General features: G+C 38.1%; 2 protein-coding genes across 11 annotated transcripts in view; both read right to left on the bottom strand.

The window, feature by feature from the left end:
- Positions 1–3,079: 3,079 nt before the first annotated feature.
- BMAL2 (basic helix-loop-helix ARNT like 2) lies at positions 3,080–81,954 on the bottom strand. Of its 6 annotated transcripts, XM_058558607.1 has the most exons (17): positions 81,788–81,954; positions 54,987–55,137; positions 53,362–53,463; positions 42,465–42,506; positions 38,833–38,990; positions 33,893–33,972; positions 32,070–32,162; positions 29,727–29,844; positions 28,749–28,892; positions 15,607–15,847; positions 15,041–15,147; positions 14,734–14,884; positions 13,721–13,779; positions 12,855–12,963; positions 6,278–6,356; positions 4,717–4,825; positions 3,080–3,600 (listed from the first exon to the last, which is right to left on the bottom strand). In XM_058558607.1, the coding sequence occupies exons 1-17, from the start codon at positions 81,816–81,818 to the stop codon at positions 3,464–3,466; spliced, it is 1,911 nt and encodes a 636-aa protein (XP_058414590.1). In that variant the 5' UTR covers positions 81,819–81,954; the 3' UTR covers positions 3,080–3,463. The 6 variants fall into 6 exon arrangements, with proteins under 6 accessions (XP_058414590.1, XP_058414585.1, XP_058414588.1 ...); XM_058558602.1 differs by lacking the exon at positions 53,362–53,463 and having other exon boundaries at positions 81,788–81,952; XM_058558605.1 differs by lacking the exons at positions 53,362–53,463; positions 81,788–81,954 and adding an exon at positions 53,610–53,682 and having other exon boundaries at positions 54,987–55,050.
- Positions 81,955–88,438: 6,484 nt separating this feature from the next.
- STK38L (serine/threonine kinase 38 like) overlaps positions 88,439–144,179 on the bottom strand; it is a 77,793-nt gene continuing 22,052 nt past the window's right edge. For 3 of the 5 annotated variants that reach the window (XM_058558611.1, XM_058558612.1, XM_058558613.1), the window contains 13 exons: positions 116,386–116,530; positions 112,675–112,726; positions 106,904–107,026; positions 106,560–106,643; positions 99,948–100,071; positions 98,094–98,248; positions 97,621–97,723; positions 97,377–97,438; positions 95,368–95,485; positions 94,597–94,720; positions 93,523–93,618; positions 91,367–91,458; positions 88,439–91,265 (listed from right to left, as the gene is read on the bottom strand). In XM_058558611.1, the coding sequence (XP_058414594.1) occupies positions 91,138–91,265; positions 91,367–91,458; positions 93,523–93,618; positions 94,597–94,720; positions 95,368–95,485; positions 97,377–97,438; positions 97,621–97,723; positions 98,094–98,248; positions 99,948–100,071; positions 106,560–106,643; positions 106,904–107,026; positions 112,675–112,726; positions 116,386–116,519 (1,395 nt within the window). In that variant the 5' untranslated portion in view covers positions 116,520–116,530 and the 3' untranslated portion in view covers positions 88,439–91,137. Of the gene's footprint in view, positions 91,266–91,366; positions 91,459–93,522; positions 93,619–94,596; positions 94,721–95,367; positions 95,486–97,376; positions 97,439–97,620; positions 97,724–98,093; positions 98,249–99,947; positions 100,072–106,559; positions 106,644–106,903; positions 107,027–112,674; positions 112,727–116,385; positions 116,531–132,092; positions 132,211–144,179 lie in introns of all 5 variants that reach the window. The other 2 variants (XM_058558610.1, XM_058558608.1) reach the window with 1 other exon arrangement.

A 144,179-nucleotide genomic window follows, 5' to 3' on the forward strand; every position in this document is an offset into this window, starting at 1 on the left:
ACCTGTGCTCTAGACTCAATAGAGATTCCTCAAAGATTATGATGACCAATGAATACAGCCTTTTCCCATTGTGACATTGTAATTAAATACTTCTCTTTAATTCTATTTATTTATCAAAAGTCTATTCTGTATCTTCCCGTTTCTGTTTCTCAATGGATTTCCAAATTTAGTGACTACCATAGGGTGTCAACATATACCTCAAGTTTTATTTTATTTCAGATTAGCATCATGTAATAAAATATCTAACATTTTCAAGTGTACTAATTTCAAAAAAAGTTTTAAATTTGATATATGGGTAGAGGCTCACAGTTATTTGATTGTAATGAATCAAGGATCAATAAATAATTGTTCTTTAATCCATAGCATTTAGAGGTAAATGTACTTTCAGTATAACTTTTGGTCCACTTAAATAATATCCACTTAATAAAATGTTCTAGAGCAGCGCTACTGTATGGAAATATAATGTGTGCCACGTGTGTAATTTAAAATTTTCTAGTAGCCACATTAGAAAAGTTAAACATTAAAATTCTTAAATTTAATTCAGTATATCCAAAATATTATGTGAACATGGAATCAATATAAAATTGTTAATGTGGTATTTTATATTCCTTTTTTCCATACTAAGTCTTCGAAATCTGGTATTTTACATTTACAGCACATCTCAATATCTATTAGCCACATTTCAAGCCACATAGTGTCTGACTCTAATGCTCAAGTCCTGTGCATGAGAATCACAGAATCAGGACTGGAAGTCAAGTGAGAGATCAAACTTCTTTTTACAAATAAGGAAACTGAGGTATAGACAGTTTAAATGGCTTTCCTGAGGTCACACAGCTAAATTGAGGCTGAGCGGGCTCTTCTGATTGTCGGCACTCCTCCCACTCCACTACGTTATTGTAGGTGCAGTCGTCCCCAGTATCCACAGGGGAACTGGTTCCAGGACCCCCCGCGGATACCAAAACCCGAGGATGCTCAAGTCCCTTAGTCAGCCCTTTGCATATGCGAGTTCTGCATCTGCAAACTCAACTAACCGAGGAGGGTAAACACAGTACGTGATCTGCCGGTGGTTGATCTGCAGATGCAGAACCAGCGGATTTGGAGGGCTGAGTGGAATTCTTAAGGTTAAAAAAAAAAATAACTAGAGTAGTCTTTTTATGACATTTTCATTAAACTTGTAAATATTTTTCACCAAAATGCAAGAAATTAATTGGTAGGAGAAATAAGTAATATAGTTTAAACCATAAAAAGCCATAAGTTACTCCTAGCAGCAATCAAATGTAAATAGAACGCGTTTTGAAGAAAACACCAAACTTGGGAGAGCTACAGTATCATACAGTGCGTGGATTGGAATCTGGGTCCAGGGCAGGAAGATCTACAGAAAAACATTAGAGTGAGTTATTAAGGGATCAAAACATTCAATTGGCTACCTGCCCTCAGGTCTATGGAATAAGACCCCCTCTTGGAACGAGAGAACTGCTACTGTGTAAGGTGGCAGTGACCTGCCCTGGAAACTCTGCCTCTCAGATCCTTGCATCATGAGGATTGGCCCCACCTGCCTTTGAGGCCATCTAGCCACAATGGTAGCCATCTGCTACCATGGCTTAGGTCAACTCTGGAGGTCAAGCCCAACCTGCAATGGTTCAGACCCCTAAAATACTATATTATTTGTCGGCAAGCCTTTGTGCCTGCCTTAGACCAGGTGATCGTTCCTGCTTCTATAGACTTAACTATCATGCTGCAAACTAATCTCCACCACTTTGAAGCCTTCTTCCGTTTATTCCAAACCTGGATGTCTCTCAAGTCCTCAAGTGTCAGAACCAGGAGTGGCGCTGACCCTCCGACATTGCCGGAACATTGTATTGGCTTAAGAAGACAACAGGCCAATACATCCTTGCCCACATCGCCACTGCAAGTGTCACACTTGAAAGGGACATCTGCTTTTGGTTATTGCCTGTTGGTATGTTTGCCATGAATGTGTCTGATGGCAGTTCTAATCTATCGCCTACAGCCTAAAGAAGTATGCAAGGTCAAGATAATGCTCTGTTTAGGTGATGGGCTCTGAGGGAAATCTGCTGGAAAGATATAGCACCATATCAAGAAAGAGAACTGGATTTGAACCCCACATCTGAGTGTCAGGGTTTCTCCATTAGTTTCCTAGCCTATCTAACTTTCATTTGTAGGGCACAAAAGAGAATATGCGGGAACACATCTGGTAGAGCGAGCTATTAAAACAGAAGGTGTTATGGAAGTATAATCTTCAAAAAGGTAGACACACATACAGTATCTGAAATATTCTTAATTCTTACACTCAATTTGAGCCCTGTCTGTATTAATTACTGGTTAAGGAAATGCTTTCCAAATTTTTAATTACAGCTAGATAACTGTTTTTTAAATTCTTTCTCATTGCCTTGTTGTTTTAGTGTATTTACTATTTATATAATTGTCTTTGGTGACAGGCAACAGTAACTATAATTGCCTAATAATCTAGAAGGCCATGACTAGTTCCTGGGTCAGTTAATTAATCACTTAACCAGTGAGACCATAAAGAGACTGGTTTACACACATTAAACATTAAACAATATACAAATTTAATTGTGATTTTACACAAGACATTTAATCTGCCTGGGCCTGTTTCTTCCTCTAAGACTAATCCATCACTAAGCATGTTTTCAGCATCAAAAACGTGTCCTATCTGTAATGGAAATCTTGAGCGGTTTTATTAGGAGTAAATCTTATATTTAAAGGTAAATAACTAAAATCGAGGGCTCAAGATCTTTCCTTTTCTGTAAGCAAAATTGACACTCTCAGCTTTTCTGAGTTTTAAATAAAGAATCATCTCACTTAAAATCCATCTCAAAGTGCTTGACTGAGCATAAACATCCTGGCTTTGTGCCATCCAAGTCTACAAAGACTGAATACAGTATTCATTGTGATTATGACTATAAATTGCACCATCCCTTTAAATGTTCAAGTACTCACCGTTTTCTTAAAGTGTATAAGCCCTATCCTCAATTAAGGAAATATAGAAGGAATGGAAATGTTCCAAATTACACAAATCTACTATTACAAAACTATTATAAATGGATCTTAGACACAAGGAAAATGTCAATATATGCAATTCCCCAAACTCAAAAAAACTGCATCAAAAAATACAAACAAAACCAAAACAAGATGCATGTGATATTCTTGGTTAGAAATATTTTAGCAAAAATATAGTAACTAGTGGGTTTTAAGCCATTTCACTGAGTAAAGAGGTCTGCAGGAAACTCAGAGCAGTTCTTTTTGAAGGAAAAATCACATATCCCTATACCTCTCTGAGAGTAAGGTGAAAAAATCTATAAAAATTGGCAGACCATTAATAGGAATTATAGAAATAGTATCAATACAGTACAGAAGAATATACAGTTTTTTGTAAATGAAATGCTTTAAAACATTTCTCATTTTTGGAGTTAAAAATCAAATGCTAGAGTGTCCAGTGGATGTCACTGAAGTCCCCGGGGTCTCCTAGGCCCCCCTCTGCTTCTAAGTAATTCATGAAGGCAGCCATGGCTGTGTCGTCATTGTCACACAGGGCATCGAAATCCAGCTGGGCACCTTCACCTATTGAATTACAACACGGGCCTGTGTAAGTACATCTGGAGGTTAAAAATGAGTATCATCAAAAATGGCAAACAAGGATAGAATACCATACAATATATTTTTGAAGGCAAAGCATATGTCTTAAATTGCATAAGCCTGATGTATTTTTAAATGGGTCACTTATTTTTATAACAATCTACTGTCAGATAAATTGCGCTTAACTCATCTGATGCACATAAGTGAGCTAGTCTATGAGTTTTCTAACAGAAAACAACAGTGCTAAAAGGTACAGACTCCTGGACAGTTGAAAGCTAGGGGCTGGAGTTTACACGTGCATATATAGAACCCGGAAGGAGAAATTTAACTCTAATCTGCCTTATGAAAATACTCTAGTTGTTTAACCTGAAAATGAAAAGGCTGAGACAAAAGCATCATCTTCTAAAAATCTGAAATACTCTTATAAAAGAGGAGTACCCAGATTTTTGATTGATAAAGGAAATAAGGAGGAACCATGGAAACGAGATTTACGTTAGAGATAAGGAAGAGGTTTTCTAGAAATCAAGGGTTATAACACAGCTACAGATTAACCAAAGTTTTCTAGGTATCTTTCAAAGTACAGTAGAATTTGAGATGATTAATATGTGGCTCTGTGTGAAGCTGATATCCAGGTTCCTTCAAGTCCTTTGATTCTCTTTCATATACATTTTCAGTAGATCAATGTCAGTCATGGCGGTACAACACTGTGTCATTTCAATTTACTTGATTTAGACTTTGCATAAACATAGTTAAAATGAATAATTACATCTTACACTTTTTATGATTGGTATCCTTTAAAAATTCATTTTCTTGAGAATGGACATTTCTGCTTAGACATAAGTACTTTAGTTTTATCTAAATTGTGTGTATTAACAATACCCATAACTGATTCAGTTGATAATTGAATTTTCAATGACAGGTCCGTTAAGTAATATAAATCTTAAAATCAAGAGTATAATTATTGTATTTAGGACTTTGAATGGAAAAAATCTTAGTTTTAAAACTGTTTTCTTCTCTAGAAATCTCCTATGCCTGAAAATATAGTGATTAAGAGAGTTTTTAGAAAACCAAAATGGCAGGCAGTTGCCAAAGAAAACTTACTGAGGAGTGGTTCGTGACTGTGGGGAGCAACAGCGTTCTGGTTTTGCCTTGTAGCCTCTAGCTCCCCTATTTCAGAAGGACTTAGTGTAATCAACTCCTTATTTGACATCTGAAAAGACAGAATAATAAACAGTAAGGTTCCTACTTGAATGAAATAAAGACCTCCTAGCAGTTATCACACATGGGCCTGTCCACAGTGCCACCACTGCCGTCATTGATAAGGCAGCCTGCACTTACTGAGTACTATGTGCTGAGCACTCCACTTGCATCATCTCGTTTCATGTTTAAAACATTGGGAGATCAGGAATCTGAGGCCTAAAGAGGCTAATATCTTGCCCGAAGTGTTGGAGTCATGACTCTAGTCCAAGTCTACCTAACTCCAAAGCCCACATTCTTCATAACCATAATTGGAGGCACATACTACACGGAAAAGTTTTGGATTAAGAAGAAGCTATTTCAGTTTTTACAAAATGATGGTAAAAACTATATATCTCATTGGAAACTACAATGGGAAATACTGCTTTGGAGTAAGAATGGATTAAATCAGAGGCTTTCACCAAAAAGTTAACACGCTGTTACATAGTTATAGGCCAAACAATATAATATTCAATATGGCTCATCAAAATAAGAAATCATTTACCTATAGGGGCTTATGAAGTTGATGAACTTTATCTATAGAATGCCTGTATAACGTACACCTCCTGGAGATTTTTGTGTTACAATGACTTAAATCTCTGTTTCTAGCATATTGTCTAGCACAAAATGGGTACCCAATAAATAATTGTTAAATGTATGAGTAAAATTTAAAAAAATACTAGACAAAAAAACTTATGAAATTTCTATAAAAACATACTTTCAAGTTCCCTTTTGTCCTTGGTTAGACTTAATTTCTCTCTTCTCCTACATTCTTGTACCACTTTGTTTATATGCCTAGCTTAGAGCTTTTTATTGTCTGGGATACATTAGAATTACATTGTATGTGAATCTTCTAGATCTTCAGCACTATGCTTAGTCATTTCTGTATATGCAACAATGCATTTCAAATAGCTAGTATTTGTTCAATTGAACTAAATAGTATGTAATACTTAACTTGTAGCTTATATTATTTAAACTTTTTTTCCAGATCATAAAGAGTACATTTAATCCACTGAATTGGAATCTATTAAAATAGCAATAATAACTACCATTTATTGAGCACATATTGTGTACAGGCACTGTTAAGTTTTTGTGTTTTTTTGTATTAAATCACTTAATTCACACACCACTCCAAAAGATTGGTGCTATTATTATCCCTGTTTTATAGATGAGGAAATTGAGGCACAGAGTTTAAATAACAAGCCCAAGGTTACCCAGCAGTAAGTGTCTGAGTCACAACTCGGATCCAGATAGTATGCTTCCAGTGACTTGACTCTTCACCACTTTTCTACATTGCCTCTTAAAAATCATGGATTGGCTAGAAAGAGTTCATTTTTTACAGGATGGCTTCTTTTCTCAAAAGAACAGGAAGCAAATTTTATTGTTCATTTATTTCATGAATATTATCACTTATTATTATACTTACATTTCTGCAGTTTATAGTGTGAGTATCTTTCATTAAATCTGTTGGACTTGAATCATCAAGGGATGAAGAAGACTGTAACCTTTAAAAAGTGACACAAAACATTTTTCTCTCTATATAAGAAAATTTTCTCCTGGATACATAATCTACTGATAAAAACATAGTGAGGAAGCTGAGACTAAATATCATGACAGTTTTCACAATTAGACTGACTTATTCAGTGCCAGACTTATTTTTGACTATGGAGTGCAGAAAAAAACACTCTGTAGTAAATAGAAACATAAAACTGTGAGGTAAAAGCTCTTAAGTAAATCATGTTATCTGAGGGGGTTAATCTCCAAAATGTATAAAGAACTGATGCATCTCAACAACAAAAAAAAACTAACAACCCAATTAAAAAATGGGCAAAAGACCTGAACAGACACTTCTCCAAAGAAGATATACAGATGTCCAACAGACATATGAAAAGATGTTCAACATCATTAACTATCAGGCAAATGCAAATCAAAACTATAATGAGATATCACCTCACGCCCATCAGAATGGCTATAATTAACAAGACAGGAAACAACAAGTGTTGGAGAGGATGTGGAGAGAAGGGAACTCTCATACGCTGCTGGTGGGAGTGCAAACTGGTGCAGCCACTATGGAAAACAGTATGGAGATTCCTCAAAAAATTAAGGATAGAAATACCATATGATCCAGCTATTCCACTGCTGGGTATTTATCCAAAGAACTTGAAAACACCAATTCGTAAAGATACATGCACTCCTCTGTTCATTGCAGCGTTATTCACAATAGCCAAGACTTGGAAGCAACCTAAGTGCCCATCAAGGGACAAATGGATAAGGAAGATGTGGTATATATACACAATGCAATACTACTCAGCCATAAGAAACGATGAAATCCAGCCATTTGTGACAACATGGATGGACATTGAGGGTATTATGCAAAGTGAAATAAGTCAGAGGGAGAAGGTCAAATACCATATGATCTCACTAATTAAGTAGTAGATAATAATAACAACAAACAAACACAGAGAGACAGAGATTGGACTGGTGGTTACCAGAGGGGAAGGGGGCAGGGAGGAGGGCGAAAGGGATAATTCGGCACTAAAGGGTTGTAATTAGTATTTGGGTGGTGAACATGATGTAATCTATGCAGAAATAGAAGTATAATGATGTACAACTCAAATTTATACAATGTTATAAACCAATGTTACTGCAATAAACAAAAAATTTTTTAAAATAATAAATAAATAAATAAATAAAATCATGTTATCTGTCTTAACATAGCACATGGCAAAGTAATGGAAATAACAACACAGTTAGTTCAAAATAGCCTTCCATATCAAGAATCAGTTCCTTATCAAGACATTAAACAGCAGAACTGAGAGTTAAGAAAGATTTCCCAACATCCTGCAATCTTTTTTCAAAGTGGAAAATGTGTCATATTTTTACTATAATAGGTCATACCCAGGTACAAAACCAATGAAACACATAACAACATAAACATAATCATACACTTTGATCATAAATCTCTTCAAGACTTAATATGTAAAACTGACAGTATCATATAATTATTAAATGCTCAATTATGTGAAACATAATGGCATAAACATAACTTTGTCTTTGTGTATTCCCAAGAAGGCAGTTGACAAGAAATTAAAGAGTGAAATTAAAACAGAGAAATGAAATGAATTAGGTAGGAAACAGACGAAAAAATCAGTGACATGTCTTGGGGATTTTTCACAGGCGAGTCAGTGTAAATAGCTCGGCTGGCTTCTCATTTTGTGGTTCATGGTTTAAAATCATCACCTGCTCAATTAGCCTTTGTTTAAAGACGAAAACTCTCTCTCTCCCCATGCACTTCACTACTAGATTAATCATCTGAAATATGGCTTTCTTCATAATAGTCCACTGGGCAGAAACTTGCTACTTAAGTCCCTCCTCTTCTTGACTTCACCTTAGTTAAAACTCCCCTCTGCTCAGCAACCTGACTCCTTTCTCAATAAAGTCTTCTTGTTGTCTGCTGAAACCACCATGCTTTCTCCCACCCACACATCCTTACATTGCCTGAGGTACCTCAATGTAGTAATGCTTTCTCCACAGCATCCCAAGGATATTCTAATGGTACCCATTTATCAACATTTGGCTCAATTTCCACTTCTCTTAAAACATCCTTCCAGCATACATGGTCAAATGATCTTCAACAAAGGTGCCAAGACCATTCATTGGGGAAAGACTGTCTTTTCAACAAAAGATGTGAGAAAACTGGATATCACATACAGAAGAAGAAAGTTGGACTCTTACCCTACACCATATATAAAAATTAACTCAAGATGGATCAAAACCTAAACCTAAGACCTAAAACTATAAAATTCTTAGCAGAAAACAGAGGAAAAGCTTCATGACATTGGATTTGATGATGATTTCTTAGATATGATACCACATCACACAAACAAAAATAAATAAACTGGACTACATCAAAATTTAAAAATTTGTATATCAAAGGACACTATCAACAGAATGAAAAGGCAACCCATGGGCTGGGAAACAATATTTACAAACCATATATCTGATAAGGGGTTAATATCTAGAATATATAAGGAACTCCTACAACTCAACAATAACAAAAAACAACCTGTGAAAAAATGGGCAAGGATCTGAATAGATACTTCTCCACATAAGACATACAAATAGCCAATAAGCCCATGAAAAGATGCTCAGCATCACTAATCATTAGGGAAATGAAAATCAAAACACAATGAGATACCATTTAAACATATTAGGAGGACTATTACCAAAAAACAGAAAATAAGCGTTGGCGAGGATGTGGAGAAATTGGAACCTTTATGCACTGCTGGGAAGGTAAAATGCTGCAAATGCTATGGAAAACAGAATGGTGGTTCCTCGAAAAATTAAAAATAGAATTACCATATGATCCGGCAATTCTACTTCTGGGTATATACTGAAAAGAATTGAAAGCAGGGACTGGAACAGCTATTTGTACACCCACATTCCTAGTATCATCATTCACAACAGCCACAAAGTGGAAGCAACCCAGGTGTCCATTGACAGATGAATGGATAAAGGAAACGTGGTATATACATACAGTAGAATATTACTCTACCTTAAAAGGAAGGAATTTCTGACACATGCTACAACATGGTTAAGCCAGTCACAAGAGGACAAATATACTGTATGATTCCCCTCATATGAGGTACTTAGAATAATCAAATTCATAGAGAGAGAAAGTAGAATAGTGTTACCAGGGGATAGAGAGAGAGGGGAATGGGAAGTTATTGTTTACTGGGTACAGAGTTTCAGTTTTGCAAGATGAGAAAAGTTCTAGAAGATGGATGGTGGAGGTGATGGCACAACAATGTAAATGTACTTAATGCTACTTAACTGTAAACTTAAAAATGGTTAAAATGGTAAATTTCATGTTATCTATATTTCACCATGATTAAAAAATAAAATGCCCTCCACTGATATAATTTTTTTCATTACCTAGGTCACTGAGTTGTAAAACCTTAAATCTGGAAGGAAACTTGGATCCTATAGTGAGAGTCAGTATGGGATTAAATGCCAAAAACATGCAAACCACACACTTGAACATTTAATAATATACAGTACTGTCAGTTTTAGATATTAGGTATTGGTGAAGAGATGTATGATCAAAGTGTATGATGGATTATATATGCATATCTTTGTACATACGCTTCACAATACTTTCAATACTTAAAGTACATACACATTGTAAGTAGTCGATATTTATTCAATAAAATTAGGCAGACAGAAGTCACATGACAAATGTCTCATTAGTGATTTTTTTCAATTTAAACTTTTTAAACTTAAAAACTAAATTCAAACTGTACAAAGAGGTAGAAAATAAAAAGCAAAAATTTCTTCCCTCTTCTACATGTCTTGTCCCCAAACACCCAGTCCCAAATATGAGAGGTAACTAGTCCGAACAAATTTTTTTGGAATGTTATATATTGTGGAGTTCTAGGTTCCTTCTCTACAACTCCAAAATGCAAAATACAATTCCAAAATGCAAAATGCCTTGAAAATTGAAATATTTTCCATAATTCATTTGGCAGCGAAATCCGAATCGATCCGAACTCAGCAAAACCTGACCTATCTGATAGGAGGTTAATTTCTTTGGTCCTACTTGGTACAAATATTTACAACAATTCACTCCAGAAATATATTTGTAAACTTTTATTGTGGAAAACTTCACACCGAGATAAAAGTAGGTAATATAATGAACTGTCATACACCTACCAAACAGCTTCAATAATTATTAATTCTTTCCTAATCTTGTTTAATGTATATACCCCAAACTCTTACTTCCCCTCTCCTCCCAGACATTCTACCATTTAATTTGGGAATATTTCTCACTTCAGAAATACTGACTTAATTGATTATGGAGTGCTGCCCATGAGGTAACTGTTCTCTGAGGCTATCACACATACCCCTTAAAAATTGAATTCCAAAACCTATCTTTCTAAAATCCAAAGAAATTCTGAGTTTAAAACCTATCTGGGCTCAAGGGTTTTAGATGAGCAATTAAGGGCCTGTATATACACACATTCACATAAATCCACACGTAACTATCTTTTCTCTTATACAAGCGGGTTATTATACATACTATTCTTTTGTTCTATTTCTGCCCCAACTATATATTTTCAAGATCTTTCCCTATTAGCATAAATAGATCTACCTGATTTTTAACACTTGCAGAGTACTCCATTGTATGGATATACCATAACAAGTTACAGTTATGATAAATACTTAAATATTTAAACCACTACTGTAAACAATGCAGCAATGAACAGCCTTGTTCATAGATCTTTGTGTAGTTGTGTAAGAATATTTGCTCCTGGGGTAGAAATGCTGAGTCTAAGATTATAAACACTTACATATTTTTCATAGGTATTGTTAAATTTCCCTCCAAAGTAGTTGCACTAATTTATACTCCCACAACCAGTTTTAAGAGGGACTGTTTCCTCACACTCTCACCAATATTGAATACTATTATAAAACTTTCAAATCTTTGACAATCTTCTAAATGAAAAAAAAGTACCTTATTATTGTTTAATTTTTTATGCATATATTTTTAACTGTGAATGGAGAAATTCTTGAAGTTTCTTGGCCATATCTAATTTTTTTCTGTTCATGTTCCTTCTCCAACTTTATTTATTGAGTTATTTTAAACTTGTTTCATAACTTTATTCTTTATACTATACATAAAATTTAATATAGATAAAGGTTAATATATAGTTACATAAAGTTTATTATATATAAAGTTTAATATAAAGTTCAATAACTTTATACTATAAAATTCTTCATATATTAAGACAATTACTCCGTTTTATCATATGAAATACGCACATTTTCTTCAGTTTATAATTTGTCTTTAACCTTGTTAAACGGTTATGGTTATGCTTAAGTTTTGAGTTTTTATATAACTAAATACATCAATTTTTTCTTAATGAATTCTGGATTTTGTGTGGTGTTTTGAAAGGACTTTCCAAACTAAGATTATAAAAATCCATACCTGTGTTCTTGAAACACTTTCATAGCTTTACTTAGAACTCTGTGATTTACCTAGAATTTATCTTAGTATAAAGAATAAAGTTGGGTCTAGCTTTATTTTTTTTCCAAATGGTTATAAAGTTATAATGCTCTTAACCGTTTAATCCATTTCCCCTTACTAATTTAAAATGCCCCTTTTACCATATAGTAAATTTCCATATGCATTTGAGTCTATTTCTGAAATCTATTCTTTTCCATTAATCTATTTGTGGGTTGTACCAAAATGTTTTAGCGACTGTAGCTTTATAACATATTTTAATATCTGTTAGAGTTAGTCTCATTTTACTACTTTTAGTTTTTAGAATTCTCCTGGATATCCTAATATGGTTAGTATTATTTGTCAGATTCTAAAAAACAAATACATGATGGTATTTTGACTGGATTCAAACTGAATTCATAGGTTTGTTTTAGGAACACTGACATCCTTACAATACTGAGTCTTCCCAATGAAAACTTATATCTGGAAAGCTATTCAAGTCATCTTTTGTGTACCTCTGTAGCATTTTAAAGTTCTTTTTCATATAGTTCTGGACACTTCTTGTCAAATTCATACCTAAATATTTTATCTTTTTTGGTGCTACCGTAAAGGTGATCTTCTCTTCCATTATATAATTGAACTGGTTATTGTTTACATTTAAGAAACCTACTGACTTTTTAAATTAAAGTACAATTGACATACAATATCCTAGTAGTTTCAGGTGTAGATCATAGTGACTTGACATTTATATACATTACAAATGATCACCACAAAAAGTCTAGTTACCATCTGTCACCATACAAAGTTATGAAAATATTATTGACTATATTCCCTACGCTGTACATTACATCCCCATGACTTATTAATTTTATAACTAGAAGTGTGTACCTCTTAATCCCTTTCACCTATTTTGCTCGCCCTCTACTGATTTTCTTATTTTGGTTTTGTAAATATGATGATAATTTTACTTGTGAAAATATTTGCAGCAATAAAACATTACCTTTGTAAGTCGAGAACTTCGTTGGCAATATCTGTTCCAATACTACCAGCACCAAGTACGGTTCCAGTAGACATTCCAGGCACACTAATACAAGACTGTCTAGAGGATTCTAAATAATAACAAAAGGAAAAATTCAATTGAGGACTTTAAAAAAAAAGTACATAACTTTGGTAAATATCTTTCTTTCAGTTCAAATATATTTCCTCTTTCCCTCTTTAAAAGAAATAGACTAGCTGCATCCTAAAATGTTAGGAACATTATGCTTATCATTACAAACATAACTCATGATGGTTCAAGATGTTTATGAAGAGTGATATGAATCAAATGTGTAGAAAATCACTGAGGGTACAATCATGACCTATAACCCTTGAGTCCAGACACTTCCTTCCCACTTTAATCTTCACGCTAGAGCCAGAGCAATACTATTTTATTTTTAATCCTTCCTAATATTTTTATATTTATTTATACAAATAATACATTAAAATATTCCTTTGGTGAAAAACTAAGATAAGCAAAAACTCTCCCTTAATGCTTTTCATTAATTTGTCCAACAGATATTTGAGTGCCACACAGTACAAGGAACTATGCTAGCTGCTAGGGATAGATAACGGATAAAACACCATTCCTACTCCTGAAGAAGTCACAGTCTAGTGGCGAGCCAGTTGCGTGAACAACTAATTGCAATACAATGTAAGATTATAACAAAAATGTGCCAAGTCCTGTGGAAATTCTGAGAAAGATAACTCAACCCATAGAAGTCTTTTTGATTTCACTTTGATATTTTTCTCTCTCCAAGACAGAAAAAGATGGTAACTTAATAGTACCAGTCATAGTCATAAGTCACCATCATCTAAAACTAAGCTCACCTTTTGATGATTGAGAGCTGCAAGGAAGTAATGATGCTTCTCCAGTCTCACTATGTCCCCTAGAATTAAGAAACACCATAGATGATTTTTTTTAAGGTGAAGGAAATTGTTAAAGCAACTACATTAAGTTTTGTGTATTTGATTTGTCAATTCTTGATCCATTTATGCTTTATATACACATATTGTTAATGTCACCACCAGAGATCAAGGTAGTGATGTGATAAATACCAGCGTTTGCCAAACGCCCTATTACCCCATAAAGTACATGTTCTCACAGTTACAGACTTTCAGTTCGTATACTAATGATAAGAAGGCAAGGATTATTGGGATGGGTAACAGGGGATACTGCTGGAGGTACTAAGCTTTGGGGGTTCTTTTTTTTTTTTAATTAAATACTGTAGATAAGGAAATAGAATTGGTTTGATGAAACCTTATAGCAATTTCAAAGAGAAACTTACAGAAAAATAATGCTTAGAACAGGGCCATGCTACCATATTGAGCAATTCAGGAAAAGTTGGCTCTTCCTGCAGGCTGGCACAGCCATAGACCAGGGCTTGGCAAAGAGTGCTTGGGCTGGATTTCTCCTCCTCCCTCAGCCAAGTACTCCTGCACAACTGCATGTGGTACCCAGGCTTAGAAGATGGATATGCAAAAATGATATGATATGGAGGACAAAACAATTTCTTACAATGATCTACAGTTTCAAGCCACATCCACATTGTTTATTGCAGGGACAAGACAAGGCCATGAAGGGTAGGAAGGAAATGCTTGAATGAATGTTTACTATCACATTTTATACCAAGCAAAAAGGAATTTATTACAACAGGGCAAACTTCTAGCTTAATTCTAAGAACTCACAGACTGAACAGTGAGTGAATTACTCAAAATATGTACTCAAGTTATAAGGCCAGAGGATCACACAGTTTTAATGGCTTAGCAAGATGAGAAGATGGAAGCAAAGATATTCATTTGAAATTGATAGAAAGGTCTTAACAATATAAAAAATTACTTACAAAACTAAAGTGTTGACAGACACAATATACTCCAGTTCTTTGGTCCAAGGATTTGTGAAACTAAACCACTGGCTTTTTAAAGTTACAAAAGAGCCATCTTTCGCTCTGAATTTGTATGAATCTGTAAATATTTTCTCTTTACTCTGTAGAACTTAACAAGAAAAGATAATAATCAGCATAACGGTCTACCACCATATAAATCAATCCCTCGAGGATTAATTCAAGTTTCAGATTTCACAGGATTGAGAAATTAAGAGTTGAAGCTGTAATTAAAAAGTACCAAAAAATTACCGCATTCAATGCATACCTGCCTTGTGCTTGTCGGTCAAATTACTATGGTCATCTTGATGAAAATATTCATAACAAGAAGTTCCCAAAAGTTCCTGAGGCAGATATCCTAAAATTGCTGTTGCCCTGGTTTTAAAATTGAAAATAGACTTCAGAATTGGTGAATGTGTTCCCTTTCAGAATATCATAGGTCCATACGTGGTCAAGATGGTAGGGAAGTGAACCAGGGGATGAGTAACCCATGTGCATTACTGGGCTCCTTTGGGCTGCCCTAGACCCAGACTAGGCTGCAAGACAGAATGGACACCCAGGCACGAGGCTGCTCCAGAGGCCGCCCACCAATACCGTTCACCAATAATATTGTGGCCACAGAACATGCCCAGTTTCTGCACCACTGGCTAAGAAATATTCCAAGTTTACATTTTGGCTTGAACAAATTTATTGATATATCCATTTCCTTGTTTCATTTAAGCTTTATTTCCTGTTCTGAAGCCTTAAAAAAAAAATGCATCAGTGCTACTAAGCCACATCTTTAGCCTTAACTACCCCATTGAACTCTAAGCGTTATGGCATGTCGATGTTTACCTTTGATCCACATAGACAAATTTTCCATTTATTGCAAAACGGGTTATAAACTCAGTTGGTTTCACTTTAATCTCTCCACTGTTCTGTGGGACAATATATGGATGTAATCTTCCAATGGCAACAAGGCAGGTAAAATTACTACTGTCTTTCTTATTGTCCCTTTCTTCTTCCATTCCAACAATATTTGGAGGCCAGCTTCTCAAGTAACCAGTGCAGTGAATAGTACAGAATTTTCTATGATCTAATTCAAAAGTTTAAAAAAAGAGCATTTGTCAATTATATCTCAAAATTAGAAAAACAAATTTAAAAAAACATTTGAATCATTATGAATAAATTCTTAAATTTCTGACATTGGCATTTATAATAGTTATAATTATGCTATGAAATAGTCTTTAAATATGCTAAAGAGGGAATAGTATTGCATTGAAAAATCCATCATGTTTATTTAACAACTTTATTCTTAGATTATGTTTCTTAGGAACTACACTATACGTACTACATCAAAAAGTTAACAGATTGCTTTAATTTAGGTTTAAATAGGCCTATAGCTACTTAATTTTTTCCCAGTCAGTTTTTAAAATTACAGTAATTTATGTTAGAAAAAGCTAAACTTCATGCTCCCTTGCTCTAAACCACAAAGACATTATTTTCAGCTTATTAAATTTTTGGTATATTATCATTTATATTCAAAAGTTTAAGGACAATTATGCATACATTCTTAAATTTCTTATGTTAGCACATATAATGGTTAATATATATGTTATACTAGACTATAGAAACATTTTAGTGAACATTTGGAGAAATTTATAATAAAAGGTGTAAGAATAAAATTTGACTCAAATTTCAGTTTTCAGAAAAATCCCAAGCAATTAACTCATAGGAAAAAGCTCCTCAAACAGGTCCAGAATAACAAAAAAATTGGAAATAATCCATTTGCTCAAATATCAGGAAATGCTTAAGAAAACAATGAAATAAACACAGGCATAAAAGATGGGCAGTATACAGATGGCGATCCAAAAAAAAGTGACTTAAAGGTTAAAAAGAGAGGAAAAAAGCCTGGTAAAAATTACTTAAAACAGTTGGTGGTGGTAAGATTTAGAAAAGACTGAACAGTCATTGTTTTAAATCAGCGCTTTTTGGTAAGACTGTTATTACAAATCTTCAAAATAATTTTTTCAATAGAAGAGGCTGTGGGCTGTTACAAGATAGCAACTAAGAGAAATAGCAAAGATTTAAAGAACACTTTATATGCCATGCTCTAAGTGCTTTAAATGTATAATTCCTTTAATCTTCTTAATAGTCCCATGAGGTGTTCTAATATTATCTCCATTGTTTTAGGAAACTGAGAGTTAATGTCAAGGTCACAGCAGGGAAGAGTGGAGTGGAGGTTTACATCCAGACAGGCTGGCTCCAGAGCTCCCCTTCTGAACCACGAATGCCGTGCTATTTAATAGTGAGTGCTCTGTAACGGAAGATGTTCAAACAGGAGTTGCCTGGGTGATGAAGCAGGAAGGGTACAAAAAGGTGTTCCAGCCAGAGGGAAGAGCCAGGGCAAACCAAGAGTCAAAAGAGAGCAGTCAGCAGGGCCGGCCCCGTGGCTGAGTGGTTCAAGTTCTGTGCGCTCCGCTTCGGCGGCCAGGGTTTGTGGGTTCAGATCCGGGGCGCAGACGTACACCACTCATCAAGCCATGCTGGGATGGCGATCCACATACAAAATAGAGTAAGATTGGCACAGATGTTAGCTCAGGGCTAATCTTCCTCAAGCAAAAAAAAAAACAAGAGGAGGATTGCCAACGGATGTTAGCTCAGGGTGAATCTTCCTCCCAGCAAAAAAAAAAATAAAAAAAAAAAAAAGAACAGTCAGATGTGGCTGAAGCATAGTCCGTGATGGGGAAGTGGCTGGAGACTAAAGCAGGGAACAGATAGTTTAGCTCTTGTAAATCATGCAGGACCTTGTATTTCTAACAGACATCATCACCTCCATCATCCACAGAACCCTTCAATTACAAGTCATTTTCTCTTCCAACCCCAAAGCAAGCCTTTATCCCTTATTCCCTACCCTGTTTAGTGGCACCACAATCAACCCAGGTGGTTAAATGAGAAACCTGGGAGAAGTCAATCCAGGCTCCTTCCTTTACGTCACCCAACATCCAAGATACCTCAAAGAAATTAAAATTGGGATAAGCCTAGACACAAAGTTTTCATTCATATTAACAAAACTAGATGGCAGTGAAAAATAAAAAGGCTTGTACACTGAGTTTGGCATTTCTGATGACACAAATAGACAAACGATACTGACTAAAATTATTCTACTCAACTGAAAATACAGACTAAAAAAAGTTTTATATTTATATATGATAATTTTACTTTCTTTTTTTTTTTTTAATTTTATTTTTTTTTTTCCCCCAAAGCCCCAGTAGATAGTTGCATGTCATAGCTGCACATCCTTCTAGTTGCTGTATGTGGGACTCGGCCTCAGCATGGCCGGTGAAGCAGTGCGTCAGTGTGCGCCCGGGATCTGAACCCGGGGCCGCCAGCAGCAGAGCACGTGCACTTAACCACTAAGCCACGGGGCCAGCCCTCTTTTACTCTGATTCTTCTACCATTAGAGAGAAGAGTTGTTGTAACAGGCTTAATAACTAAACTTCCAACTCAATCTGCCCCTCAATTCTCACCTTGAACCTTTATTCAGTTGGCACATTTCTAGTTGGGATTATGTAATTAAATCCACTGCAATCTATTTGATCAGTTAAGTTAAAAATAATCCCATAAAAAACCTTATCCCAAGAATTCTTTAGACTTTTACCTAAATATTGGGGTCATGGGCCCCAATCCTTACCAAATTATTTATTTGCATCAGCTCTACAGGGGAGATTCATGTGTAAGCTACTCCATGATTTAAAAAAGGGAAAAAACCCTATATTAACCCAAACACTGCTCCAATTTACAGGATATCTTGTCAAAATCCTTTGTGAATTTTTCTTCAACAAGTTGTAGGCTGGGTCCCTCAACTTGGTATCTTACTGTGTTAGTTTGAATTCTCAGAGAAGCGGATCCTGAGACAAGGATTCAAGCAGCGCATTTGGGAGGCGATCCCAGGGAACACTGGTAGGGAGGTGGGGAAGTGAGACAGAGAGGAGGAAGAAGCTAATGAAGGATACATTTTCCAGCAAGTTGCCACTTTGGGAAACTAAAGCGATATTTATTAGGGGCATTCTGGGAAAAAAATGCTGAACGAGAGCCTCCGAGTTATGCGGTCTGAAGGGAAAGAGAGCTCTAGGATACTGATCCGTCAGCTCCCTTCAGTTAGTGGATGAGGGATGCTCCCAGGGAGCATTGATTCCCCGGCACTGGAGGCCTGTCCCTAGCTAGAGGAGGCAGAACTGTCTCTAAAGACCAGAGGAAGGTCAAGCAGAGAGTGATGGGTGTCGGACATTGGAAGCCAGGTGGCACGCCCTTGACATGGTAGGTGCTGAGAAGATATGTCATGGGGTTCTGACAGTATCTGCCACACTTGTACAAGAAGCCACTGGATTCTGGGTGCATTACTGTATTGCTGAGGATCTTACCAAGGTAAATTTAAGAAATATCTAAGGTATGTGGTAGCAGTCATCCATCCTTATCAGCCTTTGATTTCACAAGCTGAAATACAAGAGTAATTTTATCCCTATCTTAGAAGGTTTTTCAAAGTTCTAATCCATGACACTAATATTAGAATCAGGGTAGAAATAATGTTTTTAATGTCAATCTTATTTTTTAAAAACTTTTTATTATGGAAAATCTCAAACATACACAAAATCAGAGAGAACAGTATAATAAAGCCCCACTTGAGTGTCTTATGGCCAATCTTGAGAAATGGCCTTTCCATAAACCTTAAATTCAGTTTCAATTAGCATAAAAAGGGGTGCTTTCTGGTCTTATTTTAAATTTAAATGTAACTAAGGCAAAACTATGGAGATAAAAAATCAGTGGTTGCCAGGGGTAGTGGAGGGGAGAGATGAAGAGGAAGAGCGTAGAGGATGTTTAGGGCAGTGAAGATACTCTACATGATACCAGCGACAGCAGTATGTTATTAGACACGTGTCCAAACCCACAGAATGTGCAACACCAAGTGAACCCTAAGGTAAACTATGGCTTTGGGTTATTATTATAATGTGTGAATGAAGGTGTCATCCTTGATAAAGAAAAAAAAAGTACTATTCTGGTGGAGGATGTTGATAATGGGGAAAGCTATGCATGTGGAGGGGCAAGGAGTATATGGGAAATCTCTGTACCTCCCTCTCAATTTTGTTGTAAATCTAAAACTGCTCAAAAAATAGTCTTAAATTATTGTTTAAAAATTTAAATGTAACTGACATGTCATAGTAAAAGGGAAGAGAGACACCTTTACTAACTACAGGCTTTCTTCGTTAACAGGGAGTGGTCTTAAAACAGTGAATTCCATCGGCTACTTAGTATTGGAAAGAACGATTGAGTAGTAAAAATCACTTTACTTGCCAGACACGATCCTTGGTTAAAGTAGAATACAAAATTATCCCACGAGTGGGCAGTCATCCACGTGGCCCATCAGGGTTACATTCTGCAGTTACCTTATCCTGGCCCAGCCATCTGTCTACATGTCTGTCTACACACAGTTCTCCTCAAACCAGGCCCTGTGAAGAAGGGCCGTGCTGATTGTTAACACATGCCCTTACCATTCCTTAGGCCAAACTGGCCTCATGCCTTTGGCACAGAGCTCTGGAGCGTTAAGTGAATACTTGGTTCAAGTACTTGAGCAGATTAAAAAGTCCGTTTTGAGAAGATATTTGACTCTGACTGCAGGCATCTGTGTGGCCCAGCTTGATGTGGGCGTGAGCAACCATGTGTGGGCAGGAAGACATTCCTACAACAGAAGCCAACCCCCTTGCTGTGTGTCTGCTCCAGAAATCATCTAGAATGGATCTCTTTCATTAATAACCTTCGGCATCTAGGAAGCTACTCTAGTAGGGGGCATGGCATAGTTGAAAGAATACAGATTTTAAAGCCAGATTCCTGATTCTGCCACTTTCTATGTGACTTGAGACAAATTAACCTTTTTAGGCTTCGGTTTCTTCACTTGTAAGCTAGGGATGGTTTGCACAGGATTGCTATGTGGATTAAATTAATTACTTTATGTAAAGTGCTTGGCATATAGTACATTTTAAATAATTACTGATTTTCTTCTTGCTCTCATTTTCCTTCTCTTCTTTCTGAACCACAAATAATAGCTTCCATTTATTGAGTGCTTACTAGCAGCCAAGCACTGCATTAGCCTCATGTAATCCTAACCACATTCCTGCGAGATGCTGTTAGACCCATTCTATCAGTCTGCTAGGGCTGCCATAATAAAATACCCCAGGCTGGGTGGCTTAAACAATGGAAATTTATTTTCTCACAGTTTTGGAGGCTAGAAGTCCAAGATCAAGTGTTGGCAGGTTTGGTTTCTCCTGAGGCCTCTTTGGCTTGTAGACAGCTGACTCCTCACTGCCTTCTCACACAGCCTCTTCTCTATGCCTGTGCGTCCCTGGTGTCTCTTCCTCTTCTTATGAGGATACCAGTCATGCTGGACCTCATTTAACCTTAATGACCTCTTTAAAGGCCCTATCCTCAAACATAGTCCCATTGGGGTCCAGGGCTTCAACGAGTAAATTTAGGGGAAACAATTCAGTCCATAACACCCATTTTTCCATATATTGAGAGGAAATTGCCTAAGGCCGCACAGTTGATAAGCAGCAGGCTTGATACTAAAATCCTATTCAATTCAGAACCCAGGGCCTTTCTACTCCATCCTAAAGCCTGTCTACAATCACGGCTGTTGTGAGGCTGAGACTAGTATGAGAACAGGGAACATTAGAGAAACTTAAAAATGTGTCAGTTCCTTTAGCTCATCACAGAATTCAACTATGAATTAGCTCTAATTGACATTTGGTTTTTTTATTTTCTGTGAGGAAGATTAGCCCTGAGCTAACATCCGATGCCAATCCTCCTCTTTTTGCTGAGGAAGACTGGCCCTGGGCTAACATCTGTGCCCATCTTCCTCTACTTTATATGGGACGCCGCCACAGCGTGGCTTGACAAGTGGTGTGTTGGTCCACGCCGGGGATCTGAACCTGCGAACCCTGGGCCGCCGAAGTGGAGCACGTGAACCTAACCGCTACACCGGGCCTTTGAAATATCTATTTTTTTCAGTAAGATTATTAATATTTATTTCAAAGGAAAGAAATTTTCCCTGCCTCTTTCATAAATCTCTAAACTTTATAATGAAAAAATTCTTTTTAGAAACCACATGGAAGGACTACAGTTTGATTATTACATTCTTCAAGCGTGCTGCTTGGATTTTTAAATTTTTTTTATCTTTATTTTCTTTGGTCAGGGAGATTGGCCATGAGCTAACATCTGTTGTCAATCCTCCTCTTTTTGCTGAGGAAGATTGGCCCTGGGCTAACATCTGTGCCCATCTTCCTCCACCACAGCGTGGCTTGATGAGTGGTGCGTAGGTCCGCGTCCAGGATCAGAATCTGTGAACCCCGGGCCGCCGAAGTGGAGCCCGCAAACTTAACCACTACGGACCAGGCTGACCCTGGGATTTATTCTTTTTAACTTACGACTATACACATGCGTTTTTGCTTAAGATTTGATATTTACAAGTCTGCTTCAAAGTACTGTAACAGTTCGGTGCAGTTTCATGGAGGACATCCCACCTTCCTTTTTGTGTCTTTGCAACGGGTTAAAAAACAGTACACGAAGTATTTTAGTTCCAAGATTATTATCAGTGACTGACTTGGGCTGCCATATATAAGAAAAATCCTCCAAGAATGTATATATTTAGTCATGAGCTGTTCTAGAATTTCACAAAACCAAAATGAAAAATCCAAGGCAACAGAAAGAAAGAAGAACCTAGACAAGATAGAGTCCTGCCACTGGTTTTTAATACCAATTTAATAAACACTTATTTTTACCAAAGCCCAGATTCCTTTGGTTCCCACTACAGAGCCTTCTCAGATTCACTTCTCATGAGAAGTATGGTAGAGAAAATGTGCCCAGTTGTTTATTCTCTTAGTCTTCTCGGGATCCCATAACAAAACACCACAGACTGGGTGACTTAAACACCACGATTCCAGATGCAGCAATTCTGAGATCAGGAAGGCAGCATAGTCAGAACTCGACTGGCTCTCGTTCTGGCTTGTGGACAGCTACCATCTCGCTGTGTGCTCACACAGACAGCAAACTCTCTGGTGTCTCTTCTTATAAGGGCACTAATTACACCATGAGGGCCCCACCCTCATGGATTCACCTAAACTTAATTATATCCCAAAGGCCTCATCTCCAAGTACCATCACACTGGGGTTTAGGGCTTCAACATATGAATTTTAGGGCACACAACTAAGTCCATAGCATTTGTTAAAATCTTCTTGGGATAAAATCTTTAAAAATATCTTTAAATTGCTTTTTGGATGAAATCAAAACACTATAATGTCGATTAATTCAGTGGATTCTTAATTGTTCTTGTGGATCTAGGAGAGATTATGTGATCAGTCAATCAGAAACAAGAGACAAGAGGATGGTCACTTATGCCTTCAGTAAAGGTTTATTGAGTGTCTACTATTGCCAGGCACTATGGAAAGAGAAATGAAGCTCTCATTATAGTGTGTGAGGGAAATAAAAAATAATTTCAATACAATGTGGAAAGGGCAGCAAATACAAGAGATGCTCAGTATTATAATGGATTACCAAAGGTAGGTGCCTGGGACTCAAGCCAACCAGAATGAGGAGGGTGGAAACAGGTGTTGCCTGTGCTTTAATGATCCAGGATCTTCCAACAGGCTGGCATTCTCCATTCCTTCCAGCCGGATGGCATAGTTTTCCTGTTGCTGGGATTCTGTTTTGGAGATATGAGTCCGGTAAACCTCCAGGTCATCTCAGCCGGTGTCTGAGCCACAGGCTTGACAGGGTCAGTCTTCTCTTCCATACTGGGCACTCTCAAATCAGGATTAAACTTTCATTATGGTGGAGAAGCATGCCACCACGCTGCCCTCTTAAATTTTTCATGTCTTCACTGATCATCCTGTAGAGTCTGCCATATTGGGGAACAGATCCTTTGAAATGTTTCTTGAGGTTCTCTCAGCTAGTCTACATGTCTTGGCCTTCCTGCAGTATTAATGTGAAGTGCTAAGCGGGGGGCGAATACCCAGGGTGTCTGATTCAGTACTTCATAACTACTGCAGTGATGGCAATGCACTGGGCCTAACACAACACAAAAACATCCTTCCTCCTATTAGGTTAGAGGGCTAGTAAAAGAGCAGAGATGTTCTTCAGGGCATCCTCGAGACTCATCCATCATTTCTCTAACCTCTAATGCAATGGTCTTCAAACATTAACTATTTTGCATGCTATAAAAAAATTCAGCACCCTTCATGTGTACAAATTATATACATCTACTATTGTACTAATATACTAATATACTCATATTGTATGTATTTTATAAAATACAAAACTGAAATTAAAAATATAAGAGAAAAATATGAAAAACAATGTTTTAAGAACAAATTTTATGAATGGTCAAACATTTTTGTTCCTTAAAAATTATTATATAGCGGCCAGCCCAGTGGCATAGTGGTTCCAAGTTCACGCACTCCACTTCGGCAGCCTGGGGTTCGCAGGTTCGGATCTTGGGCGCAGACCTACACACTGCTTATCAAGCCAGGCTGTGGCAGGCGTCCCACATATAAATTAGAGGAAGATGGGCATGAATGTTAGCCCAGGGCCAATCTTCCTCAGCAAAAAGAGGAGGATTGGCAAAAGATGTTAGCTCAGGGCTAATCTTCCTCACACACACACAAAAAAATTATTACACATATTCTTTAATGAAAGCAATATAATTCATCATGCTTTATTATCTTTTTTTTTTAATTTTTTATTTATTTTTTTTCCCCAAAGCCCCAGTAGATAGTGGTACATCATAGTTGCACATCCTTCTAGTTGCTGTATGTGGGACGTGGCCTCAGCATGGCTGGAGAAACGGTGTGTCGGTGCACACCCGGGATCCGAACCCGGGCCGCCAGCAGCGGAGCGCGCGCACTTAACTGCTAAGCCACGGGGCCGGCCCTGCTTTATTATCTTTTAAAACCCTGCTTTAACATATTGTGAAATAGTGATTTGAAGGTCTGGTTCTAAATCTAACTCCTTATTCTGTTTTGTTTTTCTTCATAGCACCTATCACCCTCAGCAAGGTTTTTGTTTTGTTCATTGCTCTGGGCCCAGCATATAGAACAGTGTTTGGCCCATAGTGTGTAGTTAACAAATATTTATTGGAAAAAAGTTCTTTTTGAACACGGTACCATATAATGGTGTGTTGTTGTGCATCCTTTCCCTACTCCACAATCAGTGACCTCATGTTGGTAGCTTGAAATTAGTCACAGTGTGACTATTTACACCACAGTAATTGGCAAAGCTACAAATCAGGGCTTGATATTTTTTGTTTGTGTTTTTCCTGATTGTCTAGACCCAGGAAAGTGATGGACAAAATGTTAATAATGAAGATTAAACTTAAAAGTGTGGTGTCTCTGTAGTTGTTATAAAGTGAGTAGCACAAAAAAAATGAGTAATCTTCCAATATTAAAAAACTAAGCAATTCAGCACAAGTCACTCATATCATTGACAAATGAGTGAAGTTCTGAAATCTTCATGGTTTTGCTTTCATCTTACTTATTAATGTAAAGGAAAATATCAACCAACTTTCTTACCAGAACTACACTTTGAGAGCTGGTTGGGAAACACTGACCAGCAAACCACTGCGCCCAGCCCACATCAGCCTACAGGTCTGGCCCAAGTGCCTTCCTTCCCAACACTATTTTCTGCATCTAGGATCTAGTCACACTGGTCTTTAAGTCCTCCAAATACCAATTTTTTCCTACCTCAAAGTCTTTATACTTATCTTTCTGTTAGGAATTTTGTCATGGCCAGCTCCTTCTCATAAAAAAAAGTCTCAGATCAAACATCACCTAAGAGAGACTTTCTCTGAGTATTCTAAAGTAACTGCTTCTTGCTGGTCGCTGTCCTCACTATCCCGTGTTATTGACTTCATTATATTTTCCACTACCCAAAACACTTATTAATTTACATGTTGATCGGCTGTCTCCTGTCCCTATAGCGTAAGGTGCACTAGAGCCATGACCTGTCTGCCTCTTTCCTGTGTATCCTTTGCATTTGGTACAGTGCCTGGCACATGGTAAGAACTCAATAAATCGTTGACCAGCCAAAATATATTTAATTAGAGACTACTATGTCAGGCAATGATCTCAGACTTATCTCTATCACTTTATTTAAGCATAGCCAGTAAGTAGAGACCCTTTTAGAAACAAGATTATGATAAAAGCTGTGGGAAAATGCAGGTGGGGTAGGAATCTCCATCAACAGAACTTCAGCCCCAGTCTTGGGCACTGTAGCCCAGGGCATCCCTTCTTCCTCCACTCTCTTGCTCTTTCCTCCTCTTGTGCTCCCAGAGAATCTCATACTTGAGAGAAGAGGCTAAAGCAGTGGTTCTCAAAGTGGGTTCTCTGTATCAGCAGCATCAGCAACACCTGGGAACTTGTTAGAAATGCACATTCTCAGGCCCCACTCCAGACATATTCAATTAGTGTTTTAAAATCCCTCCAGGTGCTTCTGGTGCAAGCTAAAGTCTGAGAACTATTAGTCTAAAAAGATATCTTAAAAATATATTGCTCCAGCACACCTAAATTCTACTGCATACGTAGGAGGAGTTTAAACTGTGATGGGTGAGTTTGGGTGGAGGGTGAGGTTTTGTCAAGGGGTCTATGAGTAGAAGTTTGGTCTGGATAAGCAATTTCAAATTCAAGAATAGGAATTAATTCAAATGTGGATACAGAGTTGAGATGGAGAGAGTTGGACAAATTTATTCATGTCAGAAGGGTGATTGGAAGAATTGGCAGGAAGAGTTAGATTAGGGTGGTGGTGGGGGGGAAGAATACAAAGGTTGAGAATCAAACCTGTGGGTTGCAAGGTTTAGCACCAAAGAGTAAGTTGGTAGGGCAGGCGGCAGAGGGTGAGATCAGGTTTTACAAAGGTAAGATGGTTACGCTGGGCACTAGCCATGCACCAAGACAAACAGATGACTAAAATGCTAGTACTAAATAAGTCCGTGCAGAAAAATCTTCTCGTCCCAGAAGGAAAGACAAATTAATCTGGTAATCTTTAAAACACTTACAAAACTGATAATTCTAGCCTCTCCTCAATTTATAACTTGAATCAGACACCACAGAGATTTCAGCCATGTTAAGTAGTTGCATCGACCGCCATGTTTTTCTCTCATGGATTGCTGTGTAGACGAGGTAATTCACTCATGGTTGGATCTGCTTCACCTCTGGTTAAATCCTAAGGGTAAAATGTACTACGGTCCAGGGTCTACCTGGAGTACGACTCCTTGGACCATCCACACGGAAGGAATCTTGCTGCCCTTGGAGACTATTTCCACATTATATGGCCATGTCTCAATGTGATAAGACTAGTATAACTGATTTGGGAAGGGAGGCAGAGAGAACAGGCACCTTGAGGTAATGACAACAATGGTATTTACCAGCTGCTCTGCACTGTCCTAAGAGTTTAGGTGCTTTATTCCTAATAGCATTCATAACAGCTCCTAACAGTTATCCAGTGTTACTATGCTAGGAACCATGCTAAACCCATTACAGGCATTAAACTCATTTAATCCTGGTAACAGCCCTATGAAGGAGGTTCTGTTATTCTCATTTTACAGCTGAGGAGAGTGAGACCCAGAAGGATTTAGTATTTATCTTAAGTCACATAGTTAATGATCACAAGTTAGGATTCAAACCTTAACAGTCTGGCTCTAGAACCTATGCATTTACCCACTCCACAAAACCATACAACCCTGTGAATATCCTTGTTTTACAGATAAGGAAACTGAGGGTCAGAGGGGTTAAGACACTTGTTCACAGTCACATAGCTAGCAAGTGGTAAAGCTCAAAATTTGATCCCAGTCAGGTGGATTCCACAGCTTCTTCACCACCAGTTCAGCTGTGACTTCAACCCTGAGTAGGCTGTACATGTGACTCTAGACAGCTCCCCACCATCAGAGCCAAGGGCAAGAGGGAAGCAATTGATAGTTTACAAACAGATCTCCCTTAGGAATGCTGATGCGCTCTGCTTTTGTTTCTTTACAGTATAAGGTAAGAGCAGGGGTTTAGATTTGACTGAGTTTTGCCTATTTCCTTTTCTGCAAGTTACTGAACCTCTCCAAGTCTCTCCTCCCCGATTCTAAAACAGAGATAAGAAGAGTGTTTTCATGGGGATTACAACGCTTATTTAGCACAGTATCTGGCAGGTAAGTGCTTAATAAGTGAGAATTAGTGATTATCAACTTAGGTGGTTGCCAAAAAAGATTCTGACCAAACCTTGTAAATAAATTGAATCTTGCAGCTCTATATAAATATGCTTTTAAAAAATGTGAAAGCAAGTCTCATGTTAAAATTTGCATTGGGAATCCTATATCTAATAGGTTATATGTTCTTAGGAAAAAAGTCATGAGACATTTTGCAGTCCCTGAAATTCCCCAATTACGTAAAATAGATGAGTGTTAATTCAAAACATAAATATCTGTAAGACAAATCTATAAAAGAATTACAAGAAAACAGAACTAGGAATATCCACAATGTCATGAAAATTAAAACTACACCTGGAACATCTTAAGAAACTTTCGCCAAAATTTAATCAGGCTCTTGTACTACCGCAGATTTTAAAAAAGACCTAACTTTTATATTTTAAAAGTAATAATGGAGTTTTGTAACAAAAGTTTTATCTCCATCTCTTCCCATTTTTTCCCATTTGATAGTCCCCAAACTGCAATTTCAACAGCACCATTGAAATCTGGGCCAATAATGAAAATATGTAATTACCTGATAAATTGGAAAGAGATAATAAGCCAGTCTAAATAATTCTGGTTAAAAAACCATCGTGTTTCCTTAGGTGCTGTTGGCCTCAATTGTTTGCCTTGACCATACAATTTATTTTTTTCTGTACAGAAAATATCTAGGACATTAATTTTATATCCATGCCTCAAATCACTTGACATTTTAAAATGACGATACCTTTCTTCTCTGAGTTGGGTAAGCGTTCATGCTCTTGTTTGACAGAGATTTTACAGGTCTTTATCCGACAGAAAAAGGATCGTCTTGAGCCAGAATACACACGAGTCCTTCCAGTGTGAAAATTACTGTGAACTAGCAAACCAGCTGTGACAACGGAAGGAGGCAAGAGAATAAGTAGAAAAGAATACTTTCAAATAATTTTGAAATTTATCTCCTAACATCTTCTGATCTTTGACATTTCATTATAAATTGAAAAATAGAAATGGTTATCTAAAGCAATGGCATCACTGTAAACCCCAAAGTGAAATATACCAAAAAAATGTATTGTCAGGCAATCTTATTTTGACAACTTATAAACACTTGGCAATTTATCTTTATTTTTTCCCCAGGGGGTGGATAATTAAGATTATTTAAATGAAATGAAATAAAAAAGGAAAAAACCCTCAACTAAAATAGTAATCAATGGCATACAGCATCATCATTTTTAATTATAAATAATTATTTGGTACTAAGCATTTTCAGAGAAGATAAGTACTTTTGGAGAAAATAAAGAAGACTTACACTTCCTAAACACAATTATACAAGGTCTTTCATATTGAGTAGACCTAACCCATATAAGAAAGAGAATAATCGTCTCTCAGCAAATAGCTAAATAATGAAAACGCCAGCAATGTTTTTTATTCCAAATGATACTTGCTTGTCAAGATTTAATTAGCATATGAAAAATGGCGAATATGAAGCAATCACATTTTCCCCAGGCCATCTTCATATGAATAAATTTATTTTTATATGTGTGTATGAATACATAAATTCTCTATAGTTTAAAAAAACAATAGGTTGAGGATTTTAAAGTTTACTAAATAATCCTTCTCCTGATAAAACCATATTTACCTAACTTTGCAAAACACTGTATAGCTGTACTTTTAAGTAATAATTATATTTACATAAAATGGTAAGCACGCTGAAATGAACACTTACTTTTGGCACCTATTAGCTTCTCTCTTGGTGAGACATCAGCAGAAGAAAGCTGTTCCTTTACTTTGGCAACATCTTTTGGGTGTAAAAAGTCAAATAAGCTTTGTCCAGTCAAACTAGCCTGTTTATAAGACAGACGTTCATTTAACATCAGGTCCATGATTTCTCTACACTTCCTCATACAGACATATGATAATTATTCTTTTTTGTTAAAGCTGCATTTTCTTAAGCTCGAAGTTACATCTGCTACACTACGTGACATTAACTTAGTGTTAAAAGCAGGTGATACTCGTAGATAGAAAGATACACGTGCACAGACCCATATCTGCATACACACAAACCACATAAAAACATCCAATCACTGATATTCTGTTAACTCGTTACTCTTGTTGACATCCCCCAATTCACATATGTAACTTCTAAATCATACTCTGATTTACTTTAAACTTATCTTTGGTAAAAACAGAGAGAGCATATTATAGTATAATATGGAAGTCACAGTATCTGTGACTTTATGGTGTGACTCGGAGACTTGCCATATTGCTAGGAAAAAAAAAAAAATCACCATACCATTGAAAACCATCTCCCACTTCCCATTCCGCTTCCCCCAATAGGCACAGCGTTCCTAGGTCTATGCCTTTCTTTGTATGGTCTCATCACCTGGAATTTATTACCCCTTCTCTACAAGCTCAATTCCCAGGCCACTCCAGCCAATTTTCAAAAAACTCCCTAGATTCCCTCGCCCGACTTAAAATGTCTTCCTCCCCTTCTCTGCTCATCGTAAAGCCTATAGCAGACATTCTACTTCATGTGTGAAGCCCTTCCTGACCCACAGTGATCAACCCTCTTCTGAAGTCCTTTCTTACCAGAGCAGACACTCCTACAGAAGACAGAACAAATGCACCAGCTGGTACCAGTAGGCGCACTGCTTGGCAGTTAGAGACATCATACCAAAAACACCAGCAATGTGATTTATATATCAGTCTACTGTGTTATTGGTTAATATAAGTTTACATCCAGAACTTGGCTTCAGAGCAAATCAGGTTTCTAAATCTGAAAAGCTGAGGACCAGACCCTGCATCACGGGGATCCCAAAGTCCTCCCGAGCAGTCAATGAGTCTCTCGAATGGTCTCTGAAATGCAAAGTCAGTGCCCAGTGGGACTGGACTGCCTGTCACTAATTTGGAACTTCAGTGCTACCTGGAATTGTTAATTATCTTAGTGTGTGAGATGATCTCTATCTGCAATTAGAAGATAGAATAATTCAGTCTTGCCCTGCTTTTGCGTCCGCAGCTATAACCAGCTGCATGATTCATTTGGTTCTCATTCTTTCTGTACATAGGCTCATAATATGTTTTCCTGTTTTTTAACTCATTATCTATGAATGCCTTATATCTCTCCAAGTTTTCAAGTTTTAGGGGAATATAGGCTTTCATTAATGGGAGTTATTTAAGATTAAAGCTGTGGGCTATCTGATTTCTAGTTTAAAAGAGACCACAGGTGCTATTTTATTCACTCTGTTGGATTACTTTCAGTGCTATAGTTTTTGAGTAACTAGTTTAAATTAAATAGTGTTCAGTAATGAGGAGATAAAGCAATCACAAAGCTAGTTAAATAAGAGACGTATTTCAGAATTTGTTGCCAGAGATTAGATCAAAAGCTGTTATGCAATGCATATAACTTAATAATAAATAATAATGCTGTCTCTTAGAAGGAACAGAGAAAGGTGACTAACATTTTTCAGAGACTCTCAAATATGATGCCTTATTTAGGTTTTTTGGGGTTTTTTTGGTGAGGAAGACTCACTCTGAGGTAACATCTGTTGCCAATCTTCCTCTTTTTTTTTTTTTTTTTTGTTTAAGGAAGATTAGCCCTGAGCTAACATCTGTGCCAATCTTCCTCTATTTTGTATGTGGGACACTGCCTCAGCATGGCCGACAAGTGGTCTGTAGGTCCACGCCCAGGATCTGAACTCGTGAACCTGGGCCACCGAAGTGAAGCATGCCGAACTTAACCACTATGCCACGGGCCCAGCCCCTATGATGCCTTATTTAGTTTTTACATCCTGAGAGACAGGTATAATCATCCTTTCCACTTTTTACCTAGGAGAAAAATGAGGCTCAGGTAAATAAAATATAACTTACTGAAAGTCAGGAAATGAACACTATTGTCAGTCATAAAAATCCATACTCTTTCCACACATCTTTCCATCTCTCTTAGAGTTCTAATTTAGCAGAACCTAATCCCACAACCCAATGGGAAGAAAGGGTTCAGAGAAAAAGCTTTGAAATGTGTTTGTTCAAAAAAATTAAACATAATATAGAAAATATCCTCAGTTTTGGATACCTGATCATAATTAAGTATTTTGGAGACTGATTTAGAAACGAAGAGAATTTTTCCTCTTTCACATCCAACCACAAGTAGGAAGCCTTCTGCAGTCTAGGATTTAAAAATATGCAAGTGAATATTTAAAAAAATTTTCTGTCTCTCCCACACACACACATTCAGATTTTGAGGAAATTATGGTAGCAATAAAACTAATACGGTGGTCATAGAGCTAGTAAAATTAATTTTAAGAAATCTTCTTAAGATACAAAAGGATTGATAAAGAACATCAAATTGAACCCTAGTCTAAACTAATGTTTTTGACATGGAAAGTTCAGCCATGGAAGATTTAGTTGAGATATTTCCTAATATAAAAATTACCTATACCAAATTCTATACTGCATACAGAAACTCTAAGAGATTAAAACACATCACCAACGATTGCCTGTGGATGTGCTGAGATGGGAGGACTATGTAGACTGGGGACCAGGAAGGGATGAAGACATTCTACTGTATACCTTTTTATACTTTTGGAATAATAATAAGGTATCACTCATTCAAAACTAAATTTAAAAAATTCTAACTTATCAGCTACTCCCCAAAGATCTACCTAGTACATCCTCTGAAGCAACCTGTATGGAAATGGATATGTGTGGACACATGGGATGAGTCTGGCAATCCCACCTGACATCTCCTTCAACTCATTTTTTACCAATTGGAAACAAACATGAGGTAAATTAGGCCGACATGTTCTCCAGGGGCAGAACCAGGGTTATATTAAGTTAGGAGTGAAAAAACACTTCAAGATGGGTGAGAAAGCTCCCAAAGCATACTGTGCCTTTTGTATCTTTAAAAATCTTATTTGCAAAAAATCCCTTATATTCCTCTGGGGAATACTGTATTTGAATACAGCTGTTCAAATAAAAAAAAAGTGGCTTTTAACAAAATTAAAAGAAAAATGGACAAAAATATATATCAAGAATATGATCTCCTTCATTAAGTAGTAGATAATAACAACAATAAGCAAACACATAGAGACAGAGACTGGATTGGTGGTTAGCAGAGGGGAAGGGGGGAGGGAGGAGGGTGAAAGGGATAATTCGGCACATGTGTGTGGTGATGGGTTGTAATTAGTATTTTGGTGGTGAACATGATGTCGTCTATGCAGAAATAGAAGTACAATGATGTACACCTGAAATTTATACAATGTCATAAACCAATGTTACTGCAATAAACAAAAAATTAAAAAAAAAAAGAATGTTTCTATTTAATCTATGGCTTAAAGCCCAGTAGTAGTCAGAGCACAAGATCAAGACACCTACTACCTCCTGGGGGCAGGATAAGCCGATAACATCGGTATATTTTCCATGTCAAATAAACTTCTAGACCAGTGAATGAGAAAACCAAGATGTATGAAACGACGAGGACAGAAATGTCAAAGCATCAATTAACAACTCATTAAGTCAGCAGTGATTGGCTAATCCGCAGAGAACAGGATCCTGAAGGAACAGGATACAAGGTAGATGCTTTGAAGGAGGTAGTAATAGCGGGGACTAGATCCTACGGTATCAGAGATGAGTGCGTTAGACAGTGTAAGGAGCTTAGCATTAAAGATGAGCTTTGCTCCATATTTTGGAAAGTGGCTATCATCTGCCTCTACTTTCATTACTCGAAACTAATAAGATATGGTTACTTGTATAACTTACATTTTTATACTAAAGGAAGTTCGGTATAATAGAGTCCTGTATCTTTATAACAGGAAGCAAACTGAAGAAAATCTGCCTCCCATAGAAATAAAAATGACAGGACAAATACAACTGAAACAAATATATCTCTTTACTTACCTTCAGGATTAAGTGTCTGAGCTCATTATCCTGAATAAATGAGGGTCTATAAGTATGTCCCGCATGAGAATTTGTCATACCTAAAAATAAAAGTCAAAGTTATTAAAAATATAGTAGAGATGGAAACGTAGTAAGTGCTCAATGAACATTAGCATGCTGCTGCTGCTATTGGGGACAATGACGATGATGATGGTATTTTCTCTTTTAGCACACTTTAAGACTTCCCCTGCAATCATTCTCTTTTTTCATTATTACTAGATTAAAATTTCCTGCTTTTATATTGTAAATCCTTGAAACTACTTATTCCTTTATACTCTAATGTGCATACAGTAATAGGTGTACATAAAAAATAAAATTATAAAAAAACGCAATATATGATATGCAACAGTATTCAACAATCTATATAGTTATTTTTATAATTTATTAGCTTAATAAAACTGATCATATGAATTACCCTGATTGGGGAGATCCTGGAATTCCAAACTTTATGGATTCATAGGATTTTTCATATGACCCTTTAAAGACCATGTGAAGACTTCTGTTCTGATAATATACCAAAATGTATAAAAAATAAATGAAATAATTCATTTCAAGCCCTTAGCACTGAGCTGATTGTTTTGAAATGACAGTCTCTAAAGCAACCAAAGAGCTTTATCCAAATGATAAGAAATTATCAGGTCAAAACTCGGTAAAAGTTTGACCTGAGAGAAGTCAGGAAAGCACCAAAACTACATTTGCTTTGAGGGCATCCCCCAACCTTGACAGGGGAAAGGCCTTCATGGCCACAAGGGGGCGCAGGGGACAAGCCAAGGTGGGCTAACCCTAGACAATCTACAGGAAGGGGTGAATCTGAGGTAAATCACTTACCCTCCCTTCTACTTCCCAACCTCCCTAACCCCAACCCCCTCCTCCTGGGCACTGCAAGCAAAGTTGCTTTTGCAAAAGAAAGGTGAGGGTAACATCCTGAGACATTTTAACCATAAACTGGCCCTTGGATGGATCTGTATCCCAAACTCACCAATAACCTAAGCAGTGGGGGATAAAACAAACCCAGAAAACCAAAAACACCACATGGTATGATTTGGTAAAGTTTTCTCAGCTGGTAGCACCCCTAAGAGCCTGGCATAAGCAAAAGAAAACCTTCTCTTTTGGAATCTACCTGCTAGGTAGGCCTCAAAGAATTCTCCCAAATGATTTCTTGACGTTGTTACTTATTACTCACGTTGTTATTACTACACAATAGCCTGGTAAGAGGGAGTTGAGAGAGGGCTGCAAGATGCAGACTGTAACGGCCAGGGTACAGCAATCAATCAATGTGAACAAGGCAGTGACGTTTCCAGGCCTGTCTGGAAGCAAGGTTGGCAGAAGCACTCGGGGAAATCCTATCAGTGTGAATCAGCCAGGATGGGCGAGCCCTGATCAGGTGAGTGAGGGAGGACGTGCTACGAGAAAAAGAGGGCAGCATGGGTAGAGCTGAAGCCAGGGTGAGGGTGGCTGATAAAATACGTGCTGTGATGTTCTGTACACCTGCCAAAGGGGGGCAACATATTTGACTCGCAGATTTCTGATGGCAAAAATAAACGAGGAAACATCACTTACTTTCATTACAGTGTTCATCAGGTTAAAAAAATGACAATGTGATAATAATGATCAAAATGACAATAACTACTACTCCAGGGGCTATACTCCTCCTCCTCCTCTTATCTTCACCATCACCATTATATGCATTCCTCTTTTTTTTTTCAGCTCTATTGAGGTATAATTGACAAATAAAATGGTAAGATATTGAAAGAGTATATCGTGGTGATTTGATACACATATACATTGTGAAAGGTTTGCCTGCATCTAGTTAATTAACATCCATCACCTCAAATATTTATCTCTTTTTTTTGGTAACATTTAAGTTCTACTCTTAGCAAATTTCAATTATACAATATAGTGTTATCAACCACAGTTACTATGCTATACATTAGGTCCGCAGAACTTATTCAACTTATAGCTGAAAGTTTGTATCCTATTACCAACCTCTCTCTATTTCCCCCACCCCCACTCCCACCCCCCCCCCCCAGCCCCTGGCAACCACTTTTATACTCTTTGTTTCTATTAGTTTGCCTTTTTTTTTTTTTTTTGAGATTCCACATATAAGTGATACCATATATGCATTATTCTTTGCTCTTAACAACCACCCTATGAGGCAAATGCATTGTCTCTATTTTATAGATGTGGAAGTTGAAGATTAGAATGTTAAATAACTTGGGTAAATCACACAGCTATTAAGTCAGGGAGGCAGGATTTGAACCCAGGAGGTTTGCCTCCAGAATCTACACGCCTGCACCACTGTGCTCCACTGTTCCCAGTATTAAGACTGCACACACAGAATGCCCACAGGTTCTCTGAAGGTGCTTGCTGCAGAGCAGGGCTACTCCAAATGTGGTCTGCAGACCGTCATCAGCAAGCTACGGTGAGAGGAGTACAGAAACTAAGAATAAGCATTTAGGAGGCCACCCCGGTGGCATCGTGGTTAAGTTCGCATGCTCTGCTTCCGCGGCCTGGGGTTCATGGGTTTGGATCCTGGGCATGGACTTACACACCGCTCATCAAGCCATGCTGTGGCAGCATCCCATATACAAAATAGAGGAAGATTGGCACAGATGTTAGCTCAGGGACAATTTTCTTCACCAAAAAAAAAGAATAAATATTTAGACACTTTTATAGTAATGTAATACTGTTGTGGCATCCCAGCCCAGGATCATTTTCCACTAATTAACTGTATTGTATTGTACAACACATGGTGGTGGGGAACACTTGTCCTTCACCCAGATAGTCTGAGAAGCACTGTGGAGTGGAGTGAAAAAAACACCATCGTTCTGTCTTTCATTATGTGTGGACCAAAAGAACACGATCCACAGGCAGCCCTCTGACAATCCGGCGTCTAGGCTTTTGTGGAGCGAGTTGGGGGTACATTCCAGTGAGTGCACTGGAATGCAGACCCGGCTGCTTTAGGTCATCTCACTTGTGGGCAGCACTGACCAGAGTCAGGCCAGGATGTGTGATGAGTGACCACCTCACTTCAGCTGAGAAGGGCCAATGGCGAAATCCATGCTCTGTCCAAGGAATCCCCTCTGGATTTCGACACTGTCTCCTCCCTACAGAGCTTCCCTTGCCTCTCCTCTCATTCAGACTTCCACTGGAATATCTATCACACTGGGTTTAACGATCTCTTCATGGGTCTGTCTCCTTGTCTACTGTGAGGCCCTAGAGCACAAAGATCTTGCCTCTTTCATTTGCATATCCCCAGCACAGAACAGGAGCCTAATTGATGCTCAGTTCATGTATGTTGAATTAGTTGATTGACTCATGGCTTTTCCCTTAGGTCCTCCACTCTCAGGACATTGCAAATGTAAAAACTGTTGGGTAATTTTAGGATTGCAATCAAACAACCTCAGTTGAGGCTGCAAATATTCATCGCTAAAAGATCCAAGGGAAATATTGTATACAACCTATGCAAGACCCTGTTGTGGTTAAAAGAGAATCTTATTTCCCAATAGACTATTAGGAAAATAAGACCTCCAATCATGCTCCCAAAGGGAAGCCCGCCAGGCAGAATCCCAACACTTGTGCTGCTCTGCGTGGCATTGAAGGGATGGACCGAGGGTTGTACTTTATTTTCCCCACTGCTTACTCTCGAGATCTGCGCACAGTCAGCTGGCTGGGCATAAGCCATTTTTCTACCATATGTGGAGATCTAAACAAGGTCATTTAAAGTAATTATTTTTACAACTTGCACAAGTTACTATTAAATAGGCCTTTAATAGCTATCTCTAGTTTTACTTCCTAATTTATAGTATACGCTCCCCCCTCTGCTACCTCCTCCAATCTGAATGGATTTGTTCATCATGAAGTAAGGTTCTCTTTGGGCTCCGATTTGTACCTGGAGTCCAGGTAAACACTGCTCTCCTCTAAGCCACATGACTTGACTTGGCAAAGTCCCTGTATTCTCACCATAACTTTCTTTTCTCTGGAATAGATTTTCCTTCTCCTGGCAGGCAGTGTAGGACAGAGATCTAAATAAGACCCTTGATCATCCTTTGCTCATTCCTTTTTGATACTTTTTGAGCCAAATTTCACTACAATCTTTTTAGATCTTGACAAATCTGAACTTTCAGAGTCTCCTCTGTGTTCTGCAGCTCACTCCTCTGCCAGGTCTTCTGGTCTTCTCAATATAAATTTATGTCATTAACATTCGTATATCTAAAACTCAATTCTGTTACCATCATCCTGCCCCCTAAGTTGCACTGGGGTTATTCCCAAACCAGATGTGATTTTGAGTATATGTATAAACATGCATATTTAATACACTTTGATTTAAAATTCAAGCTCAAGTTGGGGAACTGCTAAAGTCAGAAATGATCATGCACACCCCAAGAAGCAATGGCTGTGGACCTCATTCACTCAATGTCTCCATAGTGAGAAGACCTTAGAATAGTAAGGTGTGATGCATTTTATGGCACTACTTATAAATCTGAAGTTTTAAGAGAAATTGCTGAATTTAAGGAGATTTTCTTTTCTAAGAATGGAAATCTGCAAATAACCTAAAATTATAATAATATTACATTTCAGAACTTCTAAAATATTGAGAGGTATGTACAGCAAGTATTATTATCTTCATGTGATACATGAGAAAACAAGTAGAAATACAAAGTCTTCTCAAGTTCACATAGTAAGCTTAAGATAAAGCTTTTAGTGAAACCAAGTTTTCTGACATCCAAATGACTCTCTCCACATACAGAACATGGGCAAGCATCAAAATTAACGCCCACAAAGCTGAAAGACACATTCGTACAGAATCTCAATAGCCAATGCCAGCAAAACAAACCAAGCAGGGACCTCAATTCTTACACAGAAGACTTCACAAATCCAAGCATGGATTTAAAACTCACCTTTTAAAGATTTCAAGTGTTGCACAGCCATTCTTAAAACTGTGAGTTTGTCCAGTTTGCGTGCCACGGGATTGCACTGAGGGATCATTGCAGACAGTTCTTCAATCAAGTTATTCATTTTATCTCTCCTCCGCTTTTCAGTCTGGCTATGAGCTTCCCTAAGAAGGAAGAAGAACCCCCTTTATATCAACATTCAGCAGACCCACAGTTACCCCCGAGGCACTAGCTGGATCACGTGCGGAGGCCAGCAAGCCCACACTTGCTTCCTCCCAACTTTGGCCCTGCAGTTGCCATTCCCGGAAGAGGAAGGAGCTGCTGGGGGCAGGAATGGCCGCATTCACACTGCTTTCACTCCCACCTGCTACCCCTGCTCTTCCCTCCCTACCTTATTTCCTGAAACCTTCAGGAACCAAGACAGCTGTCTGAGAGTCACGATGGATGGTTTAACGTCCCCCCAGTCTTGGAGGAAGAGATGGGCAGCCTTGTATTCAAAGCTAACTCCTCTCTGGTATTTCCTTAAAAAGTTGTCAGCATCTGAACCTCATTCTCTTTCACAGCTCCTTCTCATGGGTCTATAAATATGCTCAAGTCTCTTTCCTCTGAAGAAAACCCTTTCTCTAATTCTAGGGTTGTTTTTTTTTTTTTTTTCCCCTTGCTACTGTCTTTCCTCTTCGGCCAGCTTCCTGAAAGAGTGTGGTCTCCACTCTATGTTTCATTTCCCAGGTACTCCTCCATCTACTACAATCAATCTTCCACAACCCCGGCTCCACTAAAACTATTCTAGCAGAGTTCATCCTTATCTTATGCAATCCCTGGCTGATCCCCGCCTTGAATTTGACACCGCTGACATTCTTCGTTCTTCTCCTGGCCCCTGTGACCTCTCCTGTTCCTCCATCCTCCCTGCTCAGCTCAGTCCCCTTAGCCTCCTTACTCAACTCTTCTTCTATCCTTAAATACTGGTGTCCCCCAAGATTCTCTACTTGGCACCACTCTTTCCTCACCCTACAGCTTCACCCTAAGAGATCTCCTTCTCTCTTAAGGCTTTACAACAACTCATAAGCTACTTACTCTTAAATCCCTATCTCATTCATACTTCATCCAATTCCCGACCTTCAGAACTAGAATTATGCACTTAAATGATTCACAAGCACCCTAAAACTCAAGAAATCCCAAATTGAATGCATTCTCTGTAATTTCACCCATTTTAATTCTCCTTTCTCCACTATCCCTAGTTTACTCTATATAGTTTATCTTGGTTGGTGACACCACTAGACTCATTCCAGACCATTCCTCCTTCTTCACTCTGAAGAACCAAATAATCACAAACTCCTACAAATTCTAGTTAAAATATTTCTTAAATATGTCTTCTCCTCTCCATCCACTCTGTCACCACCTTAATTCAGGCCCTTATGATAGATCATTGCCCACTACCCCAAAAAGCCTTTTAATCTGATAATCCTTCCTCTAGTGTCTTCCTCTTCCAGTGATCTATCCTACCCAAACTTCCAGAATTACCATTCTAAAACAAATCTTCTAATCTCAATGCTTAAAAAATAAAATGCATTTCTGTGGCCTAAGAGGAAAGGTCAGACTCAACAAAGTCATCGCGAGGTTCTTGTGACCTGGCTCATGCCTTCATCTCCAGTTTCATCTTTCCATGTCTTTTTCCTACAGCTCCAAATGTTACACAACAGCAACGCCAAACAAGTCCTCAAACATGCCAATTCGTCTCACATCCCCTCTATGCCTTGCTCATTACTAGGCTTAAAATGTCCTCCTATAGTCTTAGAAAAATCCTATTCTTTCTGCAAAACCCAGCTCAGTTATTCTTCTGAGAAGCTTTCTTTGATTAATCACTTCCCTGACTCAGCCACCTCACATCTTATAGACTGTGACCATGTTTCATCCACCCTAAGACACCATCAGTTGTAAGATGCACTATTATTTAATGCATCACAAGGAAAGAAAAATGCTGCCAATTAGCAGGAAGATGCCATTGCTGATAAGACATTTTTCACAGATGATAAAATGTAGGGGAGGAAATGTATATCTTAGATTTCAAGAATTAGGCTATTTACTTTTTACACTTCACTATAAACGTTAGTCTCTTTCTCCGACAACACTCAGACAATGGCAATTCCAGAATTTCTAGATAAGAAGAGTCTGAGGGAGGCAATCTAATGGGAAAGAGGAGAGGAAGGAGATTTGCCCTGATCTGTTTTTACAGAGACTTTAATTAGATGAAAGAGTTGGGGGAAGGGAGAGAAGCAGTGATGGAGCTAACACTCCCCACCCCCAACCATTCACTTTTGGACAATGCCACTCTTGAAACAAAATATGTACTTTTGGGTAAACTGGATGGAATTCAAATGAGATGTGTATATACATAAAACTTAGTTATCTACTCATACTTTGATCTATTTATGAGCAATATTTAGATTAAAATTTTCTGATTAAAAATGTTGTAGTTATCCTCTTGCTAAAATGATCAACTCTTCTTTCTAACAGTATTACCTGTTAGCATGGACAATAGCAATAGACAGAGATGCCTGATTACAGGAATGTTCAGCAGAAGGGGTGCCCTCTCTCAGAGCTAGGGTTTGGAGGGAGGGGAGAACAAGGTGGGAATAGGCCACTGTGGAGAACAATGAATGATGATGGTGGAAGTGAGGAAACACAGAGGAAGGTGAAATAGCTAGTTTCTGAATAAGGTACTTTACTTGAAGGAGGTGCACCTGGAAAGATTCCTGGATGATTTTCTTTCTTTTTTTTTTGTGAGGAAGATAGGCCCTGAGCTAACATCTACCAATCCTCCTCTTTTTTTGCTGAGGAAGACTGGCCCTGGGCTAACATCCATGCCCATCTTCCTCTACTTTATATGGGACGCCGCCACAGCATGGCCTGACAAGTGGTGCGTCGGTATGCGCCTGGGATCCAAACCGGTGAACCCCGGGCCACCGCAGCAGAGCGCGTGCACTTAACCGCTTGCACCACCGGGCCAGCCCCCTCCTGGATGATTTTCTTAAGGAAAGACATTTATCCAGAGGCTAGTTCTCCACTTAATAATTTATCAGGGCTCTGGCTCTTACTTCTGTATACTGTTACTGCCACTCTGAACCATGTCAGTGTTGTGCAGAATCATACCAAAAAGCAGAATAAATGGAGAAAAAGCAAAACTGAAATCTGGCCATGTTGCCAGATGTAGAAAAAAATTTTGTTGATGTTGAAAGAATACATATGTTGAAACAATTGATGTTGAAAGAATACATATGTTGAAACAATTGACAGAATTTGTGATGATGAAATCCTAATAATCAGATACTCCTCGTAAGTAATTCTGATTTGTTTATAGCATGAATCAGATTTTCTCTAGTGCTTAAAGAAAATAATAGTTTTTAATAAACAGCTATTCTAAGAAAAACGTAAAGACACATAAGCCAAAATGTTATTCAAGGAGATAGAGAAGAAAGGTAAAAAGTAACTGATAATCACCACTTCTCAGAGCGTAACATGTGAGAAAAACCTAATATTCATGAATCCATTCTGTCTTGACATCACTGTTTGCTTTGGCTAAAGGTTTGCATGTGCGACCTCTTCCACCCACCATGTACCATCTCAACACTTCAATATACCTGAAGGACTTCATTTTTACTTGTTGTTCACCATCTTCCATTCTACAAAAAAGCAGGATAAAATATCAAACTACATGAAACAGATTTTCTGTAATTCTTGACAGAAAAATAAATGTGAGGTTAAGTCCAATCATTCTAATTCCTATTAAGTCTTTAGTTATAAATGCTACCCTGAGCTCCTAACGACCTGAAATGATCGCTGCTGTCTACACGAGCTGTTCTCCTACAAGCACATCAGCCCCTTCAGGTAACAGAAACTACATTAACTGACAATGAATAATAATTGGTGCTCTACTTAGAAATTATCCCATGCCAGTCTTTAGAAAAAGTATAATTTTCACAGAAATACATTTAAGTTATTTTTAAAACAATTTATGGCTTAACCAAAAATTTTATAATTGCTGTATTAAAATAGCTTAAGAATTTCAGACCTTTAATCAAAAGGATTTCATTTTGCCTAAAAAACCATCAAGATGATATGAAATATTATTGAAAACTGGAAACTCTGGTCACTGGCCGATAATACTAATTTTCACATTAATATATTCCCTAGCAGAATATACTAAATGTATATATGTATGTGCATATATGTATAAATATTTATATATACACATACATACATACGTGTGTGTGTGTGTATATATATATTCATTCAGAAATGTAGTCGCCAGGCCACTACCAAAGTGAAACATACTGATGGTGATAGAATACTTTCCACATTAAAAAATTATGCAGGCTGAGTAGTTTTTTGAAAATATGTATCATTTTTTGAAGGGGCGTTTGAAAAATTCAGCAGAAAGCAGCTTTGACTGCTTAACTTACCCATGGTGTGTATGTAATCTATCTATATCTATTTATGTAGATGTTTCTATGTGTTCTATATATATATATAATAAACAAAATTCAGATCACAGTGTATAATTTTTCATGTCTTGTCTTAATCACTTAACACTATAACATGAATATTTTCCCATAGCTTCAAATATTCTTGGAGAACAAGATTTGAAATGATTAAATAGTACTCCATCGGTTAGCTATACTATAATTTATTTTAATCACTTTCTATTATTGGATGTTTCAATATTCTAATTTTTCAATGTTATTAATAATATAGCTAATACTATTGTGATGTATGCATCTTTGATTAGACTATTCTCCTAGGATAAACCCCTAGAAGTATAATTTATAGATAACTATTTTAAGGCTTCTGATTCATCTTGCCAAATTTCCCTCTTGAAAGACTCAACAATCATCATTTTCCAGGCTTTGAAAAAAATTTGACCTACCTTTGAACTAGTTTATTCATCTGAACTATTTTATGAGTTTTAATAATATTTTTCTGCTTAAAAAGATAATAATGCTATTTATAGAAAATTTAATAAAATTTATGAAGAGACGCTTATAAATATTCCAAATAAAAAGAACCACTAAGGCAAAACCTTAATCAAGCAGTGCTTTTCCTTCTCATTATCTAAATAGCTTTCATATTTATGGTACTCTGTCAAAAGCGTTTTCACATATGTTATTTGATTCTCACAATATTTGAGAATCATGTAGTTAATTACTATCCCCATTTTACAGATGAAGGAATTGAGGCCCAGTAAGGTTAATGACTGCTCAAGGTCATAGAACTAATGGGAGGTCAGGTGAAACTTCTTCTATGTAGGCTGGTGTGTCTTCCACTATGCCTTGCTATTTCTCTCATCATTGTCAGTCTGCTCTGAGGTTGGCGCACATAAAATTAAACAGTTTCTCCGAAGAAAAAAAGAGGATCAGATTAAGTCAACTTCTTTTCTCTTTCTAGTCTGACTTCATATTTGGAGACTAAAATAGAAAATAATTATACAGGTTGAATGATTTTCTTCCTAGTGTTCTGTGTATGTATTATATACATTACTTCAATTCCAAAAGGTAAACTTTGGCTGTTTCAAATCATGCTTTTGTTTTGATTATAGGTGTTTTAGCAAATGAACTGACTGACTGATGGCCTTGGAGAAATCCAAACCTGTTGAACTTATGAAATCCAAATACAATTTTATATAATGGTCCCTGATAGAAGAAAGGCATGATCTTGTTAATCAAACAATTCATTTCTTTGTTTGCAGCACAAACCTAGATAATTAGTAAATTTACTATTTGTATTTTTGTTCCATGCTGGCATTTGGTCTATAGCCAAAATATTTTTACATATGGATTTTAATAAGCTTTCTAATATTAATAATGTTCACATTACTTAGATGTATTTTCTTAGTGTAGCATCTTACACTATGCTAATGTTAACACAGTACAAGCTCTCCTTGAAAACTTTCAATGCACTTTGAAAGAAACGTAGGCCCTCTCCCTAAATCAACAAAGACAAATGAAATTGGAAGCAAATACAATCAAAACATCTCCAGATTTGCCACTTTTTCATGCCTTCCTCTTGCTCAAACTCTCTTTCTTTGGTTTCTGAAATACCATTCCCCTTCAGAGCCATGTCTTCACACATTTTGGGTAGGATTCTCTTCCTCTCTTTACTGTGTTTAGACCCATGTACCCCCAGGTATATCCTCAGCCCCCTAGTCTTCCCACTAGGGAAAACAGTATGGAGATTCCTCAAAAAATTAAAAATAGAACTACCATATGATCCAGCAATTCCCCTTTTGGGCATTTATCCAAAGGAAATGAAAACACTAACTCAAAAAGATATCTGCCCCCTGCCATGTTCATTGCAGCATTATTTACAATAGCCAAGATATGGAAACAACCTAAGTGTCTGTCAATGGACGAATGGATAAAGAAAATGTGCAGTATATATACAATGGAATATTATTCAGCCTTAAAAAAACAAAATTCTGATACATGCTAGATGAATTTGAAGACAAGCTAAGTGAAATAAGCCAGACACAAAAGGACAAATATTGTATGATTCCACTTATAGGAAATATCTAGAAAAGGCAAGTTCATAGAGCTAGAATATAAGCTAGAGGTTACCAAGGGCTGAGAAAATGGGGTACAAAGAATTATTGCTTAACGGGTACAGTGTTTCTGATTGGAGTAATGAAAAAGTTTTGGAAATAGCGGTAACGGTTGTACAATATTGTGAATGTAATTAACGCCAATGAATTGTACACTTAAAGATGGTTAAAATGGCAAGTTTTACATTACATATATATTTTACCACAATAAGAAAAGTTTAAAAAGAAGTGCAAAGGCAAGCAATTAAAAAAAATGTAATCTGATCAAGTTCCTCTTATTCTTAAATCCTTCTGTTTTCCTTATTGCATTCAAGGTAATTTTCGGATTTAGTTCAGCAGACCTTTATAACCTCATCCATGCCTATCCCTCAAATCTCACAGCTCACCCACCTCTATGTGCACTTCCACTCCACTGTGACAACCACTTGCTGTTTCCTGGTCAGCAGTACACTATTTCATACCCTGTGCTTCTGCACAGTTGTTCCTACCTAAAATATCTTCTCTACTTCTGCACTGAAGGACTCATTTCCATTCTTCCTTTAAAATTTAGCTTAAGTCAACATCTCCGGGAAGCTGTCCTTCAATCCTAATCTCAATCTTTTTTAAATGCCCGACTTTCTTTGTTGCCATAGTACCTAGGGTCTCTATTATGACAGTTATTATGATGGGTAATAATTATTTGTATCTCTCCCTTCTACTCTACTGGGTGTCACAAGGAGGTACTCAATAAATGTTTAATGACTACATTCCAGGGAATCTTCATCAAAGACCCTTCCAAAGAACCAGCTCCCCATTCAAAACCAATAGTGCTGCAGAAAGAGTGAACACTGTCATACGCTCTACTTTGTTTAAAATATCTAACACTCTGAGGCTCCATCAATGAAATCCACTTCATACCAATTGACTAGCTTTCATACCCTGAGTCTCTGGGAAAGATGTTATATAATTAGTACTTTGTAAAATCCATAAAGTACTTTGACATCCAACATTTCATTAGAATCGAAAATGGTGGCATAAAAGGATTAGGGCAGAATGAAGAGGATCTGGGATGGATAATTAGCATATCAGTGGGGTGTATACTCCATACTGTCACTATATGCCCTCTTCTTTTTTTTTTTTGAGTTGAAATATATTTTATTTTTTTTTATTTTTTTTTAATAAATTTTTTTGTTTATTGCAGTAACATTGGTTTATAACATTGTAAAAATTTCAGGTGTACATTATTGTACTTCAATTTCTGCATGGACTACATCATGTTCACCACCAAAATACTAATTACAACCCATCACCACACACGTACCGAATTATCCCTTTCACCCTCCTCCCTCCCCCCTTCCCCTCTGGTAACCACCAATCCAATCTCTGTCCCTATGTGTTTGTTTATTGTTGTTGTTATGTACTACTTAATGAAGGAAATCATACGGTATTTGACCTTCTCCCTCTGACTTATTTCACTTTGCATTATACCCTCAATGTCCATCCATGTTGTCACAAATGCCTGGATTTCATCGTTTCTTATGGCTGAGTAGTATTCCATTGTGTATATATACCACATCTTCTTTATCCATTCGTCCCTTGATGGGCACTTAGGTTGCTTCCAAGTCTTGGCTATTGTGAATAACGCTGCAATGAACACAGGGGCGCATGTACCTTTGCAAATTGGTGTTTTCAAGTTCTTTGGATAAATACCCAACAGTGGAATAGCTGGATCATATGGTAGTTCTATCCTTGATTTTTTGAGGAATCTCCATACTGTTTTCCATAGTGGCTGCACCAGTTTGCACTCCCACCAGCAGTGTATGAGAGTTCCCTTCTCTCCACATCCTCTCCAACACATATTGTTTCCTGTCTTGTTAATTATAGCCATTCTGACGGGCGTGAGGTGATATCTCATTGTAGTTTTGATTTGCATTTCCCTGATACTTAGTGATTTTGAACACTTTTCATGTGTCTGTTGGCCATCTGTATATTTTCTTTGGAGAAATGTCTGTTCAGGTCTTTTGCCCATTTTTTAATTGGGTTGGTAGTTTTTTTGTTGTTGAGATGCATGAGTTCTTTATATATTTTGGAGATTAAGCCCTTATCAGATGTATGGTTTGCAAATATCTTCTCCCAATTGTTAGGTTGTCTTTTCGTTTTGTTGATGGTTTCCTTTGCTGTGCAGAAGCTTTTTAGTTTGATGTAGTCCCATTTGTTTATTTTTTCTACTGTTTCTCTTGCCCGGTCAGATGTGGTGTTTGAAAAGATGTTGCTAAGACCGATGTCGAAGAGCGTACTGCCTATGTTTTCTTGTAGAAGTTTCGTAGTTTCAGGTCTTACATTCAAGTCTTTAATCCATTTGGAGTTAATTTTTGTGCATGGTGTAAGGTAAGGGTCTACTTTCATTTTTTTGCATGTGGCTATCCAGTTTTCCCAACACCATTTGTTGAAGAGACTTTCTTTTCCCCATTGTATGTTCTTGGCTCCTTTGTCAAAGATTAGCTGTCCATAGATGTGTGGGTTTATTTCTGGGCTTTCGATTCTATTCCATTGATCTGTGTGTCTGTTTTTGTGCCAGTACCATGCTGTTTTGGTTACTATAGCTTTGCAGTATATTTTGAAATCAGGGAGTGTGATACCTCCAGCTTTGTTCTTTTTTCTCAGGATTCCTTTAGCTATTCGGAGTCTTTTGTTGTTCCATATAAATTTTAGGATTCTTTGTACTATTTCTGTGAAAAATGTTGTTGGAACTTTGATAGGGATTGCATTGAATCTATAGATGGCTTTAGGAAGTATGGACATCTTAACTATGTTAATTCTTCCAATCCAAGAGCACGGAATATCTTTCCATTTCTTTGTGTCTTCTTCAATTTCTTTCAGAAATGTTTTATAGTTTTCGGTGTACAGATCTTTCACCTCTTTGGTTAAGTTTATTCCTAGGTATTTTATTCTTTTTGTTGCAATTGTAAATGGGATGGTATTCTGAATTTCTCTTTCTGCTACTTCGTTGTTAGTGTACAGAAATGCAACTGATTTTTGTATGTTGATTTTGTATCCTGCAACTTTACCATATTCGTTTATTACTTCTAAAAGTTTTCTGGTGGATTCTTTAGGGTTTTCTATATATAAAATCATGTCATCTGCAAATAGTGACAGTTTCACTTCTTCCTTTCCAATTTGGATCCCTTTTATTTCTTTCTCTTGCCTGATTGCTCTGGCTAGGACTTCCAATACTATGTTAAATAGGAGTGGTGACAGTGGGCATCCTTGTCTAGTTCCTGTTCTTAGAGGGATAGCTTTCAGTTTTTCACCATTGAGGATGATATTAGCTGTGGGTTTCTCATATATGGTCTTTATTATGTTGAGGTACTTTCCTTCTATACCCATTTTATTCAGAGTTTTTATCATAAATGTATGCTGTATCTTGTCAAATGCTTTCTCTGCATCTATTGAGATGATCATGTGATTTTTGTTCTTCATTTTATTAATGTGGTGTATTACGTTGATTGATTTGCGAATGTTAAACCATCCCTGCATACCTGGAATAAATCCCACTTGATCATGGTGTATAATCTTTTTAACGTATTGTTGTATGCGATTTGCTAGTATTTTGTTGAGGATTTTCGCATCGATGTTCATCAGTGATATTGGCCTGTAATTTTCTTTTTTTGTGTTGTCCTTGTCTGGTTTTGGTATCAGGGTAACGTCAGCTTCGTAGAATGAGTTAGGGAGCTTCCCCCTCTCCTCAATTTGTTGGAAGAGTTTGAGAAGGATAGGTATTAAGTCTTCTTTGAATGTTTGGTAGAATTCACCAGGGAAGCCGTCTGGTCCTGGACTTTTATTTTTGGGGAGGTTTTTGATTACTGTTTCGATCTCCTTCCTGGTGATTGGTCTATTCAAATTCTCTACTTCTTCTTGATCCAGTTTTGGAAGGTTGTATGATTCTAAGAATTTATCCATTTCTTCCAGATTGTCGAATTTGTTGGCATATAGCTTTTCATAGTATTCTCTTATAATCTTTTTTATTTCTGAGGTGTCTGTTGTAACCTCTCCTCTTTCATTTCTGATTTTACTTATTTGTGCCTTCTCTCTTTTTTTCTTGGTGAGTCTAGCTAAAGGTTTGTCTATTTTGTTGATCTTTTCAAAGAACCAGCTCTTGGTTTTATTAATTTTTTCTATTTTTTTTTGGTCTCTATTTCATTTATTTCTGCTCTGATTTTTATTATTTCCCTTCTTCTACTGATTTTGGGCTTGGTTTGTTCTTCTTTTTCCAGTTCCTTTAGGTGCATTGTTAGATTGTTTATTTGAGATTTTTCTTGTTTGTTGAGATAGGCCTGTATCGCTATAAACTTCCCTCTTAGAACCGCTTTTGCTGTATCCCATAAATTCTGGCATGTCGTATTTTCATTTTCATTTGTCTCCAGGTATTTTTTGATTTCTTCTTTGATTTCTTCGTTAACCCAGTCGTTGTTCAGTAGCATTTTGTTTAATCTCCATGTATTTGTGGCTTTTCTGATTTTCTTCCTATAGTTGATTTCTAGTTTCATACCGTTGTGGTCAGAAAAGATGCTTGGTATTATTTCAATCTTCTTAAATTTATGGAGACTTGTTTTGTGGCCTAATATGTGATAAATCCTGGAGAATGTTCCATGTGCATTTGAAAAGAACGTGTATTCTTCGGTTTTTGGATGGAATGCTCTGTATATATCTACTAGGTCCATCTGTTCTAGTGTGTCGTTTAAGGCCAATGTTTCCTTATTGATCTTCTGTTTGGATGATCTATCCGTTGGTGTAAGTGGAGTGTTAAAGTCCCCTACTATTATTGTGTTACTGTCTATTTCTGTTTTTATGTCTGTTAATAATTGCTTTATATATTTAGGTGCACCTACATTGGGTGCATAGATATTTACAAGTGTTATATCCTCTTGTTGGATTGTTCCCTTGATCATTATGTAATGCCCTTCTTTGTCTCTTTTTACAGTTTTTGTTTTAAAGTCTATTTTATCTGATATGAGTACTGCTACCCCAGCTTTCTTTTCATTGCCATTTGCGTGGAGTATCTTTTTCCATCCCTTCACTTTCAGTTTGTGAGTGTCTTTAGGTCTGAAGTGTGTCTCTTGTATGCAGCATATATATGGGTTTTGTTTTTTTATCCAGTCAGCCACCCTATGCCTTTTAATTGGAGCATTTAGTCCATTGACGTTTAAAGTAGCTATTGATAAGTATGTACTTACTGCCATTTTTTAACTTTTTTTTTTTTTCTCAGTGTTTTAGTAGTCCTTCTCTGTTCCTTACTTCTTCTATACAGAATTGATGGTCACTTTGGTTTGACCTCTGTCTGAAAGCTGTACTCTTTAACTCCCCTCCTCCCTCCTTTTATGTTTTTGATATCATATCTAACCTCTTTTTTGTGTATTTGTATCCATTACATTCTAATCATGGAAATAGATAATTTTTCCTATTTTTGGTCTTCTCTTTTCCCCTTAAATCAGTCCCTTTAACATTTCTTGTAGCACTGGTTTCTTGGTGACAAACTCCTTTAATTTTTGCTTATCTGGGAAAATTTTGATCTCTCCTTCCATTTTGAATGATAACCTTGCTGGGTAGAGTATCCTTGGCTGTAAGTTTTTTCCTTTTAGCACTTTAAATATATCGTGCCATTCTCTTCTAGCCTGTAAGGTTTCTGCTGAGAAGTCAGCTGATAGCCTTATGGGGTTTCCTTTGTATGTAACTTGACATTCTCTTGCGGCTTTTAGGATTCTCTCTTTATCTTTAATTCTGGACATTTTGATTATGATGTGTCTTGGTGTGGGCCTCTTTGGGTTTATCTTGTTTGGGGCTCTCTGTGCTTCCTGTACCTGCATGTCTGTTTCCTTCCTTAGGTTAGGGAAGTTTTCATCTATTATTTCTTGAAATAGATTCTCTGCCCCCTTGTCTCGCTCTTCTCCTTCCGGGACACCTATAACACGGATGTTAGTGCGCTTGATGTTGTCCCAGAGGTCCCTTAGACTGTCCTCACTCTTTTTAATTCTTTTCTCTTTTACCTGTTCACCTTGGGTAATTTCTTCTAGTCTTTCTTCCAGCTCACAGATCCGTTCTTCTGTATCCTCTACTCTGCTTTTGAGTCCCTCTAATGAATTTTTCATTTCCAGTATTGTATTCGTCATTTCTGATTGGTTCTTTTTTATATCTTCCATTTCTTTATTGACATTCTCACTGAGTTCATCTATTCTTCTCCCCAGATCAGTGAGCATCCTTAACACTTTTAGTTTGAACTCTCTGTCAGGTAGGTTGCTCATTTCTGTTTCACTTAGTTCCTTTTCTGGGGTTTTGTCCTGTTCCCTTACTTGGAATGTATTCTTTTGCCTCCTCATTTTGCCTCTTTCCCTGTGCTTGTGTCTAGGTATTAGGTAGGCAGCTATGTCTCCTGCTCTTGGATAGGTGACCTTATGTAAGTGATGCCTTAGGAGGCTTCCAGTGTGCTTCCCTCAGTTCTCACTGTTCCAGGGGTGACCCCTATGTGGGCTACATGTGTCCTTCTATTGTGGCCTGTTAGCTCTCCCTATAGGCGCCCAGGGAGGCTGAGTTATGCTCCTGGCCAGCTGTTGTAATGCTCAGCTGCTTGTAGTTGTTGTGGGCCCTTCAGTCTCTTTATCAGGTGTGGGGAGCCCCAGCACAGTTGGCTGTAAGTTCTAATATCACATTTGTGTTGCAGTATTTCTTTTAAGTGAGTAGGCCCCCAGCGTGGCAGGTTGTTAGGCTCAGGGCCTTACAATTGCTGTAAGCCTCTAGCCTATTAGGTCTCTTGTCAGCTCTCTGAGGATTGCAGCTGGGTGGGGCTGGCCTCAGGCACAGGTGCACCCAATTGTTTCAGGCTTTGGAAGGTGGGGCAAACCTCCTATGTGGGTCTTTGAGAAGCACAAGTCTTCTGCAGCTGACAAGCCCTGTTGCCCACAGGTCCACACACACAGTCAACACAGTCCTGCCCCGTGTGAGCGCCCCGACCTCCCCAAGCGGACCCAGTCTCACCACGGCGGGAGCCCCACACACTCCGCCACCACCCCACACTCTCCACCCGCTCCTTGTGCACACCCTGCCCGCTCAAGTCGGCTCAGTTGCCAGGCTGCAGAGAATCCAGTCACCAATCTATGCAGGCCCACAAGTTGCCTGAGGGCTTGTTGTTGGGTGGGGCCAGTCTCTAGGGTGGGCTGCCTGCCCTGGCTGAGCTGGATTAAATCGGTGCTCAGTGGGTGGAGCAGACCCTGGGCTAGCAGGCCTCAGGGAGAACTCCAATGGTGTCTGTGTCAGCACGCTCACACCAGGCCACAACAATGGCCGCCGCCAATGTCCCAGTCCCTGGAGAGGTCTCACCCCTCACCGAGATGAACTCAGGGCCTATTAGGTGAGTCTCTTGTCACCAAAGCACTGTGCACCTTTCTTTCTGGTGATTTTAGGATGCTTTCTGGAACGGGTGAGTTTGTGCGCGGGCCCTTTAAGAGCCAGTTTTAGTTTCTTTGTGAACCGGGTTTTCTGGGGGTCCTCCCCAGTGCTTTAGTAGCAGGCACAGTCAGATATTATGCCGGTGGTGTCGATTGTGCTGGGTCCACAAAATGCCCACAGCGGGGGCGCTCCCCGGCTCAGGACCCTGCGCCTCCAGGGAGGCTGCGTACCTGTGAGCTGCTCCCGGCGGCCGTGAAGCTGGCGGCTTGTGAAGGCGGCGTTTTTCCTCTCCGGAAGGGAGTCTCTGCCTCTTCCACCTCAGTTAGGATTGTCCGTTGTTGCAGGAGTTCCTCTTATCCAGTTTTCAGTTCTGTCTCAGGGGTAATTTTTCCACGAGTAGTTGTAAATTGGCTGTGTTCGCGGGAGGAGGTGAGTTCTGAGTCTGCCTACGCCGCCATCTTGACTCCAACTATATGCCCTCTTCAAGTAGCAATTATGTCAAATGATAGTCTAGGACTTACCTGCTGCCACTGGATGCCGATATTTCTATCCTTGATGAAAGGAGATAGGTAAAAGGACTCTGAGAAAGCTTTTCCACCACTATCTCTGTCATGATTCCTGAGCTGGAAGGAAGGAGGCCTTGGGTCACCCCTACCCAGACACGCTGGAAAATGGACAGCATGATTGTCCTCACAGGCTAGAAGTACCCTACCCTGTCCAGTTGCAGAGAGATAGAAGCAGAGTGTAATGAAAAAACGACCACACTCACAATCAGGCATTCTAATTCCTTGTGTGATGTTAGGCAAGCTGCTTCACGTTTCTGAGTCCTAGCTTCTTCATTTCTAAAATGTGGGCAATCGACGAAATAATCTTTAGTGTTGCCTTCTGCAAAACAAATTACCTGCCAGTACTCTGCATGTTTCTAATATTTCCCCTACCACTGACTCTATTTTCCCATTTGCTCCCCAAACCACTGTAAGGTCTCAACCACGCCCCCTATGTGCCATAAAATGGTGTTACCTCTAGTACTCACTGCTCCCACTTCAACAGCCACAATCTTATTTAGATACTAAGAAAGAACAAGTGGTGCTTATGATTCTGAAGAAAAAGGAAGAAAAAAAAAGGGACTAACAGTCACTTCTAGATTGAGGTGAGTGGAGACTACCAACTGATAATTTAGGATGTAAAACAGCAAACAGTTCTAGATAAGACTGTCACTTGGTTAACTGCAGTTATTAATGATCATTCCCATTAATGGAAGAGACTGAGAGAATACAGACAAGGAAAAACAGTAGATAATCTTCAAGTCATTTATACATGGCTAGGGAAATACATTGGTACATTTAAATAACATTGATTATGCTGTCTTGGGAATTAAAGCTAAATTATAAAGTGTATTAGGAAGAACTGAGTTAAAAAGAGCTATGATGTTTCATTATCTCTTCTTCTTGTCCCCCTACTCAGAATTTTTCCCTTCATTCCTGATGGAGAATGATCATTAACTTCCACATTTATGTAAAATACTAGCCTAAAATGGATTGCTCTAGATTGTTACATTTATTTTGCCCTCTTATTTTTGCCATATAAACCCTAGTTTGGGGAGGTCAATAAAGTATATTTGGGGCTGCAAGCTGCATTAGGCAAGAAAAACAAACATGGAGAGGGTAAGTATTCTCAACATTGACTTTATTATCTACTTGGCTTAATAAATATGGAAAACAAGAGTTTTTATACAATTAAACCAGTCATAGATAACCAAGGGTTTGTTATTATATAAATGATAAGTAAGGTGAGAAGCAGAGTGGTAATTATTATTTTAAGTCAAAGATGCAGGAAGATGTTCTCCTCACGGTTAAGAATCTCAACTAGGAAGGCAAGTATCTGCCGTGACCATAAACGTTAAGCAAATTAACCTTATGTCCCCAAGTCTTTCAGACTCCATTTAACCCTCCTGGATACCTAATAACCTGCAGATTGGATTGAAAATTTCCAGGTCAATGACAGAGGTGGCAGTGGGGTGGATAAATAATTGCCCCTATCCAAATGTTACCGTGTAATTAAAAATAATTAATGATTTAAAAAATACTCTTTTTCTTTTTTCTCTAGAGTCAAAGATTTCATGGGTTGGAGGAACAAAGTCACTTACTGGGATGGATCTGAATCACTTCCTTTTCGTTTTCTTGGAAACTCTGTCACATGTGGGCTGAAGGATCGAATAGCTGTTGGTTTTGTCCATGGGCTCATATGACTGGAAATCATGGGAGCGATGCACTGGTTCTCTTTTGTCAACACTTTACCTATGAGAGATAAAGCACAATAAGACATCTATTGTAAACATTAACTTTACTTTATACATCTCCATATCACACATTTTATTTTTATTTTTTTTGCTGAGGAAGATTCGCCGTGAGCTAACATCCGTTGCCAATCCTCCTCTTTTTTTTTTTTTTGCCTGAGGAAGATTGGCCCTGAGCTAACATCTGTGCCAGTCTTCTTCTATTTTGTACATGGGACACCACCACAGCGTGGCTGGTGAGTGAAGTAGGTCTGCGCCCAGGATCCGAACATGTGAACCCTGGCTGCCAAAGTGGAGCACACAGAACTTTAACCAGTTGGCCACGGGGCCAAGCCTCACACATTTTAAATGGCTTTTTTATCTTGATATTTTAAAAATATCAACCAAGAACAACATAACATAAAAGTAAGACTAATTAGGGCCGGCCCCGTGGCTTAGTGGTAAAGTGCGCGGGCTCCGCTACTGGTAGCCCGGTTTGGATCCCGGGCGTGCACCGACGCACGGCTTCTCCGGCCATGCTGAGGCCGCGTCCCACATACAGCAACTAGAAGGATGTGCGACTATGACATACAACTATCTACTGGGGCTTGGGGGGGAAAAAAAAAAAAAAGGAGGAGGATTGGCAATAGATGTTAGCTCAGAGCCGGTCTTCCTCAGCAAAAAGAGGAGGATTAGCATGGATGTTAGCTCAGGGCTGATCTTCCTCACACACACACACACAAAAGTAAGACTAATTATGTACATTCAACTATCAGCTAGAAATGTATTTGTTAATCCATACTTTAAAGTTTATTTTCCTCACCTAATTGTAAAAAAAAAATATGAATATTGTAGAAAATATGGAAAACACAAAAACATAGAAAGGAAGGGGAGGAACCAACAAATTTCACCAACCAATGTTACGATTTAGAGATATTTCCTTTTAGAATTTTTTCTGTATTTGTCATTATATTCTGCTCTATTTACATATCATTGTGATAATAACTTGACAGTGTTATTGCAAATTCTTTATAAATGATTCTAATGGCTGCATAATATACCATCATGTAGATGTATCATAGCTACTTAACCACTCTTCTACTGTTGGAACTTATGTTTGTTTTCATTTTTTTCCATCATAAAATATGTATGTTGGTACATAAAGCTTTTATCTACTGCTTATTTCTTTTCATCTTCTGGTTATTTCTTTTGGATAGCATCCTAGAAATGAGTTAACAAGATCAAGGGACATAAATATTTTTAACCCTGAATTGCTAAATATGATAGTAAAATCCTCTTTGTCTAAAGTGTGGTTTATTACATGTTTTATAAAATATAAAATTCAGAATCACTGAACTAAAAATAACAGTCCAAATGTGGGCCTCCTTCTCACACTAAACTGGATATAACAAGTTTAAACTTATTTGTACCTTATAACATAGATTGAAAGTATATAAGCAATATTTACAAGGAGAATGCAATAAATCTACAATAATAGTGGGAGATTTTTCACACGTCTCTGGCAATAACTGATAGATAGGGCACTGAAAAATAGCGACAGAGGAGATTCGATTCACCCAATGGACAAGCTCAAAGCTCAACACAATAGACATAAAGAGACCAGTATACCTAGGAGCTTCAAAATCCAGTGTTGTTTGTTTTGGGCACCATGGAGTGTTTATAAAAACTGACAATATACTGGACCAAAAAACACATAAATTTCAACAATTTCAAAAGATTTATATCATATATAAAACATTTTCTGACTACAGTGTAATCATGCTAGACACTGGTAACAAAAAGATAAACCAGGGACCGGCCCGGTGGCACAGCGGTTAAGTGCGTGCTCTCCACTTTGGCGGCCCGAGGGTTCGCAGGTTCGGATCCCGGGCATGCACTGACACACCTCTTGTCAAGCCATGCTGTGGCAGCGTCCCACATAAAATAGAGGAAGATGGGCATGGATGTTAGCTCAGGGTGAATCTCCCTCAGCAAAAAGAAAAAAATATATAGAAATGAACATGGGGGTCATAATTTTAGATACTTTAGAGATTTAAAAGATAATAAAATCTCATGAACAACATTATTCTAAATATTTGAAAATTTAGATGGAATGCAAAAATTCCTAGAGAATTTTAACTAACAAAACTGCAGCAAAAAAAAAAAATATAAAACCTGAAAATTCCTATATTCTTTCTTACACAAATTATTCCAGTACATAGAAAAGGAAAGAATATGTTGGCACCCAATTCTTTATGAGGTGTACGTAATTTTGATATTCAAACCCAAAAACAGCAGTACAATAAAGGAAAACTAGAGGCCTAGCTCACCAATGAACAAAAATACAAAACTTTCAACAAAATATTAGCAAATAAACTTCAGAAATGTATAAAAAGAATAACCCATCATGACCAGGATAGTTTTATCCCAGGAATACAAGACTGATTTAATATTAGTAAATCAACAAATATAATTACCACAATAACAGATAATGAAAAAATACATGATTATCTCAATAGACAAAAAAATATTGAAATCATTCTCTTTACTATCAGAAACAAGAACATCTTTTATTACTACCCCTTTTCAACACTATAGTAGAAGACCTGTCAGCAGAATAAGGCAAGAAAAAGAAATACAAGGTATAAGAATTGGAAAAGAAAATAATTGTTTTTTGCTATTATTGGGAAATGATATGATCGAGTATATAAAAAACCCAAAATAATCAAAAGATAAATTATTAGAGAGTATACCAAGATGGCTGTATGTAAAAACAATATATATGAAAATCAATTGCCTTTCTATTCACCAGTAACAAACAGTAAGAGAGTGAGATGTAAAAAGATACAATTTGTAATAACCTCAAAAAATACAGAGTACCTAAAGAATAAGTCTAATAAAAATGTCTAAGATCTTTATGGAGATAACTATAAAAATTTTTTAAAACATTAAAAAATATCCAAATAGAAAGATATGCCATGCTTATGGACTATAACAGGCCTCGATGTCATAAAGATGTCAATTCTCCTAAAATAGATACACAATTCCTCTCAAAATACTCATTTTTTCTTTTTTTGGTGGAACTTCACAAGCTGGATATAAAATGTATATGGAAGTATAACGGGTCACGAATAGCCAAGGAAATGTAGGAGGACTTGCCTTAGCAGACATCAAGATGTTATAAAGCTATAGCTATTAAGACAGTGTGGTATTGATGTGGGGACAGACAGACCAAAGGAAAAGAACAGAGAGCCCAGACATGCATATATGGACATCTACTAAATGTCCGACGTGGAATTTCAGATCAATTGGAGAAAAAAGCTTTTAATAAATGGTCCTGGCCAATTGATTTTCTCTATGGAAAAGAAAAAAACAAAACCCCTACGTTATACCAAATATAAAAACCAATTCCAGCTGGATTGAAAACCTAAATGTAAAAGGCAAAAATATAACACAAAAGACTCTACAGGAGAGAGCATATCTTTATGTTATTGGTGTAGAAAGAATTTTCCAATACATAAAAAGTAAAAATCATACAGGAAAAGATTGATCAATTCGACCTTCTTAAAATTAATGTTGATCAAAAGACGCCATAAACATGGGGCCGGCCCAGTGGCATAGTGGTTAAGTGCTCATGCTCCGCTGCTGGAGGCCCGGGTTCGGATCCTGGGCGCACACCAAGGCCCCACTTGTCAGGCCATGCTGTGGCGGCGTCCCATACAAAGTGGAGGAAGATGGGCACGGATGTTAGCCCAGGGCCAGTCTCCCTCAGCAAAAAAAGAGGAGGATTGGCAGGGATGTTAGCTCAGGGCTGATCTTCCTCACAGGAAAAAAAAAAAAAGACACCATAAATAAAACCACAAGCCACAAACTGGGAGAAGATATTTGTTACACATATAAATAACAAAAGGTTAGTAGCTAGACTGCAAAAAGAATGCCTTTGAATCAATAAGAAAAAGACCAAGGGGCCAGCCCAGTGGGGTAGCGGTTAAGCGCGTGCACTCTGCTTCGGTGGCCCGGGGTTCACAGGTTCAGATCCCGGGCATGGACCGACACACCACTTGTCAAGCCATGCTGTGGCGGCGTCCCATATAAAGTAGAGGAAGGTGGGCACAGATGTTAGCCCAGGGCCAGTCTTCCTCGGCAAAAAGAGGAGGATTGGCGACGAATGTTAGCTCAGGCTAATCTTCCTCACACACACACAAAAAAAAAAAAGAAAAGAAAAAGACCAACAACCCACTAGAAAACTAGATGAAAGACTTTAACGGGAACTTCATAAAAAAATTCCAATTGTCAATATACAAATGAAAAAATAATCTCATTAGTAATCAGAAAAATCCAAAGCAAACTATAGTAATATACTACTACATAGAGAGTAAACTATAGTGATGCATTACTACATACCCATCTGACCGCCACAACTGAAAAGAGTGGTGGCACCAAGCGTAAGTGAGGATGTGGAGCAATGGAAACGCTCATGCTCTTTGGTGGGAACGTTAATTGCCACAACCAGTTTGGAAGCCATTTTTGCAGTACCTGATAAAGTTGAACACATGCAAATAACATGATTCAGCATTCCATTCCTCGGTATATGGAGAAATTCCTAACGTATCTTGGGAGACAAGTACAAGAAATGCATTAACAGCATTGCTTGTAAATCAAACAACAATAAAACCCTGAGAAAACTGGAAACTATTTAAATTTCTATCAATAGATGAATAAATTGTTTATTCACTGAAGGGAACACTAACAGAAGTAAAAATGACTGAAGTACTGATATACTCATTAACACGGATGAATCTGAAAATAATAATGCTGGTGAAAAAAAGTCACAGCCAGGGCCGGCCCCATGGCTTAGCGGTTAAGTGCGCACGCTCCCGCTACTGGCGGCCCGGTTCGCATCCCGAGCGCGCACCTACACACCGCTTCTCTGGCCATGCTGAGGCCGCGTCCCACATACAGCAACTAGAAGGATGTGCAACTATGACATACAACTATCTACTGGCAATAGATGTGAGCTCAGAGCCGGTCTCCCTCACCAAAAAGAGGAGGATTAGCATGGATGTTAGCTCAGGGCTGATCTTCCTCACACACACACACACACAAAAAGTCACAGCCAAAACTATTTAGCATGTTTTTAAAAAAATTTAAATAAAGTTCAAAACCAGGTAGAACCAATCAATATGTTTTTTAGCATTATTGCCATATATACAGAAAAACAAGGGAACAGTTAACACAAAAGTCAGAATTCTCTTTGGGAGAAGAAAGGGGGATTTGATCAATGAGGGAGACACAGACGTCTAAGGAATTCACGTTCTACTTCTTAACCTGGGTGTGAGTTCACAGATATTTGCTTTACTTTTATTCTTTAAACTACACATATAATTTTTACATCCGCTGTAGGTAGAAGAGATCTCACAACAAAGAAGTGGGGAGAATAATTTCACCAACGATTGTTGGCCACTTGGAAATTAAGTTTCTAATTTATGGTATCCCAAGACTTCTAGGCCTGGACGCTCTAAACGGGATCAATTTGGGATCACCAGATACGACATGAGATTAATTATGGTTTCAGCTCCTAGACTTCATTCTAATGGATTTTGAATGGCAGAACACCATCTGTTTTCATATAAAAATGTAGGGAATTTCTTACATTAAACAGCAAATCAATTGGAAAAATTCACTAACATTGAACCACAGCACACCTTGGTATATATAATACCAGACCCCTCCCATCCCCTTTCCATCCCCCTCCAACAGGCACACTCTTTCCCTCACATAAGTTCAAAACAGAAATCAAGTGAAGAATTTTTTTTCTGCCTCTTATTCTAGGAGACGTGATCTCCTCATTTAAATCCTACTTCCTGTTTAACCTTGAAAATAAGAAATGGACTATCTTTAGGCAGGCAGAATAATATTCTTCCTTTCACAAAATCAAAATCTGAAGTTCTAAGGCATTTTCATGTTCCTTAATGGGTGAGGAAGCATTATTCCATAATTAGCTGTGTTCCATCAAGTCTGGCCATGTCAGTAGAAGTGTATTCAAAACAGAGGCTTTCTGTAAGCAAAAGGAAAATGTGGGTTACTGGGACTAATTAGTTCTGGATGAAAGGATCTGTTCTTTGGAAACAATTCAACCCCCACGTAGTAGATTTTTATTTGTTAGGAGGTGACTCATAATTTAAAGAGTAAAGATTTTATTTCTAACCTTCCAGTTTACTTTGCTCTCAGCCTCCACATACACTTATGTAGAAGATGAGACCATGAGTTAGGAATTGAAATTTAGCTCTGCTTTAATATAACTCATTTTGGAGGTTATGATTTAATATTGGATACTGTCTTTCCTTTGCCAAATTGGGTCACTTCTCAATGGCGAATGTCATACGTTAATTATTTAACACTCAGTAAAACAATTCAGAATTTAGATTGAACAAAGATACTGTGATTGTCTTTTACAAAGGAAGTTTGTGGTTTTATTCAAAATGAGATGAGCATTAAATCTTGCTCCACTCTATGCGCATCTCCCTGGTGATGGTAATCTAACAACATTTTTAAGGTCTACCATTTAGTCAACTCCTCAAGGACAAAAATAAATTGTGGGAAATGAGCAGCTCCTTGGGAGTCATAAGCAGGGGAGACCAAATAGCCACTTGGTTTAGGCTCATAGTTACAAAGCGTTCAAATTTAGAATTTGATGTTGTGCTTGAAAGAGAATATACATACACACATACGCACACACATTCACAGAAGTGCAATGGCAAGATGGAAAAAATATATTTTTCATACAACTTAAAAGCTCCTGTCCCATTACTTTCATTACAAGTAGTGTGCTATATGTTAAAATTTAAATCATCCTGAGTAACTTTTTATTAAGAACAATTTGTTCAACGTAAACATTTAATTACTTCCTTAAAAAATCAAAGCAGCCTTGGATTCTTAACTTCTGAGAGTCCCTGCCCAGAAAATCTTTTTAGTCTGGTTTACCCTCTACAAACTGCTTTTTTTGGACAAGTCATTTAGCATATCTGAGACTGTTTCTTTAAGATGGAAGTAATTTCTGCAAACCTCATTTGTTTGTGTTGGGAATCAAATAAAATCATATATCTGAAATCTGCTTGAAAACCAAAAGTTTAGTGATGCTAAGTAACTAGTTCAGCAAGAGTCCACGGTTGATGAGCCATTGCAGATGCCTAAGGTGTCAGACAAGAAAAGGCACTGAGTTAAATGCCTTTGAATTTTTTTAATTAAAAAAAAGTTAAACTTTTAATTTTGAAATTATTTCAGACCTGCAAAAATAATGCAGAGAATTCCCATATACTCTTCACTCAGATTGCCCAAATAGTAATGTCTTACTTAACTTGCATATATTTATCAAGACCATTAACACTAATATAGTATTATTATCTAATTTATAGACCTTTATTCAAATTTTGCCAATTATCCCCCTAATGTCCTTTTGCTGGTCCAGGATCCAATCCAGGATCACACACTACATTTAGTGTCTATTATGTGTCCTCAGTTTCCATTGAACTATAAGTTCCTCAGCCTTCCTTTGTCTTAGAGATTTTTGAAGGGTACTGGGCAGTTACTGTACAGAATGTCTCCCAGTTTAAATTTGTCTGATATTAGCTCATGACTAAATTCAGGTTATGCACATTTGTCAAAAATACCACAGAAGCGATGCTGTGTCTTTCTTAGTGCTAAATGCCTTCACTTTTCCATTTTATTGCTTCTGGTACTTTTTACTACTTCATTAAGATCCTCCACTTCATGATTCCAAAGATTTCCAAATTCTAGGATTTCCAAATTCCAAAGACTTATGAGATCCTCTCTAAGGCTATACGTGCCAATACTGGAAAGCTTTGAGGATCATGTCATCTTTTTGCCCCCGAATCTTAGCATAGTGCCTGAAACATAGCAAGTGTTTGGGGTTTGTTGAAAGAATGAATTACATTTCATTTCATTACCCCCAGACATTCAAAAAAGAATCTGAAAGAGGTGTGAAATCCGAACTTCCAGATTCACCTTCCTGGGCTGCTAGGAATGACGGAATTCCCACAATAAGGAATATGCAATTCCCACCATACCTACTTCACAAACAAGTAGGCCTACTCCCTACCTTTACTTCATTTTGACCGTTTTTCTTACACAGAAGAAAAAATACATTTGATTGTCTGCTAGAAAAAAAGGAATGTGTGGTGTGAGGTTTGGCAGTCAGAAGGAGCCTTCTAGAATGACAGGCAGTAATTGTTTCACAGGTTTGTGCTAATGCATTACAATGGAGACCAAATCCTGCTTTTTAACACTGACACATTACTGTAAGACGCTGAGGCACATAATAGAAGTGAAGTACTAATTGGCACTAGTCAAGAAAAATACTATCTATGGATAGTGCTATATACAAACTACGAAAAAGCTTTTGCTCAGCAGAGATTCAGAGTATTCTATTATTTCATAGTATTTATTAAGAGCTGAATCTAGGTGGAGGATAGGCGGGATACATAAAAAGGTTAAAATTTCGTACCAGCCCTCAAGAAGCTTATAATTCTGTATATGTTTGTGCACGTGTATATGCATAGACATACAAGCCAAATACAGAATGAAATTAGACCTAGATGGAAGTACAAGTTTATGCTGCAAAAACATGGATGGAAGGGCACATAATTCTGCTTTGGGGGAGGGAGTAACATTTGAAAGCATTTTTTTGGATGGGAACTCGAGGCTAAGAGAACACCAAGAATAGGAGGCCAAACAAATGCATTAAGTAAAATCCTATGCTGTCACGAAAAATGACATTTAGTTGTTGAATAAATGAAAACATATCAGAGTCAGGTGTTAGAAAATGCATCTCCTGATATCAATCTGATCAGTAAAATTGGACCTTTTCTTTTTTTTTTTTTTTTGGACTTTTTCAAAACAAATTTTACCTTCTCACATATGAAACAAAATGCATGCTAAATTGACAGAACACTTCTCTGACCAGAAACTGGTTGGCTGCCTAGATCATCATTCACCATCCAGAAATGCAGATTTTAGAAAACTCAAAATACGGATGAGCTTTAGATTCACTGATATTTCAGTGGAATAGAATTCCCTCAAGATTTATTTATCCATGAGTCCTTACTATACTTGGAAAAGTCAGGAGAGAGAATCTCTCTGTGACCACCTTTTTTGAGTTGTCAATCCAAACAGCCAAACGAACCCTGAAGAAGAGCAGATATTTAGCCAGATTGGTCTTTACTGAAGCTAGAAAAATATCTTGCTCAAAATAGGGGTAAAGGGCGGGTATTGAGATACAAGGGCCTAAATATGTCATTTTCCAAATTTCCATCTGTTCTCTCAGACAGGACTTGTCAACAGACCCTTCACTTTGATACTATTTGTGAAGGGTACTCAATTTCAGACTCGAGCATGTGCCTTCATATTCTGGAAGAATTGCACCTATGATAACCTGGTTTTCCCATGATCTCAGCCTCAGTCACTGTGGGAGAAGAGGAGAATCTGAAATTTGATTTAAAAGCAGGATTTTTATGTGGGCCTACCTACAAGGAGAAAAATCAAGGAAACCACACGGATACCCAGAGAAGGTCTTATGATGGAGATCTTTTGCATCCACTAATTGGCATCCTGTTTTACATGTCCAAAAAAATGATGTTTAATGCTTCTTCCTATGGTAAGAGGGTTGTGTTGGTGGCACCTCCACTATTCTTTTCTCTTTATTGAAAAGTGCAACATCTTTGGCGAATGAGTGTGGCTTGGATGAAGGAAGTTCATGGTGCTGTTTTAATTTATATTCTAGGGAAGTGCTTAACCTGTAGCTCCATTCAATTGCTGCATTTGAAGCAAAGCTTTACTTGGTGTTGCCCCATTATTTAATCTAAAGTCAGAAGGTTTGGAATTTTTAACCTGATGGAACAGAAAGGTTGAAAGCACTTAGCTCTCCTTCAATGCCCACGTTGCCCTGCCGCCTGGGTGTCTGTCTGGCCCCTTTCCATAAACTTTTTTTTTTCCAATCCTTGCAGCTCTTCAGTAGAAATTTGTTGGGGCCGGCTCGGTGGTGTAGCAGTTAAGTTCGCATGCTCTGCTTTCGCGCTCGGGGTTCGCTGGTCTGGATCCTGGGCGCGGACCTACTCACCGCTCATCAAGCCACACTGAGGCAGCGTCCCACATAGAGCAACTAGGACAACTATGACATACAACTATCTACTGGGGCTTCGGGAAGAAAAAAGGAAAAAAGGGAGGAAGATTGGCAACAGACGTTAGCTCGCCAATTTTTCTCAAAAAACAAACAAACAAACAAAAAGAAGCAATGATCCCAGAAAAAAAAAAAATTGTTACATCTATCATCATTTGTGAAGTTGAAGAGTCACAGCTTCAGCTATTTGACAGGTTTCCCAAAGTGAAGGCTTTGGTACCCATCACCTAGACAATCTCAAAAGCAAATTGCTCTCCCATCACTTTCCTTTCCCTCTGCCCCACCTGTCAATCAATGCTGAGAGGAGAGCGCTCCTTCTCAGGCGAATGGGCTCTATCTATTTGGTTCACTAATGGGCCATCTGAGGCAGAAATAAGAGGATATAATTTCTTTCCTTAGCACCTACTTGGGTGCCGCTGTGGAGTGAATGTTTGTGTCCCCCAAAATTCACATGTTGAAATCTAATCCCCAATGTGCTGATATTAGGAGTTGGGGCTTTTGGGAGGTAATTAGCTCCTGAGGGTGGAGCCCTCATGATGGGATTAGTGTCCTTATCAGAAGAGGCCAGAGAGCAAGCTCACTATCTTTCTGCCATGTGAGGATATGAGAAGTTGGCAGCTGTAACCAGCAGAGCACCCTCTCCAGAACCCAACCACACTGGCACCCTGATCTCAGACTTCCAGCCTCCATAACTGTGAGAAATACATTTCTGTTGTTGATAAAATACTAAATTAAATTAAAACTAAAATTTTAAAAATATGAAAAATGCTTATGTAATGTTTAGTTTCAAAAGTAAATGAAAGATACACAGACTCTGTAAAAACGAGAAACAAAGATAATATATTTTCAGGGGAGAGAAAAACGAGAAAGAAACACAGTAAAATGTTTCAGGTGTTTTGTCTGAGTGGCGAATCAAAGGATTTTTTTCCTTTCTGCTTTGCTGTATTGTTCCAAAATTTTGTAAGTATCATGTTTTGCTTTTGTAAGACATATAACTTAGAAAGAAAAAAGAATACAAATGGACTACTAGGGAATAGCAAATAGATCAGTATGGCTGGACAGTGTGAAACATTAGGCAAAGAAGCTGGAAAAGTAGATTGCACAGTTCATGGAGGGCCCTGGCTGTCCCACCGAGGAGTCTGAGCTTTCTTCCGGGTAGCAGGGAGCTCATGTAGTTACCTAGCACTGCATCTCAGACCCCTTCATTTCTTGGGCCAATCCTCTCTAAGGTGGGGAGTATATTTGCACCGTTCTCCCTACTAGTAGATCAGTTCTGGAACTAGCCTTCCTATCAACAGCTACAACTTTCATCCTAACGCCTACAACTTTCAGTCCACCTTCGTCCAACCTGAATAGCTGGCCTTGCGCCTGGGTTCCTGTTTATTTCTATAGTGAAGACTGTACTCAGAGCTGTACTCTGAAGTCTTTTCAGCTTGGCTGGGAAAATAAGTTTTGCTGCCAAGCATGGACAGGGAGAGCTAAAACCCCTTTCACGTGGGGACCAGGGTCCCACCTGTGGATCAACCACAGCATAGCTCAGATACAATATTGAAATATCCCAGAAGGACCTACCTCTCCCACCTAGACTGTAGAGAGGAAATTTTATTCTCTTGGCCCTGACTTCAAAAGAAGCAAGATTGGGGCCAGCCCAGTGGTGCAAGCAGTTAAGTGCGCGTGCTCCGCTGCGGCGGCCTGGGGTTCGCCGGTTAGGATCCTGGGCGTGCACTGACGCACTGCTTGTCGAGCCATGCTGTGGCGGCATCCCATATAAAGTGGAGGAAGATGGGCACAGATGTTAGCTCAGGGCCAGTCTTTCTCAGAAAAAGGAGGAGGAATGGCATCAGATGTTAGCTCAGGGCTGATCTTCCTCACAAAAAAAAAAAAAAAGTTTGGTGCTATTCACAAGCCTTGAGCATTTCTTTGAAAGGATAAATTTATACCACTATTTGAACAGTCATGAATGCAGCCCTTCCTATATTGTTTTCTAAACTGAAAGAACAAATATGGACTGCCGATGCCATGAACTCAGTGTTGCTAAAGATACGAGACCATACTGAGCCGCTTTCATGGAACATTTTAGTGTTTGCCTGAAGAGAAGGGGCAGGGGGTTTCTAATCAAATACACAGGATCCCAGACTGACCCTTGTCCTAAACTGTGTGTGAAAGAGAGGTCTGTCTGCAAAAGTATTTAAGGAACTTAAGAAAAATCTTTCCACAAGAGTTACTTGCCTATAAAGGAGTCCCTTTGTGGGAGAGGGGAGAGAGTAACTGCACCAATTGCAGAAAGTGACAGCCACCTGGCTTTGATCACATCTCTGTGCCACACTGGATAACTGGTTGGAAGCATTAGTCAAGTGCCACGTTCAATGCTTTGGAAAAAACTGTAGCCTCAGAATCCATAAAGTCCATAAAGTCAGGATCCTAGCTCAAGCTGAAGCCCTTGCTGTAATACTGCATCACATACAACATGAGCAGCCCACCGCCTCCGCTGACTGACCACGAGAATGGCAATGAGGCAGCCCCAGGCACAGCAACAGCACTTTTGTCCATGCCCCCCAACTCACTGTATGGCTCTAGGTAAGTCATTTGCCCTCTCTATGGTTTCCTCATCTGTAAAATAGAGATTATGATACAGACTAGAGTTACCTCACAGAGCTCTTATAAGAAAAAAAAAAATGAGATAAATATTGCAGCCTCTTGGCATCTATGAAGTTTTGTTGGACAGATACTAGGCAGTATGTTAATTACTTATCTGAACTGAGTACAATGGGCTTATGGCTGGGAATAAGATCCAAACAGACACCAATGTGCATCCATCTCCACCCTCAGGCAAATGGTCAGATTGAACAATGATGTACCTGTTAAAGATAACTGAGGTCCGAGCCAAATTAAGGGGCAGGTTGTTCTGCAGAGTTAGATTAAATCAGAAATATAGGGCCAGATAATTCAGATTTCCACAGGAAAATCCTCACATAGACAGTGAAAAATAAATTTCTCCCACCCGTTCTGAAGAAGGTAATGTGAGACATTAATTAATAATCAGACAAACACACGATTCAAAACTGTGATCATTGCTGTGAATTAAAAGCAGTGTGCTATGACACTATTCAATATGCAAAACATTGTACAACAGATTTAATTCTTTCATTCCATTGCTTAAAAGCCAATTGTGGCCTCCCACTGAATTTAAGATGACATGAAATATAAGGTCTTGCACAGCACGGCACAGCCTGTCCAGGAGCCTCATCGCACGTGGCTCTCTAATAACCCAGCAACGGCCGCAGGGGACTCAGTGATGCTCCCCAGCCATATCACCTTCCCCATCGCTCTACGTCTCTGGGCATGCTCATCCCTAGCCTGGAATGTCCTGTTCCCAAATCCCAAACATAAGCTTATCTGCCAAGACATGGGTCAGATGTTATCTCCTACAAGAAGCCTTCTCTAACCACTGGCCCCCAAAACCGGCCACGATACTGGGGTCCCTTCTACATATTACAGTAGCATTGTCTAATTGATACCAATCTTGAGCTCATCCCACTTCATCGTAATTATCTCTTTACTAGTCAGTCTCTCTCACCAAACACCACTCCTTTTGAGGGCAGGGATCATGTTTTCATTCTCAGTTTAACACAACCCCTGACACATCGCCCACACTCAATTGAGGAAATGATGGATTATCCAATAATTAGTGTTAGGTCAATTTCTTAACTATTCAGAAAATATTAGATATCTATTCCCCCATTTACCAAAATAAATTTGTGATGGATGAATGAGTTACACGTAGGGAAATAAAATCACAAAAGTATAAGAAAAAAATATGTGTGAATATTTACAGAATCTTAAAGTGAGGACTTTTGAAGTATGACGCCAAAGGTAAAAACCATAAAAGAAATGACTACACAAAAAATTTAAAATTTCTGTATATCAAAAACCACCATAATGTTAAGAGATATTTAAAAAACTGGGGAAAAGTTTCCCCCTGTCCTTCACAGTACATTCCACCCTCAATTCCCAACCCCAGACAAACAGTGAGCTGTTTTCTGTTATTTAACCTTTTTTTTTTTTTTTTGCATCTTATAGATTTTATATAGTAAATAGAATCACACGACATATGCCTTTTTGAGTCTGGTTTCTTTCCCTCATAATGATTTTGCGAGTCATCCATGTTGTCGTATATGTCCGTAGTTTTTCCTTTTTATTGCTTAGTAGTATTCCATTGGGTGAGTTTATCACATTGTGTTTGTCCATTTAATTCATTTGTTGATGGCCATTTGTCTTGCTTCCAGTTTTGGCTACTGTAAATAAGGCTGCTACAAATATTTATGTACAAGTCCCTGTATAGACAAATGTTTTCATTTATCTAGAGTAAATACTTAGATATAGAATGACTAGGTTATAAGGTAGGTATGTGTTTAACTTTTTGAAAAACTGTCAAACTGTGTCCCTAAGTGGTTGTGTCATTTCACATTTCCACCAGCAGTGTATGAGAGTTCCAGTTGCTTCACATTCTCACCAACAATTGACATTGTCACTCTTTTTAATTTTATTCATTTTAATGAATGTGTCATGTTATCTCATTGTAATCTATGTAATTTTAAGACATTTAAATTATTTGAAAAATTTACTTCTCGGAAGGCCAAAAAATCTTTCTGTAATTTCTACCCAACAATCCTATGTCTGATAAGTGTAACAAATTTTCAATTCAGTTGCAAGTACTTGCATACTTACTGTCGTGCAAAGCACTGTGTTAGAAGCTAGAGAGGATGCAAAGAAGAGTACAATACGGCATTTGCTCTCAAAGAATTCAGTCCGATAAGTACAGAAATAAAGCAATTACAATGTAGAATGGACAGTGTCCTTGGAAAAGCCTGGATCACAACACTCCATAAAGGCTTCACGAAGGAGGTGGCATCTGAGATAGTGCAGAACTCCTCAAACTTTTGTTGAAAACCAAAATATCCTATACTTTCGTCCTAAATTCTTCTCTCTCCTAAACCAAACCATGTGATTCTTTCAAACTTGACTCATAGGACGCATTGTCACCAGCCTGGTCGCTCTCTTCTGGACATACTTGGGCTAAAAATCCTTTGATGTGTGGTGCGACTCGAATACAACACCCAGGAGTTGTCTAGTCCACAGAAAAGAGAGTAGAATTTTTATGGTTAATATTCTGAATATTATACTTTCATTATTTATAAGACTGCATGGACTTTTCTTTTACACATTGGACTTTTACTTTACACTGTTGATTCATTCATTTATATAATTTAGAGCTGTAACTGATGTTACAGATAGACTAATATAACTCCCTCTTTTTCCAAGAAAGAAAGAGTTCCGTAGTTGCTTAGGTTCTTTGTCCTTTATCATACGGCCAGAAACTGATGGAGGAGGGACTACTGTGTAAAGTCTCCTCACTCCCAGAAAGGGCTTTCCTTGAGTAAACCCAACTCTGTCTTTTCTACAGGTTGTTGTTAAGCCACATCTTTACCATCTCATACATCAGCATTTTTTTATACTTAGGTGCTGGCCCTTTTTTGTTGTTAAGTTTAATAATCTTCTGTATTGCCCTATCAGCATCTTTTTGGATTCAGATTATATCTAACAGATTGACTAAGCCTCCTCAAAATACACCATCTGCAAAAGTGACCAGCGTGACATTTACATTTTCAAACCAAATGGCTGGCTGGCACATTGAACAAAAAAGCCAAAGAGAGAAGAGCGCAGAATTTACTCACTGTGACTGAATACAGTGTAGGCTGAGTGAGAGCCCAAGAGAGAGTGACAGGGGAAAGCAAAAGGTTGACACTGGGGAAGAGATATGAGTGGTTAGAATGGACTCGGACAATCCCTCAGCAGAGAGGAAAACTGCACTAGTTCAGTTGGGGAAAGCAGTCTGGGAGTAAGACTATGAACAATGCACGGTGTCATAGAGGCTCAGGGATTAAGTTGTGCTAGCTCCATGGACTATGCTGGCCTCAAGGTTTAACGTGAGCCACATGGGTTATGGTTCCCTATATGACACATCCCTCCTACTAACGAGGGGCCAGGGATTTCCCAGGCTTGCTCAGTGCAAAGGCATATATAATCCAGAGCGTGTGTGAGGTAAGATGTGGATTTGTTTACATTGCCCCCACTGGACTATGTACTAAAGATGGCCTTAAAATGAGCAGGTGCCCTGGATCTCTTGCCCAGCACATACGAAGGCTCTCCATATCTGCCACGAGGGCACAGCGTTCAGGCGGAACAGAAACCAATTGTATGGGTGTGAATGAGAGAAGCTGGATGCAGACAGATATGAAGTTTATGACTTCTAAACCTTAGAATGAACTCCAATACCAGTTCTCCAGATTGCAGCACAATCAGGTAGAAAGGACATGGCAGGAAAAGAGCTAGCCTATTCCCCTACTGGGATAGTCACCTGGTGAGTGGAACTTGTCAGCTGTGGTCCTCTCATGTCCTGTACATCATTCCAACAGTACATATTCAGCAAGCTACTATGAAGCAGACACTGAGCTACAGGGGCTGGGAATACGATGGTGACCAAAGAGACTGCTCCATCATGGAACTTAAAATCTAAGAGATCCTCCTGTGTATCCTGGAATTCTACCAGGTATTAACCAAAGGCTTGAGTGCTGCTGGGCGTGGTGAAATGGACAGAAAGGACAAAATTATTGGGAAATGATATCATTTGTGCTTATCAGTGAATAAAATCTAGTACACAATCTTGAAGAGTTGAGGTACATGGTCCGCTCACTTGCCTGTGTGACATTCAATGCCAAAGATGTTACTCCTACAGACTACAACAGTTCCCAAGTTCATTCATTTGTTCACCCATTGTTTCTCAACTGATGGAGTGGGGCAGTGGAAGATGTTCTTGGCTAACTTTCTTATGTATTATTTGATTCAACTATAATTAAGTACTGCCTTCTGATCTGGAAAAACTAGTTTTGCTCTTAAAGACAAAAATGACTATAAAATATTTGGAGAAAATCCTAAAAAGTTATCTGGTTTTCTTAACTTGCAATAAAAGATTAAGAGGAGGGAAAGGCACAAAATAAATCATCTTGTCTGATTCCCTCACCTTACAGCTGAGGAAACTGAGGCTCAGAGTGCGAAATAATATTCCTAGCTGTGTACTAACCTACAGTTTAAATAAAGGAAAAAGAAACAGAACTTAAATACAATAGCTTCTTTTGGAGAAACCGTTCTCATGCATGGCCCACTCTCAATCAAGAAATTCAAAAGGAACAAAACACACTTGGAATGAATTTCGAAGCCACTGGAGAAGCCAGTCCTCCCTCCCACTAGCTTTCAGCAAGCAAGGGAGGGGGCACTTTCAGGAGAGGGAGCTGTAGTACGGAGGAAAGCTATAAGCACAGTGTGTCTGGATTTCGGTAAGACATTTTTTCAAAAATAGAATGTAGTGAGCTACTTGAAGCCTCCATTATAGGCCCGAGAAAAAAATAAAGATGGATGAGAAGAGATTTTAGGCAGGAACACCAGTTAGGAAGCCAACTGCTGCAACGAACCAGAATGATCAGGAAAGTGACAAAAATGGGGATGAAGTCCCTATTCTAGGTGAGACCACAGCCACTGCTGCTGTCACCCACCCCCCACTACCACCATTACCACAAATAAAAGAATCTTTTCCTGAACCCTTACACGCCAGGCACTATTCCCTTTACACACCTTATTGTATACAATCCTCACAATGACCTTAGTGTAGGAGGAAACAGGCTCAGAGCAAGGAAGTCACTCGCTGGGATGGTTTTTTGCTGTGTCAGCTGGGCTGGGCTACGTCCTCGGTTCCTCAGGCAAACACTAATCTAAGCGTTGCTGCGAAGGTATTTTGTCGATGTGATTCAAGTCCATAATCAGTTAACCTTAATAAGAGACATTATCCTAGATAATCTCCTGATTTAATCAGTTGAAAGGCCTTCAAAACAGAGCTGAGGCTTCCCTGAAGAAGCAGCTCCGCCTTCACAGCTGTTTCAGCCTCTGGGAGACAGTTCCCGCCCGCCTTTCCTGAAGGCCTGCCCTACGGATTCCAGTCCCACCTAGCCTGGCCCCACAGTTGCATAAGCCAATTCCTTGCAATAAATCTCTTAATATACATACCCCCTACTGGTTCTGCTCCTCCAGGTGAACCCTGACTGATACACACGCCAAAGATCACACAATTATTAGGTGAAAGAGCTCAGATTCTCTCAAAGCCAAAAGTAGGCCAGTATTCCACACTCCCTCCCAACAGAAGAAGTTCCATTTCAGACATCAGCACTTCACAAAAAATGGCACCACGTCCAAATGTCTGGCAGGCATTGAAGGAAGAGTTAAAAGGATAAAAGCTCTGGGGGCCAGTCTGTCTGGGTTAAATCTTGGTTCTGCTGCTTACTACGCAAGCTTTATCTTGAGCAATGTACTTAAATCCTGTGTCTCAATTTCCTCATCTGAAACGTGGAATAATAATAGTACCTTCCTTATAGAGTTGCCGAGGATTTGAGGAATTATACCATGTAAAGCCTTTAGACAACTAGCAGATAGTAAATACTCAATAAAGGTTAAGAATTTTAACTATTTAGCAGAAACAAAGGGTGAGAATGATCCACGCTAAGCTTCTGAAATAGGGCAAAGGGGGAGCAGAAACACCCATGATGACTGTAACGAAATTAGAGTCATAGGAAACCACTCAATTGTGATGCAGAACATAATCAGAGTGATATCAGCACTGAAGAATGCTTCTCTGACTATGACTATTCCAGAAAAGGCCCACATTTCATAGGCATTACAACCTAATCCAGGGATGGGCGAAAGCAAGAAACAGTAGTTTATTAGAATCTCAGTTCCACATCGAAATAGACAAGTCTCCTAACTTGTTCCAAGCCTGATTGGTCCTCATGCATAAGAAGAATGCAGGGTTTAGCATTTTCAACATCAGCAGGTTTTTCCAAAAGGCACCAAAACGTATTTAGATTTGGATGGTCTATACCCACATCATTGTTACCTATGGGAAAATACAACTCTTGCAGTTTATGAGTAAATAGAAGACATGATGGAGGCTATTATCATGGTTAATATTAGGCAGGCCTGATTGGATCTGCAAAATTCAACACAGAACCTGTAAAAGATACGATGGTTCCTGACATCTAAGGTATCAACAAAATGAGACACCTTCAGTTTAACTTTGAGGAAAAAAAAATTCATCAGTGTTCACAAAATTATTTGTGTATCTTTCCACTGAATGGCAATTATTGTGGAAAGAAGAAAGACCCTTTAAAAAGGGAGGGCGGGGGGGGGGGGAAGCACTGTCACTGCAACAGGCAATGTTCAAGATCTACAAACTGAAACACAATACGAGTTTTAGAAGTAATAAAACCCAAAGTGACATTTATGACTTGAACACTCTCTAGGCGTAACATACCATAGTCACAATGAGGGCCAGAATCTAAACTGCTTTCAGGCTCTTCCTAGACAAAGAGCTAATAAAAAAATTATTCTTAAACCTCTTGATAAATTTGTCCCAGATGCCTTCTAAAATTTGAGGTGTGAATTTGAACGTCCCTCTAAGATTAGACTGCTTTGCTTTTGACGTCATGTCCCAGAGGTAGCTATGATTATTGTTGAAAGGAATTAATAAGCCAAAAGTGCTAGTTGAACTCAAGTTGAAAACTAAAGAAAAGGAGAATTGTCCTAAAGTAGCCACTAGCACTAAGATGCATGGAAAATTGGATTTGGTCTCTCTTTTCTAGGTCAGTGTTGTCACCTGGGTGACTCATAGAAGAGATGGCCTACCTAGACTGCAATATTGTTTGTCTCCATGGTGGTGTAAGCACAGCGTACCTCTGGGTAGCAAATAACTGCAAAGGAAATCCAATTCTCCAACCAGGAAGCTGGTAAGAGAAATAAATGCAGAGCTGGAGATCATGTTCAATATTTCAATCAAAACTTTTCTCTAGATCTTTGACAAAACAGTTATTAATCATCACAATCTTCTATTCATTTAAACATCTATTAATATCTACTCTGTAAAGTGTTCAGTTTCAATTCTATTGTATACTGATTTATCTTTTAAAATCTGTATTTCTATAAAATACATATGGCTTTGGTAATATCTTGGCTCAACAACAATCTATTCTCCCCATATTTTCCTCTCCTAAAAAAAAAGATGAAAAGATATTTGATGTATATAGAGCTTCTGCTTTCAAGTAACTTCTAGGCCGGAGATCCTCTGCACTGCATCTGAATCAAAATAAAAAGATCTTCTGATGTTATCACATGTACGTGTTTCCATGAATGCTCTTTCCACATTAGGAACATGTTCAGACGTGCAGGAAACTGGATTCCTTTTGGTTTATAAACCTTCACTAAGTGTTTGAATCGGAAGTCAAGGCTGAAGGTATTTTTCCACTTTGTTGCATGGTGCTGCATGGGAAGGGTATGGGAGAACATGTCCATATCAAGGGTACATCAGTGATGCGGACAGTGGACCAACATAGGTCATTATTCTGAACAGACATTGGAAGTCCAGATACCTCCTTCCCAATAGGCTGTAACGGGAATAAATGAAATAATACTTGTGATGATTTTCAAAAGAAAGACTGTGAAATGCATTTAAAGATATAAGCAGCTATTTTTTCAGGGAAGAAAAGAGGATGAAAGAAAGAAGTGGCCCACATGGACTTGGAGCGAAGGCTAGGACCTAATAGCCATTCACCGGGCAAGAACCAGGACCTCTGCTTTTCTTTCAGATCAGAAATACACCACAATAAGCCTTTGAAGGTGATACAAAAACTCTGTTGCTGACCAGGGACCAAAAAGAAGATGCATGTATCCTTCCTTTTGGAGAGCAGGCAGACCACCTGTTTTTAACTCAGGCCTTCTGTTGTTAACTGTCTGTGCTGCATCACAGGCGTGGGAAGGAAGCCCCCCACAACACCAACAAGGCAACTCCAGCCACCAATACTTCCTTTTCCACTTTTCCCACCCAGAGCCAAAAAAATACTAACACCAATTCTGCTAAGCATGTCACTGATGAGTTTCCATTCCTATGCCTATTCTCTGTCTCTTTCACTGCCTCCCCAAGAGCTATCTATCCATCAATAACAAAGTTGGTATCTTCTCTGAAAGCCTTCTGTGAGTCCCGCTCCCACGAACTAGATATAATTTCTCCAACTGTGGGTGGGGAGGCTTGCTGCTAGCAGTAAACTATAGATTTTACTAGGTTCTATCTTGTATTACAAATATTGTGGCTGCTTCTCACCTAGCCTAATACATTTTATAAGCTCTTTAACCCTTTTCTTGCTTCATCCATTTCTCCACCTCTGTTTGCCTAGAACAGTCTGAGTATGTATTTAATGGATCCTTTATGAATGAACCAACCCTATCCACACCTCAAACCAACCATCCTTCATTTAAAATCAGCAAACTTTTATTAAGCACTTAATAGGTGCAAGGAGGTGGAGATTGTAAAGATGAGTAAGAACCAACCCTGCTCTCCTAGGAATGTGCAACCCAAGGGTGGAGCTAAGAAACCTACCCAAAAAATGTGTGGCAAGCAGGCACAAGTGTTATAATGGGCACACACAAAAACCACAGTGTGAAAATAGGAGGGGAGAATCATTTCCATTGACGTGAGAAGAAGTGAAAAAATCATTTGTTAAAGGTCAGATTTCACTACACAGCTTGTAATCATCTCATTTAATTTCCATGTAACTCTCCAAGGTAGGAATTTATTACTCCCATTTTATAGATAAAGAAACTGGGGCTCAGAGAAGTTAAATAATTTGGCCAAGAGCAGACAGCTAGTAAATAATGACACTGGCAGTTACACTCCCAATGGCCTGGTTCCCAAGCTCATGCAGATTCTCCTACACCAGATCTCCTCCTCCTCCTCCATAGGCAGATAACAAGGTAATAAAACCCGAGCTCAGCCTTCAAGATTACCTGGTAAGACTTCTACAGGCCTGTCTGGAGGGAGGGCAGGGGCATTCAGAAGCAGCCAACAGCCTGGGCAAAGGCCTGGAGGTGGGAAAGTTTAAACCATCTGGGGAAAGGCAGATGCCCTCACATAACCGAGAACAGGACATATCAGACAAAGTGGAGATGTTCTGGAAGAGAAAGCCAGTGAATGATTCTCCATTTTCCCCGTGATATGCTTGGAACAAATGCTAAAGCATATTTCTTTACTTAAAAAAATAAAGGAAATACTGTAGGAAAGACATTTTGAATGTATCAGAAATTCCTGTTTTATGGCAATAATCTTGACGCTTACTGATAAATATCCTCTAAAGCAAACCATGTTGAGTGGAAGAACGATTCTCTCTACATTTCCTTTTTCTCCAGCCTTCTTTGTTTTTCTCTCTGTCAAGATATTATCTAGAGATTTCAACCATAAAATTAAAGACTAGAGAAATGAAACACCAATAATTTACTTAGATAAATGACAAATTTCCTCTCATGCCAACCAACACTTAAGTATTTTCAAATGATAATCTTAATATTATATAACTGGACTGATTTAAATATTTTAAGTTTAAAAATTAGAGGTGGGGTAAATGAGATATTATAGCCTAAAGTGATGTATTATACGCAATATATGTCAGGGCCCAGTAAATGTGACTTCACCCAAGTGAGAGAAGAAAACAGGGTGGGGTCATGTACAGCCAAGTGCATCATAAATTATCAGTAAACAGCCAGAAATACTACATGCTCCTACAGAGAACATCTTTCACCGGTAGTCCCAGCTCCACTAAGAGCTTAAATTATAGGTTCTTCTAAGTTCTCACAGCCTCCTGATACTGGGAAGGAGGGAGGCATTGGGCAAGGCAGGGAGTCCAGAAGGGCTGGGATTTTCAGAGGATCCACCCCAGTTAGCAGCCTTACAAAACCCAGGACAGGAAATCACTGCCTCACAGAGCCGGCAGATGCCTCCTGCAGGGACCTGGCTCACTGAGTCCCTGATAATGCTGATAATGACCCAGATCCCAGGCATCTGAGTACTGCAGCTGTCACAGTGGAAAACTGGAGGTCTTCCACTAAACGGGACAACTGAAAGTAGGGCGACCAGAATGAAATGTTATTACCTTATTTATGATTTCCTGAACATTACGTAAAAGGAGAGTTTTTGAAAGGATGCTATAATCAAATGTTCACAGCACAGAAAGAGATTATGCTTTTTAGAACCAAGGAGTCTTTCCACAAGGAAAAAAATAAACTGAAATCACTGTATTTACTAATATTTTGACTTTCCCCATATGTTGTAAACATTAAATTTTTTTTTCCCCTGGAGCCAAACTTTGATGAGGTGGCAGTCCCTCCCCTCTCTTTCTTCTCTCCCCCATAGTCTCTTCACCTCCATCCCCTCCTCATCCCTCTTCCCCCTTCCTTTTCCTCCACCCTCTCATTTTCCTCCCCCCTCCACTCCTCCATCTCTCTCTCCCTCATCTCTCCTGCCTCTGTCCTCCCCTTGCTCCTCATCTCTTTCCCCCATCTCCTTCCCTCCCTCTCTCCCCTTCCTTCTCTCTTCGTCCTTACTCTCTCTCCTCCTCTCTCTTTACTCCACCATTCTTCTCCTCACTCCGTCTGCTCCCCCCTCTCTTTTTTCCTCTCTCTTTCCTCCCCCTAAAACATGTGAAAAGTCATTTCAGTCCATCCTGGTTTATCTCTGTAATGCATTTCAGGCTAAAACAGTGCCTAAGGATCCAGGAAGTGTAGCTTATGCAAAGTTGATTGAGACATGACTTTTGATTTCAGAGTCACAAAATGATTTTAAGCCACTATAATTGCAGAGCTACACCTCAGAAGAGTTGGGTCTGATAACATCACAGGTGAGAAGGCTGCCCCACAGGCACCTGGACCCAAGACCACCTCTGGCCGTCAGTCTTGGAAACGCGCCACTCCCCCAAGATTGCCCTCTCCCTAACTCCAAGAATTCTGGAATCATTTACCAGGAGGACGCCCAGGCACTTGGCAGCTTGCTTAATCCTGGTGTTTACCATAAGCTTGTCAAAAAAAGTAAGTGAGCAGGCAATTATGTTAGGCACCAGCTGGTTCTGGTGGCCATCTTCAAAACCAGCCCTAAAGATTTTTTAAGCAGTATAACCAAACCCTGGGGAATTTTCTCCCACCACTAGTTTTAGATTTTTATTTTATCATGAAGGCCTTAATGTTAAACTACCTAGGAAAAAGGAATCCGCAGGGATTTTATGTGAGGAAAACACAGCCCTGGATTCTGATATAGAGATCTGTTTTGTTTTGTTTTTCCCTCCAGGAATGGGGGGATAGATAAAGAGCGTGTCTGGAAGTGAGCACTGTGCTCATTAGCATCACCCAGTGAGACAGGAAAGAATGGGAAGGAGCATGGGCAGCAGCCACGGATTTTAGCTCCAGTGTTGTCATCTTCTGGCTGTATAACTTGGGCCAACCTCTGTTTTCTCATCTCATCTGTGAAATGGAGACAATGCCACCCACTCCACACGGCTGCTCTGAGACTAAGGAAGGTATCCCTTACGAAATGCCTGGCATGTTAACAGGACCTCAATAAATGCTGGCCCTCCCAGCCCTCACTGAAACGTTGCTACTCTTACCTAAGAAAGATTCATTTTGATCATTCCCAACTTCACATTTGGTATTCAGCTAAACTGCAATAAACTATTTGTGCAAAAACTTGTCATAAGTCCAAAAGACTTATCTGGTGAAAGCCGCTCTTTGAATTGGCAGGTGGATTTTCAACTTTCTTTTTTTCAGTAAAGCCCAAGTATTCTTCCAATTTTGGCCAATTTTAAGTTGTGTGGGACAACACTTTCTTAATGGACTAGACAAGATTCATTAATTTCACAAAGCAAACTGGAGCTGTAAATTATTAACTATATTAAGCTAATGTCTATGGAGCACGTACTAGTTCCTAAGTACTGGGCTGAGTACTTTATATGTATTTAAATGCATTTATTTCTCATTTAACCCTAACAATCCTGTAAGACAGATACTATAATTATTCTCATTTTACAGACAGAGAAACTAAGCCTAATGGTAAATAACTTTTTGTTTTTTTTTTTTTTTTGCTGAGGAAGATTTGCCCTGATCTAACATTTGTTGTCAATCTTCCTCCTTTTGCTTGAGGAAGATTAGCCTTGAGCTAACATCTGTGCCAATCTTCCTCTATTTCGTATATGGGTTGCCACCACAGCATGGCCACTGACGAGTGGTGTAGGTCCGTTCTGGGGAATCAAACTGAGGGAAGCAGAGTAGGCCAAAATTAACCACTAGGCAGCCGGGTGGCCCTAATGGAAAATAACTTAACCCGGGTGTCACAGCCAAGAGCAGAGAGGAAGTCTGGACTTAACATCACACATACTGCCTTCTCTTTTCAAAACAGTGCTTATTCACATCTTTACATCATCCAGAAAGACTTCAAATATTCAAATGATAGAATTTTGGAAATCTCCCAGTGATCTAAATTCCCACAACTGTATTAGATTTTCAAAAGCACCTCTTCTCATTGCTGTGTTTCAGATAAGAATCTAAACTCATCACCATATTCCAAAAGTGGAGATTGACTCAACTGCTTCTCTGAACTTCTTTCTGCCAGTCTTCTTTTAGTTATTTCATGTTTTTTCCTGCCTCCCGTTTGTCTTAAATAATAGATACTTTATAATCAGCCCGTAATCGTGAGTAGTCTCATGGAAGACACCACAGAATGTTGTCAGTGAACACTAGAGAGAGGAAAAAGACATAACGACGCCTCCATAAATTCACAAAATCTTCACAAAAATATAAAACAAAACAAACTGATTCCACTGATGGTTTTCCTAAAGCTGTAATGGTAAAAGACAAGAGCCGCCTCTCGCTTACGGAGGCCTGTGGCGGAGCAATGTGGCGTTTTCAAGAGTGAGAAATGGGATGGACCTGAGTCCACGCGCTCACCTGCCCGCCTGCCCACCTGCCTGCCAGCCCCACGGGGCGGGGCAGTTTTTGAAGCAAGGAATGAAAATGAGTATTTCCAGTTCAGAGGGGATGGGCTCGCAGAACCAGAGTTCCTTCAATGGCGGATGACAACTGGTTTATACAAAAGAAAGATGAAATCTAAAAAGTCCACGCAGCAGACCCTGCAGAGGGCAAGGTGGGCGCCCGGTGGTCGGCGGAGGGAGGCTCCTCGCCATCCCAGGGTGGATGGTCCCTCGCCAGCTCACTTTCGCCAAAACGTCCAGCCCGGGGCCGAGAAATGCGGCTTCGGGCAGCCCGAAAGCCGGCGGCGATCCCGAGTGTCACTCCCCACCTTCCGCTCCCTGGGAGGACGCGCGGGGCGCCGCGCCGCACCTGTGCCCCAGAGCCGATCGGAGGTGATGCCGGGCCGGAGAAGAGCGCTCGCAAAGTGCGCCCACCTGGCGCCGCCGCGCCGGCCGCTCGCCCCCTGTCCGGCGGGGGGCGCCCCCTGCGCGTCCGCGCCGCGCCCCCAGCTGCAGCCGCCCGCCCGCAGCCTCACCTCTCGCCGCAGCCTCCTCTTCCGCCGCCATCGAAGGAGCCACCCGGGCGGCTCCGCAGTCCCGGGGCCGGCAGCATGGAGAGCCCCGGGCCCGCCCTGCGCCGGCCCGGGCGGCGGCCCCGGAGCGGAGGCGCGGGCACGCACGGGGCTCTGGCGGGTGCCGCGGCGGCCGCCACTGCAGCCCCTGGGCGCGCAGCGGGTGCCGACTCGCCGCCTGGCCGGCCCCGGCTACTGAGCATGCGGCCTGGGGCTCGCCCGCCCGCCCGCCCGCTGGGTCTGCGCTCTCGGCTCTGGGCGCGAGACAGGGACAGGGCGCAGGGCGGAGTCACCGAGGCACCGCCCCGCCGACCCCCGCGGCGAGGGGCCAAGTGCAGACAGGCTGGAGAGGTAGCACCTTGAGCCTTTCTGGAAAGCATCCCACTTAAAACAGTGTTCCGCGATCACTTTAAGATTCTTTGTCTGAGTGTCCCGAAGGTTTGCATTGTTTCCCTTGGGGGAAAAGGTAAAGGATGAATGGAGATCGTTGCGTGGTGGGGGTAGCGGAGCGAGGGGCGCTGGGGCGGGGGGAGCTGGAAGAGGGACTTCCCCGGCCCCTTCTCTTTTCTGTCTAGGGAAGGACTTAGCTGCAGAGACGAGGGTGTAATGGCAGAGAGGCATCACCGAGGAAGCCGTTTGGGATCCTGCAACCGCTGGATAAATGCAGAAGCCAGACCTTGTGGGGATCATTTGACTGCCCTGCGTCCTATGCTTAATACGCTGGTTCGCTCCCCGCCCTCTGGTCCCTAGACCGTTCCTTGGTTACAGTTTGTCCAGTAGAGGTAGTGGAGGAAAGAAACAGCAGCGAAAACACTAAAGCTTTGCATCAAACAGCCTTAATGTATTCATTTCCCTACCAAGACTCTTCATTATAGCGTCTTAACTAGCTGCTTATGCGTCCTGAAGGCTACTTAAGGCCGAACCTGGGCAAAGGGGGTTGGAAGCTTATTCCTGGGCAGAAATACGCAAGACTGGAGAAAATTGTTGCAGTCTTAAGGGGAGACTGGGACTTGATGCTGCTGGAGATGGAGAGAGATGCTAAGAACTGTGTGGCTCTCAATAACACACACCAAGACACATCCCCAATCAAAACCACTCTTGAAACACCTCAATCCGGGCTTTGACTTGGAACTCTCCCCGAAATCCACCAACACAAATTTTTGCTGGCAGCTCAGAAAGAAAAATTCCACGGAGATCCTGGCAGGTAGTCTTAAAATCTGGCCTAGGTGTCCCTGAACGTGTTCAAATCCTGGCTTTCCAGACAAATGTGCACTGTTTTGAGATGGTTTACCAAGGTGGGGGGAGGGGTGGCTACCCTTAGACCTGGGCGTGTGTTAAATGCCAAGTTAATGGTGAGGCAGAATTGCTAGGACCCTGGTTAAAATGTACAGTACAGACTATGTACACAATGTTTTGCTTACAAAGCATTTTTCCCTTGTCATCTGGTGTGAACCTCACAACGACTTTTGTGAGGTAGTGGAGCACCTAGCATTCTTGTCTTATCGGTAGACAAACAGGTTCAGAGCTGATGAGTATTTTGGCCGGGATCACTTTGTAGATGGTAGAAGCCAGATGGTAAAAGTCAGATCTTCTTCTTAGGAGTTCATACCGTGGTGTCCAATAAGCTTGCCCGTGAATCACTGCAGTCTTCATTTCTTAGAAACGATGATTCACTTGCACCAAAAGCCTGAAAACAAGAGAAGGAATCCAGAACCTAAACATGATAGCAGAAAGCATAATGCACAAGAACAGGCCCACCAGATTGCGCCAGGCAAATTGCTCTTGTAGTTTAACATGTGTTCCCCTTATTGTTCAAGTTTAAATCTTACTTGCTACTTTTTCTTTATGCTATAGAGCTTTACTTTCTAAGACATGATTTAAAAAAAAAAAAAAAAGAGTAGTTATATTATATTTTCTAGGATAAGACAGAGGTAGAGAGCCACACAATATCTTGACAAATGGCAAAGGAATCTCTCATTTCCAACCAGTGGTTTTCTCCTATTTTCTCCTTGAGCAAAATTAAGAAAAGTAATTTGAAACATAACTTGCAAAATGCATGGTATAGTTCCTTCAGGTCAATGAGGTTTCCCTGCCAAGAGCCCAGGAACAGCTCTGCTCTTCAGGAATCATTGTTAATCCTAGGGTGAACTTAGTTCATTAATTTTGCTTCAATGGCATGTACTTAGGCAAGAACAGTACTGGAATTTGGAACCACTGCCTCACACACGGTATATTCCCATCCTTTTCAACCTCCTGCCAGGATTGTAACGATATAATTGAGTTTGGAGGTTGCTTTAAGGCCGCTTATTTAGTTGGTCCAGGACAAAAATATCCACCTGCTTCAGAGTGTGGGCAAATTGAAGACACTACTTCCAATGATGCATAAAAAGAAATAACTACCCATTAATGAGCTCCTAAGTGACTGGAGAAAATAACTATATTATTAATATTTTAAAATATTAATATATTTATTATTAATATTTTAAAATATTAATATATTTATATTTAATATTAAAAATATTTCTTCCCCGCACCCCCATCCCATCCCCAGAATTCTATGGAGGGTGACTACTGGGGAAGATTCTTGGATTTGCTGAGCAGGTTGATGAGTAGGAGCGCAGTTGGGAGAAACAGGGAGGCCAAATGTGTTTAGAAGGATAGACGATCCTATAGTGGGCTTCTGGTATGAGAAAGATCGGCCTGAGCTTCGCCCATGAAGGGGAGAAGCAGAGAAGGTAATTGCAGGAGGTGTACTCATGAGAGAGAGGAAAGGAGGTGGTGGCAGCTGCTATAGGGAGTGGAAATTTGAGCAAGAGCTTTTAAAAGGGTATTTAGGGAGCTTCATTGTGTAATGCAAATCCTCTTACATTATTTCTCTGGAAAGTAACTTATCGAAAGCTACATTCCTTTTCAATGCTTTTGGAGTTGATTTATGTTTTTATTAAAAGTGAAAACATTTTGAGATTGGCCTTAGATGGACAGTAGGGCCGCCCACAAAACGCAGTTATTATTTCATTCATTTGTTCACAAATATTTATCGAGTGCCTACATGTGCCAGGCACTGCTGTAAGTGCTGACTTGTGTACTCCACCTACTGTGCATCTGTTACTTCACATAGATGTTCTCACAGCAATCGATGGGGCAGGTATTATTTTGTTTTTGGAAAAGTCCAACCAGTGTCCTTTCTCCCTTAGCTCAGTGGTTTCCAAAGTTGCATGTGCATGAGAAGGTGCAGAATTTCAGAGCCATCCCAGAGATTCTGATTTAGTAGGTCTGGGGTGAGACACCCTAAATCCTTATTTCAAATAAGGATTATTTGAAATCAACCCTGTTGATTTTGAAACAGTTGCTCTGAATACTCTACTTTAGGAAATATGCTTCAACTTGTCAAAAATGAATTTTCTTAAGCCTAGGTTCTTGCAGGGGTTAAGTTGTGTGTGTGTGTATTTCTAGTAGCCAGAGGACAGAACTAGCAAAAAAAAAAAAAAAAAAAAAAACCAAAATGCTGACAAAAATAGAGGGAGGAACAAAACTTAGGAGAGGAATGAGGGAATAGTTGTGCAGACATCTCTTTAAATGTGAGTTATTGCTTAAAGTTATTTTTCCCTTAGAGGTTATGTATTTGTGTGTGTGTATGTTAAGTGTCAAAAGCAGAACTAATTTGTACTTTTGCAGGTTTGGGATACGCCTAAAGCAAGTGTGGTGTCCCAGGTCCTCCTCAGTCCTCCTCTTATTGTATACAGTTGTACAGGATTCTTCAGGTTCTAGTTCATGATAATCTTACCTAAGAGGACAAGACTAAGGACACTTTCCCTTTGCTGTCATGGGTGTCTCCCTTTGGAAGAGACTTAAAAGTCAGCCTATGTTTAAGGGTTTGATAAGGAATATTTTAATATGAACAGTAAAGTAATTCCGAGGTAACTTTGTGGTTGTTAGTACAACCTCACCTGAGAAATGTTTTGATTTGTATTAGTCAAAGCCCATCTTCTCAAGTTAGACAAAGCAGTTGAGCCGATAGTAATTAGGCCACCCCATCCCTTGCTGGATCTGGGGGGGGAAGTAAGTTGATGAGGGTCCCTATTACTGAAATAAGGGCCTTGGGGGAGATGGACCAATCAAGAGATGAATAGGAGCTGGGAGGGATGGCAAAAGCACTAAAAAACCCAAGCCCCGGTCACTGGCCCGTACAGCCATTCTGTTTGTATGATGTCCAGAGACCACCCCTACTCCTGGTTCTCCGAAGGACAAGAAAATTGGGATCCCAGTAGCTGAGCCATGGTCTAGCACAGTGGTACTCAGTACTCCTGTTTTTGATGGGTAAGCCTTTAATGGACCAGCCTTCAGTGCATACACAGGCAATAGCAGAGCCAGCAACAAAATCCAGGTGCAGTGGCATCAGGTAAGAACCATTGCTGTAAACCTGTGTGGCACCCTTTTCATTATCTTGGAGCTTGTTAAAAGAACTCTATTTTGGGTCTGGTATCACGTGGCCATGCGCTTTAGGTGAGCCTCACCCTAGTACCAAGGATGTGAAGCCTCATTAGTTTTAAGTCAATCACCAACCAGGCCAGGTACTGTTGTAGGAATGGATGGATGACATAATCACGGCCAATATAATGTGGGGGTTACTTGGCTTAGAATGCTTCTGGAAAAGATTTTCCTTGCTCTTAAAAAAAGGGGGTGCACAGAAGTAGTTTCTCTTTTTAAGGACTTACATGTTGTGTGAGGATTTGCTTACGAGTCCCTATATCCATCTAGCCTCTCTGAGAAAGACCAAGGACAAAGCCAACACTCTGAGGATGACGAAGTAGAAAAATGGCAAGAACTTGTGTCCTTTATGATGTTTTTGAGATGCTCAATTGATCACCCTGGAAGCTCCTTGTGCCTTAGTGTTACACCATATATTAATTTTCCTTATTGTTGAAGCTATTTTTAGTTGTCTTCTGACACTTTCAGTCAAAAGTACCCAAAGAGACAACTCTCACTAGCTCCCCATGTATATTTCTGAGGTCTAGAAGCATACGAGGTAATCTGTCAATGAAGCATGCTCCATGCGTAGAAGGAGCACTGGACTTGGGTTCAAGAGCAATTCATTACCTGTGTTTGGGTAAGTCACGCTCAGCTTCATGTTCATCATGTTTATTTCACAGAGTAGTAGTAAAAACCAAAATGAATAATGCAAGTGAAAGCATTTTGTATACAAATATAAGTTCTTTTTATCACAAAATGCTTTTGAAAGATGAATTTAGAGTCTCCAAGTTTGCTCCAATGTCCAAGTTTTGACAATCAATGTTTTCACTGTTTAGTCTTAATAATGATGTAATTGAAACGATGTTACATCAGGGAACAGTTGGGAGCACAACCAGGATGAGTAGGATTCTGACTGGCTCCCTCTGAGCTCAGCAGAGAGAGTATCATGATTGATTATCAGTGTCTTCCACGGGACAGGATGGAGTGATAACCTGGGGACTGGGCCCCTTCTATCACTGGTTTCCATGCTATCTTGAGGCATTTTCAGTTTAATTTTGAGGCATTTTTAATTTCAATTCTGCTTGCTAATTGGTTTTGGCCAATGGGGTAATTGTACATAAACCTGTACAACTATCTTGATCGTTTAAACATAACACAATTGAAACTTCAAATACTTATTTTGTTCTTGATGTGATCTCTAAGTGTAAATGTTGGGTACATTTACAAAATAGTCTTTCTTGAGTTTTGGATAACACCTTCTCAAAACTCAAAAATAAAACCAAAAAACCTCACCAAGAGAAATATTATAAACATAGTTTTTATTCTTTTCTTACCTTCAATGAAAAAGGCCTCATGCCACCAAGACATATTTTTGAAACTCAGTAACTGAACACAGAACTCAACAGCCTGGTGATTATTCTTCTAGACAACTGCTGAATAATTTATATTGCTTTTAAAAAAATAACTAAGATCTATTTTTATTACTTCATTCCTTTTTAAAGCAGCAATATCCTCTCACATTTTTTTCATAAAAATCTAAAATATATCCCAAGTGTCTTGTATTTATATTTGTGCTAAGTGTTTGTTTCATTAAAATTTTCCAGAAATAAGTGCACTTCTAAAGAGAAAATAAAATTTAAATAAAGAAGAGAGGATATAATCATGGTTTAGCAAAACAGTTATTTTGAATGTTCTGAATCTTAGCAATTCAAAGAAAGAATGTGATTGGTAGCCAGGGACCTCTCTACTGATTAAAATCTCAATTCATTTATTTGTAGATCATCAAAAGATGGATAGCTGTTTCTCCTACCAGTAGACACTGATTGATTGATTGTCTAAAGGTTTTCTACAATAAAACACCAAAAATAAATGTACTTAAAAATATTTTAAAATTTACAGATTTACATAAAGATATACAGGTGTTTAAAAACAGAAAAAGTATGCTATTATAGAAATAAATGAAACCCTATCTTAAGCAACCAAAGAAAGTTTTGAATATTCCACATTTGTTGTTTTCCATTGTAATAGCTTATTAAGTCAGCAATATGTTCCATTCAGAAAGGTTGATTTATAAGAAATTCCTTATTTTCAGATAGCACTATGCTTCAATAAATTTAAAGATTTAAAGCTATGTTAACAAGAAAAGCATAAAAGAAAAATAACATAACTTGCTTTAATACAAAAGTTTTTTAATAAAAAAAGTCAAAGTCTACATTAGATCAGGAAATCAATAAATCTGAATTATACAAGCTTTCTATATACTTAGAAAAACCAAAAACACAGTTTATAATAAAACTCTTTAATTCAAAATAGAGTCTAATTTAAAGAAAATGTCATTATGCCCAGCTGATTAGATAGGGTTTTGTTATTTAAATTAAATGGTTCACCTGGAATATGGGAAATGTATAACAGAGAAAATTCAATCTCAAGGGTACTTTGCAAATTATCTAGCTAATTTGCATCATGTATTAAATTCTTAGCCTCCAAAGGGCAGACACAGTCTTTAATTGCTTTTAGATAGGCACTTAAGAAATGCTTTTGATGAGGAGGAAACCCCAAAGGTTGTGAATCACTCTATTAACTCCAGGGAAAAATGAGACTCTAAACAAAGTAAACTTTCCAGAATTGCCTTTCCACTGCCAAGAAATCATAACTATTTCCAAGTTCTTCCTGTTAATAAGAATGAGGGAGATGGAAACTAAAATGCTCTATTCTTATCCAATTAAAAAGTGAACTTAGGTAATTCAGCTCCTTTTTCTCTCTCCCTCTCTCTCTCTGTGTCAACTTGAATTACTGATTTTTTCTATACTAGAATAGTTTCCACATTAGAACTAGAGAGTGTTGCAATTTCCTCATGTCTTACCCATTCGCTATCATACTAGCAAAACAGTCCTTTACAAAAAAAAGGTGGGGTGAGAAAATCTCACAAAACTGAGCAGAAACCAAATATTTTGTAAAATTAGAGGCAGTTATGATTAGAAAAACCAGAGTGAGTCAAATTGAGATACCCCAGAATTTTAATGGTTCTCTCTCCCAGATACTCAGTCACATGATCCAAACAAGAAAAATGGATATGAACTATTAGATGAACACATAATAAGTATGAAATCCTAGAAAGAAAGAAAGAATGAATGAATGAAAGGAAGGACGAAAAGAGAGAGAGTGAATGGGGGGGAAAAATCCAGGATAGCCTAATTGAAATACTGTGGCGCTGCCTAGCAGCAACATTTATAAAAGCTTTTGTAGATATGCATAATGATCCTATGCAATTCTTCCCCATTAAGAAGAATATCCCTACAAATAAATCATCATTTCAGATTTTGATCACAGATCATTTGTAATGGTTATAACTGTTGTATCTTAAAAAAATTCTATCAATTAACAGTTAAGACAAATATTAGGCCATTCTTTGATAAAGTATTATTCCTCAACTAGTGCTTATGGAATCAAAACCTCAGAGAGTCCTTTTAGAATTAAAATGTTGAGCTAGAAAAGATTATTTAATTCTTAGGGAAATACCCAAAGAATCTGATGCTGACATCATCTCCCCTATCCTCTCATCACACCCCCCACCTGCATTTACTTCCTTAAGTCCATTTACGTTGACCACAGTGATGTAGCTAAACATGAACAATATTGCCCTTGAATAAGATGACCTCTATCCAGGATGTGTCCTGTCTGAATACAGCACTCCCACAGGAAAGGAAAATTCTACTTAGTTGCGAACATACACTCTGCTCAGGATCTTTGGTACATTTGGAGTATAAGAAAATAATGGCACAATAATACAAGTACCATCAAAGGAAAAATTTTCATCAAAAGAAATAAAAGTTAACCAACCATGATATGTAACAACTTTCTAGAAAACCAAAGTCAATAGCTCTTTGTTCTCTACAGTCCATTTACATGATCAGAAGTTTGACATTTAAAAAAATAGTTTAATAAAAATACACTAGTTCCACAAGCAGCCTTCATGGTCATTTCTTAAATTCAACTCACCATAAACAAATTAAAATAATGCCATGTCCTCTTATTAAAAAAGAAGTCCTCTTGTCACAATAAAAGCAACTTTACATTTTATATGATACAGTACATCTCCCTATGAGTATACGGACTACGTATATAAAGGTCATCAGTATTTCTGAATGCAAAGTAAATATATTAGTGGAGTGCTTGAGTGAAGGTGTTGAACTTCCTCCTCATTATAAACTTGTCACTCCCTACTATGGAGTTTGTGTAATAACATGATGATAAATTCTATTTTTTAAATAACCAGTGTATTTCCTTTTTAAAATTTCTTAAAACCATTACAGAAATCGTCTTCGTCTATATTCTATAGATGTCCAAACCAATAGGACAAGTGTTCTAACACCAACCATAGAAGATGGCTTTTATTGATTATCTAGACCCATAAGATTTGCAGTAAAAAAAGCAATACTGCAGTGTTATCTACAGGTGAGCCTATGTTGCTTTAAATGATATGTGTTTCTCCTGAATTGATTAGAGGTGTTACAGTACAAAGCCACAGCACACACAGGCAGAATGGACCTTAATACGCATGTAGGCAGTGCAGTTAGAAAGGGATGTACGTTTCTTTTATTCCAGTACCTTCGTATAATAAAGTTAACAAAAATAATAAAATATTAAAAAAAAAAAAAAAAAGCCAGCTGGCACTGCCAACCCATTCCTGTAGTAGTCTTAGAAATCCTAATCCTGTAGAATTTCCTCTTGTAGTCACAAGCACCACCATCTCAGGAGTATTTCAGTGTATTGTGTCTACGCCAAGCGCGCCTGGTGATGCAGCTACCTGAGTTCTCTTGGTTGTGGGAGAATGTGATCTTCGTTCATAATTTCCCAGCTTTCATGTAGGTGGGGATAGAGCCACGTTGAGTCAACCCTTCAAATCTTTTATAGGTATAATTGAGAAAAACCCAGTCTTTGGATTTGTAGTCCGGTTCTGTGGCGTTGGGCACTAGATAGAAAAATTAACCAAGAGCAAAGGAATTTCATTAGTGAAAATGTCATCATCTTCATAGACTTTTAATAGTGTTAGTTGTGCTGTAGATTGCTTACCTGGTTGTAAAATATCAGATTCAGGAAAGTCATCAAAATTTGAAGTATCATCAATACTTTTGATTTCTATAGGGATTGCTGCTGGCCTTTCCCTATAAAAAGGTATTGAGTAACCATGGTAAATTTTCTTGAACTCTTAATTTTCCAAAAAACTAATTCTACTTGCAAATTCTGCATGCTGTTCTATATTAGAAGAGCCAAGGATATTTATCGTGGATTTGAAAATAATTAGGTGGATTTCATAGCTGAATATAATTTTTTATTAAAATATTATCATTTACTTGGAGTTTTTATTTCTTCGTACCAAGACTTTCTCATGCTGTTTTTTTCAAGTGGAAAAACAAGAGTTAGTGAAAAGGAAAGTGGAACAGATTTGATTTAACATATTTTATAATTATAAAGTATGCTGGATATTGTGGGGACTGGATCCTACCTAATTAATTCAGGAATAGAATTCTTCTAGTAGAGAATCCATAAATCACAAGTCATTTGGGAAAATAAGGGGCTCAAAGAGTGAAGGGACTATGCATTTTTGATGAAATCTGAATCCAAAAACTTCTCAGTCATATAAATTTTAAGGGAATCAGGGACATTACATTAAAAAATTAGTCAAAAAAAGGCCTTGTATCATGCTAAAAATATTTAAGTATAGAAATAATTAAAAGAAGTTATCAATTTTTATTGCTTCTGTTTTTTCAACAAATACTTATTGGATCCATTCGGTGATAAGTTTACAAAATTATGTAAAAGCATGTATGTATTTTTCCCAGAATTATTCCAACTTATTTATACTTAATCTACTAACTTAATAAATTTATATTAGTTTAGTGGAAAGAACCACAGACCCAGGTGCCCTGAGATCTAATCTGTTGTCATTAATTAGCAGGATGACCTTAGGCAGGCAAGTCTCTGCTCTGCGACTGTTGCCTCATTGTAAACGAGATTGGACTGGTGGTCTCAAAGCATCCTTCCAACTGTCAAAAGGGGTAAGTCACAGTTCTGTTCAAGGAGATGATATATGTACAGTATAATACAGCATAGCAGTTAAGAGTCAGGACTCCAGAATCAAACGTCCTGGGTCTAATTCTAGCTAGCAACTCTAGCTAGATCATTGACTAACTGTGGCCCTGTAGGCAAATTACTTCTCTGTGCCTTAGTTTCCTCATTTGTGAAATAGGGATAATAGTATCTGTTTTATAAGTTTATTATGAGAATAAGATAAGAAATGCACATAAAGTACTTAGAAGAGTGCTGGGCATATAATAAATGATCAAAAAATTAGCTATTTTTACCACAGGTGGAGTGCCTAGCACACAGTAGGAGCTCCAGTGAAGCTCTGCATGGATGAAGTGACACCTAAGCTGTCTTGAAAGATGAAAAGGAGTTGCTAGGCAGAGCGGGGCAGGGGCAGGACTGGGGCAGAGAGGAGAAGAGCACTGCAGTCAAAATGAATAGCACATGACAAAGCCCTGAGGGGGGAGGAGTGGGAAAGCCCACACAAGATGTGACTTGTACAGATGAGGCGAGAGCCACACCCCACAGTCCTGAAATGCAGATCAGGATCCTTAATTTTATTTTAGGTGCAAAGGGAAGGAAGAAAATGGCATGATCAGATTTATGTTTCTAAACTGTCGCTATGTGGAGAACAGACCAGCACTATTGAAGATAGTTTGGTCGTAAACTGAATAAAGGCCAAAGTTTACAATTAACAACATAAGCAAATTCTTAAAGGTTACTTGCATTATTTATCTTTTCCCACAATTTTTAAAAAAGGGACTGTATTTTCTTATAAATTAATAAAGGAGACATAGTATGGTATATTAGAGAGAGGACAAAAATGAGAGGTTACAGTGTGAAATATAAATACTTCTTTGTGGTGCTAAAAACCTTCATCATGTAACTGAATATAAAAATCTAAACAGAGACACAATATGTGGTTTTTCCCTTTAAGTGGATATTAGCTAAAACGAGTCATTTAGCTATAGCCACTATAGTCTCACTCACTTATATAATCCAGAAAACACTAATTTAATAACATTTTAACAGTGTTACTTCTTGTATTTAACCTAGCAGAATCAGACAGAAATTAATCACTACATCTAGTTGAAAAATTCGTTTTTACTCAGACCTCTCCCATTCAAAGGCTGAGAACATACCTGATGTGCCCCCAGTCTACACCTTCAAAAAAAGGATGACCTTTTATTTCTTCTACTCCACTATTTCCAATTCTATTTTCAGAATCAACACAAAATCTAGAAAATGGAAACAGAGAAATTATCATACGCAAATTATATCTAAAGTACTCTATTTGTATTATTTCAAATATTTCTCTTTTTTTCTGTTTACTGAAGTTAACTCTGTTTCTTGTGGGAAATGTGGGAGAAAACAGAAATCACCTGTAACTGCACCGTTCAGAGATAACAACTGTAAACCGTTTGAAGCCATTTCCTTCTAGTCTTTTATTATAATTTAAAAAATATTGTGTTGATACAGTAGTTACTATTTTAGGACTATTTTTTTTTTCACTTAATATACTGCGAAAATTTCCCGAAGTCATTAAATATTTTTCTATAACTTCATTTTCTAAAATTTGCATATGGAAATATTACAGTTTTTTTAGCCAGTCCACTACTGTTGAACATTTAGATGGTTTTCAATTTTTCATTACTAAAAACAATATCATGATAAATATTGTACCTAAATCTTTACACACATCTGATTATCTGTATAAGCAAAATTCCTAGAAGTAGAATTGCTGGGTCAAAGGTCATATATAGTTTAAAGATTTTTGATAATATGCTACTGATTGGCTGTTCCCATAGGTTGTCCCAAGTTATATTCCTTCCAGCAATTTGCCATCTTAGTTGAGAAACAGAATGGAATCTTTTGCTTAGAAAAGATTTCACATATAGACTTTTGTGATATGAACTGCTATGAACAATTTATTTTCCCTTTTCTCTTTAATGGGATAGGGTCACTGCATTCTAACAGGAGTGACCTTTGAAACGGTACAAGACCTCTTCCCTCTTCTAAACTCTTACTTTTTTTCTGCATACTTCCTTTTAAGAGTTTGCATTTTTTTTAAAACACCTTTTCTTTACTGATCTGTTTGATTGTATAAATCAGTGTAGTCCTTCTCTCTCCACAAAAATGAAATGCTCAATTGAGTCTTTTAGGTACCTGTGAAGTTTTAAGATACCACAAACTCCTCTAGGGATTTAACCACTAACCTAAGAATTAAGTCCTTGGCTTTCTCAGAAATAGGCACCTCTGGAGGAAATACCAGAGTTTCTTTCCAGTTCATCACTTTTCTATATGTTTCTTGAGGTGTTTCAGAGCAGAAAGGTGGATATCCTACATATCAGAGAAAACAAAAGTTTTATCAGCTTTTATGATCATAGATGCTATACCTACTCTATATGTGTCAAAGAAACAAAAAAGCCCCGAGTGCTCTATTTAACAATAAAAAAATGCCACCATTCATCAATTTATAATAAAATTGCTAATCAAGTCAATATAAAGGACTTAAGCATTGCCCCCCTTTTACCTGAAAGGCCATGCAGATACAATTTTGACATAATGAGTGCCAGTTAAATACCCCTTCCTGAAACTGGTTCCCTAGAGAACTTACTGATATTTATCATTGTGTATTTAACATTGAAGAATGTCAGAAATCAGTGTAAAAGAGTCAGGATGTTTTATTTTATTTATTTATTTATTTTCTTTTTGCAGAGGAAGATTTGCCCTGAGCTAACATCCATGCCAATCTTCCTCTATTTTTTAGCGTGTGGGCTGCCAGCAAAGCATGGCTGCTAACAGAGTGGTGTAGGTCCGAGCCCAGGAATGAAACCTGGGCCACCGAAGTGGAGCTCACTGAACTTAACCACTAGGCCTTCGGAGCTGGCTTCAGATATTTTAGTCCATGATATCTGCAATATGTTCAATCAGTGACACTCAAGGAAATTTATATAGTATGTACACAAATGAATGATAAAACATACCTATTAGCATTTCATACATAATCACTCCCAAAGACCACCAGTCACACAATTTGTTGTAACCAGTCTGCATGAATACTTCCGGAGCAATGTAATCTGGCGTCCCAACTGTGGAATATGCCTGAAAAGGAACAGCTTGTCAAACAAGCACTCATATTTTTTTTTTTGAAAGATCTGAGTATGGCTCATTACTGGCAAAAGCAATACATAAAGAAGGTAGTTTTTCATTTAATACTTGTTTTGCATGTTTATCATGTATAAGGCTTAGTGATAGGTACTGAGTCAGAAAATATGTTAAGACATGATTTCTACCCCCTAAGAAGCTCATCTAAGTTATTTATATATTTAGCCCTAAATCCATTTCAAAAAGAATAAAAAGGTTAAGCCCAGTAGGCCTGGCTTCCCCGCTCACTACTAATGTGTTCTTCAGGCAAGTTATTCAACCTCTCTGAGCCTCAGCTTCTGCTTACATAAAATTGGAGTAATAATAGCTGTCCTAACAGAGTTGATATGGGGATGAAACAAGAAAAGGAAATGTGCTTTATAAACTACAACCTACTATATAAACATCAGGTATTTTCATTATAAACTTAATTCCAGGGCATTGCTTATCCATTAGGAAGCAATGCAGTTTTTCATTCTGAATTCATATAAAATCTTACAAAAACTATCTCTTTAAGGCAATAGTTCTCAACTAAGGGTAGTATTCTAGGGGCCATTTGAAAATGTGTGACAGCAGATTTTGTCACTTCAATGACGTGGGGGAGAACATAAATGGCATTTAGTGGGCAAGGGATACAGGTTCTAAAGGAATATCCTGCCCAAAATACCTATAGATTCCCCTCTACTTCTCCCTTGGGAAACACTGATATAAGTCATGATGATGGCCATGAGAATAGTAAAACATTCACTTGAGTAATCACCTCTGAATATTCTGTAAATAGGGGGTACAGAATTCCCACCATATTTTTAAGCAGTATTCATTTTTCCCTTTAAAAGTAGGAAATATTGCAATTCTTTTCTCAATTGTAAAATCTGATCTAAAGTGACACATTTCAAAGTAGAAGGAAGTTTTTGTTGATGTACAGCTCAATACATTTTAAACATTTTTTTACATTAGTAATGTCTTACAAGCATAGGAAGCTTGCAATTACTTGGGCTAATGAGAGGAGGAGCTCAATAATACAGAGGTCTTTTAATTTGGTTTGAGAGGGCATCAGACTGTTACCTTCAGTCTATTTACCTTCCTGAGGGAATGCTGAATTAGTTTCCCTTTCATCACTTGGTTGAATTTAACAAATATTTAGGGAGTGTCTATATGTGCCAGACACTGAACAAGAAATTAGGAAAAGTCAAAAGGCACATTCCTAACCTTGAGGATGTTCATGGACCTAGTTCACAGGATAAGGAGAAAGAGGAAGAGGGGCAGGCAATTCTTATATTTGCTAAGTAACAGAGGAGAAATGGTGTGGGGATAAAAGAGAGAGTGTCGTTCCACATCAAAGGAGTAACTAAGTTTATCTGCGGTAAAGTCGGCTTTCTAATTTCATTTTATCTATTTTATTGTAACACTGTTAACATGGCTAACTTGCTGTTTGTCTATAAAGTTCCTAGAAATACACAACCTCCTCACTTGTGCTGACTGATATTTGTTGTATCAGGACAGGTATGGAAAATGGGAAAATGGAAAGCACAAGGCATTCACCACAATCACACTCACCTCAGTGTGTTTTGTATAAAGTGCTCATTACTAGTAAACAGACTACTTAATTATAGGTATGCTCGATAAAATACTCTAAAAATAAATCATAAACTAAAAATCAGCATTTCACTTCACAGGCAAGGAGATGTTACAGAGAAACTAAGAAAACTATGTGATCCCAGGACACACTCTGTCATTGCTATGAAGTAAGTATTAATCGTTGTCAAGATATAAAATAATCAAGCAAAAACCAAATGAGATTTTTAGGACCAGGGCACAAAATTCTTTCTCAGAAACGTGGCTAACTCACCAGTTGTCTCCTGTTCTTCTTCCACGTTTCTGCTTTCCTCTTTGAGTTCATGTTCTGAAACGCTAATTTCAACAAGACAGAACCATAATCATGAGGGAAAAACTTGCACCAAAAAAAATTTCCACATACACATTTAAAATACACTGGTTTAAGGAGTGAGAAGAAGGAGAGAAGCTTCAGTTCCCAACAGTACTGAAGCAAACCCACTATACTACTTTAGCCCGAAAAAACTAATCAAACTTACAAAAGTCACTTGGTGGGTTGTGTGTAAGGTTTCTGTAGAATTCAGTCCTGTGAGCTTTCTTTAATCCCGTGCATAAACCAAAATCAGATAATTTTACATGACCCTAAAAAAAAAAAAAATCTAGTAAAATCAATAGATTATATTAACTTTGAAACAAAAGCCTTATTATAAAGTCTTCTTTTAAATGCAATTATTATAAAAATTCTTAGCTTAGAATTCATACAGATGAAATGTAAAATTATAAATATTTGATGATGATGACTTTGAAAAGTAGAAAATAGAAGAAGATAAAAAGACAGCCATACTCCCTTGATGTCATTTCACTCCAGAGTCCTCTCCTATTGCATCATTCTATGAAATAATGTAGTTTACCAATAATATAAATTACAGTTACCCATTTCCAATCACAAAGTCAGCTCTATTACCCCATAAAATAATCAGCAACCTAATAATTCACCAGTTTATTCACATGCCTTGGCATCCAATAAAAGGTTGTCTGGTTTAATATCCCGATGGATGAAACCCAACTGGTGGATCGCGTCTATTGCCAGAACAGTCTCTGAGATGTAGAACTGTGTTTCCTCTTCTGTCAAGGTATCTTTCTTCATTAGCAACGTCATCATGTCACCTAAATAAAGGAAAATAAGTATCATGTATTAGAAATGCCTCAAAAGGGGAATACCTTCTAAAAGCTCTCTTTTTATCTATACAACATACGCCTGATTTTTGCATTTTATGATCCACCCAGTATATACCTCCAACCATCTCTAGGGCCAAATAAAAAAAGTGATATTGCATAAGCAAAAGTTTCATGACATTTAATGGTTTTAAGGTAGAAAGTATGTGAAATCAAATCAGAGCAGAGATGATAACAAAGTAATATCCACCACTCAACATACAGAATAAGTTGCTAAGGAAAAATGTCAAACTGCGAAAATGAATCAGAGTAAGTACACCTGGAAACGGGACATATTCTTTCAAGTTCAAGTTTCAAAAACACTCAGAGCTCTTTGGGCCAGCAAAAATAGGACATCGTCCCAGTAAAAGAGTCACCTGTAGACATCCTTTTATTTTCAAGGAATTTTTTCTTTAAAAAGGGGCAAAGAATAAAAACTGGTGAACTTACAACTTGGAATTGACAACTGTTAATATTTTTTCATGAGGCTTCAAGTCTTTTGAAAAAAATAACATGTAGAAGTATTCTTTGTCCTCCATTCCCATTCTATTCCCCTTTCCCTTTCTGCTGCATAACCATTATTATGGATTTGGTTTGGTGTGTATCCTTCCAGCCTATTTCTAAAATATGTTTTCATATGCATATATTAATCTGTGAATTTATAGTCATCTGTATGTTTTTTAGAAATTACATAAATGGTATCAACTATACATATAATTCCACAGCTTGCTTTATTACTCGACTCTGTTTCTGAGATCTTACTTTTGAAACAGATACAGCTCATGCTGTTTAACTACTGTAAAATATTTCATCACACAATTATGCCACATTTTATTTATCTGTTCTTCTACTGATGACATTTATCTTGCATGCAGTTTTTCACTATCATGACAATGCTGCCATGAGCATCCTTTTACAGCTCTTTCGTGCACGTAGGGGAGAATCTCTAGGGAACGCAGCTGGTTGTGGAATTGCTGGACTGTAGGACACATGCATTTTCAACTTTACTGGTGTCTATGAATGGCTCTCCAGAGGAGTCAGAGATTAATTTACTTATATGAGAGAACTGTTTCCCCCACAGCCTCATCAGACTTTAATGTTTTTACTAATCAGACGGGTGTGACATGGTATCTCATTCTTGTTTTAATTTGCATTTCTCTGAATACAGGTGAAGTTGAACACTTTCTTGTATATTTATAGACCAGCTCAGAGTTTCTCTTCTGTACATTGTCTATCGTTTGCCCATTGGGTTGTTTGTCTTTTTCTTTAGTGACTTATTGTTCTTAACTCTAGACTTATAGCAATCTAACTAATTATATACAGTAAACCCAGAGTGGTAGTATTTAAAATAAATACTATATAATAAATAAATAAAATACTATATGATAAATAAGTACTATAAAATAAAATGCCAACTTTATCAATCTTTCAAAATAGTCTGATTTGTGGTCAAAATTAGCATTATTATGAGAGAAACTATGGGAAAACCATGACTGACTATGTAAAACCTCAGAGCTAGGAATATGAAAGTAAAATTATAATAATAAAAATCAATAAAATCATAAATTACAACTATAACTACAATAAAATTATAATCACACATAAAGATGTGCTTGTGCCCATCTGTCATTGCTACTATGTTTGCTCTTACCTCCAGGGAGAAATTCCATGATTAGATAAAGGTTCCTCTTATCTTGAAAACTGTAAAACATCTTCACCACCCAGGCACCATCTGCTTCTACCAAAATATCTCTTTCTGCTCGGATGTGGGCCACCTAGATGATGTATTTTGAAAAAAATAATTGTAACACATTACACATTTTTCAAGTTTACCTCTTATAATTATCCATCCTGTTCCTTAACAGTCATGAAGGAAAGCTGGAGTTTTAGAAAAGATTTGAAACATATATGCATGTTGATATTCTCATTAAATATGGAGAACCTCAGAAAATAGTTTAAAATAGCTTGTATCTTTAGGCCTAAAAAGGTGTGATCCACAGGTATATTAGGGGAAGCCGAGGCCTTTGAGGGAGAAAAATAATCAGTCTAAAAACTCTCTAGCCAGAATCTCCACCTAGCTAAGAATCCTGGCTTTGTCATATAAATTTAGGGCCCTGGTCCGACTTTTACAAGTTAAATGTAGTAAGCAATGCCCTATAGATTGACATGACAAAGTCAGGGGCCTCAGCAAACTATTTTTAACTGTTACTAGTCAAACAAAGGGCTCAACTTTGTCTTTAACCATTTGGTTGTTTTTTTAAGAATTAGAAACCTTTATAATAACTTTATATTATTTTGTTATAAGAGAAAACCTCTACAATACCTATAAACGTGATCTACAAAAAATCAGTGTAACTTTTCAGGATTTTGCTACTGACTTTTGTCAGACACATAATTACTAGGGATACTATTATTTGGACATTTTATAGGCTGGAAAATTTCATAAACTGAGTAATTCGTGGGGTTGGTATAATCAACTTTCAGATGGTTTTGCATTAATATATTTATATTTTTTTCCTTCAAGGATTAACAATAAGATCTGATTTTATGCTTTTGCTATTTTCATTGTGCACATGAGTCCTGGCCAAAGCACATAAGAACAGATTTTGTAAATCTTTTCATGATAATAAAATATGATCTGCTTAAAATATCCTATTTGGATTACTGTATTATTACATGGTACAGTAAATGTTCTGAGCTCAAAGCACAAGAATAAAAATCGAAAACTAAGAACAATTTTGCTGGGGGCCGGCCCCGTGGCTTAGTGGTTAAGTGCGTGCGCTCCGCTACTGGCGGCCCGGGTTCGGATCCCGGGCACGCACCTACGCTCCGCTTCTCCAGCCATGCTGAGGCCGCGTCCCACATACAGCAACTAGAAGGATGTGCAACTATGACATACAACTATCTACTGGAGCTGTGGGGAAAAAAAGGAGGAGGATTGGCAATAGATGTTAGCTCAGAGCCGGTCTACCTCAGCAAAAAGAGGAGGATTAGCATGGATGTTAGCTCAGGGCTGATCTTCCTCACAAAAAAAAAAAAAAAAAGAATGGGTCTAAAAAAAAAAAAAAGAACAACTTTGCTGGCATCAAAAAACGTTATAATCTCTCTGATCTGTTTCATAAAGTGAAAAAACTATCAAAATTCCTACCTATTGCCTTTTACAAAGCATTTTAAGATGATACAGAAAAAACCTTAAACTTCTGATATTACATCTGGTGTTGTCAGGAAAAACAACTACATCATAAACTTGGCTTGATTATTTTTAAATATCTTAAAGCCAGATTACAGGATATGTTTTCAAAACGGGCCTCTGTTTCCCAAGGATAGGAAGTCATCACGCACAGTAATCTGGTACCACAACAGTGGGGAGATAAATTGCTACTTAATTTTATGGTAATTTAATTTAAATTAAAGTAAACGTGATAAAAACTTAAAATAATGACATACTAGAATTGAGTGGGAAAAGGTTTTCTAAAATGAAATTCAATGGTGACAAATGAGGATAAATTTACATAGAGGGAAAAACAACCCGAAAATGCAAGACAGACTTCATGGTGGGCCCCAGGGAGATTGACCCTGCAGAGGAAGGAACAGTGGTCAGAAGCTCATCAACTTCTGGCAAAATATTCTAGACCAGGGCTGTCCAACAGAAATACAATGCAAGGCACATATGTAATTTTAAATTTTCTAGTAGCCACATACAAAGTAAAAAGAAAACAGGTGAAATTATTTTTAATAATATAGTTTATATAACCCCATATGTCCAAAATGTTATCATTTCAGTATGTGATCAATATAAAAATTGAGATATTTTACACTCTTTTTTTGTACCAAGTCTTTAAAATTTGGTGCGTGTTTTCCATTTACAGCATATCTCAGGTCAGACCAGCTACGTTAAGTGCCCAGTAGCCACACACGGCTGCTCACCAAAGCCTACAGCTGGAACTAACTGCTGCCTTTGTCCTTCCTCTAAGACCCTACCCAGGACTAATCCTATTACGGCTTAGATTCCTGTTTATCTCCTTGTCTCTGAGGCTCCTCATCTTGACCCAGACCCTTCTTCCCGTCATTATCTGTAATTCTCAAAAACAACTCAATTATCTCAACCATCCTTGCCTTCCAAACCTCTTCCCTCAGGAATCAGCCTGTCTTCAGCCAAGTCCCGTAACACCTCATCTCTGGATGGTTCCTATCACCTTCTAATCCTAACTGAAACCAGGCTGTCTACTGAGTCCTGTCTTCCTGCAGAGTGAGTTCTCAGGAATGCCCTGCTTTCTCTCACATGTTGCTTGGTGAGGAGGTGGGTTCCTGCTCATTCTCACGGCTGCTTCTGAATATTGTGACACTTTCCTTCTCTCTAGCTCCTCTGAAGTGCATGCTGTGAGACTACATCAGCCGCCATCCTTCCTCATAGCTATCATTTATAGAACTGCTGGTCAATCCCCCTCACTCAGTCAGGACTTCAGCTCACAGCTCACCAACTTCCTTTCCATCCTTTCCACTCATGGATGGATTTCAACATCCATAAGGATGAACCACCAAATACCCTGTCTACACAGTTCCTTGACATCTTCCTCACCTCCACTGATCTCTTCCTCTACTACATCTCAGCCACCCATGGTAATCTTCTTGTCCTTCACATCACCAATAACTGTACCCCCTCTAAATCTCAGTTTTTAGGAACTGTGTTTCTGATCTCCAGCTTTTATCCTTCCAAGTTTCTTATTCTTGTACTTCAATCTCCATTCTATGGACCCTACCACTTTTTCTCTATCTTTTACTTTTCTCATAACCTCATTTCTTTCTCTACCCAGTCTAGGTTTCATCAATATGATCACACTTTTGCAAATGCCTTCAACTCCCTTGTCCTTCTTTCCCTCTGTTGTGCCTGGCAAAACACATCAACCCTAGTTAAATCCAAATTTCTGTCTATTCTGTACGTGCCCCTGAGCAACTAAGCATTACTAGAGAAAACAAAACACCCAACTATACCAACTGGTTTCAGTTTACACTCACGATTGCAAATCTCAATGAGCATTCAACTGTATTTCCCTAGCAAGTCTGCTTTACCATACTTCAAGTCAATAGTTGTGACTATTTCACAATCTCTCCTTATACCTCCAACAAACTATCTGCCACTCCTTTACTCCGAGCTGATGACCTCACTTATCTGCGCTCAGGAAGGAACTTGGCACTGTACACTGCAGATCAACCATCCTGCATCTGTTCCCATTTTCTCTGTTTTTCCTTCCTGTTTTAATGACTAGGTCCCTACTCCTAACAAAGATCAACTCCTCTGTCTTCCAGTATACTCCTGTAGTTATCTGTCCTCTTTCTACTGTATCTTCAATTCTTCTCTTTCTAATAGATTCTTCCAAACAGCATTGAAATATTTCCTCTCTTAAACAACCAACCAACCTCCTTTTGACCCTAAATCTCACTTTCCCAATCTATTCTTTGTTCTGCTTCACATGAAAGATTTATCGATACTCACTTTCTCCATTTCTTGCTTCCCATTTTCTTTTCCACTATTCCAATTAGGCTTCTACCCTCCAATCCATTGGAACTGTCCTTGCCCAGTTATTCAAAATCTCCACATCGTGACATCCAGTGGCCTGTCTTCCTCTTGCTCTCTCATTTAGCAGCATTCAACATAGTTGACCACTCACCATCTCCTTTCAACACTTTCTTCTCTTGGTTCCCATGATACCATGTTCTTCTAGTGTTCCACTATATGATTAGATGTTCTCTCTTGGTCTCCTCTGGTTTCTTCTCTGCCTAGTGTTCCCTACGGCTTGGATCCAGGCCCTCTTTTCTTCTCTATCTATATTTGTTCCCAAGGAAATTTCATCTTGTCTAATTACTTTAAATATCATCAGTATATTGATGACTTCAAATTATATTTCTAGTCAAACTTCTCCCCATATTCTAGGCAAGTGTCAACTTAATATTCTACTTGGATATCTAACAGACAGCTCAAACTTAATATGCCACCAAGAGAACTCTTGATTCCCACTGTCTCCAAACCTGTTCCTTCCTCAGTCTTTTCTAAATCAGAAAATGGCACCATCATGCAGCCCATTCCTAAGTATAAATCTAGGTAACATCCTTGATTCCTCCCTTTTTTCCTCACTACCCTCGCCCCTCCTCTCACCACCCCCAACATAGAGTACATCACAGAAAATCCATTAAAACACATACTCTTCCATTAAAAGCCATGTAATGGCTCTTTCATTAAAACACATACTCAATCTGTTTGACTTTTCTTCAGCTTGACTGTTGTAACCCTAGTGTAAGCCACAATCACATCCTGGCTGGAATTGCTGCAGTCTTTCAATTGGTCTCCCTGCTTCAACTCTTGTATCTCCTATCAGAAAGCAAAGGGATTGATTCATCTTTGTAAAACATCAATCAGACATGCTACTCCCCTATTTAAACAAAACAGTGTCTTTCTACTGCATTTACAATAAAACCCAAACTCTCTATCTTGGCCTTCAAAGCCCTACGTGATCTGGTTCCTGCCTACCTCTCCCACTTCATCTCTAACCACTCTTCCCCTCACTTAATTCTAGACACAATGGCTTCTTTCTCCTCTTTGAGCAGGCCAAGATTCTTCCTGCCTCAGGGCCTCTGCATTTTCTACCTGGACCTTTGTTCTACTAGGTCTTTATACATCATTCTTTCTCATTATTCAGTCTCTCATCAAATATTCCTTCCTCAGAGAAACATTTCCTGATCTAATTCTCCCTCCTAAACTCAGATCATCTGCATCACTTTATCCCTTTGTAAAAATTTTCTTCATAGTACTTATCAATCATGATTATTTGAAACAACTGCCTGCCCATTTTCTCCATTACTATAAAAGAACAGGATCAGGTTTGTCCTGTTAACTACTGTATTCCCAGAACTGAGAAGAGTACTTGTCACATCACAGGCAACCAATAAATACTTGTCGAATGAATGAAATAGAATTAAACTAAAAGAATGCAGTGAAAATTCAAGTGGGCCATATTTCAATAAAAATCAGTATTATATTGCTGTAATAACAAACTAAGCTTCAGGTGGGGACTAAAAGACTGAAATAAATCATTAGGTACAGAGAGGTGCCATCTCCCTCTATACCTCCATGGTTGAGTCCTTTACTAGCATATATATTCAATTTAGACACTCTACAGGTGTCTACCCAGACTGGAAACACAGGTGCATACATAAAATAATACTATTGATGTTTTCAGATTTATGGCCACCCCATTAAGTCACAGGAAACATGGAGGGAGCCCAGGAGTATGAAATTGGAGTGGTTACAGATTTTGGAAATATGTAAAATCAGCAAATTCTCAGGAGAGTGATCTTGCTTATTTGATATGTGATAGGAATTGAGGGTGCTGAGAACTGTCTTTTATTTTCACTAAAGTCAGAAAAGAAGGTATTTTATTATGGACTCAATGCTTGTGGCCCCCACTAATTCCTATAGTGATGCCCTAACCCCCAGTGTGCCTGGATTTGGAGATGGGGCCTCTAAGGAAGTAATTAAAGTTAAGTGAGGTCACAAGGGGATTAGTGTCCTTATAAGAAGAGACACTTTAGGGGACGGCCCCATGGCTTAGCGGTTAAGTGCACGTGCTCCACTACTAGCGGCCCAGGTTCGGATCCCAGGCGCGCACCGATGCACCACTTCTCCGGCCATGCTGAGGCTGCGTCTCACATACAGCAACTAGAAGGATGTGCAACTATGACATACAACTATCTACTGGGGCTTTGGGGGAGAAAAAAAAAAAAGGAGGGGGGAGGATTGGCAATAGATGTTAGCTTAGAGGCCAGTCTTCCTCAGCAAAAAAAAAAAAAGAAGAGACACCGGAGAGCTCACCCTCTTGCACACGCCAAGGAAAGGCTATGTGGGGACGTAGTGAGAAGGCAGCCATCTGCAAGCCACGAAGAGAGTCCTCACCAGAAACCAAACCCTGCCAGAACCTTGATCTTGGAGTTCCAGCCTCCAGAACTGTGAGACAATATATTTCCATTGTTTATGCTACCTAGTCTGTGGTATTTTATTATCATAGCCTGAATAGGCCAGTACATATTTAGATTAAAAATTTGGAAGAAATTTTAACTATGAGAATTAAGAAACAATGAAATAGGCTATCAAAAAATTAATATATAGCAAGATGTGTAAATTTCTTTTTAAAGATTCCACTATTAACACTTAACTCTAACACCTAGTCGGTGGATGTTCCTTTGGTTACATGTGTTAAAAAACTCATACCTGCTCTTTCTCAAGCATATCAGCTTTCCTCAATATCTTCATTGCATAGATATGGCCTGTATCTTTCTTCTGGACCAGCCGTACCTAGAATGTAAAAATTGATATTATAAATGTTAAACAGTCACTACTATTTAATTAGGAGCAAAAGGTAGGTTCCTTTAAAGAAAGCAGTGTTGCAATTTGCCATTGCTGGTATTTTAGGAATTCTAATAAAATCAAACTATCTTAATACATATTTTAATATATTAAACTCTTTTAAAACATATTAAACTATTTTAATACATATTTTAAACTATCTTAAGATAGATATTTCCAACAGCAGTGACTTTTAAAAGGAAGCGCACCTCTCCAAACGCTCCTCTTCCTATAACTTTCAGAGACTCAAAGTCATCCAAGCCAAGTCTGGTCCTCTTGAGCCGTAAGAACTCTGTTTCCTTGCGAGCATGTTGTGATCGGCGTAACTTTTTCTATTAAAAAAAGACAGTTTAAAGGGATGATTTTAAAATCAGATTGTTTCAAAGGAAGCCTATAATATTAAAAGATGAGACACATAAAAATGGGCATAAAGTATCTTAAATATTATAGACTAGTGCTATAACTTATTTATCAAAGTTGAATATTTATTAAGCATGGAAAGGATAAAACAATCTAAAGAAAACATTTTTTTATTTTTAACAACTGAGAAATCTTTATTTTTGAGGTGGACTCTGTTAAATATTTCATCTTAACTAGTTCATCATATTTTTCATCTAGATGCTAACAATTCATAAATAAAAGTTAAACTTTAGGAAATGCTCATAGTATTCTGATAATGATTTTTACTGTCAGAAACCTATTTGCTTCAATTCCCTAATTTCTAAGGTTGTTCTGTCACAACTACTGAGACTTATGACACCAAAATAACACAATGGCAGTGTTTCCATAGAGATTTACTGTGGTAGAATTTATTCTTGGACAAATTTTAATAAACTTCTTCAGACTTGGCATACAATTTCCTGAAAATATGAAATTGCAAAATAATAATAATAATAATAATTACATGAAGAAGTCATTAAAATATTCAAGTCAGGAATTTCATAATTCATTCTCCAAAGATGACAAAAAATAAGTACCATTAATCAGAAACATTATGAAATTCGTGAAGGTTACATTTGGAATAGGCATTTATTTCATTGTTCTAAACCTCAATTTTTCCCTCACCAAACAAAATTCTGTTTTTTGGCATCCTGTTAGTTCCTAGTAAGGTAACATAGAATGGGAAAATAAACAAAATTTAAAAAATTAAACTCCTGTTGATCTTCAACTGAACCCTATTCAAGCTTTCAGTGGTTGAGTTCTAAGGGCGAGACAAGTCAAAATGACCATAACTGCTCAGCAACATCGCTCCTAAATGCAGCTCTAGCTATACCCACTGAACAGTACCTTCCTACTCCTGTGTAGAACTGTTTTCAAAAGGGTATGGTGAACTATGAATTAGCTATAAATATGTAAATATGTATCATCAATGCAATGGAATTCCGATACTTCTAACAAAGTTAATCTAAGAGGAAGAAAGCAAGAAATTATGTCTTCAATTTAAACATCTTTAAACCGCTAAATGAAGTTACACACTTAGGCACATCAATGGGTGGAAACAAGATGACTATTTTTTGTTCAAAAATGCCTTTTGAATGATTAAAAAACCAACTGAATTACTAATAAAACAAAAGAAAGCCCAGAAAAGAAGCCTGTTTTCCACTTTAAGACTATAATATAAAAAGACCACATGGTGGCACTCTAGTGTGTCTTTCAAAGCCGTGAAGAGTTTTGTTTTTCTAAATTACATAAATGAATCAATATAAGAGTTCTGAAAGACATTCTGGATTTCTGAATTTATGGGTTATAAAACAGAGTAAAGTTGGGTGTAGTTTCAGAAACTTGTCTAATCTAAATGGAAAAGATGCTCTCATTACATCATTTCATAAATTGTGCTCAAAATCAACAGAGAGAGGCAGCTAAGGAAAATAATTTTCATTAATATCTGACAAGTTGTGTAATGCAGCAAGTAAACAGTGTTTATGTAGTTTTGGGCACAGCTATTTAATGGCAAAAAGGGAGAATCAATAAGTGTATGGAACACATAATTCTACAAAAATGGGAAATCACCTGTAGCATTGTTACATTACTCTATTCAGTGATATAGTCTTAAAATCAGTATTGCAGTCCAGAGGGAGCTGAAGAAAGTTAGCATTAAAAAAAATTGATGGAAAAAAGCACAGTGATATATCTGCTCATGACTTGTGTAGATTAAGTCACCTTGAAAAACAAATAACATTTTTGTGGTAATCACATCCTTTCTGCTCCAAAGAGGAGAACAAAAATCTGTGGATAGGCTTAACATTTCATGGCTCTCCTTTGCAGCTTAAACTTGTCTATTTTGGTTTTCCATTAGCGTAAATAATATCCCATGTTTGATAGGATTATCTTAAGTAAGATAAAACTAGAAGTACATCGTTTTCTTCCTTTCTCCATTCCCTTTTAAATGGCTGTTCCTCAAACTCTTGATCTGTAGGGTGCTCAGTTTTTGTATAAGACAGACAGCGTACACAGAAGTTTTGAAATATGAAAGGGTTCAACTAGCAACTTCATCTCAGTATATATGCTCTACGTGGCTACATTACATGGTTTAGTTTTCACAAATTATCTCACAAATAATTTTCTATTATAGAATGAGTTAAGGATGAATACTAGTTTTCTTTTGAAAAACTAGATTTTTCTTTTTCGGTAAGGAAGATTGGCCCTGAGCTAACACCTGTGCCAATCTTCCTCTATTTTGTATGTGGAACGCCGCCACAGCGTGGCTTGACGAGCAGTGTGTAGGTCCGAGCCCGGGATCCAAACCCGAGAACCCCAGGCCACCAAAGCAGAGAGCTGGATCTTAACCACTACGCCCCAAAAACAAGATTATTTTTATAAAACAATTTTATTTTTAAAAAACCCACCCCACATAAAGATAGTTCTAACATATTTTATACTAAGGTTGAGAGAGTATGTACATTTTATAGAATTTGACATAATCTAGGACCTAGCATCAGGCCTAACAATAAGCATTTGTGGAATTAAAATATCTTTACAAAAAAACTTTAGAAGTTTTATAAACAGTTATTATGGGCCACTAACTATTTTTAGGGGTAAATTATGTCACATTTTCTAAAAGTTGTTTAGAAGAATTAAACGAAATAGCTCTAAATGTAGTTAGTACTTCCTGGTGCAGATCAGAGGTCGCAAAAGGGAAGCTACAAACTGTATTCAACCTACAGATGTATTTGATTTGGCCTGCAAGTTGTTTTTAAAACATTTGAATTACTTGCCAATATTTTAAAAAGCAGGTGATTTCACGTAAAGTCCAGATTTCTAGCATCTCATAAAAAACAGGAACTTGGCCACAGTGGGCCAAAATGGCTGTCCCCTTTTGATGGGCAGCAGTTCTCTTAATGTGTCACAGTCTCCACCATTGATGCCAGTCACCAGGTAACGTGTGTAATCGGGCTGGTGCTCTTGTTTTCTTTCAGTAAAGTGACAAATGGTATGTCTTTATCAAAAGATAAACTGTGAGGATCAGATATTTCAGAAAAAGGAAAAGAAAGCATCCATTTCTTTGTGGAAGTGAAAACAAATATTCTTATGATTCGAATATGCAAACAAAATATGTTGGATCAAAAGAATATAACCTAAGATGTCATTATGAAACCAACCTGGCCAGCTTTTCTCATTTATGTTACCTGCTAGGCCCTTGGGCATCTGTTTTTGTAATCTCTTCTCTAGATTTCAAATTAAGATCTTATACTTAAGATTTCTATATCAATATAATGATGTATAATGTATAGTAATAAATTATAATTATAATATTATTAATGATAAGGAAATTATTAATACTAATGAATAAAAATGAGGAAAGATGTGCTCAGTCTTATTTTTTTCTCTATAGATTGTAATACAGATCTAAATCATTACCTTTCTCACTTAAAATTTAAAGAACATAAATGAAATGTTTTAAAAACATTTATTGTAGTAATTTCATCTACATAATTTGAGTTTTCTAGATTGAGTCACCTGATTAACAAAGTAACCACCTTTGGTATGAATCATAAAATATTTTATTATTCGATTTATACATTGCAAATATAAAAATACAGGTACAGTCCTAGGAAAGGTACAGGGAAGATTAGACAATGGTTTGATTTCAAATCATCATTTGGAAGACTACTCTTTAAATACAGAAATTCTTTTCTGATCATTGAAAGCTGTTTACTTAATCGAGGTTGTGTCTCCCTATTGCCTAGAAAATAAAGTATATATTTCTTTTTTTTTTAAATAGATACTCCTCTTTTGAAGAAGAAGATTGGCCTGAGCTACCATCTGTTGCCTGTCTTTCTCTTTTTCTTTTTTTTGCCCCAAAGCCCCAGTACATAGTTGTGTATCCTAGTTGTAGGTCCTTCTAGCTCTTCTATGTGGGATGCCACCTCAGCATGGCTTGATGAGCGGTGAGTAGGTCCGTGCCAGGATCCGAACCAGCGAACCCTGGGCTGCGGAAGCAGAATGCATGAACTTAACCACTACACCACCAGGCTGGCCCCTAAAATATACTTCTTAATAAACTATTCTAAGCCTAGTTTTCCGTTATGTGCTGTCAATTTACCTTGCTATTTCCTTTACTGCATATATATATTCATTATTTTGTATATATCTCGTAACTCTAATGTAAATTCTACCTATTTTTTTTAAGATTTAAATCAATTGTTACCTCTTCCATGAAACTTTTTCTGATCCCCTTGAATTGGGGGGAAAAAAATCTCTGTATTTTCAGTTTGCCACATTCTATCATGTATACATATTTTTACACACACAGATGTAATCTCTCCTTCTCATCTATAAACTCCTTGAGGGAAAGCTCCATTGTTCATTTATTCACCAAATATTTATTCTAGCCCTCTGCCAGCTCTGGAGATGTAATGCTGAATAAGACGTTATGGAGTTTCTACTCTGGGAAGAGGATTTTTACAGCTACCACAGGGACAGGAACAGTGTTATGGCAGAATGTAGGAGGAGTACCACAAGAGATTAGGGAAGATTTCCCATTGGAAGTGATGCCTAAAGTGAGACTCAAAGCTTCTTGAAGAAAAATGGGAGTTGGACAGAAGGAAGGAAGTTCCAAGCAGCAGAAACACATGTGAAAAGGTCCATAGGCAAGAGCCTGGAAATCAAAGTAATTCAATATTGTTGGTCAGCATGGGGGTAGGGTGACAGAGATGAGGCAGAGAGAGAGATAGGCAGAGGCCAGATTGTAAACGGTCTTGTACACCAGTGTTAAAAAGTTTGCCTTATCCCGAGTACTTGGGAGCCAACGAAGGGTATTAAGCAAAAGAGTGACATGATCAAATCTGTTTTTAAACAGATAACTCTGGTTTCAGTGCGCAGAAAAACTGGAGGTGGGAGTGGCGCCCAGACTGGAGGAAGAGAGGCCAGTCGGGGGCAGTTTTTCTTCAAGTGAAATATACGGTGGTTTAAGCTAGGACAGTGGCACTGGATGAGAGACGTGGATGGTTTTAAGAAATATTTAGGAAGAAATTTGAGATTTGGCAATTGATTCATTCTTCTTGGAGCCTTCTTTTCTTGTTCCACCTACCTAGAATACTGTAGATACTGTTTACTAAATCTATGTTCTTGGAATTAAAAAAAAAGGCCTGCCTCCTTTTAAAGATATGTATCATAGCAATAAGAAGCCCACATTCAAATAATGAAATCCACATTATCTACGTTATAAAATCATCTGATATCAATAAATGCAAAAGTCCTGGGGTTGCTTTTGTGCAGTAATTAGTTTTCCCCCAACTTTATTGAAATATAATTGACATATAACATTGTATAAGTTTAAAGTATACAATGTGATGATTTGATACACATATATATTATGAAATGATTACCACAATAAGGTTAGTTAACATATCCATCACCTCACATAAATATTATTTATTTTTTTTGTAGTGAGAACATTAAAGATCCACTCTGTGAGCAACTTTCAAGTACATAACACAGTACTGTTAACCACAGTCACAGTAATTACAGCTAACATTACCTCTTCATCTGCTAATCCTTCTTCTTCCATGGCCACTTCTAATTTCTTCTGCCTTTTTAAAAGAAAAAATAATTTAAATTTTAAATACATTCCTAACTATTCCCATTTAAGAAACGTACATTTATTTTTTCAAGTTTACCGCTTCAGTTTGCTATGCTAAAAAAAACTTTCAAGTTGAATCAAAATAATCACTAAGAATAGTTTTCCTTCTCAAAATATATACCCAACCCAGATTTAGCTTTCTCATACTGGCCAAATGAAAAATTTACTTCTAAAGCTGCCTAAATGAATTGTTAGCAAAGGTGACTAATGTTCTAATAAGGAAAACTCTGTTATCTAATGTTCAAACCACCTAAATCACTAAAATTTATCAATGTTTACATTAGAAGTATACAAAGGTAACTATACTGACTAAAATTATAAATTTTAAGGTGGATATCCCTGTCTGAATTCTGATTCTAACACTTGCTAGCTAAAAGAGATTGTCTAAGTCCTTCACTTAAAGTCTAAGCTTGATTTCCTAACTAATCAAGAAGAGATGTTCAACATAATTGAGTGTATTTTATTCTAATTCGTTGAAAACTGCAAAGTCATAAAAGTATATAAAAAACAACCTATTAATTACCAGAACACTTACTTTTCTAGATATAGCCAAGTTCAGTTATTCATTATTTTAAAATGGCACCCTTGAAGTTAGTTAAGCTAAGCACTGCGGGGCTGGGGAGAAAGGTGGGAGAGGTGGGATGGATGAAGTAACTAGAGAGACGGTTGTGATTCGAATTTTGCAACTCATTTCCAAGTCAATATTAAGTGTTTTATTTCTATTGTATTGGTTTTTTTCTAAAGCTAAACCTGACAGAGCTCTTCCTAATTAGTTTTGGAGTATGTTAGAATAAGACTAACTTTCTAGGATTTATCCACATGCATTTGAGGACTGAAACCGTCATACACATTTTTTGGTATTTGTTATTTATCACAATGTCTAAAGGTTAAGCTCTTTCCTAACCAATCACTTCTTTTTCTTTCTTACGGAAAATTCATGACAAAAATATCTAAAGCCTGTTCATACATCAGCACCCCAGGGGAGAAGATGAGGCCTCCACCCACTTCCTCAGCGTTTGTGGGCACCTTGGTGCTTATCTCACTGATTTTTCTCTCTTGTTTTCACATTATTCCCCTAAGCCCAACCCTTAAACGGAATAAGCTCCTAACACCGGATTCTGTGCCTGCCATCATGCACCTCTGGGCACTGCAGAGCTGCCTGCTGAATGATTTTGAGTTTTCTCCTCTGCAGAAAGAATCCAACGAGTAAGAGGACCATTAATCTGGGAGGGACTATCAATATGCAAGCACCTTTATTCTGTCAAATCTCTACTGCCTCCTTTCCTCAATCCTTGCCAAGACTAACACTTCATGAAATCATCCCTCATTCTGGGGAGAGAGGCAGTAACTTTCAGCCGTTTCCACCAAATCTAAACAGGAAGACCTATGACTTCTCTGGTACCTTTTTAAAAAAGTTTCCCTCCTAAAATACTCTGACATTTGTTCTGATGGGTACTTTATTTGGCTTATGTATTTATTCAACTAGTTAAGCCTTAAAAATTCATCACATTTTCTTAAAGTGTAAGCCTTTAGAAAATATGATATTTAATATGACTTTCATGGCACCACCGAGCTCCGATTGCTTTTTTTTTTATATAACAGACATTTTTATTCTTACTTCCCTTTGTTTGGAAATAGCGGGCAAAACTGTATCACTTTAAGGTTTCAGCAAGAAAAGACAATGAACCTTTCTAATTCTGATGAATAACTTAAGTGCCTGCCTGCTGAAAAAATACAGGTCTTTCTGTCCTTGGTTCTCTTCTATTTTGTTCACTCTCCCTTGATGATCTGATCCTGTCCAGAGACTTCCATTACAGTACAATTAGTGAAACTACTTATATATTTGGATTTATTCCTAACTTATTTTGTGCTTTCTATTTGTGCCTACTTTTTAGTATTTCTGTTTTTCTTTTTTTCTTACCTTCTTTTGAACTGATTTTTTTACTTTTCACTAGTTTGGGAGTTCCAAACTCTGTTTTTATTCTTTTAGTGGCCACCTTAGAAATGATAACATGGACACTTAATCTGTCAAAGTCTGAAATTAATCTTTACCCCTCCCTAAGGATAGAGATACAAAGATCTCTAAGAATACTTTGATTCCCTTTACTTCTCTCCTCACTGATAGTCTACTGTTGGAAAATATTTTAATTCTATTTTTTAAAATGCATAAGATACTATCATTTTTATTATTGTTCTTATACAATTTTTATTGAGATTTATCCACATATTTACATTTAGATCTTCTCTTTGTGATCACTCTCCTTCTGTCTAAATTGAATCTTCTGGAATTTTTGCTGATGGCAAACTCTTAGTTTTAGCTTGCCTCTGCTCCATTCTCTCTCCTCTCTTCCTTTAGGAACTTTGATTAAAGATATGTTAGCTTTTCTCACTATGCTCCATGTTTCTTAACTCTCTTCCCTATTTTCATACTCTGTCTTTCTAGGTTGACTTCTGAATAACTGTTTAAGTTTTATTTTCTAGTTCTAATTCTCTCCTCAGCTATGTCTAATCTGCAGTTAGACTTATCCAAAATTAAGTTCAAAACCTGATTCTTCTTCTCGAGTCCTATTTCACTAAGTTGCACCACTCTCTGTTTGCCCAGGCATGAAATTTCAGAGCTAGTATTGACTTATTTCTCTCATATTTCATATGTGGCTAGTTGCCACGTTTTGTCAATTTTTCTCACTCGTCAGTTCTTCTCCATTGTTGTTGTCATAATCCTAATTCAAGCCTCCTTTCCATTTGCCTGGACTACATCGCTAGCCTTTCATGTTTCGAATCCCTCCTCCCACAATCCATTCTATACATCACAACTCAAGTACTCCTCTGGAGAGACACCTGTGATCATTTAATTCTTCTGTTCAAAAGTCTTCAAAGATTCCTACTACCATGAGAACAGCTACACTAACAAAGCCTCCAAGGCTCCCAGGAAATGGTGAAATTCAGCTTGAGCAAAATTGGACACTGCCTGACCTAGCACTGGAGGTGAGTTCTTTTGTCTCTATATCCCTCCTCCTGTTCGCTGACCTCTTTCTTCTCCCTTTGATGTATGTATAAACAGTACTCTTCCTCTGGAGCCCCGTTTCAATGCCACCACCATTTATGAAGCCCTCCCAGTTGCCTTATCAAAAACAACTTCTCCCTTTTTTGCCCTTCTCTTAGCGATACTTTTTACTCTTTCATGTAATATTTATGTCCATTATCTTCCTTACTGTAAGCTTCCTGAAGGCAAAATAACGTGGAATTCATGTTTTTATTCTTCCATTCCCACTTATATATACACAATACTATAAAGGCTTTTGGATTAAAGTCAGTTATTCACAAAGCATCCCTCTAAAAGATAAAGTATAAAGATATAATTTCATGGTTGGAAACATTTTGTTTAAAACATCAATTGACATGTGATATAAGTATATGGGTGCACAGGACAAGAAACTATTCTGAAAACATAAAACAAGTAACTAGGTATACTTTCAGTATAGGAAACTTAAAAACAGCATACAGGAATTCACAATATTTATACCATTAATGGACAACATGTTTACACCCTACTTGCAGCATAACAGCTTATTTAACTCAACAGAAAAATTTGGCTAGCCTTTACTATACCTGGTTTCTCTCTCTTCATGCTGTAAAATTAGGTTGCTGTAAAAATTCTCCAACGTGAGCTTGGCCACAGTCACTCTTTCCCGGGTATGGTTGCTCATAGGAAAGGTGGTTGTAGTCCCTGCCGTCATTGCCATAGTAACAGAAACTGAAACAACATATAAACACAAATTATTCAGTAGAAGAAAACTTTCTATCCCTTATAACAAACTCTGGAAATGGCTTAATTTTTACTAAACAAAATTCTACCCTAACAGTTAAGACATCCAAGTCTTTCACATTATAAATAATACACTGCTAGTAAAGAAAGAGAAGGACGCACTATTCCCAAAGCAATAGAAATTAACTTTGTGCTGGCAAAACCAGGGGTGACTAACAGGGAAGCAGCAGCAGTGGCAGGCCACACACAATATGGATACATTTAGATACAAAAGGTCGTATTCAACAAGCATTCAAAACAAGAAAGGGTTAATCTATTTTGTTGTTTTTTGATTACTAAATAAAATCCATAAGATTTTGCTATTGTTTATGTCCCCAATAAATGTAAGTCTCCTAAGAGTTACTGTAGTTTAGTTAAATAGGAAGAAGTAGCTTCTGCCATATAAATTCTATGAAACAAAAGTGTTGCTTCAAATATGCACATAAACATCAGTCTAAGGCAATTCTTTTTTTGCATTTACTTTCTTTTATTAACGGTTATGTTTCTGGGATTCATCTAAGTTGTTTTTGCAGATGTAGTTTGTTAATTTTCATTGGTGTATAGTATCCCATTATATGACTATAACACAATTTATTCATTTCACTGGTGATGGACCTTTGGCTTGTTTTCAGTCCTTTTAAGAAATTATGCTGCTGCTATGACATTCTTTTTTATTTATTTATTTATTTATTTATTATTTATTTATTTTTTTTGTGAGGAAGATCAGTCCTGAGCTAACATCCATGCCAATCCTCCTCTTTTTGCTGAGGAAGACTGGCCCTGGGCTAATATCCGTGCCCATCTTCCTCTACTTTATATGCGACGCCGCCACAGCATGGCCTGACAAGCGATGCGTCGGTGCACGCCCACGATCCGAACCCGGGCCACCAGCAGCGGAGCGCGCACACTTAACCACTACACCATGGGGCCAGCCCTATGACATTCTAATATGTGTCTTTGGAGGACATGTGCACACATTTCAGTTGGGTATAGATCTTGCAGTAAAGTTGCTAAGTCACAGGGACGCATATGTTCAATTTTAGTAGATACTGCCAAACAGTTTTCCATAGTGGCTGTACCAATTTGAACTACTGCTAGCAGCATAGGAGAATTCCTGTTGTTCTATATCCTGGCAAAACTTCTTATCATCATTCCTTTTATTTGTTTATTTATTTTTTTATTGCAGTAACATTGGTTTATAACACTGTATAAATTTCAGGTGTACATCATTATACTTCTATTTCTGCATAGAGTACATCATGTTCACCACCCAAATACTAATTACAATCCATCACCACACACATGGGTAAGGCAATTCTTATGAGTATATGTTTTATGGGAAAACTACTTTTATTTTTTATTTTTTTGGTGAGGAAGAGTGGCCCTGAGCTAACGTCTGTGCCTATCTTCTTCCTCTATCTTGTATGTGGGATGCTGCCACAGCACGGCTTGATGAGTGGTGTAGGTCCGCACTGGGATCCAAACCCATGAACCAGGGCCGCTGAAGTGGAGTGCACAAACTTAACTACTACGCCACCAGGCAGGCCTGGGGAAAACTACTTTTAGAAACAAGCCCTTTGGATGAGTCCCTGGCTGTCCCATTTCATTCTGATTCTATGCCATTTCAGATAGTGCTACAACAAGTTCTAGTATACTTCTCCAGACTATGAGGTTCATTTCATCTTCAAATGACACTCAAATGACTAGAGGAACCAGGCAGAAAACACAAATATATGAATCAAGCCAGGTGACAATCACAGGGAAGCTTTGTGGCCTTAACTGGACAGTGTGTGTCTACTTAAAGCCATTCAAGTGCCAACTTTCAAAAACTACTGTGCCAGCCAAATGAAGTACTGGTTTGAAGAAGATAATCTGGACAATTAGATAAGATAAAGAATGTGGCAAAATGGCTGCTTCATAAGGGGACAGACTGAACTCTGGTGTCTGCTATAGGTGGGCACTGACCCTAAGAGACTTAGCTACCACAGTCTACATCTGGACCAAAACAGCTAGAATGGTACCATATATTAAACATGTTTTTGCTTATCTGGATGGGGATCATAACACACCATTCTAGAGAAGATCCAGATTGTCCTTTAAGGCCCTGTTTAGCTAAAGTCTTACTGTGATGACTTCTCTGACACTCCCTACCAGAAGAGACATGACATTTGGCATTCTTCCATGCGTGTTCTCTAGCATTTGTACCAATGTATCTCACGTACTGGTGCTTCTCACTCCATTTGTCTATCCCTCTGGCCAACAACTTTTCCTGATTCATTTTTGAGTACTCATCACAACAGCACAGTATCTGACACACAGTAGGCAGTAATGAACAAATGAGTCAACCTGTCAAATGTGGGATGGGGGAAGGGTTGAAAGAAGTATCAAAAAAGTACAGTACTCCATAAAGCTTGGCTAATAAGCAAGTACGGAAAAAGAAATTACCGAACCTAGGAGTCAGAAATTTAGAGATCTAATCCAGGCCCTGCTGCTAATTGATCATAGGGTCTTATTCAAATCACCAGAACACTCTGAACTTAAGTCATTTTCCCCCCAAAGATTACAATATTTGCTCTGCCTAGTTCACAGGCAGTCTAAGGCTATTTGAGATAATACACAGCAGAGCCACAATGGCTTATACAAACGTAAGACATCATTTTAGGCACCTAGTTTAATTTTTTAAATGTGCTAAATGCTCTAATGAGTCTCATTTTTTAAAAACAATTAATAATAAAAATAACTGAAACTCAAGAATTATCACAGCCAAATGATTTTTAAGCACTGAGCTGTTCTTCCTAGAATGCTATCTAAGGCAATGCTACCAAACCATTTTTTGAAATCTTAGAATTACTGGTTTATGTTCGATGTTTCAGGATCAGATGCAAAAAAGTCAGAGAAGGAAAAGTAGAACAGGGATAGTATATAGCAGACATCCCAAATCATGTTTGTTAATTGGGATTTGGGGATGGGCAGGTGGGGTGAGCTGGGTAGGATGGACTAGAAGTTAAGCAATTCAAATAGATTTAGGAAATCCAGATTATACTAAGTTAAACAAGTTTCTTATTGCAAGACTCCCCAGAATCTTTAATATGCTAATCTGCATCCCAAATCCTCAAAAGGGGGATAGGTATACAATTGCAGTAGTATTCCAGGGAGCCTTCTTTAGGCATATAAAATTTAAGCTCATAGATAATTCTCTTCAAACACTAGTAAAAAAGTGCCTGTTACTTCTTTTCAACAAACATGGGGCGGGGGGGGTAGGGATCAGAAGCTCCAACAAAGAGCAATACTAGGGATTTCAGAGTGCTTTCTGATTTGTCCAGAAGATCTGTAGCTGATAAAGAACTTTCAAATTGGTTGGCCAGTTCCTAAAAGGAAAAAAAGCCTGCCCTGGTGGTCTAGTGGTTAAGATTCAACACTCTCACCGCTGCTGCCTAGGTTCGTTTCCCAGTCAGGGACCCACACCACCTGTCTGTTGGTTGTTATTCTGTGGCTGTGTGTGGCTGTGATGCTGAAAGCTATGCCACTGGTATTTCAAATACCAGCCGGGTCACCCATGGTGGACAGGTTTCAGCAGAGCTTCCAGACTAAGACAGACTAGGAAGAAGGACCCGGCCACCCACTTCCAAATTGAAAGGATACATGAAAATCCTATGAATAGCAGTGGAGCATTGTCTGATACAGCACCAGAAGGTGAGAAGGTGAGAAGATGGCACAAAAAGACCGGGCAGGGCTCAGCTTTGCTGTACACAGGGTCACTAGGAATTGGAATCAACTGGATGGCACTAACAAAAAAAGAGGAAAAAAGGTCAAGATCCAACTATAGTTGTCTAAGGTCTATATTTTCCCTTCAAAAAGTGAATGGTGAAAAAACAAACAAAACCTTTTATAGTGCCTCTTGAAAAAAGCACAAAGAACGAACACACAAGTAATGCTTGTAGAAGCCAGAAGAAAAGATGTATGATGAACTCAGGGTGTGGCCTTGGAAGGCAGCTGATTGGCTGCCAAGAGGGCTCGTAGAACAGGCTGCTCTGCTCAGTCTGCCAAGGTGCAAGGTCTGGCCTTCAGCTGCCAGTGTCCCACGGCAATCAAATTCTGGAAGCTTCTTTATCCTAATAAAGTTCACAAGAGACTGATATATAAGACATAATGGCAATTTATTGATTTACACAATAAGAAATTGAGTAACAAGGAACAGATACCTGCATCTTCTAGCAAATGCATTCTGTCCTTGTAGGCAAGCTACATGTAAAGCCTTAATTAGGATCAGAAGATTGCTTGGCGAGCATGGCATCAAAACAAACAGAACTGTTACTCAATTTAAAGGTTTAATGGCATCAGGATAAGGTGGAATCTTAAAAAAAAAAAAAAAAGACTGGTCACTATTTTGCCCAGGGTACCTTTGCCCACTTTAAAGTGGCTGGAGATGGCCAATATTAAGCTCTGCTGCTGACTGGGCTTTCCCAAAATGAAGCAAAATTGGGGGGCTAGAGGTAGGCAGAAATATTACTGAGCAAAACTTTGGGGGAAATTTTTGTGAAACATAAAAAAAATGTTAGGGAATTCAAAACAACTCCAAACAACAGAAATTGTCTGCATTAACAGTACAGAAATAAATATGAAGTTGTTTTAGATAAAAATTTATGAACCTGAGGTCTTTACAAAAGAGGGGTAAAAAGATGATTAGGTTTCTCTCATCGTAAGAAGATGTAATGAGTTTAACTCCCAAATCCAGAAGTGGATATCAAGTAATGAAAAACAATCTCCAGACACTATATCATTTAATCATGATTACTATGTTCTTCTCATTCTAGTTATACATAATGCAAGTATGTATGCCTTATTTTTTTTTAATTAATTAATTAATTTATTTATTTTTTCCCCCCAAAGCCCCAGTAGATAGTTGCATGTCATAGCTGCACATCCTTCCAGTTGCTGTATGTGGGACTCGGCCTCAGGATGGACGGAGAAGTGGTGCCTCGGTGCGCGCCCGGGATCCGAACCCGGGCCACCAGCATCGGAGCGCGCGCACTTAACCACCAAGCCACGGGGCCAGCCCTGTATGCCTTATTTAAAAAACCAAATTAGAGCAAAACCTACATCTATTCATCTTTGTAATGAAAGTATCATGGCACCTGGCAAAGTGCTGAGCACACAGTAGGCATTCTGTAAATGATGGTGAGTAACTCAACTCAAATGTAATGGATTTTAAATTACATATATTTCATATATAATGCTTTCCTTTGGATTAAAAACTACAGAATGATTTAGTGTTATGTCAACCTTCAGAAACAAATCCTGCTTCAGACTCAAGATACAATTGCAGAAAAGGCCAAAAATCCCACCCTTACTCTTGATTAAATAATATCTTTTAGAGATTACCTTCAAAAGCAAGAAAAAATTATTTCCCTCTAACCAGATACAAATAGGCTTTAAAAATTTCAAATTAAACAAAACTAAGAACAGAAGTGACCAAATTATTACAAAGAATGATCTAGATGACTGGACTAGCACTTATCATATTGCAAATTTATTCCTCTAATGGATTTAACACTGTTCTTTGTCTTTTATTAAAGCCCTTTCTTTACCCAGAAAAAGAACAGGATACAATTTGCAAGTCTAGAATTCCTGGACTGATTAAAAAAAACACTAGGTGCCCTTGAATTTCCTGTTCACGTGTTTTCTCCAGACTCCCCTATTCATTAATGGAGACACTACCAATAGTTAAGTCCAACATTCTTTCGTTCATCAAGCCTGGGGAAAGGAGATAACGGATCTGGCACTCAGGCCATCTATAAATAGATGTGGTGTCTCCAACCATTTACCATCAAACTTCAAGAGTAGGAAAACAGAACTGCTTTACCTGACTGGTAAAACACACTGTTTAACTGGTGATTTCACCTTAGTTTTCACATACTACATTTCAGAGGAAAGCATACCCTTAATGCTAGTGTATTACCTTGGAGTATAAAAATTTTCCTAAATTCATCATTACAGTCGTATGTCATTTGATGACGGGGATAGGTTCTGAGAAATGCGTCATTAGGCAATTTTGTCAGTGTACGAACATCAGAGTGTACTGAAAGGAAACAAAATTTGCCACCCCAAAATGTGTCTCCTTGACATGAGGATTATTTTAGGCTGATGATATTTAAGAAAGAAAAGCCTCAAAAAGTTTTTCTTGTTACCTACCCCTTACCTGCCTAAAAGAATTCAGATTAAAAAAACTTGTCTCAGGAAGCAAGCTATCACCTTATCATAACATGAACTAGGTGGTACACAGGGAGGAACCTAGAAAAGCCTGTTTGTTGGGCTCCCCTCTCTATGTTCTTCTGTTTCTGTGTGGCAAAACACTTGTTTTCCAAACATTTGCTCCTTTTCAGTTACCTGTGAATTGCGTTCCTTCACTTTGAAGTCTCTGACTCTCCCCACCCCTCAACATCTTGTTTTGTCTTTGTCTTTAGCTGAGGGTGGTATTTAAGGGGAGGGCTTCAGCTATTTTGGTGAGTTACTCAGTTTTCCTGGGTTTCTCCCACATATACATGTTATTAAACTTTTGTTTGTTTTTCTCCCATTAATCTGTCTCATGTAAATTTAATTCTTAGACCAGCCAGAAGAACCTAGTAGGGTAGAGGAAAGTTTCTTCCTCCCCTATAGTACTTACACAAACCTAGATGGTATAGCCTACTACACACCTAGACTGTATGGTACTAACCTTATGCAGCCATCACCACATATGTGGTACATCGTTGACCAAAACATTGTTATGCGGTGCATGACTGTAGTTGCAACCATAATGCCCTAGACTACAACAGGTCCTCAGGTTGGATACTGTATATGCTGAGTCCCTAATGACAGAGCAGCCACAGCTTCTTTCCTCTCTAAGGTACAATTTGAAGAGCAAGAAATTCACAGTCAGATGAATTCTTTGGATAGATACCCAGAAGTGGAACTACTGGAAAATATGGTAGTTTTATTTTTAATTTTTTGAGGAACCTCCATACTGTTTTCCATAGTGGCTGTACCAATTTATATTCCCACCAACAGCATACAATAGTTCCCATTTCTCCACATCCTCACCAACACTTGTTACTTTTTGTCTTTTTGATAATACCCATTCTAACAGGTGTGAAGTGATGTCTCACTGTAGCTTTGATTTGCATTTCCCTGGTGATTAGTGATGCTGAGCACCCTTTCATGTACCTGTTGATCATTTGAATATGTTCTTTGGAAAAATGTTTATTAAGATACTCTGCCCATTTTTTTAATCAGATTATTTGTTTTTTTGCTATTGAGTTGTATGAGTTCCTTGCATATTTTGAATATTAATCCCTGGTCCTGGGCTTTTCTTTGTTGGGGAGATTTTTGATTACTGACTCAATTTCCTTACTCATCATTGGTCTGTTCAGATTTTTTATTTCTTCAGGATTTGGTCTTAGAAGGTTGTATATTTTTAGGAATTTATCCATTTCTTCTAGGTTGTCCAATTTGTTGGCATATAATTGTTCATGGTAATCTCTTATGATCCTTTGTATCTGTGTGGTATCAGTTGTATTAGCTCCTCTTTCATTTATAATTTTATTTACTTGGGTCCTCTTTTTTTCTTGGTTAGTCTAGCTAAAGGTTTCTCAATTTTGTTTATCTTTTCAAAGAGCCAACTCTTAGTTTTGTTAATCTTTTCTATTGTTTTCCTATTCTCTATTTCATTTATTTCTGCTCTGATCTTTATTATTTCCTTTCCTCCTGCTAACTTTGGGCTTAGTTTGTTCTTTTTCTAGTTCCTTGAGGTGTAAAGTTAGATTGTTTATTTGAGATCTTTCTTTTTTCTTTGTTTTAATTAATTAATTAATTAATTAATTAATTTATTTATTTATTTATTTTTCCCCCCAAAGCCCCAGTAGATAGTTGTATGTCGTAGTTGCACATCCTTCTAGTTGCTGTATGCGGGACGTGGCCTCAGCATGGCCAGAGATGCGGTGCGTCCGTGCGCGCCCGGGATCCGAACTCGGGCCGCCAGCAGCGGAGCGCGCGCACTTAACCGCCAAGCCATGGGGCCGGCCCTCTTTTTTCTTAATGTATGCATATATCACTATAAACTTCGCTTTTAGAACTACCTTTGCTGTATCCCATAAGTTTTGGTATGTTGTGTTTCCATTTTCATTTGTTTTATATTTTATTAAATTTTTCTTTTGATTTCTTCTTTGATCCACTGGTTGTTCAGGAGTGTGTTAATTTTCATGTATTTGTGAATTTTCCAGCTTTCCTCCTGTTACTGATTTCTAGTTTCATACCATTGTGGTCAGAAAAGATACCTGATGTAATTCCTATCTTCTTGAATTTGTTGAGACTTGTCTTATGGCCTAACACGTGATCTCTAGAGAAATCATGTGCACTTGAGAAGAATGTGTATTCTGCTGCTGTTGGATGGAATGTTCTGTTTTTGTCTGTTAAGACTATTTGGTCTACAGTGTTATTCAAATCTGCTGTTTGCTTATTGATTCTCTGTCTGAATGATCTATCCATTATTGAGAGGGAGTATTAAAGTCCCCAACTATTATTGTATGGCTCTTTATTTCCGCTTTTAGTTCTGTTAGTATTTGATTTATTAGGTGCTTTGATGTTGGGTGCATAATTATTTACAATTGTTATTTCTTCTTGATGGACTGACCCCTTTATCATTATATGACCTTCTTTGTCTTTTTTGACCATTTTTAGCTTAAAGTCTATTTTGTCTGATATAAGTATAGCCACCCCTGCTTTCTTTTGGTTACCATTTGCTTGAAATAACTTTTTCCATCCCTTCACTCTCAATCTATGTGTGTCCTTAAAGCTAAATTGAGTCTCTTATAGGCAGCACATCACTGGATCTTGTTTTTCTATCCATTCAGTCATTCTATGTCTTTTGATTGAAGAATTTAACCCATTTACATTTAAGGTAATTAATGATAAGTTCTTAATATTGTTAATAAATTAACAAATTAACTTATTAAATTAATAAATTAACAATCTGTTAATTGTTTTCTGACTGTTTGGTAGATCCTTTATTTCTTGCTTCCTCTCTTGCTGTCTTGTTTTGTGAATGATGACTTTTTGTGGCAGTGTGCTTTGACTCCATTATCATAATCTTTTGTGTATCTGGTTTTTCTTTGTGGCTTCCATGAGGCTTACATAAAATGTCTTATAACATCCTATTTTAACTTTAATAGCATATAGAAACTTTGCACTTTTAATTCTCCCCCTCACATTTTAGGTTATTGATGTTACAATTTACATATTTTTTATATTGGGTATCCCATAACAAATTATTGTAGTTATGGTTACTTTTAATACAGTTTTTTAACTTTTAAACTAGAGTTGTGAATTACATACCACCATTACAAGATTAAAGAATGTGACTTGGACTATATATTTATCATTACCAGTGAGTTTTACACATTCATGTTTTTACAATGCTAATTGGCATCCTTTTATTTCTGCTTCAAGAATACCCTTTAGGATTTCTTGTAAATTAGGTCTAGGGGGATGAATTCCCTCAGCTTTTGTTTGTTTGGGAAAGTCTTTGTCTCTCCTTCATTTGTGAAGAATAGCTTTACCAGGTATAGTATTCTTGGCTGACAGTTTTTTCTTTCAATATTATGAATATACCATCCCACTCTTTCCTAGACTGCAACGTTTCCATTGAGAAATCTGCTTAGAGTCTTATGAGGGTGCCCTTGTATGTGACAAGTTGCCTTTCTCTTGCTGCTTTCAAAATTCTCTCTTTTTCTTTGACTTTTGACAATGTAATTATAATGCATCTTGATATAGCCCTTTTCAGATTCAACCTATTTGGGGTCCATTGCACCTCTTGAATCTGCATGTCCATTTCCCCCTCAAATATGGGGAGTCTTCAGCCATTATTGCTTTAAATAGACTTTCTCTTCTCCTTCTGGGATTCCCATAATGTGCATTTGTATTTCTTGATCATGTCCCATAAGCCTGTAGGCTTTTTTCATTCTCCATCCTTACTTCTGTTTGCTGCTCTGACTGGATAATTTCAAATGACCTACCTTCCAGTTCACTGATTCTTTTTTCTGCCTGGTCAAGTCTGTTGTTGAAGCTCTCAACTGAGGCCTTCAGTTCAGTCACTGTTTTATTCAGCTCTAAGATTTCTATTTGTTTTTCTTTTTGATAGTTTCTATCAAAAAACTTCATTGAACTTTTCATTTTGTTATGCACTGTTTTCCTAATTTCATTCAGTTGTCTGTCTGTTTGTTCTTATAATTCAGTGAACTCCTTTAAGAGAATTATTCTGAATTCTGTGTCAGTTCATAGATCTCCATTTCTTTAGGGCCAGTTATTAGAGTTTTATTAGTTTCCTTTGGTGGTGTAATGTTTACGTGATTCTTTGTGTTCCTTGATTCTTTGTGTTGCTATCTGCACATTTAGGTAAGTGGTCTCCTCCTCCAGACTTTACTGGTTTCCTTCAGCAGGAAAGGATCTTTACCAGTCAGCTCACCTTCGAGTATTGGACAGGTCAGTTAGTAAAGTCTGTGGGGAAGCAGGGCTTGCTTCCAGGGTCTTCAGTTGGGTGAGGCCACTGCCCATGTTCTGAAGTCAAGGGGGCTGTTGCCAGCTGGGCTCTGAAGTTGGGTGAGACTGCTGGCTGGGCTCCAATTCAAGCAGGGCCAGGTGGAACAGCTGGCTGTGCCTGCAGTCAGGTGGGGCCACTAAGTGGGTTCTGCAATCACCTCGGGTCACGTGAGGTCTCAAGCTGTGTTTCCTGGCAGGGTGGTGCCATTGATTGGACTCCATGAGTGGAGAGGGCTTTGGCTGGGGCTCTGCAATCTCCTCCTGATTGGGAGGAGTCGCAGGCTGAGCTTCCTGACTGGATGGTGCTGCTGGTTGGACTCTGTGTTGGGGCGGGGCTGCAGGCAGGGCTTTGCAGTTGGACAGGGCCTCTGGCTATGCTCTGTAATCAGACAGGGCTACAGGTTGTGCCCTGAAGTTGGGCAGGGCCTCAGGCTGGGCTTCACAATCAGGTAGGCCATTGGCTGTGCTCCACTGTTGGACAAGGTCGCTGGCCAGGTTCTCTGCTTGGAAGGGACCTCCAGCTGTATCTTGCAGTTCGATGGACTAGAGACTGTGCTCTGCAGATGAGCAGGGTTCCTGTCCGTACTCCCTCATCAGGTGGGGCTGCAGGCTATACTCTGTGATTGGGTGGTGTCAGTAGTTGGGTTCCCTGCCTAGGCAAGGCCACAGGCTGCATTCAACAATTGGGCAGGGCCATAGGCTGTGCTCTGCTGCATGGCAGGGCTGTAGGGTGGGCTCCGCAGCTAGGGGGTACCATAAACTGGGTTCCAAGCCTGCCCAGGGTCACTGTTCAGGATCCCTGGTTATGAAGAGCCAGAGGCTATACTTAACAGTATAATTAACAGGGCTGCTGGCTTGGCTCCCTGCCCAAGTGGGGCTGTAGGATAGGCTCTGTGGCTATTCAGGTGGGAATGGAGGCTATACTCAGTAGTTCAGCAGGGTTCTAACTGTGCTACCTTGCCTGGGTGGGGCTGTAGAATGGGCTCCACAGCAGGTATGGCTTGTCAGCTAAAGACTCAAATCAAACAGAGCTGCCAACTGAGGTCCCTGGACAGAGTGGGCTACCAGCTTGGCTCTGCAGATGGGCATAGCCACTGGCTGGGATCCCTGCTCAGGCACCACCGTAAGCAGGAAGGTGGTCCACTAAGATGTGAGCGCTGGCTGCTGTAAACCCCACCCCCCTTCTCTGTCTATCTGATCCCCAGTGGTTGAGCTCTGAAGATTTCTCCAGTGATCTCCATGAGGCGAGACTCAAGGGCTTCCCAGGAAGTGTCCCACAAAGCTGGGGGAGCTGGATGTTCACCTTGGACTCTCATTTTCCCACTGGAAAAACCATATGCCCAGGGGCGCTCTCCTGGTACGGTGCTGTGCTGCCCTGAGGTAGGGGCAATGAGGTCAGAGTGTAGCTGCTTCACTCACCCTTCTAATGTGGTGCTTCTCAGTCTCTGTGGTCCAGGGGGTTGCTTCAGGCTCACTCCTGGGTTCTGGGTTTTTTACAATGGTGTCTTGTCTATAGATAATTGCTAGCTGGTCTTTTTGTGAGGGAGACTAAAGTTGGGAATGGCCTATGTCACCATCTTGATATCACTCCCTGCCTTATGTTAACTGGTAGGGACGTAATCCTTTCTGGTAGGGGCTATGGCAATTTGTATCAAGAACCTTAAAGATTTTATCTTTTGACATATTAATTCTACCTTTAGGAATCTATCCTAAGAAAATAATCAAAATTGCAGCAAAGATTTGTAGTTTTTTTAATCAAAGATTATTTAAAAAAACAAACAAATGTTTAAAATTAGGTGAAATGGTTGATGGAATAATAGCATGAAATACCATGGAAATAATACTGAAGAAAATTTTCCAAAAGGAAAACAACATGAGAAATAATGTTAAGTAAACAGGATACAAAGTTCTATCTTCAGGTAAAATATAAACTCAAGAATATGAAAAAAAAAAGGGGGGGGTAAATTATGGTGTGAAATTATGGATGATTTAAATTTTGTCCATCATTTTTAAAATTTTCCAAAATGGGAAAACGATCATTTTTATCATAAGAAAAAAGCATTTAAGAGTAATTGTGTGAGGGTGCGGGTGGGAGCAGTAAAAGGGAATCAACTTACAAGTTTTCAGCCCACAGAGGTGGCTTTCCAGGTGCCACTGCACTTGGATTTTTTTCCTATGAACCAAATTCCTAGCTCTGGTTTAGTGGAAGCTTATGAAGAACAGCAAAAAGAGTTTGAAGCCATGTAATAAAACTAAAGACAAACCAGAAGACTAATGGGAATTCTGAAAAGTTTTTCAGTCATATCTTACAGTTCTTCTTAGGGAAAAAGTTTTTTAGTGTCTTCTACCTGTGCATATTTACCAGGACTCAAAACTGTCGCTCTCTTTTCAAATAGCTTTTCTACTGGTGACGCAAAAGGCCATTATCAAAATCAAAAAGCAGGGGCCGGCCCGGTGGCGCAAGCGGTTAAGTGCGCGCGCTCCGCTGCGGCGGCCCGGGGTTCGCTGGTTCGGATCCCGGGCGCGCACCGACGCACTGCTTGGTAAGCCATGCTGTGGCGGCGTCCCATATAAAGTGGAGGAAGATAGGCACCGATGTTAGCCCAGGGCCGTCTTCCTCAGGAAAAAAGGAGGAGGATTGGCGGATGTTAGCTCAGGGCTGATCGCCTCACAAAAAAAAAAAAAAAAAAAAAAAAAAAAAAAAAAAAAAATCAAAAAGCAGGGCAGCACAAATCTTAGCTAACTTAACTTTAAGTCATAGTTAAGGTAAGGGAACTACTCCTCTAAAATCATAAAAAGAGACGACATGAATGCTCTAGCTTTCAAGAAGATCTTCACTCCCCTTACTCCTTTTCTTTGCCTATTTTAAAGGAGATAACGCCCAATTCAAAGCACCAGTACAACCAAAAATGTCTATTTTGTGCAAAAAGGTGGAGGTTTGGTGTGACCAGAGAACAACCAATGAATGAACAAGGCAAGAAAATAATGAGTGGTGAGAGGTGGTGTGACATGCTGGTAAAGAGAAGGGGAGGAGCAAGCTTTGGCAAGCGGCCCGAACACATAAATCACTCAGTGGCCCAACTATAAAAAGTGTGCTCGTCTTTAAACTCTTGCCTTTCACTTTCTTAAAAGTAAGCTTCTAATAGAAATGAGAGAGAGAGAGAAATAGACTGACATTCACACCCAAAAAGAAACTTGAAAATAGACTTGAGTTTAAGTGAGGATGTAAAATATAAGTTTCCCAAATACAACTTAAATTTAAAATATCAACTCATATTTTAACTTTCCCATTCACTCAAAATATTCAAAGCTTCTACATCATTGAATAGCTTCAGGAGAGACTTAAGTGGATTCCTCCATTGGACCAATTTCTTAATTTTAATTTTCAAATTGCTGTTCTTTTGTTTGCTGTTCCTTTTCAAATGACAACCACACACTGAAAGAGATCAGACTAATCTAACAATGTAAGAGCCAGAAGCTGCAGTCCTTTGTGAGGGCGAAAGTTAGACTAAAATTAAAATGTGATATCATCAAGCTTACAATTTTAAAATATAAGTAGCTCTGAGTTACTTTTAGTTATTTTGAGTCATTTAAACTCTCCCAAGAGACATTTTGACCATCACGAGTGACCAACGAAAAATGCTCCCAGCTAAAAGCAGACATACCATGTGACTCATCAGACTCAGATATTGTGTTAAACATACAGATTACGTGACTTCTGCAAACATGAGAAAATCCAGGAGGCATCCACCTTGTTAAGACATCAGGGTACAAAAAAACTTTAAGGCAGAAAAATTTTTTTTTAGTGCTAGTGACCTTTATAATTAATACTTGAAAAGTTGACTATCTAAGCATCAAACAGGGTTATACCACTTTATTGACTTGTGATCTTTAGAACACAATTCTAGTTTATTTGGAAAACAAATATAGGCGAGAAAAAAATGCCTAAAATGGAATAAAAAGTAAACTGTACAGTTTGTTGTCATCAAGGATATCCTGTAATTCAAGTAAGTATACTGGCAAACCCTCTCATAAATCAGCTTATGAGGTCAATTCTGTTCAGCATTTTTATAGACTCCACTAAAGGTCTAACATTGCAAATTTAGTTTACCAACAGGCAAGACTATTAGCATCATAGGACCTGAAAACAGAAACTATATTATCTAGTCCATCTCCCTCATTTTACAGAATTGAAGCCCACAGTCATTTGGCTATCTGGTCTAGAACTAGAACAGGTCACTCAACCTTCAGGCGGAGCTTCCAATCTAGCTGGAGAGTCCACAGTGCAGTGGCACCTCTAGGACACTGCATTGCCCCTGCAGAAAAGTTGGCCATCAGAACACTGACAGCCAGGGCCCAGTCCTGGACTACATGGTATCTATTAGCTCTAACACTGATGTTAACATCTAACACCGAATCACCCCTTCCTATCTTATTACGATTATGCATCTGTGGATCAAATAACTTATTTCTGTCTGCTTTTTTCAGATGACTGCAGAATGACATTTTACCCCAAACTTTCTGCAATCCAAAATATTGTGACTAAAGGTTTCTTGAAAGCTATTAGGATTTTAATTACAGAAGCTAATCATCATTAAGTGATGTAGATTTAGCTTGGGACCCTACCTCTGTCCATAAAATGTGTCCCAAAGTGAGGTTCTCAAAATCTTATACACACTGTATGTACGGGGTCCTGGGCACCCCTTGTCCAGGGCACCTGAGCATGAGGGCAAACCTAAGTGTACATATATTCAGATCTCTGGAATTTGCCATAGGTATTTTGTAACAGATGAAATAAGGTTTCTAAAATATAAATATGCACCTTTTTTCTTTCCAAACTGGAAATATCTTTTTTCTATTTCTGAAAGTAAAATATGTTTCATGTGAAAATATCTAGAAGCATATAAACTGCAAAGTGAAAGTGACCTCACAATCCTACCTCCCATAATATCCAGTTTTAACTGTTGGGCGATAGACTGGAGTTAGACTGCCTGGATTTAAATTCTGGCTCTGCCGCTTACGAACTGTGAGAACTCTCAGGGTGTCAGTGTCCTTATCTACAAAACAGAGATAATGACAGCATGTGAGAATTAACAACTAGGGTTTATAAAGTACTTTACAAAGTGTAGGTATTGTTCCAAGCACTTAAAATATATTAACTCATTTTAATAAAGTGGTTGATTGATATGTGTTAAAGCACTTAGTGCCTGAGAATTAGTCGAGTGCTCACTAAATGTTAACTGTTATTTATGTCCTCCCAAAACTTTAATGCACATATAAATACACATATATAGTTTTAACTAAATGGATTCCTATAAACTGTTCTGTAACTTGCTTTTTTCCCTTACTATCTTGCAGACATCCTTCAATATTAACACAAATAGATCCACTTGATCCTTTTTAAGGAGCACATAGTAATAATATTTTCTAACATATGAGGAGTTTTTTTGTGCTAGACACTGTGCTTTAGGTGTATCATCTCACTTAATCCTCATACCAACCCTAAAAAGCATGTGCCATTATCATTCCCATTTAAAGAAAAGCAAAGTGAAAGTTAGCCGGATTAGGTAATTTGCCCAAGATCATACAGCTTAAATGTAGTAGAACCAGGATTTGAACACAGCTTCCTCTGAAACTAAGCAACCATGGCACACTCTATTTTCTATACTGCCATAGTTTTAACCAATGTCTACTAACAGATGTTTAGATGGTTTCCACTTTGGGGGGGTATTTTTAGCAATGCCGCAGCAAACATACTAGATCATGGACTGTGCACTCCTCTTATTTCCGTGTTATATACTTCCAGACATGCAATTGCTGAGTCAAAGAATATTCACATTTAAAATTTTGATACACACTGCCTGACTACTTTCCAGAGACACAGTACCAATTGACCATCCACAGTTATTCGAGAGAGCCAACACAGTACACTGTCCATCTTTCTAATCTTTGCCAGCCTGATCAGTTAAAAACAACCTATGATGTCTTAGTTTTGCTTATGTATTTCTTTGACTAAACTGAGTTAGGCATATTTTCATATATTTTAAGTAATTATTTCTTCTTTTATAAGATGCCTGACTTAAGTTTTTGGCCCAATTTTGCATTGAAAAATTCATTCATTAAGAGATTCAGACTATACTTGAACGATATAATTGTCACAGCCTATTTTTAACTATTTTAAATAGCTGAAATCATATCCTAATGCAAATATTTAAATAATTTCAATTTATACAACTTAAGAAAAAAATCAGACTAAGCTTTAGTTCATGCAGGAACTACAGTTGTTACATCAGAAGCAGAGCACCTTCCCATATATCAACAGGATCAAATCAAAACTACTGTCACACAACTCAGAGGTTGAGAATTTAAGTAGAAACATAGTTTTCCAAACTAAGTAAGATTTTCTGCTATTCAGATGTGACATTAAGACTCTATTGTTTGGACTCTATTTATTTGGACTAGCATATATAATTTCTTTTTTTAAATAACGCCAATTTACTCTTTAGCGGAAAGCTTCCCAGCTTAGATAATAACTCTCTGGAAAGCAACTAATCAATGTCCTTATCACTGTCATGATCATCACTGTCATCATCACAGTTACCATTTACTAAGCACCTTCTCTGTGCCAGACGGTGCTGTGTGCATTATCTCACTTAATCGTCACAACCACCATATGAGATAGGTACTATTTCCCCATTTTACAAACGAGAAACTCAGGCTCAGAGCGGTTAAGTTACTTGCCAGATACCTCTCAACTAGAAAGTGGTAGAGCTGGGATTTGAACCCTTTCTGACTCCAAGGCTATTGTTCTATTGTTCTAACATCATGCCTACCCTTTAGAGCAGACTCAATTAGCTAAACAAAGCTAAAGCCAAAAATAAATACGTAACTTCCTAAAGGCAATTCAAGAGAATTACTAGTCTTTTCTTACATAATCACCTTACTTATTGTTGATAAATCTTAAATCGCTGTATAATTTCTGGTTTTAAAGAAACTTAAAAGGATCAACTCGCCCATCCTTCTACACAAACAAGGCTGTGTTGACCTTCCTCTCATTTAACCTGCCCCCTTGCCCAAACAGCTCTATAAGCTGTTTAAAGAGTTTTATAATCTGTTGGGAACTTTTGCAATTATTTCACAGATTGTTTAAAATAAATATCCTATGCTGTCCTTAGTTACTAGTCTAAACAGGGAAAAGAGTATCGGAATGCTTTACTGTATGAGCGGGGGGATTAACCGACACTGAGTGGCAGCCGGAATCCTGGAAGCGATGCCATCATTAGGGTTGAAGTTCAGGTTTAAGCTGCATCTAGATGGGTTCTCAGGAGCCCCGAAATAACCTCAGGAGGACAGAAAGGTCTTCTAGCAGTGACAAAGCAGTCCTTCTTACCTGCTTGGCAGCCTTACAATCAGAAAGCCCTTCTCACATCTATCCTAAATCTCTCCCACTGAATTCAAACCCTCTTCTTGTTCTCATATTCTCCACAAAAATGAAGAACTTCACCATAGCAATTAACTTGCTCAAATTCTCACAGCAAATAAGAAAAAGGTAGCTGGAATCAGTACTGATTTTCTTTGATCCTGTTCATTGCAAAATCAAAAGTTCTAACTTTTCAGTCCATTTAGCTAAGGGAAGAATTGCTCGTCTCCCTCAAGAAAATGGTGAAACTGATTTGCAGAGTTACCTTTCTGAAATCTTCATGACTAGTACCTACCTGAGAATTTCAAAAACAGAAACCCTTCACAGTGCTTTTAAAGGTCTTTATTAATAAAAATAAAACCAAAGGTAACTTTTATCAAACACTTCTGTGTCGGGTACAGTGCTAAACGTTTAACGTACATGACATTCTCTGATCTTCATAATTCTGTGAAGTAGACGTTTTCCACATTAACAAATCAGAAAACTGAGGCTTAGTTAAGTCACCAACCTAGACGCACAACTAGTAAGCAGAACCTGGTCTGCCTTATAGCAGGACCTAAGCTCATAGGCCATTCAGCTACACCCTCTCTCACCTGACCTTTCAATTTAAACGGGTAGGCCTCCCTTTAGAGAGTACTCAGCTCTGGAAAGCATCAAGTTCTTTATAATAAATTGTATTTTCCTCATCTCTTTCCACTATAAAATTTGTGGAAATATAAAACCCAAAGGTTTCACAAAACTGAAGAGAGTCATACTTAAGAATGCAGCCAACAGTTTTTAAAAACTAAGAAAAAAAAAAAAATATGTGCACTAAGACTTAGGAGCAGTAGTCTGAGCTACTATAGAACTTCTGCACTGGATAACCACCTGGTAATAGTCCATTTTGAAACTCTACTTTGTTCCATTAATCTATCTATCTATCTATCCATCTATCTATCAATTCTCACACCTAAACCAAACTATTTTATTTTCAGAGCTGTAAAATATAATTTGACATCAGGTTAGACAAGCCTCTTCTCTTTTCTTTCGTTTCCTCCCAAAATTCTTACAAATTCTTTCATGTGAATTTTTAAATCTGCTTGTAAAGTTCAATTAAAAATACTGTTGGCAACTGGGAATCTATCCAACGAACCTGAAATCAACAATCCAAAGAGGCTTATGCACTCCTATGTTCACTGCAGCATTATTCACTATAGCCAAGAAGTGGAAGCAACCTAAGTGTCCCTCAACTGACGACTGGATCAAGAAAATGTGGTATATATATACAATGGAATACTACTCAGCCAGAAAAAAAGATAAAATCCTCCCATTTGCAACAACATGGATGGGCCTGGAGGGTATTATGTTAAGTGAAATAGCCAGAAAGAGAAAAACAAACACTGTATGATCTCACTCATATGTGGAATATAAACCAACACACAGACAGAGAAAACTGTATTGTGGTTATACCAGGGGCAATGGGGGTGGGGGGTGGGCACAAGGGGTGAAGGGAGACATATATATGGTGATGGACAAACAAAAATGTACAACTCAAAATTTCACAATGTTAAAAACTATTAAAACATCAATAAAAAAATTAATTAATTAAAAAAAAATACTGTTGGGACTTTGACTGGGTATCCTCTTTTTGAAAAAAGGAAAAAGCATGATTTAAACTAACCCAGCCTTAGCCTTGGGCTTAAAATTACCATTTTGATTTAGTTTCTTTGCCAAGGTATTTCCGCCACCAGGGGAACAAATATCCAAACTGAAGGTTAAGGTTTTTTAAAGTCCCTTTTAAAAAGCTGCATCCAAACTTACAGTTATTGATTATAGAAAACAAAATAAGATATTCAATTGCAACTGTCTTGCAAACACCAACAATATTCACAGTGGTGTTTGCAAGACAGTTAAGGTTTCAGTGTGACCAAAGACAGAAAACTAGAAGAAAGAGCTAAGCTAATAGTTCCACTGGTTTTCAAATAATTGGAATCATTAGCACCTGTCATATACCAGACAGTATGCTAGCTAGTAGGGAGAGACCCAAATAGTAAGAGAGATGATATGAGCACTCTAAGATCCTATAATATTGTTGAAAAAAGTGAGACTAACCCACAAAAACAATTAGTGCATGGGACAAATAAGCCTGGGTGGGCCTTTCTGATATAAGCAGGGCTTCAGAACAGGGACAGGTCAGTGTGGCTGCAGTGCCTGATAAAAACTAATAAACTGGGCAGTTCAGCTCTAGCTTAATTGAATGCCTAGTGGTAATCAAAATTTAATGACAGCTATTTAGAAGCCCATATGAAGAAACACAGTGATGATCTCAACTTGGTTTATAAATCAAGACTGATCCACACATACAGCACCTCATAGAAGGGCCGAGATCCCACAAGCAAGCATCTCTCACTGTCCTTGCAGCAGCTACGCCAGGCGATACATGTAAACCTGGCCAGGACCACATTACCCCAACAGGAAATCCTCAAACGTTTCCTGGCTCAGGGGGCTATTCAATGCCAGAATCTGATCTTAATCCCCTTGTACTTGGCCTGAAAAGTCCCTATTCCACAGGACTTGCATGCACAAAACCTCCACTCAGTTTCCTGACATCAAGGAAATTTACTAGTTCACTCAGAAGACCTAGTGTGTGGGCTCATCTATTTGTGGAAAGAGGTAGTTCTGTCCAAAATTACTCAGTCAGAAATTTTTACCAGCACTAGATTTATTTTTTAAAAAAATAAATTTTTTAAAAAAATTTTCAATTTTTTAAATTGAATAAACAGGATGAGCACTGTAGCTCCTTCCAAGGAGCAAAAAAAAACAATGCTAAACATAGCTGGGAATGATGGTTGGGGGAATTGGGGTGGAAACTGTTAAAATTTAAATCATATGCAAAGTCTATGGTTATTTAATTTTTAAAGCATTGTTAGATAATGCAAGCAAGACATCTCCGTGACGTCTTTACCAATCTGTCATGCCAGTAAGCATTACTTAGGCAGCGTATCTTCTTTGAAAATGAGTTAGAAAACTTACCTGCAAGTTGGTTTTAAGGCAGTTTCACTAAAATCAGGAAGTTAAGACTATTTAACCTGCGGAGGTTCCTTTCAGTCCTATTATGCTGTTTACACTTTTTAACGGTAATTATTAAGTACTGTAACTAGGCAGACAACACAGCAAGATGTGAAGTTTTCACACACAAACTTCAGAACTCTATTTCCAATGAGATACATTGTAAATCATATAACAGTACTTCACTTCACATCCTATAGATTTTATTAAGTGAAATTGGGATAATTTGGCGGGTTGTACATTTTTAGAAGTGAAATAAATACTCCATATAGTTCCCTACATACTTTAAGAGCTGTGAAGATCAGGGGGCCAGCCCAGTGGCATAGCAGTTAAATTCTCACGCTCTGCTTTGGCAGCCCAGGGTTTGCAGGTTCGGATACTGGGCGAGGACCAACGCAGGGCTTGTCAAGCCATGCTATGGTGGTGTCTCATATAAAGTAAAGGAAGATGGGCACGGGTGTTAGCCCAGGGCCAATCTTCCTCAGCAAAAAGAGGATTGGCAACATATGTTAGCTCAGGACTAATCTTCCTCACAAAAAAAAAAAAAAGAGTTGTGAAGATCAAACGGAAGAGGTAAAATTGCTTTATAAAAGGTAAGACACTACCCAACATAAGGTTATGCATGCCGTGGAACAATAAAAATCCTAAATCCAGGATAACGGTTATTTCTGGGGAGGGAGGGAAAGGAAGGACTACAATGGCATCTCAAACTGTATCTGTCATGTTTGTTACTTAAACAAAACCCAAGGCAAATATGGCAAAATATTAAGATTTGTACAGCAGACACAAGAATGTTCCTTATTTTTCTCTATAACTTTGTGTATGTTTATAATAATTCATAATAAAAACTGCAACTATAAGTTTATAATATAATCTTGAGAAAATAAAAATGATAGTTTCCAAGGAATTTTAAAGGTTTCTTATGGATAATTTTTATTTTTTTTAATTTTATTTGTTTTGTTTTTGCTGAGGAAGATTCATCCTGAGCTAGCATCTGTGCCAATCCTCTATTTTGTATGTAGGTCACTGCCACATTATGTCTGACCAGTGGCGTAGGCTCATGCCCAGGATCTGAACCTGTGAAGCCAGGCTACTGGAGCAGAGTATGATGAACTTAACCACTATGCCACGGGGTTGGCCCCCTCTTATGGATAATTTTTAAAGCTACTTAACTTTATACATAAATAGAGTATCTTGATTTCTACTAACAACTACCTATTTTCCTTATTAATATCGTCACCATCTCTTTTCTTTCTTACACCTCCATCTGACAGAGTTTAAATTAAAAAGCACAACTCTCTCCAGGGCCTGTGGACAAGGAAGTTCAGTAAGTTGGGCTCAGTGGAAGTGACAGTCCTGAGAACAGTTGGGTAGAGGGAGGAGAGAGCACAGAAGACCACTGCCCAGTGGGAAAGGCAGCCGGATTTCTGAAGCTGGGTTTTCAATGAGGCTTCATTATTTTGTTTTAAGTATCATGACTTCCCAGAATACCAAAGAGACCCTATATTTAAAAGATTAAAAATATATCCCATACATGCTAAAATATTTCTGGATCAAATAACATAACATCAAGGATATGCTGCAAAATAATATGGAGGGAATAGGTGCAGGTATACACAAAACAAGACTGGTCATGGTTTGAAAACTTTAAGCTGGTGATGGTACATGGGAATACATTATACTCTCCTATTTACTTTTGTGTGTATTTAAATTTTTCTGTAATAAAGTTTAAAAAAAAACTCAAACTAAAATAAATGATTTAACTATCATTGCTTTAAAAAGTCTTGCCCAATTTTCAATTTGTTAGGCCTAATCATGGCAAGGAGATCAGGCAGCCAGGCCAGGGTTAGGCCTGACACCACTGCTAGTCAGCTGTGTGCCCTGGTCTTAGTTACTCAGTCTCTTTGGTTTTGAGTTTATCCATCTGAAAAAACGAAAGGGTTGGATGAGGTGATATCTAAGTTCCTTTTTAGATACGGATTTATAAAACTGACTTTATTAAAAAAATTGTAAATACAATTAAGAACTGCAAATGTTACTAACGAAACACTATGGCCACAAGAGAGTATCTTTAATCCCTCACTTATTTATTTATTTATTTGCCAAATATTTAGGGAATGTGTACTATGTGCCAGGCGGTGTTACACGTGGGTAGAATACAAAGTTAAATGACGCAGAATTTTGCCTTCAAGATCCAGTCTAATCATGGAAGAGAGATGTATAAACAAATGCCAACAATACAATGTAAATACAATGATAGCGACGACGGAGTTGAAAATACCGAAAGGCCTGCATAGTGTGAGTGAGCAGGTAACTGTAATTTCATATGCAGACAGTGAGAGAAATTAAGTGTCAGGGGATGAGACTGGATAGGAAAGTTGGGACTAGACTGAGAAGCATCATGAATGTGATGCCAAGGAATTTGGATGGTGTCTGGAAAAGTGATAAGGAAGGCATTTTAAAGATTCTAAGCCTGGCGATGATGTGGTCCAATTTACATTTCAGATGAATTGCTGGAGCAGGAAATATAGATTTGGTGGTGGTTGGCGGTGTCCGGAGGACAGAGAAGGGAAACAAAGAAGGGAAGGGAGGTTTACCTAGTAGTTGGGAGATAACTAAAATGGTCCAGCAGGTACGATGAGGGCGTGAACCAAGGCAGTATTCACAGATTCCTGGGATACTGTTATAGTAGCATCTTGAGTTTTGGAGTAGGGAAAATAAAGTACTGAATTACATGAGTAAGTGGTTGTTAATGTACAATGAAGGTAATCAGTTCCTTCTCCAAAGTACAAATGAAGCAAAAGTTTTAGAAATGCAGATTTTAGGTACTCTGCTATAATATTTCTCCCTCCATCTTTCAAGATAATATAGAAACTACAGCATGAAACTCTAGCATCGATTCATCATCGGTGGGTTACCAGCTTTAGGCACAGTGCCTAGCACATAGTAGGTGCTTAATAAAGTGAGTTATGTGTTGAATGTGATGTAATAAACAAATGAAACAAACGGTGCCACATGAGGAGGTTAACTCCCTGCTTGCTGGCCATATTAGCAATGACCTGATAAAAAGCACAAGTAAGGAAAGATGAAAATTCATTTTCAGGTGATTTTTATGCCTCTCTGTAATCCAGCGCCGCCCCCCCCAAGTTTTTACATTGTATCAACAAAAGATCCTCACTGTTACCTCTTAAAACAGTGGGGTGGATAGTTAAGTTCTTTTTATCTAGGAGTTAGACTATTCCCCACATGCAGACTGTAATAGAAGATATTTTTTTCCTTATAAATTACACAGTGCCTTTTATCTTGCCCCCAAAGAGGCATTTCTAAGAGAAGTATTAGAAGTGCTCAGTAAGTTCTAGGTGCCACAAACCATGTGGCCTTTTTTTTCAATTTTTATAAAACAATGGCAATATTTTTTCCCTCAAAAACCATTATCTTTATTTGAATAGAGGTACAAAGTCAAGCACAGAAAGGTAGATCATCTTAGACAATATCCTGATGTCAATAACTATTGGTCTGAAATTAGAAAACTCTGCCTATCTTTTCATTATTACCTCCTTATACTTTCAGATTTTTCTCAGCAGTGAGTCAGTGGTACTAAAACATCAAAACCTGGAAATCTGATCATTCTATTCCACGCCGATAACTTTATAAAACGTTAATACCATCCCAAATGTTATTGGCAATAATAATATACAAATCATAATAATCAGCTGAACATTAAATATGTGCCATGTCATAGGCTTAACACTTTATACACATTATCTCATTTGATTTTGATCCTCCTATTAACCCTAAGAAGTGGTACATAAAGTTACTGCCATTTTGCAGTATTGACAAGTGGGCTCAGAGAAGATGTGTGTCTTCATCTGATGTTAAACAACCAAAACAAGCCTGTCAGACCCAGTGGTCCAGGACTCTTCACCACTCTGTAGTACTGCCTCTCCCAAACCACAGGAGGTCAGTCAGCAGGTATTATCCCTATTTTAAAGATGGAAAACCTGATGCTCAGAAAGTTGAGAAGATTTGCTCAAGGTCACACATTTAGAAATGGAGCCAGCATGGGGCTCCTATCAGAGCCTCTACCATAAACCACTCCACGGGAATCAGCAATGTATAAAATCCCCACCCTTGTTTTAAAAAAATCAAACACAGAATGGCTTTGTCAACATAACGTAAAGGTCATGAGGTTCTGGGGAAAAAAAAAAAAACAGTAAAGTTTCTTTTTGACATACCAAGGCCACCTTTAACTCAAATCATAAGAGGAGCTAATTTAGAAAATAATGCTTTTCAGATTTCTAACGTGTCCATTTATTTTTGTTTCCCAATATTTATGTGTTTCTTTTATAGCCCACATTCAACTGCCAGTTTTCAATACTTATCAGAGACTTGGGAAAAGGTTAAAGAGCAATTTTCTGTCCTTAACCCACAGAGAAAACAATGTCTCCAATTAATCCTCACAGAATCTAATGCCAAGCAGGTGCAATATTTCTCTGATGCATTGCCTCAGGGGGAGTGAGGGGCTGGGAGTGGAGAGGGGAGAGAGAAACATTAAAAACAAACCGTATTTGGGGGGCTCATTTCTTCTAAGTGACTTGAATCTCGTAAGGCATTTGGCTGTTGACAAGATGATCCTGCCCTTGAATACAAGGAAGTTGCACCCAGTCTCACAAAGTACAGATTCAATCACCCCAAACAGAAGTCTGGACTTCCCTCCAAGACAAATATGGAATTCAATCTGTGTGATGCCTTGAATGCAGCTAACTAATTTGCATCCTTTATTATGACCATACAAGGGAAAAGAGCTACCTTCCTAGTCCTTCCTTGAGGGGGAAGCAATAGAGGAAAAAGCATAATATTTAAATCGCATAGCAAAGATCTAAAACTTTTCCATTAAGATACACACCCTGGCTGAGTCATCAGCATAATACCCTCCAGTGGATCACCTCCGTACTAACTACCTTTCCTATACATGATCGTTCCAACTCAGTTAATTCTAGTCAAAACAGAATGGGTAAGAAGCTATAACCTGTTTCATTCTTTTTGCTTAGCATTTTAACCCTATAATTTTTAGAGTAAATGCACTGACCTTAATTCACTTAAGTAGTTAATCTATAGCTAAATGAATAAAGAAACCACAGCTGAGTGAAAATTATATCTGAAAACAGCCAATAGCCAACGCAGTAAAGCAACCTAAAGAAAATTGCTTCATGAACCAATGAGAATGTTTTAAATCCAAAATAAAGATTATGAGGAGGAAAATTCTCTTAACCTAAAGTTAATGAGTGGACACTTTTCATATATGATAGCTATTTCCAAAATAGTTGTGTAAGAGTTCCTACACTGCAATCCAGTAGGAGAGCTCTGTCTCAACTGGATAGTAACTACCCAAGCTCAAAAATCAGCTGGAGCCCTCTGTGGTAATTTTTAAAACCATTCTCCCTGACTACTGTCCAAATAGTTGACTATGGCATATGGGGGACTGAGTTTCCTGAAACTTTTTACAGGCCATCATCCACTCACAAAGATGCAAAGCTGTTCACAGTGGAAGCTGACACACCAGGCAACTCCAGTTCCAAGCTCTGCTCCGACCTTCAAAGTACCTGATCCCATCCACCCACCTGAAAACGTTTCCCATTCTGTCTCCATCACATTAAAACACAAAACAGAATTTTAGGTGAATTCTTTTAAAATTAAAAAAGCTTTAATACTTCTTCAGATACCAAGTTGATAAATGTCTTATGTCTCTATGTCTAAGGCCCTGCAACTATATTGCCTGAATTTGAATCCCTGATTCCACTCTTGCTAGCTGTGTGATCTTACAGAAGTTAATGCATCTGTCTGAGCCTTGGTTTTCACATCAGTCAAAGAGATTCTTGTGAGTTAATACATATTATGCATTTAGAACAGTAGCTGACACATAACAAATAGTCAATTTGAAGAAATTATTATCATTATTATTGCTATCATCACTGTTGCTAACTTGACAATTATACTATTAACATGTCACCTTTGCCATCCTTTCAGTATGTAGAAAAATCTATCAAAAGATAACTAGATCTCTGATCTACTACTAAGCTAAAAAAAATATATATATACTGACAGTTTGGTCAGCAAGTTACATCTTCCAAAGAACTTGTGATTTAACATCACAAGGACTCAACTATAATAACAGTTTAGGATTCATTTGGATCTCTTATGAGTAACTATTACAGATTTCAGACAGCCCCTAAGTTATGAGTATTAAACTTCTGAAAACATGAAGCCAAAAACGTTTTGTCTTCAAAATAATCATAATACATTTGGAGAGACAGATGCATCTACAACTAGGCTACACCATAAAAAGCAAAAGTCTAGTCATTTGAACAGGGGATTAAATGTGTTAATTTTTCCTGGAGTTAAAAAAAAAAAAGAAAACAGCAGTAGCAACAAAAATAATACTAAAGATTGAAAAGTTATAGGTTATGAAATATATGCACCATGAATATGCCATGATTATGAATACATATCTAAGATTTTGTATAAAACTTAATTTATACAAATTAAAATACTAAGGTA

This window comes from Diceros bicornis, chromosome 17 (assembly GCF_020826845.1).
Source record: "Diceros bicornis minor isolate mBicDic1 chromosome 17, mDicBic1.mat.cur, whole genome shotgun sequence".
Lineage (NCBI taxonomy): Eukaryota > Metazoa > Chordata > Mammalia > Perissodactyla > Rhinocerotidae > Diceros > Diceros bicornis.

Coding starts and splice junctions, on each gene's coding strand:
- BMAL2 (XM_058558607.1), bottom strand. CDS start 81,818: ATGGCGGCGGAAGAGGAGGCTGCGGCGAGAG. Junction 33,973..38,832: donor ACACTTGAAATCTTTAAAAG/GTGAGTTTTAAA, acceptor TTTTATTTTTAG/GTATGACAAATTCTCATGCG. Junction 6,357..12,854: donor GAAGTTCTCGACTTACAAAG/GTAATGTTTTAT, acceptor CACTTTTTAAAG/GTTACAGTCTTCTTCATCCC.